The sequence below is a fragment of the Lampetra planeri genome, chromosome 3 (genome assembly GCF_965212315.1).
Source record: "Lampetra planeri chromosome 3, kcLamPlan1.2.h2, whole genome shotgun sequence".
NCBI lineage: Eukaryota > Metazoa > Chordata > Hyperoartia > Petromyzontiformes > Petromyzontidae > Lampetra > Lampetra planeri.
In genome coordinates this window covers 2,982,951-3,127,129 of record NC_136109.1, presented here as the reverse complement: position 1 = coordinate 3,127,129, position 144,179 = coordinate 2,982,951, and the positions used below count along the sequence as shown (strand labels likewise).

At 45.7% G+C, this 144,179-nt stretch overlaps 3 protein-coding genes across 4 annotated transcripts; 2 read left to right on the top strand and 1 right to left on the bottom strand.

Annotated features, from left to right (window-relative positions):
• The first annotated feature begins 60,193 nt into the window (after positions 1-60,193).
• Positions 60,194-110,001, top strand: LOC144736461 (small conductance calcium-activated potassium channel protein 2-like). Its single transcript, XM_078619026.1, has 8 exons — positions 60,194-60,992; positions 62,242-62,337; positions 76,666-77,084; positions 85,724-85,865; positions 93,890-94,000; positions 98,214-98,341; positions 104,380-104,449; positions 108,082-110,001. Exons 1-8 carry the CDS (start codon positions 60,228-60,230, stop codon positions 108,628-108,630), a joined length of 2,280 nt encoding a protein of 759 aa, XP_078475152.1. The 5' UTR covers positions 60,194-60,227; the 3' UTR covers positions 108,631-110,001.
• Positions 110,002-113,914: 3,913 nt separating this feature from the next.
• On the bottom strand, positions 113,915-123,148 carry KGD4 (alpha-ketoglutarate dehydrogenase subunit 4). Its single transcript, XM_078619043.1, has 4 exons — positions 123,014-123,148; positions 117,559-117,622; positions 114,502-114,647; positions 113,915-114,317 (listed from the first exon to the last, which is right to left on the bottom strand). Exons 1-4 carry the CDS (start codon positions 123,038-123,040, stop codon positions 114,300-114,302), a joined length of 255 nt encoding a protein of 84 aa, XP_078475169.1. The 5' UTR covers positions 123,041-123,148; the 3' UTR covers positions 113,915-114,299.
• Positions 123,149-124,598: 1,450 nt separating this feature from the next.
• Positions 124,599-143,431, top strand: COMMD4 (COMM domain containing 4). 2 transcript variants are annotated; one of them, XM_078619030.1, is made up of 8 exons: positions 124,599-125,299; positions 126,465-126,536; positions 128,678-128,743; positions 136,920-136,959; positions 138,811-138,930; positions 140,325-140,405; positions 141,501-141,677; positions 143,137-143,431. In XM_078619030.1, exons 1-8 carry the CDS (start codon positions 125,297-125,299, stop codon positions 143,175-143,177), a joined length of 600 nt encoding a protein of 199 aa, XP_078475156.1. In that variant the 5' UTR covers positions 124,599-125,296; the 3' UTR covers positions 143,178-143,431. The 2 variants fall into 2 exon arrangements, with proteins under 2 accessions (XP_078475156.1, XP_078475153.1); XM_078619027.1 differs by having other exon boundaries at positions 124,600-125,291.
• Positions 143,432-144,179: the final 748 nt, after the last annotated feature.

The following is a 144,179-nucleotide window of genomic DNA, read 5'->3' as shown; positions in this document are numbered from 1 at the left end:
TGACACAGGTTTGATGTATTATGTTACTGTATGCTGTAATCACTGGGGAATCAAATATGCAGCCATGCCAACCTCAGCACCCCAGAGTATTGATTTATATACATTTTATAAATGTCATCATGTTTAGTTTGAACAGTAAAATGTCGTTCTACCATTACATTATCTGCATTGGACTACATTAAAATATATTCATTAAAATAAGCACGTTTATTGCACATGCTTTAAACAGTGCTATTGTGTTTTTGTCGTTGGTGAGTTGAGATATGAGGAAACGTTTTAAGGTTCTTTCACCAAAATATCGCGAGCACATCTTTCAGTAAATACTCTTGAGATAATTAATTTAGGTTAATCAAGGGTAATCAATAAACATACTCCACAACTGCATTCACCCAGTCACGGTCTTTAGATGCCTGCTGCTCGCGACATCTGCCACGAACACGCCGAGTCTCTATTTGACATAGCCAGAGAAGCAAACAAAAGCAGCAGCAGCTAGAAACAGCGGGGCATCTGTTTGCCCATAATCTCTCTCTGGAGATAAAGAGCGTTTCTTTTTAAAGGCTGCCTTTTTAGATTTCGACGACAGCGTGCAGTCCACTTTCTCTCTCCGTGGAAACATTCCTGATATATGATCACCATTTTTGTAAGTACAGTATCACCAAAATAGGAATACGTGGTAAGTGCAAAAAAACTAAATTCCCCATGCAATTTATCGCTAAGATGTTGGGTATTTTAATTATTAAATGCCTAAATTGGTCTAAAAAGTAGAATAAACAAGTATATATGTCCAGATTTGAAAAAAAAAACATGTTTATTTCTTAATACGATTATTTTGAAAACATCCCATGATGTTTCCCTAGGTAAGATTACCAGCATGACAGTTTTCCCATGTGCGACTGCGTAGATGAGATTCACCGTGCAGGCATGCTGCATCCCCCCCCCTCCCTTTTATTCCCAGGTGCTGTCATTAGGGCTGTACACTTTCATGGGGAATTACCACGGCAAAAAACACACAACGCAAATCCATTATATATTGCTTGTGTTCTGAGCAGAGCTTCTTTAACATCATATCAGTGCAGTGAGACTAGATAGCATAGACTCACAACAATTCACCAACTAACACATATATAAATCAATTGACATGTATAATAATTTATTCCAAAGTAATTTGACGGTCATGAATAAAAACTGAAATTTTGGTTCAAGAACGTATTCCCTGTTGTCTTTTTATATTCTCATTTGTATAGTTTCTCATTTATTATTTCTTATGCAGCCGTGTCCCTCCAAAATGTAGCCTTTGCATATGCATCGCATATCATTTACACGAACTTTAAATAATATTTGAATGGAAACGATTTTATTCACGTCTCATGAGTGTAATGATCGATTTTTATTGAAGAGTAAATTCATATTTACAACCCTAGTATTGTAATTACGTGCACTGCGCCACAGAGATTTTAGCGAGCGGTAAACAAGGTATTTACCGGGTAATAATTCGCGCTACCTTTACCCATGCTACCTTTACCCTACCCTTCACCTTACCACTTGGCATGTCGACACCTTTACCCTTTTACTTTGCCCTTTAACCAAGTAAAAAGGGTAAATTACATTACCTTGCCGAGGCCTACTTGCCACAGACGTGAAGCTTCCCTCTGTGCCCGGCATGCTGACACCGTGAAGACTTCCCCCTGGCAGGAGGTCGACCTCCCACCCTGCTACAAAAATGACACAAGGCTATCATGTAAATATATTAAATACTAGCGGGATGTACCCGGCGTTGCTCGGAGGAAAAATATATTTAAAAACTTCTCTTAAAAACATAAAATTTACATACACAAATACTAAGCTATTGTGAAAGCCCGGCATGCGGTTTGTCTGTCTATTTGTCCATGAACAAAATTTTAAGAGGCTTGCAGAAGTCCAAAAAGTTATAGAAGTGGGGGTAAATAGTTGATCTAAAAGGTTTCCAAAAATTGTTGACCCCCCCCCCTCAAAGAATGTTTACCCCCGCGTAGGCCTATATACCTCCACACTCTACATACAATAGAGTGAGTAGTATCTAGTGCCTCTATAGTAGTGTCTGACTCTACGGTAATATCTGGCTCTACAAGAGTATCTACTGACTCTAAAGTAGTATTGACTGACTCTATAGTAGTATCTGCTGACTCTGTAGTTGTATCTACTGACTGTACAGTAGTATCTACTGAGCCCAGTCGTAGCTACTGACTGTATAGTAGTGTCTACTGACTGTAGTAGTAACTACTGACCATAGTAGTACCTACTGACCCTACAGTAGTATCTACCGACTCTATAGTAGTATCTACCAACTCTATAGTAGTAACTACTGACTCTGCATTAGTATCTGACTACAGTAATACCTATTGAATCCATAGTAGTATCTACTGACTCTATAGCAGTATCTGCTGACTCTATAGCAGAGTCTACTGACTCTATAGTCGTATCTACTGACTCTGCAGAAGTATATACTGACTATAGTACTATCCAGAGGTGTGGACTCGAGTCATGTGACTTGGACTCGAGTCAGACTCGAGTCATGAATTTGATGACTTGCGACTCGACTTGGACTTGCATAACAATGACTTTGTCCCACCTATGAGATGTGGACTCGAGTCATGTGACTTGGACTCGAGTCAGACTCGAGTCATGAATTTGATGACTTGCGACTCGACTTGGACTTGCATAACAATGACTTTGTCCCACCTCTGGTACTATCTACAGACTGTAGTGATATCTACCGACTATAGTAGTAACTTCTGACGCTATAGTAGTATCCACTCACTATACTAGTAACTCCTAACTCTACAGTCGTATCTACTGACTGTAGCAGTATTTACTGACCATTGTGGTATCTACTGACTCTATAGTAGTATCTACTCACTCTATAGTAGTAACTACTGACTCTATAGTAATATCCACTGACTATAGTAGTAACTACTAACATTACAGTAGTATTTACTGACTATAGTAGTATCTACTGACTCCATAGTAGTATATACAGACCGTAGTAGTATCTACTGACTGTAGCAGTATTTACTGTCCGTAGTGGTATCTACTGACTGCAGTAGTAGCTACTAACTCAAAAGTATTTTCTGCCGACTCTATAGTAGTGTAATAAGAGAGCGCCATCTCCTGTATTATTGTGGGGGGTACATTACCTTATACAGTCCACGGTTTATCTATAGTAGGCATTACATCTATGGTAAAGGCGATGGGGCGGATCCACCAGGGAAACCTCTGGAACGTTCCCAATGGTTCCAGGAGGGGCGTGGCCAGAGGCGGGGCTTAGCCTCCGGGGAGCGAATATAAACCGAGGGCACAGCAACGTTAGGGGTCAGTGTCTGAAGATCAAGAGGAACTCCCCGTCACTGCTGCCCCGCCATCTCCACCTGCCACGTGGTGGCTCGACCTCCAGCCGCTCAGACGCTCCCTAGCGCGCCATCAGCCAGCGGTGTGTTAGTGAGCAGGTGAGCGACACGTGGCGTGGGGCAGCGCAGCCAGGAGAGCGGGTTGACATCCGCGGAGAGAGAGAAAAACATGTGGCTGTACCAAATATTTATTAATAAACAACTTGAAGTCATTTACCGTGTCGGAGCCACTCATTACAGTGGTGTCAGACAGTGGACTTTTTCCTGGTGGTGTTCTACTAAAGACACGATGTCTAAACAAAAGAAAAAGAAGAATCCACCTGCAATGTCCTCCTCCGACGACGAGACGGCGACTCAGCTCCTGCCGACCCCGGGTTCCGTGGCCCCGGTGATGGAGCCCACAACTGGTGCCGATGTCGCACCTGCGGCGGACGGCGTGGCAGAGTCTTCCCATCTGCTTCGCCCTGATGCAGTTGGGCGCTTTAACAACAGGGCTCCTCGACCTCGTCGCTCTCGTCACGCCAATCGCCACTGGAGGTAGTCCGGTGGTGGACCGTCCGGAGGTGGACGAGCAGAGGACCGGTGACGGTGCCTTGGAGGGTCTCCCCTTGGGAAATACGGCCGCCATTCTGGGCAGGGTGGAGACGGCCGCCATTTCACAGTTCCCGCCAACCACGCGTGTCACGGCCGCCATTTTGACCACCGCCGAGGAGAGCGGTGCGTCGGCCGTCAGTTCGTCGCTGCTGCGCGGGGATCTGCCTAGCTGCGAAGGAGAGTGCCGATCGTGGTCGATGCCTACCCCAAGTTCGAGAATTTGTGGCCAGTGGGGGTGACTGGAGTGCCTTCAGGTGGTGCTTTGAGGCCGCCTACAAATTGGTCCACTGGTCGGAGAAGGAGGCGTTGATTGCCTTTCCCACCATGCTGGAAGACGATTCGTTGGCCGTTTTTCGTTACATCCCCCCAGAGAAGAAGAAGATGCTCAAAGAAGCCTTTGCTGAGATGGTGGAAGTCTACGAGCTGCCGGACGACAGAACACGGAAATTTCAGCACCGTAGGTGTGGGAGCTCGGAGTCGCCCCTCACCTACAGAAGCGCCTTGATGGCCTTGGCAGTTGATGCCTATCCCGACGTACAAGAAGATATCTTGGATCCATTGGTGATGGAACGCATGTTGGCGCTGGCGAGGGAGATGGGAGTCGTCCTTCCCACGTGCACACGAGAATTTGAAGCAGTGGGCTCAGATGGCTGCATGGTCATGGGACCCGGCTCGTGATGGTCAACCGATCAGCTGGCGTCCATCCAAGGTGGTTGTCATCCCCGAGGATACGCTGTTGGAAGGTGATGTCGCCGCGGCAGTTCCTCCGTGGAACCAGCGACGTAAGGAGGGTCGACGTCGGCAGAACATCTACTGACCGCACCGGCACAACGATTTACTGCACCAGCGGCCTCCTGTCACGTGTTACCAGTGTGGCCGCGTGGGCAACTACTCCAGGGAGTGCCAAGCTCGTCCAGCATCGCTGTCCGAATTACCAACCGCGTCTCCTGCAGCCGACCGTCCACTTTCACCTCCCTCCACACAGGCGAGTTGGCACATGTCAGGCACCCGGGCACGTTCGCCATCTCACCCATCTCATGTCGTTGGGACGGGTCCATCACATCAAGGGGGTTCGCGTGATGTTCCTTGTTCGGGTACTGTCACCGGTCTCACAGACACAGTGGAGGAAATTGGCTCGAAGGATGGTTGCCATGGCGGCAGGATCCTCGACAACTATTCAGGGCGTCGATGTCCGCGTGTTGATTGATACGGGGGCATCTGCCACGATCATTTCGGATGTTATTTTTCAATTGTTGTCCATTCCTGTGCCGCGCGTTCGTCCGTTCTACGATATGTGTGTTACGGATAATGGGGGCAGTATGAGTATCGTTGGCCAGGTTGATGCGCATATCGCCATTGGCGACGTCCAAGTGTCGGGTCCTGTGTTGATCTCACGCACGTTGGCCGTGCCGTGTTTGTTGGGCACGTATTTTCTGTCGAGAATGCCGGTCAAGATTCTCGTTGACCAGGGCTGTCTTGAGCTGCTGTCGGGTTGCAGATTGTGCTTTTTGTCATCACCGCTCCTTCGGCCGGCATCCACCACATCAGTTCAGGCTCTGGTGGATGCTACTGTTATGGTTCCGGAAGGTTCTCAAATGTTGGTTCCGCTCCATTATCGCAAGCAAATTTGTTGTGAGGGCACGGTCAATGGTGTCTTGTTAACACCTTCTAATACTGCTACGTGGGGGTTGACGCTGGTTTGCGCCCATACCATCCTCCATGCGGGTCAGCCTCCGTTTCTGCAGGTTTTGAATGGGGGACCTAGTGATGTTGTTATGCCCGTGGGTACTGTCCTTGCTCATGCCACCACCGCTTTCACCGACCACGAGGAGCGCACGTTGTGTCAAACTGCATGCACTGTCGGCAAAGCATGTCCATTGGACGATCGATGGATCGCCGAGTTGTGTAACGAAAACGCGTCGTTGTCTCTGGCTCAGCTTGGCAATTTACGTGGGTTGTTGTCGGAATTTTCCGATGTTTTCAGCAAGGACGATTTAGATTTTGGTCGGACGGCATTTCCACTGATCCTACGAAAACGGCGTGCAGTCATGACTGGCCGGTCCCTGAGAGTGTGGGAGATGTACGAAGCTTCGTGGGCTTCGCCTCTTATTATTGCCATTTCATCCCTCGGTTTGCTTCCATTGCGAAGCCGTTGCATGCTCTTATGGCTAAAAATCAACGTTTCCACTGGGGACCGGAGGAGGAGGCTGCGTTCAATACCCTGCACGATCGGTTGCCTGATGCGCCTACTCTTTACTCTTTGGTTCTTTTGGTAAAATCACGAAGGTATAAAATAAAAATAAATAAATAAATAAATAGATTTATACCTACGTGACTTTACCGGATCATTGCAGTCACGAAAACTTCAGATCTAGATTGTGCCTACTCTCGACTACCCTGATTTCTCGTCCCCTTTCATCCTTGACACCGACGCCCGTGACATGGGTATCGGTACTGTCCTGTCACAGATAAAGGGGGGCATCGAACGCGTCGTCGCCTACGGTAGTCGGGTGCTCTTGCCGGCGGAAACCCGCTACTGCATTACACGACGGAAGTTGTTGGCGATCGTTCATTTTGTTCGACTATTTTGGCCCTATTTATACAGAAGGAGGTGTGTTATCCGCACTGACCATGCGGCTCTCCAATATTCGTTAACGATCGAACAGCCAGGCGGTCAGTTGGCACGCTGACTGGAATGCTTGCAGGAATTTATATTTGATGTCACTCACCAGAAGGGGGCCCGTCACGCCAATTCTGACGCATTGTCGCGGTTGTCACACGTGCCTCGCTGTGCTTGCAGCTCCGGTACGAACCGCTGAACTCCTCCTGACGGGTCTCGTCAAGTTGTCATGTCCGCATTTGAGACTCTTCCGGATGAAACGGGGATTCCGCCTGCCGATTGCGTGCTGCGCCTCCCACGTTCAGTATGACTCCTTGACTCACTTGCGGCCATGGCCCATGCCGTCCGCGGGTGATTTGAACTCAGGGAGGGTCGATTCCTGGTTCACGAGGGCTTGTTCACGTGGCAGAAGGAGATGTCGGGCCGGCTTCGGCTGGTTGTGCCGGAGTCTCTCCGGGCAGGGTTGATTCGCACATTGCATAGTGAGCACCTTAACTATCTTGGTGTCCAGAAAACGTTGCCCACCCTGCAGAGGGATTATTTTTTGCCTGGTATGACGTCCGACGTCACTTGTGCACTCCGATTGTGCCCCGATTGTGCCAGAAGGAAATCGCCCCGGCAACGTTACATTCGCCCTTGCAATCCATTTCGGTCACACGCATCAATGAATTGGTTGCCCTCGACGTGTTGGGTCCGTTTCCTGTTACACCTCGCGGGAACAAATTCCTCCTCGTGGGCGTTGAATATTTTTCTCGTTGGCCTGTGGCTTGGCCCCTGCCAGATAAATCGGCTTTGTCCATTGTGGATGCTTTTGTGAACAAATACGTTATGGATAAAGGGGCGCCGGAAAAGTTGCTCACCGATCAGGGTAGAAATTTTTCTTCCAAGTTGTTGCGTGACGTTTGCAATGCCTTGGGGACCAGGAAGATTAGTACGTCTCCCTACTATCCTCAGACGGACGGTATCGTTGAGCGATTGAATCGTACTCTGTCCACCATGCTGTGTCAAACGGTCAATGAGAGGCAGATCGACTGGGATTTTCAAATATCCAGTGTCCTCTCTGCTTACCGGATGGTGCCACACGCTTCCACGGGTTACTCACCGTTCTGCCTCATGTACGGGAGGGATAACGTGCCACCGATTGATGTTCAGTTAGGTTCCCCGGTCATACCTCCTAAGACGACTCTTCCTGAACATGTCCAGGATTCCCTTAGGCGTGTTTCTGAGGCGCGGGAGGTCGCCAGGTTGAATACCTCCAGGACCCAGGCACGAAATGAACACTGTGCACGGAGGTCCAAGGGTGACATGCCATGGTCTGTTGGTGATGAGGCATGGCTACACTGCCCGCAGGTGCCCATTTTCACCTCCCCCAAGCTCCACAAACCATGGTAGGGCCCAGTAACAATTATTGAGGTTTTGCATCCGCAGTGTGTTCGCGTACGTCACGGCCGCCGTCGTTGGTTTGTTCACCCGTCGCAGTTGAACCCGTTTGTTGCTCCCGTTGAGTCATCATCTCTAGCAATCGGTCTCCCGGTGCCTGATGTATCCAACCGACCTGCTACCCCTGTGCAAGGTGATCCTCTGAAGTTTTTGTCTTTACCGCCCACAGCGCCCTTGAGTAGCGGACGACCCTGTTCTGCCATGCCCACTTGCGTTGGACCCGGCTGTGCCGCCCCCTCCTGAGCCACTGCTTGCGGCTGCAGGAGCTCCTGCGTTGATTCCGGCTCAGGCAGATGGGCACGCTCCAAGACTCTGCGGTTCTCTTGAGGGACTCATGTCTCCTAACCTGCGTGTCTTGTCCCTGTGGGGTTACGTTTATATACTGTCATGCAGTCCACGCACTATCAGTAGTACTGATTCTATCTCGGGGAAAGGTTAATGGGCGGATCTGGTATGGAAACCTCTGGAACACTCCAGAAGATTCCTAGAAGGGCGTGGCCAGAGGCGGGGCTAAACCTCGGAGAAGAGAATATAAGCAGGGGGTATAGCAACGTGAGGGGTCGGTGGTTGAAGATCGAAGAGGAGCTCGCCGCCACTGCTGCCCCGCCATCTCCACCTGCCACGTGACGGCTCGACCTCCAGCCACTCAAGTCGCTCCCCAGTGCGCCGCCAGCCGGCGGTGTGGTAGAGAGCGGGAAGAGCGCCACGTGGCACGGAGCAGCACAGCCACGAGAACGGGTCGACATCCGCGGAACGAGAGGAGTGGCTGTACCGAACCTTGAATAAATATACCGAAATTACGTACCGTGTCAGAGCCACTTATTATGTCCTTAGGTTTTTTCGGTAAAGTCACGTAGGTAAAAACATTAAAAAGTAAAATAAAATAAAAATCACGACGTTTCGGAGGCAACACAAGCTTCCGTCTTCAGGTGGTACCGTCACAGCCACGACAGCTGATACAGCTGATACAGCTGTCGTGGCTGTGACGGTACCACCTGAAGACGGAAGCTTGTGTTGCCTCCGAAACGTCGTGATTTTTATTTTATTTTACTTTTTAATGTTTTTACCTACGTGACTTTACCGAAAAAACCTAAGGATATGAATCATTGCAGTCACGAAAGCTTCAAATATACCACTTATTATGGTAGTATCTGCATAGCTCTATAGTAGTATCAACAAAATCTTTAGTAGTAAATACTGACTATAGTAGTAACTATTAACGCTAAAGTAGTATCTACTGACTCTATAGTAGTATTTCATCACTGTAGAAGTATTTACTGACCTTAGTAGTATCTACTAACTCTACAGTAGTATCTCCTGACTGTAGTAGTATCTACTGTCTGCAGTAGTTTTGACTGACTATAGTGGTATCTACTGACTGCAGTAGTATCTAATGACTAAAGTAGTATCGACCTGCTCTATAATAGTATCCACTAACTATAGTTGTAACTAACTCTATTGCAGTATCTTCACACTCTATAGTAGTATCTGCAGACTCTATAGCAGAATCTGCAGACTCTATAGTGGTATCTACAGACTGTAGTAGTATCTACCGACTCTATAGTAGTATCTACCGACAAAAGCCGTAACTACGGACTCTAGTAGTATCTACTGACTCTATAGTAGTATCTACTGACTATAGTCGTAACTGACTCTATAGTATTTACACTATGAGATCTCTTTTACCAGTGGCAAAATATAATAGTCGGTTTTTACCCTTTTAACTGGTACAAAACTGACACCTTTATTCAAGGCATCATGTTTGCAATGACCACAACACAAGTAGTCAAAAAAGCAAACAAAAAGAAGCAACTCTGATAAGGATGATAATATGCACTGTCCTTGAAGTTGATTGGCCCACACCCGAGACGGCTTTCTTTAGAGCCTAGTCCCCATTGGTGTAGGGCCAGATGACACCAGAAGGCGTACGCCTTTCTAAAGAAAGCCGTCTCGGGTGTGGGCCAATCAACTTCAAGGACAGTGCATATTATCATCCTTATCAGAGTTGCTTCTTTTTGTTTGCTTTTTTGACTACTTGTGTTGTGGTCATTGCAAACATGATGCCTTGAATAAAGGTGTCAGTTTTGTACCAGTTAAAAGGGTAAAAACCGACTATTATGACTCTATAGTAGTATCTACTGACTCTATAGTAGTATCTGCTGACTCTATAGTGGTATATGCTTACTCTAAAGCAGTATCTACTGACTTTACAGAAGCATCTACCGACTCTATAGTCGTATTTAGCGACTCTATAGTCATATATACCGACTCTATAATAGTATCTATCTACCCGGGTGTCTACAAACTGAGTTGTGGCTGCGGCGTTCGCGAACACAAGGCAGATCTGAAACACGGTAGGACCAATACCTCTGCCATTGCTGATCATTGTTTTAATGCTGTGGGCTCACACGAAATTGACTTTTCCAAGACGAAGGTACTCTGAAAACCCAACGGCTATTATCAGAGATTTGTTCATGAAGCCATCCAGATATACAAACACAGACAAAACTTCAACCGAGAAGATGGGTACAAACGGAGCGATCATTGGAAGGACGTTATTAACCAGGTACAGTCTTAACTGACTGTGATGTTTCCATCCTACCTGCCTATGTCAGCTGTTATTTTCCACTCTCTGTGTGTCTTTCTCTCTCTCTATCTGTAAATCTCTCTCCGATCTCAATTTTGGAGCTTTCGTGACTGCAGGAATTATTCTTTGGTTCTTTTGGTTAAGTCACGTATAAAGATACGTGTTCTCTCTCTGTGTGTCTTTGTTGATGTCTGTCTGTTTGTGTGTCTGTCTATAGTTTTCTGGTTAGATTTTTGTTGCTATTTCTTTTATACCTGATGATGATTGCTTGTGTTGCAATCGAAACGTCGTAGTATGCTATTATTTATTTGATTATTTTATCTTTATACGTGATTTAACCGAAAGAACCAAATAATCTCTCTCCGATCTCTACTCCAGTACTCCAGTGACCTGGGTGCTGTGGCGGGGTCCACTTTCTGCCCCGCCCCCTCTCTCCCCCCACCACCTCTCTGCCCACCCCCTACTTCCGAGGCCTATATAACCTCGTGCCACGGCAGATCTCTTGCCTACTTCAGCAGTTTTTTCTTGTTGTGGTTGTCCCACCTGATGACGATTGCTTGTGTTGCGATCGAAACGTCATGATCTATTATTTTTCTACCTACGTGACTTTACCAAAAGAACCAAAGAGTATATATTCCTGCAGTCACAATAGCTTCAAATCAAGATATAATGTTTAGTTTTATATAGCGTCCCTTATTCTTTCAGATTGCATCTCACAATCTGCCGAGGAACCATAAGACAAACTGGAAGGCAACCCAGGTGCTGAGGCTGGCACCGACAATTGCCCAAGCTTTGCATGCGTGGATTTTTGGAAAGCCAGGGTAGGGCAACCCAACACCCACGGGACGAGGATATCACAACATTTGTGCGATCCACCGATCCTTAACCTCCACAGTACTGGATTACAGGCGTGTGCACCCATCACCAGCTATGAAGTGCATTCTCTCCTTGTCAATCCTGTAACCATCTACCGCTATCTTCCTGTGCGAATAACAAACCCTTCTGTGCTACTTGCTCCCAAGGTTGACCGTGCCACCCTGTGTCTGCATGCCATCCCGTGATCCAGTCACATGAAGGTGCTTCATAAATCCACATTGTGCTGCGTTGACAATTCTGCTTCAAGTATTATTACTCTTTAACGGCATGAGAGACGCGGGCCCCCGAGTGAGCGTGAATAGGTTGGATCCCTGAACTTGGTTCTCACAGTGACTCACTCGTGTCTGCCTGGATCGAGAGCCACGTGTCGCCTGACTGTGGAAATAAACCCCGGCCGCGGTCACCTGCGTCAACGGTGTCTGATCGCTGCTGCCCTCGCCTGGCTTTGTATCGATTCACTCGCGACAGGTGCCGCGCACCCGTGCAGGGAATTCAGCAACAAAAGCTTCACTGATCATGTCAGGATTCAAATTAACGACGTCCATTTCGCCGAAATGGTGGTATTTGACTGTGCTTAAAGTAACATGAGAACACCGAACGCGTGGTTTGCGGGAGGGCTGCCGTATCCCTCGAGAACATTGCCAATACTTTAACAGCCGATCTATCTTTATTGGAGGCATATTTCTGTCCCTGGAGGCTCCCGTCCAAATCCTTCCAAAACCATCACAAGCGCTTTCCATCTGAACAATCATGCAAGCAGATGCCTCCCCTTGACGTGTCCTTCAGTGATAGCTCAGTGCGCTATCACCCCACTCCAAGATATTGAGGCGTTATCATGGATAGAAGGCTGATCTTGAAGCCTCACAAAAAACAAATCTGTAAAAAGACAAAATCAAGAACTACTCTGCTACAGAAACTTGCAGGAACGGCCTCGGGCGCCTCAGCTGATGTGATGTGAACTTCCGCCATGTCCTTAGGTTTTTTCGGTAAAGTCACGTAGGTAAAAAATTAAAATTAATAAAAGTAAAATTAAATTAAAAAATAAAATAAAAATCACGACGTTTCGGAGGCAACACAAGCTTCCGTCTTCAGGTGGAACTGTCACAGCACGCTTGCTGTATCAAGTAAATGAGAGATTCCAAGAGATACTACCCCGTATATAACATCTATTCCCTGCACGTGCGTTCTTTAAAGCTAAGGTTATTCTCCCACAGGTCACATTAATAAAACATGTAAGGTAAATCTCAAAACGTAACATCGTTCGTTACGAATGGAAATAGTTTAATATGAATGTAAAAAAGCAAAGTTTTTTGCTTCATTTATTTATTACGTGTGCGCGAAAGTGTGAGCGCACGTAATTAGTTTTTTTTTAATTAACGCCATCGTGCACAGCAAAAACATTAACCCGTAAAAACAAAGTTTTTCACTATAAATCCTTTATATGCGTGGCATCGGTTTTATTTTATTATTCATTTCTGTTTTTCTTGAGTAAGAGTTTCATTTTAATCACATTGGTATTTTAAATTAAATATTTAAAAAAAATCCTAAAAAGTAGAAAATTTAGGAAAAAAATTTTCACGAAAATAAATTGTCACGCACAACGAGTCTGTGTGCAAAATGTCAGCTCGATTGGATCACGGGAAGTGGGTTAAAAAACGACCGAAAGATTTGCACGGTCGTAAGCGCGCAAGCAAGTGAACTTAATAAAAATTAACCCGTAAAAACAAAGTTTTTCACTATAAATCTTTTATATGCGTGGCATCGGTTTTATTTTATTATTCATTTCTGTTTTTCTTGAGTAAGAGTTTCATTTTTATCACATTGGTATTTTAAATTAAATATAATTATTTTTTCCCTAAAAAGTGGAAAATTTTGGAAAAATGTTTTCACGAAAATAAATTGTCACGCACAACGAGTCTGTGTGCAAAATGTCAACTCGATTGGATCACGGGAAATGGGTTAAAAAACCACCGAAAGATTTGCACGGTCGTAAGCGCGCAAGCAAGCAAGCAAGTGAACTTAATATAAATGATTTAATAAAGGATTTAAAAAGCGACAAAGTTTGCTCGTGTCCCATTGGCTCGCTGTCAGCCTATAAATGGCTAACCTATTCAGGCGCAAACTTCAACTCGCACAGCTTGATCACCCACTAGCGCACACTGGATTGGTAAGGAGCCGTGAGCGGGATATGCTGATTGATGCAGTGGTTTGAAGGGGTCAAAGCTCATACAATTCAAGCATAGACAGAAGGTCGGCTAGAGAGCCGTTGGGGGATTAAGGGATTGATTGACTAAGGGAATAATATCGGCTGAGAAGGTGCGAGAAAGCTGGTGATGGCTGCATGAAAGTTAGCGTACAGCATCTCGGAGCTGACTCAAGACTGTAATTCCATTTGCGTTGTCTTACTTGCTTCAATAAAAAAAATCCCTTCGTTAACTACACTGTCGAGTCTTCCTTCGTCCTCTCCACGTTTAGAAGACTCCACGTAATACTGGTTACCACTTGAGAGTAAACACGGTAGAGTGGTGACCATTTTTAGAAATTCTTGAGCAAATGAATGAGTTTATGTTTGACTTATTGAGCTTCGAAGAGGGAGTGTAAAAATAGCTGTATGTGATGATGTGCCAGAATGGCATGTTTAATATTCAAGGAGATAAACCCACATGGATGTTACACATCTCGAGGTTTAGGCAAACATGGGAAGGGGGCGAGGAACACTGCCGATGTCAGTAGGACATTTCACCAGCCCAAATGGTGGGAGAATGGGAGAGTATTGAGCGCAACCTCGGCATCTGAGACACGGCAGGGCCAGCAATATGGCACGGCTCAGGGGCACCCTGAGGCCGGACAGCTGTGGTGAATGGCCACCATCATTGGACACGAGCATCGAGAATTCTGATGTGAAACCCTAACGTTAAGTGCCTGGGTCGGGAGTCCGCTCCTGCATGCAGGTCAGATGAGTTATTCGTGGGAAAAAGATTCCTGCTCTAACTGGCCACTTACACCTCATGCAGCGTGTTACGCACACCACAGGATGGGTGTGGGCCCTTTAACTTGTGGTCTGTGCTTCCTCACATTCCATCTCTCCCTGAGCTTCCTCATGCCATAGTGCCTGAGCCCACAAGATGGCGGACCACGTGGTTCTGAAGTCTACACATGCACAGTAATAATACTCATCAGCGAAGCACTTGATTACATCTTTGCAATATATCATTCAACAAACCTCTACATATTATTGGGTCTTTCTGTAAAGTCACGTAAAAAGGGTCAAAGAAAATAACAAAAAATAAAAAAAAACTACGACGTTTCGATCTCAACACAAGCGGTCGTCTTCAGGAAAAGGGGGGTTAGCTTCCAAGGCAGTATCTCACCAGGGCCGGTACATCAGCATTCAATCCTTGTTGGACCAAATCTTCAATGATTGCAATGGTGTCAAGTACAGGAACTTTGGTAAACACAGAGTCCACATCGAAACTAACGAGCAAATCACCCGGAGATAGTGAGACGTCCTTAATTAACGATACCAAGTTAGCTGAGTTGAGTACAGCTGAGGTGGTCTTACCAGTGAATGGTTGTAAGGTCTCAGACAGAAATCGGGCCAGTTTGTAGGTGGGTGAATCAATGGTTGAGACGATAGGATGAAGGGGTGTCCCTTCTTTAGGGATTTTTGGTAAGCCATACAATCTGGGTGGTCTATCAGCAGAGGGTTTTAAGGAAAACCGCTTGGTTGGTTCGATCAGAGATGTCAAATCAGTGATGATATTGTTGGTTTTCGTAATGAGGCGGTTGGTGGGATCTCTTTAAATTTTGGTATAGCTACCATCATTAAGTAGGTCCTGAATTTTGTTATTGTATGTGGTTTTAATTAAGGACATCTCACTATCTCCAGGTGTTTTGCTCGTTAGTTTCGATGTGGTCTCTGTTTACCAAAGTTCCTGTGCTTGACACCATTACATTCATTGAAGATTTGGTCCAACAAGGATTGAATGCTGATGTACCGGCCCTGGTGAGACACTGCCTTGGAAGCTAACCCCCCTTTTCCTGAAGACGACCGCTTGCATTGCGATCTAAATATGAATTCCTGCAGTCACGAAAGCTTTATGTCAAGATTTAAACCTCTACATATATCATACTATAACAATCTACCAACTATGTTTATCTCACTTTATTGAAATAATGACATTTTCTACTTGTAATTGACCTGGTTTAAAACCATTTATTTTAAAACGGACCAAACACTTTGTTCAAAAACTAAAATGTCAACCACGACAACAGCCAATGTTCGGCACAAAGTGGGAGTGCCGTCATCACAACACGTGTGCCAGGAGGTTATGTGCGCTTTGAGACCACGTGAAAGTGTCGAAAGCGAATGGGTTGACTGACTGAGATGATTGGCAGATGCATCACCTGTGCTCCCTACTGTGCCAACTTGCTGCGCTGTAATCGCCCGGCGCTCCGCTTATTGTAGTGAACATCACACCTCTGCCCTCTGTTGTCAATGAAGGGTGACTGCCTATTACTGCCTAGTATCGTCCTCATGAGCCTGCATAGGGGCCAATTTTACGCCACTAGTACTAGTCATCGACAAGTCCACTCAGCTGCACATAATCCTATAATACATCACCATGTCTCTTTTTTAGCCCATGCCATGCCTGTTTAGCCCCCTCGAGCCGGCCAAACAGAAGTTGCTTGAGCATGTGGTGGCTGGGCATCTGTACTACATGACCCTGCTAATGCAGCCTTGCCAATGGGACAATGTCCAGATCTCTGAAAAATAATTTGAGCACTTCACACAATCCAACCTGATTAAACCCAGGATGAATCTTCGGCAGGCCAGTCTCAATGTTTCAAACCGGCACAAATGTTCCTTCCAATGGGTCCATGTTTTGCAAGCATTGCATACTTAGGGCATAACTGTGGCAGAGAAGATATGGAGCTTTGTACGGAGCGACAGGCCATAACGTTTCCACAAGTCATTATGCAGACAATGAAAATACAATGCCCCTCGACTGCTTCGGAGTGAGAGCTTTGTTACAAAAACACAATTAGTCATGAGCACACTACCCAGGTATGGGAACTCCTCTACTATTTCCCCCATCACTCATGGGGAGTTGAGAGGGTGTAGTGTTTGATGTCACAAAATACCCAGGCAGGTGCATTTTTTTGTGGGACTGATAGAGGGCCCCACCTCTTAGTGGCACCTTCCAGGTTCAGCAGCAGTCTCCAACTCCTTCTCAGAGTGACCAGCCATTATCAGATCATCAGCATACATACAATGGTTGACCAATATAGGGAGCCATCCCTTGACCACAGTTGAGCATTGATCAGCCTCCCATTGTATCTGTACCAGATGCAAATTCCTCTGGTACAGCAATGGAAAGCTTCTCAAACTACATGGTTGAAAAATATGTTAAATAATGTGGGGAGAACATCCCTGCCACACCCCAGGTGACTAGGGAATAACTCTGAATCCTGGCGACGCAGATTTACTCGGGCCTGATCACCATCATGAAGGTTCTTAATAATTGTGAGCAGAGGGTTAAAGACCCCGAAAGCACGAAGATTAAACCCAGATCCCTGACCTATTGATGGTATCATAGGCCATGACCAGGTCAATAAAGCAGAGATGTAAGTCCCATTGAAATTCCCTAAAGCTTTGCTGTAGCAGACAGATAGTTAATATGGAATCTGTGCAGGACTGCCCCTGACTGAAACCACATTGGGACTCTGTCCGTCTCTTTTCAGCGTGCCGTGCAAGGCGATGTTTAATAATCCTTGCCATGACCTTTCCCAATTTTTGAAGAGGGAAATCCACCAGTAGTTGTTCTAATCAGTGAAATCCCCCTTCTTCCAGAGAGGGTGTGATGCCGCCGCCACGAAGCCATTCAGCAGGCGCCCCATCCCCGACCTCGCCACCACCAAGGGACGGAGCCGACCCCTCGTCCCCCTCACCTCACCTCACATGAACACACCCGCACGCATTTCCCCCCCCCCCCCCCCATAGAGCTGGAAGGGGAGGACACCTGATCGACCGGTTTTTATCCGAGAAACCCTTATCGGGATTAACTCTCACGGTTTCCGGCGATCAGGGAGTTGGATGACCTCCCCCGACGCTACGTTGCACCGCGGCGCTGCGACCGACCTTAAGATGGTATGGTTGCGGCGAGGGGCATTCGGCCACCGCGGTTGAGGCGCACCCCCCACACCCACCCCCACGTGTCGACGAGGCAAGCAGGGACGGCACGGCATAATTAGCAGGAATGCGGCGGCTCTCGCATAGTCACGGAAGGTTGGGATGGTTGCGCTTGAGCGCGCAGGCACAATTGTTGGGGAGGGTAAATGATTAAGCTGAAGGTATGAATAGATCGGGAGAGGGGAGGCGCGCGGGGAGCCGTGCACAGATTCCCACGACGGGCCTTTGTGATGGACACCGCCACATGAACTTCAATAATGGGGGTCGGCGTGAGAAAGGGATTGATTGGAATTTGCGCTGCGCAACGCCGCACATTGATTAGCATATCACAGGCGCCCGGAACCGCGGTGCGCGTGCTAGAGGGCGCGAGCCCATTGTTAAGGAAAAGCTGTGGGCCACCATCCCGCTCGGAGCCTTTGATGTAGGGAGGATAAAAAGGGGGGGCAAAGGAGAAATCGGGCTCACTCCAGCACCAGGCGACACCACGAGCTCCAGCCCAGCGACCCGGACGTCCGTGAGACGCACCGCGGTACGCTGCGAGGAGGAGATCAACGGACCGCCGTGAGCACCTAACAGTGAGTACGAAAGTGAATTGAAATCAAAGCCGATAAATAGAGAATAGATTCAGGGGTGGTAGAATAGGCCGGCCTCGTCGACTCATACTGATCAAACATCAATTACCAGGTAGCAGATAATAAATCATTAATAGCGAAGCGTGGCCTCGCGTGATCTTGTCGAGCAGTGTGAGCGTGTGGGTGCGCGGTTGTACACAGTGGTTCGCCACGTGAGTGAGCGCTGCGCGGAGCTGAGCGCGGGTGCGCGTGTGTACACAGTGGTTCGCCACGTGAGTGAGCGCTGCGCGGAGCTGAGCGCGTGGGTGAGCGTGTGTACACAGTGGTTCTGTAGTGCTGCGGCTCGCCTCGGGGGAGCGCTGCGCAGAGCGGTGCGAGAGTGGGTGTCGCGTGTGTTCACTCCGTGTGTGATACAGGTGCGCGATCATAACGCGAGTGTTCGGTGGTGAGTGAGTGCCGCGGAGAGCTGTGTGCGTGAGTGCGCATGCGTTCGTTACGTGTCGGATACGGATGCGCATTGGTAACGTGGTTATTCGACGTGGAGGCGAGTGCCGCACAGGGCTATAGACGGGCACACGCTCGCAGTGTGCGAGAGCTGTACGTAGCGGTGTAAAGAGGGGGAGTGTGGCGTTTGATTGATGATGCTGTGCGCATGTATGCTCGCAGCGTGGGAGCGCGGCGCGAGGCTGTAACAGTAGGGGCGTCGCGTTCGAATGCCGGCGAAACCGTAGCGGGTAATAGGGAGGTGCGGTAACGTAAACGGAATAGGGGATGCAGGCGGGAGGGACCCCGGGGGCCAACGGCCCCCACATATTGGTGTCAGAAACGGGACGATCCCCCGCGCCCCCAAGGGAGAGAGACCCCCCAACCCAGATTAAAATCAAATGCACATTTACGGGCAAAAGAATTCAATCATGGAAATCGTTTGCCCGCAGCATCAGGGGGGCTAAAAAAGTTAATGGGTGGTCAGATGAGGAGACGTTGCAGCAGTTAGAGCTACATTTAGATGGGCGGGCAGCTGACTTTGTGGAAGCTTTGCCCGCAAGCGCACAAACTCAGTGGGAGAACTTAATGTGCAAACTCGAACGGCGCTTCGGCGCCTATGACGAGGAGGATGCGCAGGCGGCCTTAGAGGCACGCCGCCGCCAACCCGGCGAGGATCTACGAGATTACGCCGAGGACGTACGCATGTTGACCCAGCTCGCGTACCCCGAGTACGAGGCCAAAATAATTGAGGGCCTCGCCGCCGGTAAAATCCAGCGAAATTTGGCACGCACCCCGTGGTGGCAGCCAAATGTCGACGGTGCATGCCTCTCCTTTAACACCCTCGTCGAGCGCGCGCGCAAATGCGAGAAACTCTCGGGTGAGCGCGCGCATCCTCGAGGGAGGGGACGAGAGTGCGCCGTAGCGAGCCTACTCTCCGACGAGGAGGAAGAGCTCGCCATCGCAGTAAGGGGACGGGCAAGGGAGCCCCAGAGACCCAGCGAAACAACCCCGGGTTGGGTAGCCGGGTTACAGACCGGCATAGGAGATATGGACGGTAAGATAACCAACGTAGGTGAGAATATGACCAAGCTGCAATCCTCCGTTGAGACCATCCGATCCGAGATGGGGGAACTAGACTCCACGGTAGGAGGGCTAACTGGAAGGATAGCCCGACTAGAAGCAGAGTATGAGCAGCAGCGCACTGGGGGAGGAGGGAGTGGGCAGAGAGCCCACTACGGAGACGCCACCCCTCCCCGGGCGTGTTATGTGTGCGATCGGCGAGGGCATCTCAGGAGGGACTGTCCTCAGGTCGCCCGAGCTAGACAAGAGCTAAGGTCAAACACTAAGGCACCCCTAGAGAGGGGACCACCGGGGGGTCAAATCGACGTAGCCCCGACACAAACAAGCTGTGAGAATAATGGCGAGCGAGTGATCTCCACACAGGTGAAGTACCGTTGATGACTCTTGGACACCGTTGGTGAGGCACACGTATTTATTCCGTACAAGTAGTCACAACTGTGGACATACAATACTAGAGGGGGTATCGGCCCCCTCACCCGGCTAGCTGGGAATACACTGCTAGCTATCTCTGACCTACCTCCTAGTCCTCCACTAACGGGCTAGGGGAGGCTGTCTGGCCCGACACTGGTAAGTCGGGCTACGGTACCCGGAGTCCCAGAGCACTAGCTCTGGTTCTCGGGACCACGCCGCTGGCTCGGTCCTGCGCGGCCCTGACAAGGGCGGCGTCCCAGGGGAGTCCAGGGCTCTAGCTAGACGATCTTCGGTCTTCACTGGTTTAGCTTTAACATTCTGCCCCGAGCCCTCTGACACATCCCCCTTTATACTCCACCCCCGCTGAGGGGTGGGGCCCCGGGCTGCCTGGTGCGGACGTCGTTGAGAGCACCCCCCCCGTGCACTCACGTAGCCCCGCCCACTGTGTTTCTTTCCCATAAGCTGCCATGCATAACGGCTCTCTCTCTAACACCCCTACATCACCCCCCCCCCCCCCCCCGCATAGCTTGCAGCCGTCCCGGCTGCCAACATACAAAAAAAACGACAATAAAAGCGCATTTACCCCCTGACCGCGCGTGTGCCTCACTATTTTTCAACATAACGCGAAGAGAACAACAACAAGAACCAGAAAACCCCGAAGGGAAAACAACCCGACGCACCCCCCCCCCCGAATAAATACGAATTCCGTAAAAGCAACGTATATACAAATCGCAAGGAACCCCCAACACACACACACAACACAACACAATGTGCCAGGAGCACACCACCGACGCAGCGCACAGTAACCATACACGTGAAAATAAAAAATAAAAAAAAATTCTTCTTTTTGTGCATCACAAGAGTCTGCGCATTCTTGCGCGCGTCCTTGCCGCAGGCCCGTCACACGGGGCAACCCCGGATGGTGGACCATCCGGTGGCAGCTGTCCATTTCGAAGTGAGTCTGCGCTTGATGTCGCGAGACCCTCGGCATCCCCCATAGGGGTTGTTGGGCGGGAGCCCGTCATTCCTGGTGCACCTGGGGGCGGGACAGCCGGCAACACGTCAGGCGAGAGCAGCAGAGACGGACCCTTTGAGTCGGCCGACCCCCCACATGTTTGGCCACGCGTGTGTGGAGTGGGGCCTCGCACCGCAACGAAGGGTTTCAGCCTAGAGGGGTGCACAAACCACCGGCGCTTCCCCCATTTGATGCGAACGCACTGAGGCCGCAAAACCTCGACCACCTCGACGGGGCCCCGCCACGGCCGCACCAGTTTTGAGGAGGTCGCGAGTGGTACCTGGGGACAGTGCAGCCATGCCCTGTCCCCCGGCTTCCACTGTAGCACGTGCGCGCGACCCAGTCTGAGGCGCTCATTCGCTTTCTGACGCCTGTCGGAATTTAGCATGGCAGCATCCCGTGCCTCAGTCAATTTCGCAAGGTTAAATTTAACATGGTCAGCCAATTTAGTTTTTCCCAGCGGCGCGGGGATCTGCAGCTGTGCCTGAACAGGTGGGTCAGGTTCGCGGCCATACATGAGGAAGAAGGGTGAAAATCCCGTCGCAGCATGGGGGGCCAATCTGTATGCTGCCAGGACCCCTTGAATTTGCAAGTCCCAATCGGTCTGTGAGTCCGAAACCTGCTGCGACAACATAGACGTGATGGTTCGATGCAGACGCTCGACCATCCCGTCAGTTTGCGGGTGATAGGGAGAGGTACGAATTTTTTTCGTTCCCAGGAGCTCACAGACCTGTTGGAGGAGTTTGCCGGAAAAAAATTTTCCCTGGTCGGTCAGCAGCCGCTCCGGAGCACCTTTGTCCATGACGTAACCTTGGACAAAGGCCTCCACGATGGCTGCTGCCGACTGGTTGGTCAGGGGCCAGGCCATAGGCCAGCGCGTAAAGTATTCCACCCCGGTCAATAAATATCTATTGCCCCTAGGGGTGGCGGGAAATGGCCCCAGAATATTCAGCGCGACAAGTTCGTTCACTCTGGAGACTCTGATAGACTGCAAAGGCGGGTTTGACTCCCGTGCTGGTGGTTTTCGCTGCGCACACCGAGGGCATGATGCCAACAGATCTGCGACATCCCTCGTCATGCCTGGCCAAAAAAAATCAAGCTGGAGCAAGGCGAGGGTCTTTTGGGTACCCAGGTGGAGGAGGCACTCATGAGCAGCCCACACCACCCTACCCCGTAACCCAGAAGGGACCACCAGCCGGTGTCGATGGGATTTCCCATCCCAATGCATCAGCAACCCCGCGTGCATTTCCCATGCGTCGGCATCACCCGTCCCCCGCCCCGCCTCCCCGGCGCGACGACGCGACGCGAGCAGGGAGGTATCCTCCATCTGGAGGCGCCCCCATTCATTAACAGGCAAACCCAGCAGGGAATCTTTTCCCTGTTGTGCGATAGAATTTGGAAGCAATGTTTCGTCGTCGGCGGCGGCCGCCAGGACCGGAACCGGCATGTCCCCTGCTGGCTTGCAACGTCCCGACCCCAGGAGGCATGCACATTCGGAGGTGGTTGGCATGCGCGACAGAGCGTCCGCGTTGGTGTGGCGAACGCCCTTACGGTAGGTGGTTTCGAAATCAAAATCCTGGAGGATCTCCAACCATCGGGACAATTGTCCCGATGGCTGTTGAACTCGCAGGGCGTACTGCAGTGCCGCATGATCTGTGCGGACGGTGAAATGCCGACCGTACAGATATGGGCGATACTGTTGGATGAAATAGACAATTGCCAACAGTTCCCTACGGGTGACACAATATCTTTGCTCCGCTGGAGACAACACCCGACTGCCGTACGCAACCACCCGTTCCACGCCGTCAACCACCTGGGAAAGCACGCCCCCAATACCCGTGTTGCTCGCATCAGTGTCGAGCAAAAATGGTTCCGAAAAATCGGGGTAAATCAAGGGAGGAGCTTTTACCAGGGCGTCCCGAAGGGAGCAGAAAGCAGCTTCCTCCTCCTGACCCCAGTGGAACCGAACCCCTTTTGATGTTAAAGCGTGTAGGGGTTTGGCAATCGTCGCAAAATCAGCGACGAACCGTCGGTAATACGACGCAAAGCCAATGAAACTCCTGACCTCTCCCACCGAGGTGGGAGTCGGCCAGGAGCTGACACACTGCGTTTTGGCGGGATCGGTAGCAATACCTGAGCGCCCCACGATGTGCCCCAAATAACGCACCGAATCGCGTAACAAATGACATTTTTGGGGTTTGAATTTCAAATTAGCAGCCCGCATCTTTAGGAAAACCGCCTGCAACCTCTGGAGATGTTCGTCAAAAGTTTTACTAAAGACGATAACGTCATCCAAATAAATCAGGCACGACTCCCATTGCAATCCAGCCAAAACCAATTCCATCAAACGCTGGAAAGTTGCCGGCGCTGAGTGTAAGCCCATCGGCAACCGGTTGAATTGGAACAGGCCGTGCGGTGTACGGAAAGCAGTTTTAGGCTTTGAATCATCGTCCAGAGGAAGCTGCCAGAATCCCGAAAGTAAATCCAGTGTGGAGAAGAATCGCGCTCCCGCCAAGGCGTCCAGTGATTCGTCCATCCGTGGGAGCGGGTATGCGTCGGCAACCGAAATTTTGTTAAGGCGCCGAAAATCAACGCAAAACCGCAACGAGCCGTCCTGCTTTTTAACCAGGACGATCGGCGCTCCCCAAGGGCTGGTGGAAGGAGAAATGATGTCGGCGGCTAACATGTCATCAATAGCCGATTTGACATGGTCCTTTTCGGCGGGACTTAACCGAAACAGATTCTGGCGTATTGGCGCGCTGTCACCCGTGTCAATATGGTGACGCAGCAGATGAGTGCAACCCAAATCGTATTTGTCCCGACTGAAAACGTCGGAAAATTCCCGCAGTAGCGTTCTAAGCTGTTGGCGCTCTGAATTTGACAGGTCCGTCGATCCCGCACAAAGCGCATCGAGCCACCCTCCATCGCTGTCCGAATGTCGGTGCGGCCGGGGAGCAGTGCCGACGTGATTCGCAACAGGTTCCTCGCAGGGCACCGGCGTCGCGTGAGCAAGCACCGTCCCTTGAGGAACTACCACTGTCTGCGACCCCACATTGAGGACCGCGATGAAAGGGTCCCCGTCCCCTCTTATGACGGTCTGGGCCGGAATCAAATGAGGTCCACTAACCCCGGCCCTAGATGGTCCCAGCAGAATTCCCTGCTCCCCAATGCCCTCAGCGAAGGGCCGACGAAGTTTTAGAGGCACCAACATTTGAGCTCCCGGCGGCACACGAACTGTTTTAACGACGAACGCTGGTACTGTTACGAACGCCGTCCGAGCCGCAGTAGGGGAAGGCAGGAACGCCATGCGTCGTCCCGACGGGAGCTCAATGCATCTCTGGTCTATTAAAATACGAATCGGCATTTTGCCCAAGAAGTCCGTCCCCAGCAGGCACGGAACCGCCAGCGAGGAGGAAACAAAAATCGGGCCCGACAATTTGATATCCCCGATACAAATTTGCGCTCGAATCTGTCCAATGATGCCAAGAGAGCCCCCGTTAGCAGCATAGAATGGGACGTTAACCGGCAGTAAAGGACGGCTCTGGACAGGTAGAATATTGTAAATGAGTTCGGAAATGATGGTCGCCGATGCCCCCGTATCGACCAGGATGCGTACCTCCACCCCGTCAATGTGTCCCACCACGGCCGACGACCCCGACGACGCGGCCACAACGCGATGGGCCAACATGGACCACTGCCTGGGTTCGATTTGAGTCCCCATAGTGGTGCGTGTTGGCCCGTCGCAGCGCAATGTCGGCCCCCCGTTCGTTGCGGTGTGCGAGTGTGTGACGAGTGTGTGCTTGGGCCAAACATGAGGGGTGCCGCGACTCGCCGGATTATGTTCATGGAGCTTGGGAGGAGGAGGGCCGGCGTCCTGTCGAGGCGTCGTCCCACGCTGCCGAGGAGAGCGGCACCCCGAGGCGACATGGCCCCGGACGCCGCAGTTGAAGCAACGCGGGAGCGCCGGCGGCGATGACGGACGGTCGAAGCGGCTCGACCCATCCCGGGCCGACCGTGCTCCCGTCCCCTGCTGCCGTCGACGGTCGACGGCGTAAACCTCCTCCGACGGGAGGGTGGCTGCAGCCACCGCACGCCCGGCCGCTGCCCTGCTGGCTTTCCGACGCTGTGACAGCAGATTGGCGTGGAGGAGCCGCGCAGCCTGGAGGGAACTCATCTCCGTGTCCTCCTGTGCAACGACGGCGATGTCCAGGTCGTCTGCCAGCAGGAGGATTTTTTCTGTGACCATGGCGTCCACGCCGTCGTCGTCCATTCGAGGGAAGGCCGTCTTCGCCAGTGCCAGGAGACTCGTCCTGTACGCCAGGGGCGACTCCTTTGCACCCCGCTGGCGATCGTAAAACTGCTGCCTGCATTCCGCTGAAGGTCCGTAGACCCCGGCCAGCAACTGCAGCGCCATCTGTAGCGTGGAGCGCTTCTCCCTCGGCGCCGATGTAAGGGCGGCGAGTGCGTCGCTGTCGAGGAGCGCCGGCAGCGCGCAGAGAGCCTCAGCATCCGACCACCGTGCCATTTCTTGGTGGGCGAGGAAGCGTCGCTGGAAGCCGCCCCAGTCGCCCTCCGCGCCAACAAACTCTTTGAGCGGAGGCAGCCGTTGGTGCAGCGCAGCGGTCGCCATGGAAGCTCGCAGGCTGCTGTCCCCGTAACTCGGCTGCGCTTCGGCGCGAACGGCAGATGGTATCGCCTGTCGCAGCCGTGATGACGCTCCCTCCGCTGGCGGTGACGCGGCAGCCCCAGCGAGAGCGATGTTGGACCCGAGGTTCAGGCCGGCCACGCCCTCAGCAGCTGCTGCGGCGATGGCGGGAGATTCAAAGTTTGAATCCGTTGAGATGGCGGGAAGGCGCATCGGACGTCGGTTCTCCTCGCCCCGTGGTGGTCCACCAGCCCCCAGCCGGGTGATGTGTTCGAGTGTGGCGGCAGCGGCGTAAAGCAGCTCCGCCAGCCTCGCGTGAGCCAGCCTCAGCCCTTCTGATGGCGGCTCCTCTTCATCCTGATGCTCCGGTAAGAATGCGTCCGGCCCCGGCTGCACGATGTCTTGTTGAGCCGTCTCGGGCTCGACAATTTCAGCGGTGTCCTCCACCTGCGGTACTCCGGCTCGAGCTGTCCGGCGCGTGTCCATGTTCGTAGTTGTTCTGACACCAGATGAAGTACCGTTGATGACTCTTGGACACCGTTGGTGAGGCACACGTATTTATTCCGTACAAGTAGTCACAACTGTGGACATACAATACTAGAGGGGGTATCGGCCCCCTCACCCGGCTAGCTGAGAATACACTGCTAGCTATCTCTGACCTACCTCCTAGTCCTCCACTAACGGGCTAGGGGAGGCTGTCTGGCCCGACACTGGTAAGTCGGGCTACGGTACCCGGAGTCCCAGAGCACTAGCTCTGGTTCTCGGGACCACGCCGCTGGCTCGGTCCTGCGCGGCCCTGACAAGGGTGGTGTCCCAGGGGAGTCTAGGGCTCTAGCTAGACGATCTTCGTCTTCACTGGTTTAGCTTTAACATTCTGCCCCGAGCCCTCTGACACATCCCCCTTTATACTCCACCCCCGCTGAGGGGTGGGGCCCCGGGCTGCCTGGTGCGGACGTCGTTGAGAGCACCCCCCCCGTGCACTCACGTAGCCCCGCCCACTGTGTTTCTTTCCCATAAGCTGCCATGCATAACGGCTCTCTCTCTAACACCCCTACACAGGTTCCAGCAACAACGCCCACGGAAACGGTGACTCATGGCGAATGGCTACGGGAGCTCGTGGCGGGGATCACGGGGGCCACGTCGCTGGTGGAAGGGGAGGTAAACGGAGTGCGTACCCGAATTCTGCTGGACACGGGGGCGGTGGCCTCGCTCGTGAGCGCAGCGCACTGCAGCGCGATCGGGGTCGACGTGCGTTACCTGCAGGCACCGGACCGCGCGCTGCACACGGCGAGCGGAGCCGGAATGGGGCTGCTGGGGAGAGCCACCCTAGAGGTCCGCATAGGCAGTCAGGTGTGCACCCAGGAGTTCTACGTGTCGAGTGCGTTGTGTCACGAGTGTATCGCAGGTACCGACCTCTTAGAACGGCTGGGACTCAACGTGCAACCCCGCCAGCGATGCGCCACCATGGAGAGCAACGGCGAGCGGATATCGTTCCTGGGACGAGAACCGACGCGCCCCCGCTTTGCACCTGTGGCCGCTATCCTGGCGACGGCAGTCACCATCGGCCCGCTCTCCGAGATGCTGGTGCCGGTGGCAACATCCCCCACCGACCCCGCGCTCCGACCATCAGGGGAGGTAATGCTAACTCCTCACCCGGAGTTGGCAAAACGGTATGGGATAGTGGGATCCGCCACGTTGGTAAACGCAGATGGGGACCGATTGTTTATGCGGATGTTTAACCCCCACAATACCCCAGCGATACTGCGACGGCGCACCCCGATAGCCACCGTACACCCCCTGCACGCACGCCACTCTGACGACTCGGTGTTCGCACTCTGGGCTGAGGACCCCGGTCGTCCTGAGGGTGACCAGGACCTGGCCTGGTGAGTCGGCCCGACTCCCCGAGCCGAGATCGTTCCCCTGCTCGACGCGTTACATGTACCATGGGCGGATTTACCTAAGGGAGAGGCCGATCGGCTGCGCGAGTTACTGCAGGAGTATGCCGACGTATTCAGCGAACACGACTCGGACGTGGGTCGGACCGACCTTGTTAAGCACCAAATTGACACCGGTGCAGCCCGACCCATCAAACTCCCTGCATACCGAGTGGGCGCACCCGAACGCACACAGATCAAAGAGGCGGTTGGGGACATGCTTCGCGATAACATTATTCAGCCCTCGGCGAGCCCCTGGTCAGCCCCGGTGGTACTAGTAACGAAAAAGGATGGGTCAACCCGGTTCTGCGTCGATTACCGTAAATTGAACGCAGTCACGCTCGGCGACGCCTTCCCCATACCTCGCATCGACGACACTTTTGACAGCCTCGCCGGAGCGCAATACTTTTCCACCCTCGATCTCGCGTCCGGGTACTGGCAGGTGGAGATGGCGGAGGAGGATCGGCCAAAAACCGCATTCACCACCCCGATGGGACTATTCGAGTTTCGAGTACTCCCGTTCGGACTCACCAATGCGCCCGCGACATTCCAGCGGCTGATGGAGTTGGTGATGCGGGGTTTGCAATGGGAACAGTGCCTGATTTACTTGGACGATGTGATCGTGTTCAGTAGATCTTTGTCTGAGCATTGGTCCAGGCTACGAGAGGTGTTCCAGCGACTGCGAGCGGCTCATCTCAAGCTCAAGCCACGTAAGTGTTACATCGCACAACGCGAGGTGGGGTACCTCGGGCATCGCGTCAGCGAGGCAGGCGTGCGTACCGATCCGGAGAAGGTACGCGCCGTAGTGGAGTGACCACGGCCAAGGAATCTGATGGAGATCAGATCATTTTTGGGGCTCGCCACCTATTATCGTCGATTTGTAAAGGGATTCAGCGAGATTGCACGCCCCCTCACCCAACTCACCTCCCCTAAGCACCCCTATCAGTGGACGGGGGCCTGCCAGACGGCCTTCACCACTCTCAAAGACCACCTCACCCACGCCCCCACCCTCGCTTTCCCCGATTTTACCACCGATTTTATTTTGGACACCGACGCCTGCAGCAGCGGGCTGGGCGCGGTGTTGTCACAGGTACAGGATGGGACGGAACGAGTCATCGCGTACGCCAGCCGGACCTTGAGTGGGGCCGAGCTGAACTATTGCGTGACCCGCCAAGAGTTGTACGCAGTGATTTTCGCATGTAAACAGTTCCGGCCGTATTTATACGGCAGGAAATGTCGCGTACGCACTGACCATTATGCTCTGCAGTTTCTTCTTACATTCAAGGAGCCGCGGGGGCAGATGGCCCGGTGGTTGGCGCAGTTGCAGGAGTACAACCTGCAAATCGAGTATCGGGCTGGCCGGACGCATGCAAACGCGGACGCCTTGTCGAGGCGGCCCACGGTGTACGCCGAGACAAGGGTGGAAGAGGCCTGCCCGTGTTTCGCGGGGGGACGCTGCCGGCAGGCAACCGACCCCTGAGGGGCCGCGACCACTGACCCCCCCCACAGCGAGAGAGAGTGCAGTGTGCGCCACAGAGACCCTCACAGGTGGCACCGAGGATCCCATCGACCGCCCGGCAAGCGCGGGACCCACGGCTCGGGACCCGGCGGATCCCCCGCCCCGATCGGACGGATCCAGGAGGACGTCAGCTGCGCCTTCCCGGGCCTGAACGACGAGCAGCTGAGACAGACCCAGCAGCGGGATCCCGATCTGGCGGCAGTGGAGGCGGCACTGCAGGAGGAAAAGAGCGCCCTACCAGGACCCTGGAGCGGTTTGTATGCCCGGTTGTGTGTGCAGAACGGAGTGGTACGGGAGTTAACCGAGGCCGGCCAGCCGGGGTGCATCTGTGTTCCTGCCCAGGTGCGACCCCAGCTGCTACGGCTGGTGCATGACCACCCACTCGGGGGCCACGATGGGGAACGACGCACTCGAGAGACCCTGCGTCGCCAGTATCTCTGGCCCAAATTGGCACAAGACGTAGCGGCCTGGGTACAGGGCTGCCGCGCCTGTCAGCAGTGCGGGCCGAAACCGGCACGATACCAGGTACCCCTAAGGCCGTTCCGCGTCAGCCGCACGAATCAGCTGGTAGGGATCGACCTACAGGGGCCATTCCCGCGATCCCATCGAGGCAACCGGTATATCCTGGTCACAGTAGAGTATTTCACCCGCTACCCCGTGGCAGTGGCCATCCCTGATAAAACGGCCTTGGTGGTGGCCCGGGCATTTGTGGAACATTACGTACTGAAGCACGGGATCCCAGAACGAGTCCTCACTGACCAGGGTAGCGAGTTCGAGGCCGAGCTGTTCCAGGCACTGTGCCGTGAATTCGGAATCCAGAAGGACCGAACCACAGCGTACCACCCCCAAGCGAACGGTATGGTGGAGCGCATGAATCAGACCCTAGCGGGGAAACTCAAACGTATGGCGGCCGCAAATCAACGGGATTGGGACGAACACCTCCCCTACGCCCTTTTCGCCTACGCCACCACCGTACACACGTCGACGGGACAAACCCCGTTTTTAATGATGTTCGGCAGTGAGTCTCGTTTACCCGCAGATCTGCTATTCGGCGTCCCTTCCCCCCAGCCGGAGGAGGGAAGCCGCCCCGTGGAACACCTGTTGGAGACCCTGCGAGAAGCCCGAGGCCGAGCATACCCGCAAGGGGAAGCCGCGCATCGGCGGCAGGAACAGGGCACCCGACCCTGCATGGAACCCCCCTTATTCCTGACAGGCGCTAAGGTGTGGCTACACACCCCTCGCGTCGGGGCCGGGCAGGTGGGGAAACTGACGACCTACTGGCGGGGACCCTGGACCGTGGTGCGACAGATCTCCCCCTGGACGGTACTAATTTATGGCGGGGAGAGGGATCGAGAGACGGTGGTCAACGTCCACCGCTTAAAACCGTGGAAAGTGGCCCCGGCGAGAGAGAACCCCGTCACCCGAAGGCCCCGACATCCCGGAGTACCCGCACCCCTCGTGCTGGGGGGCCTCGCACCCTACATGGGCCCCGCCGGGCCCCCGAGACGCCCCGATCCAGTCAGGAGACGACGCAGACGACGGCTCATAAACCCTTCCGCTGCCGAGTTTGTGCCCCAGCCCGCAGGTACCGAGGGACAGGGAGAGCCGCTGGAGTGGAGGAGGAGGCCGCCGCAGGAGCTGCAGAGGACGGCGCCACCCGCCCCGAGACTAGCCACAAGGTCCGGACGGATCCCCCAAACCCCGCAATGTTTTCTCGTGGGCGCGGCCCAAGCGAGGTGCTCCAGTCAACCCGGGACGGGGACTGGCACCTCAGGGGGCTATGTGATGCCGCCGCCACGAAGCCGTTCAGCAGGCGCCCCATCCCCGACCTCGCCACCACCAAGGGACGGAGCCGACCCCTCGTCCCCCTCACCTCACCTCACATGAACACACCCGCACGCATTTCCCCCCCCCCCCCCCATAGAGCTGGAAGGGGAGGACACCTGATCGACCGGTTTTTATCCGAGAAACCCCTATCGGGATTAACTCTCACGGTTTCCGGCGATCAGGGAGTTGGATGACCTCCCCCGACGCTACGTTGCACCGCAGCGCTGCGACCGACCTTAAGATGGTATGGTTGCGGCGAGGGGCATACGGCCACCGCGGTTGAGGCGCACCCCCCACACCCACCCCCACGTGTCGACGAGGCAAGCAGGGACGGGACGGCATAATTAGCAGGAATGCGGCAGCTCTCGCATAGTCACGGAAGGTTGGGATGGTTGCGCTTGAGCGCGCAGGCACAATTGTTGGGGAGGGTAAATGATTAATCTGAAGGTATGAATAGATCGGGAGAGGGGAGGCGCGCGGGGAGCCGTGCACAGATTCCCACGACGGGCCTTTGTGATGGACACCGCCGCATGAACTTCAATAATGGGGGCCTGCGTGAGAAAGGGATTGATTGGAATTTGCACTGCGCAACGCCGCACATTGATTAGCATATCACAGGCGCCCGGAACCGCGGTGCGCGTGCTAGAGGGCGCGAGCCCATTGTTAAGGAAAAGCTGTGGGCCACCATCCCGCTCGGAGCCTTTGATGTAGGGAGGATAAAAAGGGGGGGCAAAGGAGAGATCGGGCTCACTCCAGCACCAGGCGACACCACGAGCTCCAGCCCAGCGATCCGGACGTCCGTGAGACGCACCGCGGTACGCTGCGAGGAGGAGATCAACGGACCGCCGTGAGCACCTAACAGTGAGTACGAAGGTGAATTGAAATCAAAGCCGATAAATAGAGAATAGATTCAGGGGTGGTAGAATAGGCCGGCCTCGTCGACTCATACTGATCAAACATCAATTACCTGGTAGCAGATAATAAATCATTAATAGCGAAGCGTGGCCTCGCGTGATCTTGTCGAGCAGTGTGAGCGTGTGGGTGCGCGGGTGTACACAGTGGTTCGCCACGTGAGTGAGCGCTGCGCGGAGCTGAGCGCGTGGGTGAGCGTGTGTACACAGTGGTTCTGTAGTGCTGCGGCTCGCCTCGGGGGAGCGCTGCGCAGAGCGGTGCGAGAGTGGGTGTCGCGTGTGTTCACTCCGTGTGTGATACAGGTGCACGATCATAACGCGAGTGTTCGGTGGTGAGTGAGTGCCGAGGAGAGCTGTGTGCGTGAGTGCACATGCGTTCGTTACGTGTCGGATACGGATGCGCATTGGTAACGTGGTTACTCGACGTGGAGGCGAGTGCCACACAGGGCTATTGACGGGCACACGCTCGCAGTGTGCGAGAGCTGTACGTAGCGGTGTAAAGAGGGCGAGTGTGGCGTTTGATTGATGATGCTGTGCGCACGTATGCTCGCAGCGTAGGAGCGCGGCGCGAGGCTGTAACAGTAGTGGCGTCGCGTTCGAATGCCGGCGAAACCGTAGCGGGTAATAGGGAGGTGCGGTAACGTAAACGGAATAGGGGATGCAGGCGGGAGGGACCCCGGGGGCCAACGGCCCCCACAAGGGACACCACCGGGGCATCCTTTTAGTCCTGCTGAACCCATCCCGTGTTCCAGACAGTTGTGATTGTCATTTAGGACAACCTGCACACAACATGCCACCCTTCCCTCATCAGTTTGCTTAGGAGATTTTCTTTACTCGACGCTTTTCCCAATCCATATTTTCTCAACAGATGACACATCAATCTAGATTTGAAGTTTTCGTGACAGCAGGGATCCATACTCTTTGGTTCTTTCGGTAAAGTCACGTAGGTATAAAATAAAACAAAATAAATTGAACCACGACGTTTCGGGCACAACACAAGCGTCCATCATCAGGTGGGACAACCACAGCAAGAAACAATTGCTGAAGTGGGCAAAAGGGCTGCCGTAACAAGAGGCTATATAGGTAAGAGAGGGGGAGGGGGGAGCCACTTCAGCAATTGTTTCTTGCTGTGGTTGTCCCACCTGATGACGGACGCTTGTGTTGCGCCCGAAACGTCGTGATTTTGCTTTATTTTATACCTACGTGACTTTACCAAAAGAACCAAAGAGTAACGATGACACATCAGCGAACTACTCACAGGGGATGGTTACTTCCTCCAATATTTGAAACACTGCAGCCCCAGCAGGCCACCCCCACCTCAGTAACTGGAGCCACAACCAGCCCCCCCCCCCCCTAGACATCTTGTATTCCACAGAGATCCAGAGAGTACTGGTTCAGCTCCTGTCAAAGGAGTGGGCAGCCTCTCCTATGCGGTGACCGTTCAAACATTCCACGTGATCGCCCGCTGTGGTTTCCTGCTATTCCTCTCGAAACAGGAGGCGTCATAGACGCCTGTCTACCCCCTGCCTCCACGGGGCCTCTGGTACAAGCGCCGTTTGGATCCTTTTTGTGTGGTTTAGCGCCCGCTCAGTCTCCCGTTGGCCACTGTTGCGGCTCTGTGCATGCCATGAAGGTAACAGCTGATTAGTATCGGTCTCCCCCCCCCCCAATGCCATTGCTCGCAGCACACCACCGTTTTACCGACCAACAGCAACCACCGAGCAAGTGGTGGGGGGCGGGGGCGTGTTGTTTTACATATCTATACACGCGCGCGCATGCAAAGGCATACACATCCACTTTAGAAGCCAGTCCCACGTATCGCGACGTGGCCGCCGATGAGCTGGCAGAAGATGGGGAGGAGGTTGCGGGGCTTGTGCGCCTCCCCCTCCGCCGTTGCTCGCCACCGCGAGATGCCACGCGCCGGTCCATCCTCCCTCTCGTTATTAACCCGGCAATCCTCCGCCTGAAATCTGGACACGTTAACGGTGAGTGGTGGGGTTTTTTTTGTGGCTCTTTTAAATGTACGGATAATTGTATGCATATGTTTATTCTCGTGATGATAATAATAATAATGGAAAATGTGAATCGTGGATGTCATGCTGTGTATTATTAATCGAACAATTCCACGTTTAAATATTTATTTAGTTGGAATCACGTGATTCAAACTGAATATATTGAAAGGAAATGCTAAAAGGTGCATTTATTGGTTTGATTTATATCTGCAGAGTGCAGAACTTGTTAATATCGTGATTTATCAAATGCACTCTCACCTGCTAATCTCTGTAACTGTACTAACCTTGTAAAAAATCCGGAATTTAATTATTATCGGATCGCATTCGCATCGCAGTCCGCCTGGTTTGTTGTACCAGAGTTATTTTTAACCACTAGTTGAGTCACCGTGCTCTTTATGATCTTCACAGCACTTTCTTGCAAACACGTCTTTTTTTTTTGCACCAACATTTAGGTGGGCAATAATTCATCATGGAAATATGTAAAGCGTTGGAAGAAGCTAACCCTTTGACCCGTAAAGAACGATTGCCCGTGCGCACAGACCCGGCGCCGCTCCTAATAGAAGTGATGGAGTGCCAACCCAGACCCGTTCACAATTCTCTTCCAGATGTCCCCGTGTGCATGCGATGAACTGCTTATTTCGATATCCATTCATCTGTATATAGCAAGATGCAGGGTGATATCTCATGTACGGTTGACAAAATAAAACGTTTGAAAAATGACAGGTACTTAAAAAACAACAACACTGCAGTCCTTAATATGAATCAAGGACAACTCTTGTTGCTTAAACGAGCAAATTTGATATTTAATTATATGCCATCTACTTAGTCAAATGAACTAACCCAGGCAAATGTAACCGTTACATTTTACTTCAAAATCTAATATTGCAGTGGCAAAGCAAGCACGCAAATGCATGGGTTCCTTCAGAAAAAATGCAACTGTCATGAATCTGCATTCGGAGGTTTTTATTCCATATTTTCCTATCTATAAAGTGGTATTTAGGTTTTCATTAAACCTAAGGTAGATCAACCTTACACTATAATCTCATGCTTTAAATTATGCATATGTTATAATATTTTAAATGTACATATTTAGAAATATGGTGCTCTTGATGTATTTGTAATTACCTCGACTAGCTGCAACATGTATTGGTGCGTGCAGGATAAATATCCGGCAGCCAATTAATCATAAGAGAGATATCCATATCGTGATGTAATTGTATTTATTGATTTACATTTTCAGGAGAAAAACTGTACAATTGCAGTAGAATAATCAGTTCTCAAAATATCAACATACAGTGCAATTGCTGCCCATATAAACACAAATAATTTTAAACGTTTTAGAAAAAAATTACTCTACTATGTGTAAATCAATAGTATTCAGTGAAAATGTTTTGAACCTTGCATCTTTTTTCGAGCATGATGTTATTAATATATTGAATGATGTTATTGATAAACGTTATTAGTATGTTTTGTGTGTGTGGATTGGCTTATGCATGCATGCACATGTGTATTTATTTTTCAGCCATTATAGACATCATTTTATTGGCTTTGCTGATCTGATGTTTTCCGTGTGCTTGACGTTATGCATGTGCCATACATTTGTATAGTGCATGTATAAAAGCTATCTGCATTTTGGAATCATGATTGGGTCAATTATAGCAACTCAATTCGTGACTGGTGGCCAAGCGTATAAACAAATCACAAACCAGTACCTTCGGCAAGCGTCTCTTGCAGTGTACCAAAATAGCCGACTATAAAATGGTTTCTAGTTGCAGTGGGTAAAATAATGTAAACTATTACGCAGTTTACAATATTCTGGATGTTCAATTAATATGCAGAAAAAAACATCAAAGGCACCAATGAACAGACGCCACAGCCGTTGAAGACACACACACACATGCATTATAATGCTTAATAAAAAAAATTGCAAACTGCGTGAAAACCCTATATATGGATGTCACCACTTAAACAATCAATTAACCAACATAGTAATGGATAGTGCATTGAACGTGGGGCAAAGGTTATAATTCAAAGGGAACGTTGTCTGATAAAAGACACGTTGAGGAAACGGAGAAATCTAGAGGAGAAAACTCAATATTGAGTACTGTACACAGAACATACGATTAGGAAAAGACTGATGAAAAAAAATAAAGGACACAGCAGAAACATAATTTAGAATTCCCTCGTAAGCGATGGGACCATGAAGGCAACAATAAGGAGGTTGATGAATGGCAGATCACAAGTGTAAGCTACCTAGCACCTGCACACAAACCGGCTCATTGCTCCGTCTGCTCGGTGGACATTCTTGTAATCACATTCCCTATTCCTTGTATGTGTAGTGTCACCGATTCAGAGACGAGGGTTTCCAGGAGACACCTTCTTTATTCAACACGTCCACACGCTCTTCATAGTCGCCTAGCCTAGCCTAAACACAACCCTAACCGTGTAATACCGATGGCGCTGACCGAGACAGCCAACAATTATCCGGCCATTCAATATCTAGCAAAGACGGCAGCGATGAAGGCGGCGAGACGACAGCGACGACGAGACGAGTCCAGTCCCAGAACCGGCAGCCCCGAGCTCCCACTCTCGGCTCCTTTTATGCTACCAGCGCGGCCTGGCTCTGCCCTGACCACGCCTCCCTTCTCGAACCCGCGAGCAGGTTCCAGCGGCCTCCAGATGGGGTCCTCTGTGACCCTTGCCCCAGTTCCTCTACTTTGCCAACACCCCATCCACCACAGTTGCCGCTGCTGTCCACCAGCCAGCGCGATGACACTACATATGTATGTATGTTGAACTTCTTTCGCAACGTGCTTACCCAACTGTGTTAATCTTAACCATGATCCATCATTGCACCTAGCGCTACGTCATACCCAAACCCAATTACTTTTCTGAATAGTTTTGGATGGTGTCAATAACCTGTGTATGTTCTCTACTCCATGTCCTCATTATTCTGTCTATTGGTCTACTGGAATTCCAAACATGCATATCTCCGTGATTCTTTGAAAATGTGTGTTTTGTTTGATACTTTTCATTAATGACCGTGTTTCTGAAGCACATGTTACAGCAGGTACATTGGTATGCTACTTTAAGCGCATTAGTATGTAACTTTTTTGCTCATTTACCATGAACCTCACTTTGCAGCCTTCTCTATTCAGTTCTTCTCACCTTAATGCAGCTCACTCCCATTGGATTTTATAATGACGATCTCATCATCAAATCTGAAATGGTTATTGTTTTCTCTATACATATTTCTGCATTTTTCACTGAGCCAATTTTTTATATCTTCTAATTTTCTAAATATCTGCTTATTTGCTGTAAATAACACTGGTGAAAACGTGTCAACTTGTCTGACTCCCACTTCAATATGTAAGCTGGTACTTTATGTAATATCAGTGTAACTCTTCTGTTTTTAGAAATGTTACTTAAAATTTTTATTTAGGCCTTCGTTTGTGAGAGCTTGGATTACTGCATGAATATTCAATGAGTCAAATGCCTTTTAATAGTCTACAAAGGCTTGGCATAATAATGTAGTGTTGTGTAGAATCACTCAGTCGGACACGTTGTTCCAAGTCACCTGCTTGCACTTTATTACTCTACTCTTGCACCAATTGTAGGCACTCCTATTTCTCTCTATACGGTCACTTTGTTAACCAACTTCCCCTATCTACTTTACACCTTGCTGACCTGCCTACGGTAGCTCTTCCTCTCAGCAGCTCCGCACTCACAGCTCCGCACACAGACCGTAGCTCACACAGGGCTTGCACACAGCTGCTCTCCCTCTGCGCCGCTGCCCTCGCCTACGTTCCCTCAGACCGACTCACTCATCCGATCCGGGAGGGGGGATCAACCATCACCCACCCGGCGACTCGTGAGGGTTGAGGTCCATCTCTGGCTTGAGCAGCAGCGGCGAGATGTCTTCACCTTGGTCCCAGCAACCTGAACTCCCACTCCGCTCTCACGCACCCACTTATATCCTCCTCCCATTTATCCAGCTCCTCCCTTGTGTCTCTTTAGGGCATGACAGGCTGGCGCCTGTCAGGCCATCGATCACCCCTTATCACACGTCTCCAAGGCGACACCTCCGGTGCCAGCGTAAAACCCCGGGCCGATCCCGTCTGCAACAGATTCTTCCGTTAATGAGGTGGAGGTTTGCTCGTGCAACCTTACGTTGCACACACGCACCTGCCTGCTCTCGGTTGCCCTCGGCCAGCAGTGCGCACCGCCTATTTTACCACACTACATCATCCCCCCCCCCACCCCATGAATAAAAATGCAGCCATCCTGGCTGTAATTAAACATAACCTGTGCGCACGAAACGTGACAACCCCTAACACAACTCTATGGTGACCAGTGACCGACCCCTAACAACAAGACAATCATAAGCAGTGACCATGAACAATAACAAGAACAAGGGATTGGCAATTGAAGTGAGAAGGCCTTGGGGCGTACGAAAAGCGGTTTCTGGTTTCGACTCGTCGTTGAGAGGCAATTGCCAAAATCCAGACAATAAATCGAGTGTCGAAAAGAATTGCGCGCCCAAGAATGCGCGTCCATACTAGGCAGAGAGTACTCATGCGCCACCAATATTTGATTTAATCTGCGAAAATCAACGCAAAATCTCAAATTTCCATCATGCTTCTTTACTAGGACAATGGGTGCTACCCATGGGCTGTTCGACGGAGCAATAATATCTGCTGCCAGCATCTCATCAACAGCCAGGCGTACCTGCTCCTTCTCAGTGGGGCTGATCCTATGCGAATTCATCCGAATTGGGGGTGCATCACCTGTATTAATGTGATGATGGAGGAGAGAAGTGCGCCCAATATCAAATTTGCCAGTGCTAAAAACGTCAGAAAAATCGTTCAAAAGCCGGCGTAATTGAGCTCGCTGCACTACCGTAAGTGCAGGGTTCTCAGAGCACAGGGATTCCAACCACGCGGAATCCAACTCATCAGCTTTACCGACGTTTCCTGCAACCAATCGAGCCGGCCCCGCATCATCAAGACAATGGGCTGCTGAAGCGTGTACCAGGACTGTACCCGCCTGAATCACAACCGGCGCGTGTCCCGCATTTAACACTTGCAGAAACGGTGTCTGCACGGCAGACACAACCATCACAGTCACCACTAATGAAGGGGACCACGACACAATGTTAGACGGGGTTAGCAGGATCCCCTCCTTCGGCCCCGGTGAAGGCAACTCTCTGCGCAACCGCAGCGGCATGAGCATTTGAGAACCCGCAGGTACTTTAATGGTTTGGCTAGCCATCGCGTGAACGGCGGCGTTCTGCGACAGCTATCGACCAGGGGAATGTAGGAACTGCAACCGCTGCCCCGATGGTAATTCAATGCATCCCTGATCGATTTTGATTTTCAAGGGCATCAGAAAATCGGTGCCCAACAAACAGAGCATGGCCAACGTTCGTGACACCAAAATTTGACCCTCCAAAAGGATCTCCCCTATTTGAACAGTGGCTGACATTTGCCCCAGTATACCCAGGTTCCCCCCGTTAGGTGCAACACAAGCGTTCTCCATGGGGGCAAGAGGATTGGATGACGAAGGCAACATGCGGAATATGGCCTCGGAAACCATAGTCACAACGGCCCCCGTGTCAACCAACAACCGAACTCTAATACCCTGAATCAGCCCCTCAAATGTTGAAGAATCCGCCGTGGCAGCCACAACACAATGAGCCAACGCGTCCCACTGAATGGCGCCGCGTGGCCAACACATGAACAAATGCACACCCCGTGTACAACTCACGACAGGATGAGATGTTACAGACTGATGCCGCTAAATGGATGATGGGACAAGGACGGCTGTGTGTTTGATGCAACTGGACTCGCCTGTACGTTGCAGGAAGAGTCGTTGAAGCCATAGGATGGATGCAGTGGGATCCCTCTGGTCCCGCGGCAGCAGTCGATGGAGATGTGTCCCGCACAGCCGCATTTGTGGCAGGTACTGTAGGGGCGACCGGCCAGTTGCCGCAGCCTGGAAAGCCATTTCCGCACTTGCAGGTGCTGCGCGGCACCCCTCTCCTCCAACCCACGGTCAAAGGAGGCACCCCCGAGTGTGTCCGCGTCCGGCTCTACTGCGCTGGCCGCCACCGCCGACCGGTCGTTGAGGTCGAGGTGTTTCTGGATGCCACGGGCCACTTGCAGGGAGGTGAGGTTGTCGTCTTCCGTCACCACGAGGGTGACCCCCAACTCCCGAGCCACGGAGATAAGTCACTCCAAGGCGAGAGAGTCCAGTGCTTGGCTGTCCATTTTCGGAAAAGCCGCGTGCCCCAGAGTGAGGAGAGCACTGTGAAACGCCAACGGTGTTTCGTTCTTGCCCCTTCATCGCAGGCAGAATCTTCGATGCACATTTGACGGGGGGTCATAGATAGCGGCCATCTTGGTGTAGGCGTGCATGAGGGTCGCTCTATCCGCCTCAGGGATGGCGAAGAAGGTGGCGAGCGAGTCGTTGTCGAGGGCCGTGGGAAAAGCTCGGAGCGCTTCGCCGGGCGTCCATCTCACCGAGATATAGGCAACCTCGAACCGACGACGAAAGGCCATCCAATCGCATCCTTCAGCTTGGGAGTCGGCAGCTGCTGCTGCAGCCTGGGCCGATCGGGTAAAATGGCGGACGCGCGGAGCCCAGCTGCAGCCTCCAAAATGGCGACCGGGTCCGGCGCTCCCGACGCCTCGGACCCGACAACGGCGTGAAGCACGCCCTGGAGACCGGTGGTCGACACAGCCATCATCCGCTCGGACAGATGAGCGGTGGCCGACAGCAGCTACCCCAGATGACCAGCGACGTCCAGCCAGCTCTGTGGAGGAGGCGGCAGGGTTGGGCTCGCCACGGTCTCCTGCGCCGACTGCAGCATGTCGTTGGAGCGGCCGCTTGAAGCACAGACAACCGGAGCCGTTGGAGGGGCGACGTCCTGTTACGCTTCATCGTCCAACGATGCAGCAAGTGGGTTTCTTCGTTTTGACGCCGACTGGGACATGGCAGCGCAGGTTCGTTGGCACTTCTAACACCAAATGTAGTGTTGTGTAGAATCACTCAGTCGGACACGTTGTTCCAAGTCACCTGCTTACACTTTATTACTCCACTCTTGCACCAGTTGTAGGCACTCCTATCTCTGTCTATATGGTCACTTTGTCAACCAACTTCCCCTATCTACTTTACACCTCGCTGACCTTCCTGTGGCAGCTCTTCCTCTCAGCAGCTCCGCACTCACAGCTCCACACACAGACTGCAGCTCACACAGCTTGTACACAGCAGCGCTCACACAGAGCTTGCAGACAGCAGCGCTCACAAAGTGGCTTCGCTCACACAGAGGCTTCGCTCACACAGGGCTTGCACACAGCTGCTCTCCCTCTGTGCCATTGCCCTCACCTACGTTCCCTCAGACCCACTCACTTGTCCGATCCGGGCGGGGGGATCAACCATCACCTGCCCGGCGACTCGTGAGGGTTGAGGTCTGTCCCTGGTTTGAGCGGCAGCGGCGAGATGTCTTCACCTTGGTCCCAGAACCCGAACTCCTGCTCCGCTCTCACGCACCCCCTTATATCCTCCAAATTATCCAGCTCCTCCCTTGTGTCTCTTTGGGGCCAGACAGGCTCGTGCCTGTCAGGCCATCAATCACCCCTTATCGCACATCTCCAAGGCGACACCGCCGGTGCCAGCGTACAACCCTTGGCCGACCCCATCTGCAACAGAGTCTCCCGTTAATGAGGTGGAGGTTTGCTCGTGCAACCTTACATTGCACACGCGCACCTGCTTGCCCTCAGTTGCCCTCGGTCAGCAGTGCGCACCATGTATTTTACCACACTACAATAGTATTTGATATAAATTTGTGAAATTGAAATGCGGGTTCAGAAACCCCAGATTGGCATTGTCAGAAATGACTCTGTCCACAAAAATTAAACACAGGAAGCAATCAAAAGATGGTGCAATTCAAGTTGTACTTCAACATAGCACTCTCATGCCAGTTAAAGATAGTTAACATTATAAACCTAGCTCAGGAGGTAGCTGATTTTAGAATAACTCAAACCAGCAAGATAAAATAACTAGAGGAGAATATGCTTATTCATAGTCAACAAAAGGCAGGCAAAATGGTAGTGTGAATGTATTGATTTTTTTCAGAATATGAAACATAGTATGTGCATGTGGTTTAGAATAGAGAAACCTTTCCTACAGGCAGCTTGCTCCTGTGGTTGGTTGGCCTCTAATTTGTTCTTTATTATGTTTCCAATGCTTATTGTGAACAATTTATATATGTGCGATACGAGGAAAATAAGTTAGTTTTATATCAAATTTTAAATAAAAACAATAATTGACGCATTTCCATTTCTCTCTTCACATTGTGTAACCAAGAATGATCATTTTGTTCCAGAAGTTTGTCCCACTTCTCCGATAAAATGCACAGTTATATCATCTTGTCCAGAAACTTTTCCCCTTTCTCATCCTGCAAAGGGCAGAGTTGACATCAACAAGCATAACAACCGGAATTTCTGCCTCTTCATCTGAGAGTCAGTCTGATTCCTGGGCTTTGTGCAGTTGTTATTATAGAGAACTGCATGAAATGTCTGCACTAATTTCAAGATTCTACTTTTAACTTAAGTCATGGTTCCATTTTTCTCCCTAAGAGGCTAAATTTGTGAATTTCCAATCAACCTCCTTTAAGTTTTTTTCCATGCTGACATTGCTTGCTAAGATGTCTTCAATAATTTTGGTGTTCTCCAATATATTGTATTATTCTATTCCTCATCGTTTTCCAGAACGATGTGTGTTGAATCTGCAGTCTTGTATTTCCATATCTTATTATATCTCTCTTTTCTCAAAATGTGTTTTGCGTCTCTGACGATTTGGAGTTTGACCGTAAGAATTAAGACAATTTTTTTTCATAAATTCACTGATTGGGCTTTTCCAGTTCCTTTTCCAAGATTCCTCATTTTTTTATCTATTCATGGGTTCATGTCTGTCTGGTTGCAAATTTAGCAGACACTCGCCTCTCTCATTTTTCATTCAAATGCGAAATTTGCCAATCATCTTCTCATCTTGGCACCTTTTTATCTACTTTGGCATCAGTCACCCATTACGGTGGTATAATGTGGTTTATTATCATGAAGGAGTTGAGTAATTTCGTTATACATTTGGTCTACTTCTTAATGATGGCTTACTTTCGGAGCAAATAGTTAAATAATCGTTAACGCTTCGTGTTCTGAGAGCCTCAGTATAAGCTGTGCAACTCTAATATATTCTTTAACCTTGAAACCTTGATTGCGAATATCAAAAATGTCCAAATTAAATTTTGTCAATTCTGTCTCGAATTCAACAAGATTTGAGTCACCCGTGTGTTGTACGTAGCGATGGTCAACCCAGAAGGCATGCTGCTCGTACCCAGCGATTCTTAGTGCCCCCTGCTCCTTCACTTAGCCAGCTGACGCCATGATTAGTGGATCCAGAGCTTCTGAGCACTCGGGGCAGTGGTTTATATGTGTAATGTAGTAACTCGGCGGGAGACGACTTCACGGGTAACACACTCTTTATTTTACCAAACTCGTTCACAGGTGACTAACACCTACTTTGTATCTCGGGTGACAAACACCCACTTAGTATCTCGGGTGACAAACACCCACTTAGCTACTCGGCGACTAACGCCACTGAGCTACTCGGGACACTCCCTGCCCGGGGTATCCGTCTTGACTGTGGGTCCCCAGCCCGACCCACGTGGGCGTCGGACCCCGGGTCCCACAGCCTCGCCTCCGAGCCACACAGGGCCCCGGTCCCCACAAGGACGGCGGGACTAGGGGTCTCGGGGCACTAGGTCTTCAGCTCCGTCTTCGGGTCTTCAACTGGGTAACTCTCCCCGAGTGCTCTCGCGCGTCCCCCTTTATACCCCACCTGCGGACGTCGCTGCAAGCACCCATCTTATTCGACCAATCACTCGGCGCTGGCTACGATCCTGTTTTCCCACATCTCATCGTGCCTCACCACCCACGCCGCGCCGCCCCGTCATCTGTCACTCCCGGCGCGCGCGTCCACACCACGCCCACAACGCGTGCCCAACCCCGCACCCCGCGCCGCCCCGTGATCCATCACTGTCACAGTCGGCGCACGTCAACACCACCACTACATATGCATTGCTCATCGGGTTTGTTTGACCATTCTGCACCATACTTGTCTGTGCGGGTTGAAGAGAGCACATGTTGTTCCGCTACTCGCCGAGTATCTGACTTGTATCGTTGCCACTGTCCTATCGAGAGCTTTAAAGCTATATGTGGCCCGTAAGTTTCTTCACCATGTCAAGGCAGTGATCCACTGGAGAAGGTGAAACAGCTCACCTAGAAATATTATGAATGCAATCACAATTAATCGATTGAGACTAAATTAAAGACATTATTTTCACAAAGTGTGTGAATAAATCAAATGAAGTGCACAACAAGAGAGTAGCTTCAATTACAATTTATATTTTCAAGGTAGTGTGTTTACATTGTCTCTGTAAATTGTCTATACTGCGTTGTTTTTTTAATTTCGTATTTGCTCTGAAATCCCTTTCTGACTGAATTATTCTCTTGTTATTGTCTCAAATTTCCCTCTGTCCTGACACCTCGAGTTGTACTGCGTGGGAGGCGCTGGCGACTTTGGGCCGTGGTATTGGGGGGTTACCATACTTCACCACATCGTCAGTGTGGGTTGATGAAGAAAATACATTTTGTCTCACCTCTTGCTGAGTACCTGATTTGTATGGGTGCATTTATCCAGTATAGCTACTCGGGTCTTCAAGGCACATAAACCTCTTCGCCTCGAGACAAGGCAGTTACTGACCAGCATTTATATATCACGAAATAAACGATGTGACTCATGGTCAGGCCCGGACTGGCTATAGGGCAGTCTGGACAAATGCCCGTTGAGTCGGTCGATTCCAGGGGCCGGTGAACCGGTCTGTGTGGGGAAATTGCAAATGTTTTATTTCCTGTGTACGCTTCATTACTTATTTACGCTCTCAGCTGGCATTGAGTCCCATATTCGGCGGCCCAAAAATTATTCTTTACTCGCCCATTTGTTTTTTTTGGACCAGCACAAAACGGCCAATGAGACCGCATGGCAAAATCACGCGAATACGTCACGTCGCGAATCTAGCTGCGAGAATACAGCTTGTCCGAATTTGGGCTGGTGTTTCCACAAATGCCTGGGCCGGTTTTTAGTCCCAGTCTGCCACTGCTCATGGTCACAATTAAAACTTCACTCACGACCAAAAAAATACCGTGGGAATTTGACTTGAGGCTGCCCTAGCAGCATACGTCCTCCACAAATTACCCAAACGATGAAATTCCACACCTGCCTTGGCTCCTGAAGTGTTCAGTGCATACACAAGCAGAGATGAGTACTTACAATTTGAAAGATAATCCAGAGCTGTTAGATTGGCGTACAACCTGCTATGGAGGTATCCCTGGCCATCTGACGTTCATGGGTTCACACAAAAAAATGGAGCATAACATAGTCGCTGTCGGAGAAGACGTGACATTTGATTCTTAACGCAAATGCCAGAACACAACACCGTGACTGCTTTCATGTGAGATTGTTGCATGGGGTCCCGACAGACCTCATCTGCTTATTCCATGCAGCCGGTGTGCATTTTTAAATATAGTCAACAGTGCCGGATTATCGTAGTAGCAAAAGTAGCTACATTTGCTACGGGTCCCGCACTTTCAAGGGCCCCGCGCTAAATGCTTTCAATCTATCAATTCCGGTTCAGTGATTCTGCACGTATTACTTTTGTACTATACCTATTACTATTGTACTATACCGCCTTCAACTTTTATGAACGACTGGGGGTTTAAGGTTAGCGATTTATCGTATTATCTGGCTGTATAGCAAATAAAAAAAAATACAGTTACTTTACTATGCAAGTTAAAAATGTGTGTTTTTATATATATATTTTAGGGCCCCTTTATAACATACGCTACAGGCCCCGCACTAGCTTAATCCGGCACTGATGGTCAATGTGAAATATGTTGCAAATGTATTTGTTTGGCTGTAAATGAAAAAAGGACCCTGTGTGTTTTCAGTATTTGTTATGCTGCCTCAAGACTTACTTGTGTGTTTAATCTCGTATCGTCTCATTCAGAGAAATGCATTTGTATTTTGTCTTGCATTCTCATATCCATGTGTTGACTATGCATGTTGCAATTAATATTCTGTGTACAGTAGGCTTATAAATAAACGCAAGTAATGTACGTTACAAGGTGCATATGCTCTACTAAATTAATACGACTCGAGTAATTTAATTTAATTAAATGTTCGCATTGCTACCACAAAAGCAAAAATATGAATATTTAGCGATTCAAAAGAATACCACTATCTAAAAAAAAACCCTACTTAATAAAGAATAGATTTGACATTACAAACAGAAAACAACATCAATGTGTTTAAACAAATGTAACAATAATGCATTCTGACTGTTGCATATAATTGCTGTTTTCCCTGTATGACATTGTCCTTAATACAAATGAACATTACAGCTGTCAATGCAGCTCTAGTTGTAAGGTGAGAATTACACATAATTGTTAATGCTGCGGTTTATAATTGCACCAGTCTACTTAAGCTGGGAAAATCGTCTTCAAAAATGTACATCGTCTGCAAAAGCAGTGTGCGTGTAGTAAACGTCTCGACATTAACTATGTTTATAGAGGAGCAATTTTGGCGGGAAATGAAACATCCTCTATTACCAAGTGGAATAAGTACAAGTGAATGCAAATGGAAAACAACAACAACTATGTACTCTGTTCCAATGAGGCAGCAGAAAAGGATTGAAATAGCAGAGCAATGTAATGAGTATCGAAGAGCCCAAGACCAAATTGGGTTTCAAAGGCAATAGCATTCAATGTGACATTCCCATGCTCGAAGAGATAAAGCAGCCTAAAACAAGGCAGGTGCCAGTATTACCTAATGAAAACAAATGTTCAAATAAATGATTGGGTTTTAAACCCCAAAACAATTCTCGTGAATGCAATCGCATTACATGTTTTTTTCAGGTCAAAAAAGTAGTTGCAATATTAATAGTTTAATGCATTACTTATTTTCACATGTACACAGGGGCGGTTTCTTCATTAGGGCGATTGGGCGACACACCACCAATGTCATTCAACCACAGAGTCACGCTAGCCGTCACTGTGCCTCTGGATATAGTCCAATCAGCGTCATGTCACGTTCTGTGGAGTACCGCCTCTTTTTGGGCGATTTCACTCCGGCTGAGAATCGCCCCGAGTGGCCCCATAGACTTACATTCAAAGATGTTTTTTTTCGAACGGGGGGCGCTGCAATGCATTCTCTATGGCTTCCGGGAGGGCTCGCCCTAACGTGCTTAGGTCATCATACGTAAGCACGTTTCAATCAACAATATAATTTGTCGCCACCTAGTGGAATCTTTAATAAAAAGAAACTTGAGTGGATTGTATTAATAGTGAGTATAGAAACAAACAAGATGTATTGTAAGAGTCACTTTATTTTTCATTAATATTAAAGAAGTGAAGTTGCCTTTACATGCTTAAGCTGTTAATTTATCCATTGCATGGGTGGACCTTATCCTTATCAATCATCCAGACATTTGCCCCCCCTGAGAGATTTTGCAGGAGCTGCCACTGCATGTACATATTTATCCAATTAGGAGATAAATAGCATGCATCATAATATTATTATAGATAAATATTAATGTAAATGTTTAGGATAAGTGAAAAAACCCACCTAGGATAACAATGTCAGTTATCATTGAGATTCGATCATGCCATGTATTTAAAAAAACATTGTGCAACCTTAATTGTTAACAAAAAAATGTGTTTGTCAGACTCTCTGAAAGTATGTGATTCATGATACAAATGTCACAATTTACTTGACCATGATGGTGATGATGATGAAGATGATCTGCATGAGCAGAACATAAATTTTATGGAGTGGTGATTATTACAAATGCGTGGACTAGGAGGGGCCGCCAACTCACAACGCGCGGCGCTTGAGGTGATGGTGCAACATTGCAAGGGTTAATTAAAAAATATTTCTATATCTCGTACGACCGCATTTCTGTCTGAATTAGTGGGAGATAACTCACACACGGAACAAGCAAGTAACTAAATCTAACACGTGAACACTCTCATACAACAACACCACAAAGCAATGGTAACTCAAGAAAATAAATTTCCAATGCAAGAGGACTGAGCCAAAGCTTACAATCAATACAACAAAGTACAAGACTCAGCGTAAGACTGCAAGAAACCCTAATACCAACAAATTAATAGGTATACCAAAAACATTTACGGGAAAGGCACAATATCTAAGCATGAGACTCACAAGGAACATTACGTGACACTGGTTTCAACCAAAATTGTACATCTTGACAGTGCGTGGTGAAACAATAGGACTGGTGAAATTTCATGTTGCCCTCGCTGCTGCTTTCAGGTGCTATAACCAATTATACAGCGACCCTTTACATCCACAGTATATCAGAAAACACGTGTTGTTATTTAGCTGATGCTGTTTCTTCTATTTACCATAGCAAGCAACCCTTTCGATGTAATTAAGCTTTTGGAGACCAAATATCCCAATTGGACCAACACGACAGCGCCACCAGAAGTCGAGGTCGACTTGGCAAATAAATTATAAGGTGATATTTCTAAATACCACTCCCAGCATTTGGGGACAATTTACTCCTTCTGGTCGACTCCTGGGCAACTCATGAAGATCAAGCGGCAATCAATAACAGTGTAAAACCAGAAGGAAAACACCCATTGGTTGTCATGCAGATTCCACAAAAGACAATCAGAATGATTCAGCTGATGGATGTTTACTTCTTCCGCATGTGAAAAGAATGTGTTAGGGAGGCATCAGATGGTGCTCTTTTGGACCATCTGGATGTCAATTTCTTTCGACGGTATAAGCTCCAATTCCTCACACACAACCAGTCCTCGGCTCCTCGGTTGAAGGATTTAATCAAGCATGTGTGGTACAAAGCGGGATACATTGGTCACAGGCCCAAGTCACATCTAACAGCCGTGTTCCATATTATTTCCAAAAGGACATATTCAAACAAAACTGTCAGAAAGTCGTGGAGGACAGTGTGGGTGTGATGAGGCCACATTCATCATCAGATGTGCCCATCATAAGTCGCATCTGTATTTCTCTCACTTTTATATAAATTTCCACTATTGTTCATGATAGTTTTAAAATTTTAATAAATCAACCCATGGGCCATGAGGGCACATGGCATTTTACCAATTCCGTTCTGTCAATGTGTATGGTTTAATGTGCAAAGTTAGATTGAATTCGGAAAGTGGCACACTCCGTGAATATTCCTTGTCAGACAAAACCAATACAGTCAATAAAAGCCCCAAATGTGAAGTATAGAAATCAGGTCAGAAAACAAGTTAAAGACTCAGTACTGTAGAAAAAAATAATGTTGCATGAATTAATGAAAATGGGATATAAAAAAAAAGCAATAGTCTGAGTCATTTACAGGACAAATACCCAGCTTGCGTCAGGAATTCCCAACCCCACTCCGAGATTCAAAGACTGCTTAGAGAACCCTTGGTCATCCTGGAGAAGTCCACAAGACGCAGGGGCCGCTGCCTGGGATCTTTGCAAAAATCGGGCCTGAAACCAGCCTATCATGCCCTCTCATGAGCCCCTCTGTGCTATTCCCAGGGACACACAGTGGCTGGGTATCAACCATGCATGTAGATCACATTAATGATTTTTTTACACGCTTTTATTTAACTCACTCTGTCTGTTGTTGTTGTCGTCGTATCCTCAAATCTTGTAACTCAATTTTAACCCACTTCCCAATGTGGTACCGACTGCAAACTTCGTATACTTATGTCTTACTGATGACAATACTATATTCTATCATTAAAAATAAAAACTATATTTTTAAACCATCTTTTTATATGTTATGTTTCGGCTCGGGTCTAATTGTCCACGCTCAACTGACGTTGGCTGTAAATCACAACGGTCCCTTACGTTATGGCAAGCTTCGGGGCCACTTCCTGGAATCGTGGAGTTTTGCCATTACTCGTACGGTACATTTCATTAAAGCGTGTTTTTTAAAAAGTATTTTTAAATATTACTTATTTATACGAAAGGCGCTTTCACCCTATAGAACACAAAACGCACGTACTGGACATAAAACGCACTGCCAGCGAAATGCATTCCCAGAATGAGGCACACGTCGAACTGGACTCGATTCGTGGTGCACAGCGTGCTCGATCCGTTCCCTGATTGGAGTGTAATCCACACTCGCGCACCATTATGCACCATGCAGAACGTGATACTTGAAACACAGAGCGCGACACGCGAGATACAACACCTCCTTGACCCTAGCTATCCACATTACCTCCTACATCTATCGGGAAGAGTAGGGGAAGCTGGTTGGTATGTGAGGGAAAGTGAGGGGAATTATATGAATTACATGTGACCTGCAAGATGCCACACAGCAAAACGGATCACAAACTGCGATATGAATTAGGCAGAGATAAGGCAAGATCACTAGCTTTGCAATATACAGTTATATTTTCAGGTGTCATTATCCCTTGCCCAGTAAACATGGAACGTTGAGCCTACGTTGACCTAACAGTTCCAACCACATGGCAACATTGCATGTTGACTGAGTGGGCGCAAGCACTAGAGTCAAACCAGGACCAGGGTCTAGCAGTGTGGGAAATGTCGTCATTGGCCTGAGGCCCAGCAAATGCCAGTGTTAGTTTCGGCTGGACGCACAAAATAATGCACCACAAGGTGCTTCGTCATATACATCGTTACAATCAGCATGCTTTTCAGGCACGGTTCTGCCCTTACAACTTTCGGGCACATATGTTATGTTCACGCCAAATATGCACACTTACAATTCCCCCAATTTTTCTGGGTAGCACAAGCACTTGTGCTTTGTTCACTACAATAAACACACTGAAAACTGTCCACTGCTGTTGTATATGTGCTTATAACCAAATTGACGGGCTTATAATGTGTAGACTTCACCTAGGTACTATACTTTCATTAGATCTTCTTGTTTGATCTATGCACAAATAGCATGTGCCACACGCTTATAACTCGTGAGTTCGTTGCACATACGAGTGCAATCCATGCACTTTGCTCTTACTACACTGTGTTCATTTTATATATGTACACCGAGAACTCTAATTCATACATTAGCAATCTATAGTGTACCAATAACCCGGAGACGTATAATTCACGTGCTTATGTAAAACGTGCTTGGAATAGGTATTAATAGTGGACTGTGTCTCAAACTCTCCAAATAAGTGCAATGGAGCATTCCTGTGAATGTTAGCACAGCCGTAATGTATCCTGACATATGTTTGCTTACACAGCCTATAATAACAACAATGTCAACTCGTATCGCGTGGCACAGTATTTGCTTACTCTCAAAGAGAGAGAACGGTTCAAGAGGCACGAGGAATCAGAAAAAAGCGGCGAGCTGTCGCCAAATGCTCCCCTAAGCTCTGCTGTCCTATATATATTGAGGTGTTATTGAACAATTACACGTAGGAGGAAATCAAAGCATCCAGAGAAAACCCACGCATGTGAGGGGGCACCACTGTATCCCATTAAGATGGTACACGTAGAGTCTACATTTGCTGTACTGCCAGCTCTTGGAAACGAGCATATTGCACCTTGATGCCCACAGGAAGGGAGTTTCACAAGAGTTGTGTAATCCACCAGGCCTTGCCTCGAGTGCTGGATGACAGACCACGTGCATAGCCACCACCGCGTATATGCCACCAAAATCTTAGCACTGGTCAAAACATAATCAGCATGGAACCACATAATTAAAATGTCTAAACTGAACTACTAACTACACTCGATGACCAACTAACATAATAAACATACCTAATATATGTAACCTGAAGAGTAAATTGTAAAAACTATATAATTCGATAGTCACACAAACCAATATCATGAAGAAATCTATCAACTGAGCCATTGACACAAGGCATCCATTTAAATTAAGTCCGTTTAAATGGACTTCTTTAAAATATATATTTAAATAGCTAACATATTAAAAGTAGCTCATTGAAATAAAAGTAAATGTAAGTCCACTGAAAATGATTTATTTGAAGGTGATTGCAATGAATAACATATTAAAAGGAGTCAGACCAAAATGCGAATTGTTCATTCTTTGGCAGTTGCAGATGTGATGGCAGGCAGTTCAAGAGCAGACAGCTGAAGCAACCCACTCGATTTCCGAGTTCTTTACATGATGAAGCTTAAAAACATGCTAACGCTAAATTAAATAATGAAAGGTCTTAAGCTACTCCTTCGCTTTATTGGTAAAAATTTGATAAATACATGCGCGCATATAAATAATATCCTTGTAAACGTGACAAGTTTGTCAGGTAGCAGAGGGTTCATCACAAGAAATTTGGCATGAAACTACCATCACGTGGCCTCACCAAAAAAACGAATATAAATCAAATCCCAGATTGTCAAAGACATTCCTGGCACCAACACAATTAACACAATAAGCGACTGCAGACTGGAGCCGCGTAGGTTTCACTTCAAGATAACCAAGGAAAAGGCAAAACTAATTGCAGAAATAACTAATTTATTTAATATAAATATAGTTAAAATAAAATGTGGACTCCAGGTAGCTGGTTTCAGGTTAACTAAAAGCAACACATTAACATTCTTAGAGGATACAATGTATTAAATGGATAGCACCACTTAAAAGAGTTAATTAACATGTTAATTTTTTTTTATGATTGACAGTTGTAGTTAAATAAACCAAACAGAGAGATAGTTAACCGCAACCACGTAAAAATTGCTGAGGATAAGGAGAAATTGTAAAATGAGGCAGAAAAAAAGCGAGACTGAAGATTCAATACAAAGAACTCTGGGAAAAGTAGAAAGATATGGAGAAAATAAACGAGAAAATGCAGCACAATAGTGATTGAAAATGTCACAGTAAGCAATGGGAGCATGAGAGCAGAAAAAAGGTTGATTGGCATATTCACACATGGTCGCCCTTCAGAATAAATATGGAACTATGATACAGATAGCAGCTTAACATTAGTGGAGGGATATTATGCAGATGCACATAGCCCAGAAATCACGTTGCCACTCAGATGATGAGGAGGAAGTTTCAGATGTCACACTTGATCAAGTAAACTCTGCCCTACACAGTGTACTTGATTTTTAAATGTTTACAAAGGGTACCTCGAACATGGAGGTATGCCTCAAATATAATTGTATTCAAAAAGGGGAGAAACACCAGTTTCAATTACAGACCCATCAAAATCTTATGCTGCCAATATACATTTTTCGCGAAGTTCACTGGGAACAGAATAACACAAATGTAGCACAGGAGCAAGCTGGCTTTAGGAATGGGTTCTCTACCATCGACACGTTATTAATTATATTCAGGAAAAGGCCAATGACTTTCAATTACAATTGTGCCTCGCCTTTGCGGAATGTGTATTCCGAAAGTTTTACATTAGGGACAAAGTTTAACACGTAGGCTGTCGCGACCAATATCATCCATAATAGAGGTTTTTGGGTTGGATCGCGATTTACGCGATCTAACCCAAAAACCTCTATTATGGATGAGGGACGAAGACTAACATTGGGAGGAGACTTAATGAGAGATAACACATCGAGCAACCTAGATTTGTTGATGACAAGGCCGTAATTATTGCTATAAAATGTATTTCTGTTTATATGACTGTGGTTATGGTTGTACTTTATTAATCCCTAATCTCCGCCATTACATACAATAAAACAATAAAAGATTAAAAAAGAAAAAACAGAGCAATGTAATACAATACACTATTAGATATTATTGTAAAACATAAATTAAAAGTCCATCTTATGTGTTAGTGATTTTTTTTTATATTTTAGGCAGAAAATTCGTTTCCAAATTTAGATTATTATTTTTTCTGGGGCTACGGCCTTGGTTGATGACAAAGTCATCTTTACATCCATTTCAAATGCACCACAGGACGACAGGATTGGACTCGCTATAAACGTGAGCCAAATTCAGGGCGTGCACAAACACGGGTTGGACGAGGTTTGGGGCGGTGGTGGATTTTGTGGATGGGGGTGGGGTGGGTTACAGCCGTGGTGGGTGGCAAGAGTCGGGGTGCAGAAATGGGAAGTCGATCCCAGAAGGACCGATCGCCGACTCGGTTTACGACAGGATTCTGATTCTATTCTGGGTTTTTGACGAAGTGGCGTCAACTCCAGCCCCCCAAACGATTTGAATCTTTGAAGCGAAATGACACAATTGGTTGTTATCCGTGTAAACTATACTGATGTATATAATAAGCAGTCATTATTTTTCCCCTTGTTATCATCTGCGGTATGAATTGTTACTTGTCACAGAATGTTTCGAATCTACTGTGCACTCGAGCATAGGCGCCGTCCAGTCTGGCGTCAATCGTTTGTGTGATTTGGGGGGGGGGGGGGCAACAGCATCAGCGGCAGGCAAAATATGGACAATGTCAGCAAGTGTGGAGTGACTTTTCGTTTGTTGATGAAACGCACGAGGCGAAATATGGCACTGGCAGACACAAAAAAACCACTTGCGCACACCGAAACAACGACACGTGGAGACACTTTGGAGTTGGCAAGGTGTGGGAGTTCCCTCCATCGGAAGAAAGTGGCGTGAGATATCCGTGCGCATGGCCAGCGACGAGAGTGCTGAGGAAGGAGACGACGTTCTCCAAGTCGAGGGGAGGGCTCGTTGCACAGAGAGACACTTCATGGCTGAAGAAGGCCAGGCAGGTCAACATTACTCACTCTTCTTGCTGCTCCCGTAACTACAATATGGAGTTGAAGGAAGAAGCACCATTGGTGTGAGGTGTTTTCTTGGTTCTTTCGGTAAAGTCACGTAGAAGGGAAGTAATAAAATAATAAAAATAAAATAGAATAAAATAATTCTCACGACGTTTCGGTCACAACGCAAGCAGCCGTCCTCAGGTGAAGACCAGGTCTGTGACTTTACCGAAAGAACCAAGAAGATGAATCCCTGCAGTCACGAAAGCTTTAAATCGAAAAATGGTGTGAGGTGGTTAGTACGAAAATAGTTCGTGCTGTGTGGTTCATGATTGGTGGTTAGGTTTGAACGAAATAGTTATCAGTGTGAATAGCTATTATTAATCGTTTTGCGTTTAAGAAGGTGTGTGAATTGTTGCATATTTATTGGTTAGTTTAAGACCTTTATTCTTATATGCAATATGTCCATGTGCTGGTATCCTAAAGTTTTTTATTCACATTCGGTCAGTGACGGCTCGTGACATTTCAACTAGGCGGGGCTGTTGTGATTGACCTCTGTGAGAATATGGTGTTGTAATTAAGAAAAACCTCGTCATGTTATTGGCTTTCCCGTGAAAGTGACATAACCGTCTTTTCTACCAACGGTAGGCATTTATAAACAATACGACAACAAAACAACAAAGCACTCAAATGCTGTCCCCATGACCCTCAAGTCCACACTACACAGCCCCTTTGACACTGCAAAAAGCCGTGAGCTGCTCTATAGTTGCACGGTGCGACCTCGCGTCGTGACATCGTATCTCATTACAGCCATGGGCGCCCTATTCACAGCTCTCAATGGGTCTCAAGCGGCGTGGCGAAAATGCGAAGCTCATCGCAATGAATGAAGGGAAATCTCTCACTCGGACACCTTCACAGCCGCCCCAAGACCTCCCCGAGGCACAAATTAGACTGTGTTGCAGCGGTTTCGATTATGAACAATTTAAAATTTTATCTTCATTAGACAAGTCACGTTGAAAGAATCATATGAAAAATAAACACAACAAAACAATTGATCGACAAGTATTTTTTTATTAGAAAAACGATTTCTCTTCTCCAGCTGCTTTGTGGGGCATTCAGTAGCACAATATTCAGAATCTACAGTTCATGTTTATTCTGTTTCTGTATATCGTTTGTCGTTTCATCACGTACTTCTTGGATTGTTCATGCTGTATCAATCCAGCAATAATACACTCTAAAACAAAATGTATGGTTTGTAATAACAGTTTTTTTTTTATTTTGGTGGGGTTATTAAAAACCAGATTCCATCACTTCCTAGCAGATGATGATTCTGAAATGAAATATTGCCACGGCCATCGCTATCAGGGTAGGTGAAGACAGTGGCGGGGCTGCATCACGATGCCCGCAATCGCGCTTGGAGCAGAACAATCATAGATAGCGTTACAATTGTACTCGTGTGTAAACAGACGATTGGAAAAAATATCTCAAATTAAATTGTCGTAAAATAATCGCCAGCTTATAATCTAATAGTGATGCATGTTGAAGGACATTTTTGAAGTGCCGGCATTCCATGAGTTTGGGTATGAAGATAGTAACGAGCGCAAACCGTGGAATTTTTTTTTGTCTCTGGAAATGGAATACGTCGGAGAATATGTGTGTTGAACTTATTTCGCACCGTACGTGGCGAACCGTGCTAATTGGAGAAAACGTTCATCGAAGAGATGTAGTGATGCTATGTGATTTATTGTATACGGCATGATCGTAAGAGGTTTAGGCTTCGTGGGGAGACAGACCTTCATTCAGCAGTGGAATGACCGTGACTGATAATGAAAACACTATTTATTACGCTTGTTTACACAAAGAGTCTCAAGACGTTTTCAGGAGGACCCTGCTAAGTTTTAACAAGAGAGGCCGATGTTGCTATTTGTGATTCCAATTGAGCGAGTTTTCAGCATATCCATGTTTGGCCAATACCAGTTACTCTCCATTGTATGTTTTTTTGTTGTTTCTTATGGCAGAAACCCGGAGAACCCATAGGAAATCCATGCAGTACAAGAGTAGAACATAAAAACTCCGCACATAAGTCGTTCGAGTCGGGAATTAAACCTATATTCTTCTTGCTGTGAGAACAAGTGTTACGACTGCGTTGCCCTTGACTCATTCACACTCTAATGCCACTGCGACATTTTTATTTTGCAAATGCTGCCATCTGCTGTTTGAAAAAAAAAGAAATTCTGCATTTCCTGCAGAGTTACAGTATCTTATTTATTAATGTATATACTGTAGGTTCATCTGCTTATTAACTGAATTGTTCTTCTAGATTACACAATATGTGATGATTCACTAATTCAAAATTTTCTCATGTTAAATACACACCTCAATTATTATTGTAAGAATAGATGTTACTCTGTGTTGCAGGGTGCACAGTTGTGGAATGATGGATGGTAGCTACACATCGCTACGTGGATAGGTTGGCGTGGGCCACCATACCCTCAGGCCACACACACATCCATACAATTGATGTGATTCCCACTGGCAGAAAGTTATACCGTTTGTGGAGGGTTTCGGCAGTTACTAGGCACTGCTCTAGATCGAGCTCATCTCCAATTTGAACGATTCCTCAAGTATGGATTGAGCCTGTGTGCAATTAATGGTAAAAAAAAATGTGCAAGAAAACTGCCATAATTCCTCCAAAATTAGGAAGCATGACAATAAGAAACCTGCCTATTGGCTTATATTCCTTCAAAAGCCACTGTGGCAAAGCCTGACTCAAAATCAGGTTGTGAATTCAAAATACTTATTGGACTTAACTCAAACAACCTTTCCAAATGAATCAAATACGTGTTAATACATTGTGGGAAATAGGTTGTTATTATGATATAACTGATTTTCGCCATGTCTATTTATAATTTCCATTTATGGCTCAGAATTGCCAATATAAATGAGCATGGGTGAGTTAGCACATTTAACTACTCTACTGCAATTGCCTTGCCTATCGTTAATATGTATATGTGCTTTACCAATAATGTTCAGAACACCTCTTATCTGCGGTAATGTTAGGGGCCCATACCTCGTGACTCCTCTTATCCGCGAAAGCATCGTGAATATAAGTCCCGTTTCAGTAGATGTTGGGGGTCGGTCTTTTAAGCGCAGTGGGTGTGTGTATCTGTATCTTCATGTGTGCCTGTGTAGTTATATGTCTCCGTCTCTGTGTTTTTCTGTGCGTATGTGGGTATCTCCGTGTGTGTGTGTGGCTTTGTTTTGTCTGTCCCTCACGGCCAACACCAGTAACGATTATCTGGACTGGTCCTGGGCCTCCCCTAGGTCGACTCAGCCTCAATTGAGTACCGAGTGCGATGTGTAAAAACATTGCCACTTGGGAGACAAATGCGACCGGGCGTGGTGCAGACCACCCAACCCCTCGTGTGCCGTGCCGGCCTTCATAGGTGCTCGCTAACAGCACTTGCCCCAACAGTCTGTTAAGGCTATAATACGGGGGATCTTTGTATTTTGTCTGTCTCCGTGCATCTCCATGTCTGTGTGAATGGCTCTGTGTTTTCGTGTCTTGTTGTCTCTGTCTGTGAGTGTTGTCTTGTAGAGCGAATGATCACCAGAAGTACCGTTTGTGTAAAGCGGTTTTTTAATTAACAAATAACCCGCGGACACTCGGGTGTATCATTCGTGTGACTCCTGTTATCTGTGAAAAATCACGGGTAATGGGATGCCATTTCGCAAACACTTATGGAAAAAGTCACGACTAATCACGAATAATAGGAATACAATGGTCACGGTGGTGGTGGTGGCGCATTTTTCTTGTGGGCTCGTGAGTCAGACGTCTCAACATTCACTGCCGGACATCTGTGGTGAAAGATGTTGGCCACATTTTCGCCAAAGATCGCACAGCTTTCAACAGCTACTTGGCATCATATGGTCTTCCTGCCATCAATGATATCATCTGCCCAAGGCTTCTCTGTCTGTGGGCCACGTTGTATAACTTGAGGACAACACTTTTTAACAATGCCCTACTTTCATCCATCCAGGGCGAACAGTGAAACTCAACCGTCGCCATCTGCTGCGTGTATTTTACCTGCTCAGACATGGATAAGAAATATGGACAATGACAAAGAAAATGGAAAAGCTCAAAAGTATCCAAATTATGGACAGATGAATACTTATTGGGCAGGAATTATTGCGAGCTGGGATGGCGAATGTTCGACAATAGCAAGTGTTAGCATAAACGGAGAACAACCCCCAAGATGACATGCACCATTGAGATGGAGCAATGGAATCAGCTCATGTGCAGATGCTAAATTGTTTGTTACATTGCAAGGCAGTGCGATGTGGCGACTTTGGGAGGTTTTGATCCAGCAGTAGATATATGGTGACGTATGTTCTGCCTTCAATAGTATTTGTATTCAATATTCATCCGTTTGGTTTTTGCTCAGAGATGACAATGGTTTGGGGAGGCCTTCATCTGGCTATAGACTTACCGTGACAAATGGTAATTCAAACGACATTTGTCAAGATGACAACGGACTTTTGTCTTCATTATATTTGCGTGGGCCTACACCTGATTTGTTTACGAACACTGAATCTGAGCGGTCGGCTTGCAATAACTGTGGTCTCAAGGGAAATATGCGGTCACGAAAAACATCGTTGAGAACCCCAAAACAGGTTTGACATTACCTCTCCTTGATTTTTTTTACAACCTAAAATAAATGTTGCCGCATTGCACATACGTCGGATAACTAAGCCAGACGTGACACTGCAGGCATTTCGGCAGGTGCAACGCAAACTGTTTGTCGACCGTATCGCCCGTTTTCGCTCGACTTTGGTAACATTCTCACCGGCCACAGGTGTTTGCGTGGCCACGCAAGCTTCTCCCTGCGTGGGCACCGCGGCCGCACGCCCTGTGACCCAGTCGACCCACCACCACCACTACCGCCACCACCGAGGGGGTCATGGCAAGACTCGGCACGTCCCCGTCATCCTGATCAGCGCGGCTCCGGCCCGACCACCCACCACCCGCGCCATGCCCGTGGTGCTCGTGCGCCCCACCAACCGCACGCGTCGCTTCGACTCCACAGGTGGCGCTGCCACCACCGCCACCACCACCACCGCTACCAGCAGCGGCAGTGGCGGCGGTGGTGGTGGCGGCGGCCACCACCGCCGCCGCTGCCGCCGCTCCGGGCCGCACCGGCACGGGGCGGAGCCTGCGGGGGCCCGCCCCGTGGGGGCGGAGGCAGCGGCGCGTTGCGCTGGAGCCGACGCCGAGGAGGAGGCAGCAGCAGCAGCGGCGGCAGCAGCAGGAGGAGGAGGTGGTGGTGGTGGAGAGCGGGTGGCGGCCAGCATGGAAGAGCCGCTGCTGCTCTACGACTTCAGCGAGTCGGGGCAGGACGTTCGCGTCCGCTATGAATGCGGCGGCGGTGGTGGCGGTGCCATTGCGGGAGGTTCGGGACGCGCCGCGTCTCCTTCGCCCGCCGCCTCCAGGCACGGGAGCCAGCTGAACGTGGGCACCGATGCGGGGTTCGGACAGACGCCCTGCACCAGACAACAGCAGCAGCAGCAGCAGCGGCGTGACAGTAACCCATTCACGGAGATCGCCATGAGCAGCTGCCGCTTCAACGGCGGCGTCATGAAGCCGCTGAGCCACCTGAGCGCATCGCGACGGAGCCTCCACGACGCCGACTCGGACTGCGCTACGGCGTCGGGGACCAGCGCGGGCTCCCTGGCCGGGGGGACGGGAGCCACCGGAGCAGCAGCAGCGGCAGCTTCGGTGTCCGCAGGAGGAACCGAGGCTGCTGCTGCTGCCGCCACCACCACCACGGTGGCTTCCCGTGCCGAGCTCAGCTGCTCGGTGGTGCAGCCGAGCGCTGGGTGCGCGGTGTCGTCGGCTGCTGCCGGCGGTGTCGGGGGAGGAGGAGGCTCGCAGGGAGGAGGAGGAGGACACAAGTCGAGCAAGAAGAAGCATCAGAACGTCGGCTACAAGCTCGGCCACCGGCGGGCGCTCTTCGAGAAGCGCAAGAGGTTGAGCGACTACGCGCTCATCTTCGGCATGTTCGGCATCGTGGTGATGGTGATCGAGACGGAGTTGTCGTGGGCCGTCTACACCAAGGTGCTGGGGTGGCGGTCTGGTCCCGATCTCCCCTCTCTCTCTCCTCTCTCTCCTCTCTCTCCCCTCTCTCTCTCTCCCCGATCTCTTCACTGAGCGACTTTTGTCGTCGTCGTCGTCCCACAGCACCACCACGGAGCGGGGGGCATGGCGCGGTGTGCGCGCATGCTGCTGATGCTGCTGATGATGATGCTGATGAGCGCGTATAGAGGTCGCTGTGTTGTGTTGTGCGTCTTGTGTTGTGTGTCTTGTGTTACGTATTGTGTGTGTGTTGCGTGTTGTGCGTCTTGTGTTGCGTGTTGTGTGTGTTGCGTCTTGTGCTGTGTGTGTTGCGTCTTGTGCTGTGTGTGTTGCGTCTCGTGTGTTGTATTGTGTGTGTTGCGTGTTGTGTGTGTTGCGTGTTGTGTGTGTTGCGTGTTGTGTGTGTTGCGTGTTGTGTGTGTGTGTGTTGCGTCTTGTGTAGTGTGTGTGTTGCGTCTTGTGTAGTGTGTGTTACGTATTGTGTGTGGTGTGTGTTGTGCGTGTTGCGTGTGTTGTGCGTCTTGTGTTGCGTGTTGTGTGTGTGGCGTCTTGTGCTGTGTGTGTTGCGTCTCGTGTGTTGTATTGTGTGTATTATGTGTGTTGTGTGTTGTGCGTCTTGTGCTGTGTGTTGTGTGTGTTGTGTTGCGTGTGCGCACAGGTGACCTCCGAGCGCGTGGCGTGAACGTCCCCCCCCCCCCCCCGGTGATGAATTGCCATGACGCCTCTCACCGTGGTGGTGTCTGTGTGTGTGTGCATTGCCTCACTCGCACGGCACATTAGAGAATTGGTGCAGTGGCGTTTCGCTGATCCCTTGCGTCTGTTCATACAGAGATCCACCCGTGCAGGAATGCGCATTCACGGCGAGCGCAATCGTCTGCGTGCGCTACGACACCTGGCCACCGATCACGGCCAACACCGATCATTTGTAACCGGTCCCGGACCTCCCCTAGGTCGACTCCGCCTCAAATGTGCACCCCGGTGCGGTGCGTAGTAAAACATCGCCACGAGGGAGACAAAGGCGGCCGGGCGAGGTGTTGGCCACCCATCCTACTCGTGTGCCATGTGCCGGCCTTTATAGGTGCTCGCCCAACAGCACTTGCCCCTACAGTCTGTGAAGGCTACACGGTGGGGGGGGGGGGTCTTTGTCTTTGTCGCCTCGCTGTGTGCGCCGGGTTGCGCTAAGAGCAGTGATGAGATGTGTCCCCGTGGTCCACATTGTGTGCGCTTGCAGGAGTCGCATTATTCTTTAGCTCTGAAATGCCTTATCACGTTATCGACCATCATTCTGCTCGGATTGGTCGTCGCGTACCACGCCAGGGAGATCCAGGTACTCGCGGTTCTCCTCGCTCATCACCTCGCCCACTCCACGATCTCAGTGTCCTGTGTTGGGTGCGCTCAAAATAACACGCCTTTTACAAAGGTCACATTTCACAAAGGTCACATTTCACCATTTATCAATGTGCGAAAGATACACGATGTACAATCTGCGCATTGAATATTGTGAATGCATGACCTCTGTACCCGAACAAATTGAACTGCAGTACATTGCATATAAAGCTGAATTAGCGGTACGAAATGGACGCAACTCCATCTGTCCGTCTGTCACTGCCCTTGATTGAGCAATATGCATCGTACATCATCCAGGCAGGGTTCATTCCCGTTGTAAGAACCTGGCAATACTCTGGATTGAATCTGGACCTTGTACGGCGTGGATCTTTTAATAAGATGCAAAAAGCCGCGGCCGGCCGCTCCCGAAGTATTTGCGTGGCCTGCTGCGTGAAACGCGCTGTGCAAGTGCTCGTTGAATGTGAATGTGTCTGGTAAGTGGTGAGTTTTCCCTTGTCATTGGTGAGGATCGAGTCTTTGCGATGGTGAGTGGTGTCATCTGGATAGTGAGGATCAGCCTGGCGGTGAGTGTAGCCAACAGGGGAAAGGTAGGGACGTCAGTTTGAGGTGCAGGGCCCGAATGTGTAATAGCCAACAGGGAGTGAGCATGGTGGAGACGATTCATCCTGGCCATTGGATGCGCTGACTTGCAGTGCACATACCTGTCAACCCCTTATCAGTGCCTACCTTATTGCAGACCAATTCAGACCTTATTGGTCATCTTGTGCCCCTTATGAATCTCTACGTTCATCCTACAAAGTCCCATCACAAGGGAGAAACACAAAACAAATAACATACATGTCAACCCCTTATCAGTGCCTACCTTATTACGGACCAATTCAGACCTTATTGGTCATCTTGTGCCCCTTATGAATCTCTACGTTCATCCTACCAAGTCCCATCACAAGGGAGAAACACAAAACAAATAGACAAAAAATGTTGCCCGTATTGAAACGGCTGTATGCCGTATGGACCTTAAAACTCAATTTCCCTGTACAACAATATTGGTAAACCGCGTGGGTGTATTTAGAACTTCATGTGTCTGTCAGGCCATCAGTGATTTACCACGTTTATTTGGGTAATTTACATAACATATGGCCCAGTGAGGCCGTAAAACATACAATCCTGAATAAATCCCGGAGCCTATGCTATTGATTCTGACCTTCAGACCAGTTGTGGGAGTTGTGTTGCTGGATGAAGCACACGGTTATATTCTGTGTACTTAATGCCACCTATACCGTCTCAGTTAGTACTCGTAGGTTCGTGGTGTGTGTGGTGGGTTTTGAGTGTCAGTTGAGGTGGAGAGTGTCAGGTGACCGGTGATAATCGAGCGAGTGTCAATTGAAGGTCAGATGAGGGTCACGTGAGTGTTGACATCACTCCATCCGAAAGACGGGATAGCCAATAGTTAAGCTCTACGTATCTCTAAGCAGTTAATTTGTGTAATGAAAATATAGCAATAATACGTTTGTCTACATTATAAAGTATAAGTCGGAATACAGTGCTGTTATTGCAAGCTCTGTATTATTTATCACTTCCAAGTTTGTTGCAATTGCACAAAAATGGCAGTGCTATTCTAAGTACATTCCATACGTACAATTTCAAACGTATGCAAATTTCCCTGTGCATTTGATTGTACAAAACTTAAAGGTTGGAATACTGTGCAGTTCTATATTCTGGAATACACACACACACGAGCAAAACAACAACTGCACAGAATTACAAATCGTTTGGTGCCTTAGATTTTTGCAATGTGATATCCAACAGCTGGTTTCGGGGAGTTCCATCAAAGACATACATTTTCCGTGGGCCTCTGAAATGTAGAATACCGTACTGTATTTGAGACTCGGTGCTGAAATATAAATTCAGGTTAATGTTGCAGTTTAATTTCAAATTGGGCTTTTTTTTCTAAATCATTCAATGAAATGTTCGTATCCATGCATTTTTATTAACATTCGAGTGTTATAGATTCACTTTGATTGTTTTAGAGTGGTAATTATTTCTCGCTTTTTCATGTTCCAAGAAATATACAATTGGACACTCCCAGTTGGAAACAGTACACCAAAATAAATCATTTGCAGAACGAACCGCAAAAAAATGCATAATTAAAGGTTTCTTTTTTATAATTAATTGTACCAAGTTCAAGTTTATTTTGTTAAACCAGATGAGAACTCAAGAAACCAGGATAGTCTCATTTGCAAAGATACCTGGAGCATTAGTCTGCCATTAAGGGGCTATGATTGCTATGATTCTAATCGAATAATGATCGAATTTGGCAAATTTAGACCCTCACACCGGCACACAATGGCCTAATCTTGCGTGTGTCGTCAAGGGAGCTTAAACGTCTGCCGTCAAACAGACGGAACGTCGTATTATTACGGTCCTCACACCTGCAGTAATAATCAGGGTGGACACTGGATTCTGACCATGAACCTTGGAAACAACCAGCGCACCCTCTACTGCTAGGCCATTTCCACGCCCATGCCAAAAGTATATCACCATCATCGTCCGTAATACCATCGCAGACTGATATAAATTATAATGATGGTTTGAAAAGGCTAGAAAGTCAAAATTTCAGTACTCTAGCAGTGCTTATTACTCGACTTCCAATTAACTTTACATTAACATTAGTAAATGAAAGTTAATTGGAAGATCTATGGGAAAGGCCCATGTATACTTATTTCAAAAACGTGCTTACTTGCGAACAGGGTAGAAATGTATTTGTCATTTATACAGGGTGGGTTAAATGCTGTATTTGCCCTGCATGCTAATATATTGTCTACTGGAAATAGTAACTTATTTATAATGTGAATATATTTTAAGAACAAAAATAAGCTGCACATGGTGGATACCATCTCATTACAGATGCACTTTGATTCTAAAATCTGAAAACCAACATTACATTTGGGCCCCCCACAAATGTCAGAAGTGTTGAACTTTGTATGATTACATCGTCCTACGTATGTTTGTATCTCGAGATGATCAGCAAGTAGTATGCATTGATGAAAAGCTTTCTTCTTTTTCAGCCACGTTGCTATCCTTACTTTTCATTACCAACTTAGCTTTCTTGAAGCACTCCAACCCTCTCTTGTTTGCCTATTTATTTAAAAGTTTTAATTTTGGTCACTTTCCACAGCTGTCCCAGGTGCACATGTTCAACTGTGTTTCCCAGTTTTGTCCTTCTGACCTCTATCTCCATTTGTTTTGTGAACTTGTTGCACATGACCTCTGTTTTGCGGAGGCCCAACGTTGCATCCGCCTCCACTAATTTCTTCAAACATTTTCTGCAGATCATTCTCAAAAGGACGTCCTCGTGACTGTGTCATGAGAAATCTGACACGGTTAATGTTTTCTCCATTAATGTGTCGGCATTTGTTTCTCTAATTTAATTCACAAATTATCTTCTAATGCCACTGTGAATAGCTTTGGAGAAAGGGACTCCCCTTTTAATTAGTATTTTTTGGTACTTCATGTAATCTCAGTGCAGCTATTCCATTTTGATAAATGGTTATGATTTGTGTTATGTCATACACAGTACTAAGTATCATACAATCATCAAATGTGTCTAGCTGCAATACCTTTATTCTTCCAAATAATTCATAGCCTGAATCAAGTTCCTCGGAAACATTCCTACATCACCTGCCTCGTTCTTCTTTCTCTGTAACAAAATAAAAAGCAGACAATACTCCACATATCTGACCCTCCATGTAAAAACAAGTGATATTGTTTTTTTTAATATACTACTTACATGTTTTACACATTACATGAGTCACACGGCCTTCTGGGAGTGCATCATTTCAGCAGCATTGGTTCAAACACAAGCAAGCTCTGGACTGATCTTGACACTCGGTATCTCCAGCAGTCAGGCTTGCTTGAAGTAATGCTGGTGAATTGGCAGACATGGCTGCTTTTAATCACGCTTTTGTTGAAAAATAATTGCGGTGTCCTGAAAAATAATTCGTTTGGGGTGTCTTGCGGATTGTCGGAGGAATTAGCTGCTAATAATCCATGGCCTTTCGGTGGATTATTATAGTTTTTTTCCGTTCCCGGAAGAGATCGGAAAATCCGCACAAAACTCGTGGATTTGCTGATCTTCGCCTTTGTGGATTATGGGAGTTGCTGTGAACCGCAGGAGCGCTGTGAATGCTGTGATTTGTGGATTACTGGAGTGCGGGTATTTGGAGTTGTACTGCACTTGCATCAGCTCCAGCAGCCTCATGCAGATGCATGTAATCGCTCTGGTAGTCTTGGGCAGCTTGAAGTCAACTCCCTCAGTGCTCGTGTTTTCTATGAGCTACAGTCTACCTTTTATTTAGTTATAAGAGTAGGTGGGGCAAGCACCTACTTAACCTACCCGTTAGGGTGGCATGTGCACTAATGGCCAATCAAGGCCAAGCACAAGAAGCACACGTGACATGAATCTGTAAATCAGGCTATTAAACTGATTAGCCCAGTTCTTGACTCATGTGCATGCCAGTTTTCCCACATTTGTTAAGCCTCGCCAGAAACAATTCCCAGCTGTGTTCAAGCTCAAGAGCTCATTCCACTTTACTGGTGACATGCGGGCAATGTTTCTTACTCTGTTACAATAACATACATTACATTAAACATGCAGCGTGTAACACAATATATAACTTAGAATAATTGTGGAATCTATGCTTTTGCTGAGAAACAAAACTCCAATGTTTTTTTTTTTACCATAGGCGCTGCCTCTGCTAAAATCAATGGGAAAAAACACAAGTACTGTATGCAGCACCACCATTGGTAACAGAGTGGCGAGTGTTTCCATATCTTCGTGTTTCTCTCTGCGTATCTCCACGTATTTTTGCATATCTGCCTATGTCTCTCTCCGTGTCTCTGTCTCTCACCGTGTCTCTGTCTCTGCCACCATATCTGTGCCCTTTTATCTTTGTGTTTGTTTCCTTGTCTCCATGAGTCTAGTGTTTAGTATCATGCCATATGTCTCTATCTTCGTCTTCTGTTTCTCCAGGTGTCTGTGCTTCATGAGAGCCGTCTCCTCCCCTTGTCCCTCGCCCACTGCCCACCTCTTTCTCTGCCAACTACTGCTGGGCTAACGTCCCTCACATGAAAGAATGTAATCACTCAACCTCCAGTATTTCAATACATTATTATGGCTCAGGATACACATTTTGACCATGCAATAATTTATTATATCATTCTACGGTATTGTTTGCATTGTGCATATGGCCAGGAAGTAGTTTTGCCGAAAGTTTTGAGCCTTAATTCAGATAAGAGAAGTGACCTGGAGGTAAATAGTTTTACTGTTTGCATGTTCTACTGTTTGGATAAAAGGAGTGAAATGCGTGGATAAACTCATGCTCATAAGCCCATAGTGCCTCTCCTATCAAACTGGATAGCGCCTGTGGAGAAATGTACGCTCTACAAGGCCCTCTGAAGTCGGATGGAATGAGGCCAATCTTGCACACTAGGCATGAACCATAAGTTCCAAAGGCAATTCCACTTTGCCGTTCAGGCCCCGTGGGCCATCCTTTCTTGCCTGAGTGCCATGATGGCTCTCTGCAGCACCCACTCCACACCAATTCCATTGATTGCAAGAGCATGCCAAGAATGGAATTGTGATTAAAATACATATTCCGTACATGAATTACCATACTAATGATATAAAACATAAAACAAAATAGACAATCCAGAAACAGTACGTAATAACGACTTGACCTAATCGCTTCATAATGCACAAATAACAATACATACTTCATCAAGGTACCACAATGCAAAAGATAGAAATGACGTATAGATGCAATGTACATACAACGGTGCGCTCACAAACAGGAAGTCGCTACTCGCATCAAGCCTTGCATGCACATGCAAACACCGCGTTGCACGCCTTGTCTGAACCACTCAAGATGAGTTGGAAATGTGGCCGTTGTACCTGCAACAAGCGGTAGCGCATTTGCTGATTGTTGCCGACGTCCGCAATTTGAATCCGGTAGGCCGCCATGTTTACAGTAAATTGCATGTCATCTGCTTCACAGTGGACGTTAAAGATCCCCTGATATCGTTTGAAATAAGAAGGCATGCCGGCACCATGGTCAAAATTTATCAGATGTGATGGTAAGCACTTTTGACATCCTGGCATAAAGAGCACCTTAGTTATGATATAGTCTTTCACCGTCAGACAGATGTGTGCCTTGTGTTGTATTAGCAGTTGTTCAGTGTTAAAGATGGCTTGGGCATGAAATATAAAACCAAGCTTCTTTGATACCTCCTTCACCTGATTGGTAACACAGTAGAACTCGAATAATCTACACTCTAATGATCTGCAAATCCTAACATTGGCAGCACCTCTACGGTTCATGGAACACCCATAATCTGTTTGGGTGGATATTTGGATCTCTAATGGAAATGTCTTAATTCCTCCTGTAAGCTGTGGCATGGTGCATGCCAGATTTTATTTGTAAATGCTGCACACTTCTAAGCCGCCTGGCCTGCATCGACATTTGTCCCTAATTATATATCTGTATTTGTCTCTCTGCCTCTCAGTTTGTATCCCCGTCTGTATTAGTCTATCTGCATCTATGTTTGTCTCTCTGCAACTGTTTTGTTGATCACTCTTTTTACATGCTTTCTTTTAACTCACTGTCTGCTGTTGTCGTTGTTGTATCCTCAAATCTTTTAACTCAATTTTAACCCACTTCTCAATGTGGTATCAACTGCAAACTTGGTATACTTATGTCATACTGATGACAATACTATATTCTATCATTAAAAATATATATTTATCAACATTCTTTTTTATATGTTATGTTTCGGCTTGGGTCTAATTGTCCACGCTCAACTGACGTTGGCTGTAATTGGCCACGGTCCCTTACGTTATGGCAAGCTTCGGGGGCACTTCATGGAGTCGTGGAGTTCTGCCATTACTAGTACATTTCATTTCATAAAAGCGTGTTTTTTTAAAAGTTTTTTTTAAATATTACTTATTGTCTCTGCATCTCCACTTGCCTTTCTGCATCTCTGTTGTCTCTGCATCCATTTGTCTCTCCATTTATTTCCGCAACTTTGTCCCTCCTTAACTGTTTGTCTGTCTGCATCTCCGTTCGTCTCTGCCACTCAGTTTTTTTTCTTTGCAATTCCGCATGTAGGCTGGTAACATTAAGGGCCGTAGTCTTAGTCAAGACTTGGCTCTGGCCAGGCTGTGCCATAGCCAAGCCGTGGCCTTCGATTTCCTTTCATAGAGTTGGGCAGTGAGCGTCTCGCGTAAGCTGCTTAACTCTGATGTGACACCCTTCATGACATCAATACACTTTATGATGATGGATCTAACAATGATGATGGAACTCATAATCATGATGGGCTCATTTTTAAAACATAAAATGTATATGATGGGCAAAAAAGTTCCAGTTTATTTTGTTTAACCAAGTTAGAATTCAAGAGACCAGGACTATTGTACAACTGTAATATGTAAACAGACGAGCATATATATAAAATGCAATTGCGGGTGAAGTTATCTCCGATTGGCACGGTTGGTCACGTAGATGCGAAAGAAGTTCCAACCTACATAAAGAATTGACAGCTCGGCAACACATTGTGACTTAGAGGCAGAATAACCAAGGAATGTTTTGAAGCGATGGAATTCCAGGCGTTGGGGGACATCAGTACAGAACACACCGATGTTTTGAGACACCTACCACCTGAAGTGGACACATCTGATGGATATTATGCTCAGTGCATTTCTTTTAGCCCTACACAGGATGAATCTCAAGTTTTAGCGAGTTATGTTTAATGCACCCAATAATGTCAAGTAGATGCTTTGTTGCTAGTGGTGCACAAGCACAATTAACAAAAGACTCAACACATTTGTGAATAATGCTGTGGCTTTAAAATAAAATCAAGAATAGGCAACGTATCAGGCAATTCCCCCTTTTCATAACACACAAAAGCATATTCACTGGTATATGCAACACAAACGCATCTCATATGCTATTTTAAAAAGGGCCATTTTGCAAAAAGTCACTGACGAAATTTTTTATTTTAAGGCTGCGTGCAATTTTATGTCTTGTAGAATGAACTGAAAAAACTCGTTGAGAAGTATAGAAGTACTATCTCTTCAAACTAAATTTTAAAAAATACGTAAAATAAAATTGAGAAAAATTCAAACTTGGTTAAGAAATCAAGATTCGTACAAAAAACGTGGTTAAAATAATAAAGCTGGTGCTCGTGGAGGATGTTTTTTTTCCCCAGGCCCTAATCTCTGGGATGGAGATGTTTATCTGAATTGGAAGCCATTCTGTTATTACCCACAATCAACAACTCTGATGTTGACTCTGAATCAGAACTGTGAAGCACACAGCGCTGATTCACGATTCACGGCACGGTCTGTGCCTCCTGCTGCTGCTGCCTTACAAATCGCGCTGTGGTACAGTAGCCAATAAGCTCAACTGCAGCTAAAAACAACTCATAATTAACATTACACCTCAAGTAGCAATATAATTGAATTATGTATTGTATTTAGCAGTGAATGAAATGCGGTTAACATAACAAATCTTGCACGCATAATAATGCCCGGTAATTTGTCATTCGGTAATACTATGATAAAATCCAGTTAAGGAATTTCCCTCTGCAAATGAACCATTCTACCCACCGTGTCACAGCCAGCCTCGTCGCAATCTAGATGTCACCAGATATATGCAAGTGTCACTGGGGATCTATGAATATAGTAAGCATACGCCAGCTGTGGGTATTTTTTTTATTTAGGATGGTTTTACTAAAAATCAATATGGCTGGCAGAGAACAGCAAAACGATTAAAAGGGTAGTAACACATTTATCTGCAGTCCGCAGTCACGATATACAAAGAGAAAGGAGGAGCTTACACAGCTGAGCAAGTGCAGGGAAGCGGGGGGGGAGTAGCACAGAAGGGAACAGGAGAAGAGAATGGAGGTGGACTTCGAGCGAGGAGTGAATATTAAGGAGGGGATCGGGCTGCAGGCAAGTTTATACAGTTATCCGCACCTCATGAGTCACGGTCTTGTATGTCTGTGAAATATTGTGTGCGTTATGGATTGCGTTATCACTACTTTCGTTATTATACAGAAGGACGGTTGTTTGTTACGCACCATCAACAATCCCTGCAATATCCCCTTGGTGCCCCGCCGTGGAACTTTTCCTCCATGTAGTTTTCACCAGTGGGAAGTTGACGTGCTGTGGGTATTTTTACGTCAAATCGCTCGGGCTTGACATCTGACCACCTGCAATCTTGATGAAATCATGGCATAGTCGTAGGTACAATAGAGACATGATACAATTCCGAATTGGAATCAGTGGGTCAAACTGCTTCTAAGTTGTAGGTCATTAAAGATTTTGCCTTTTTGGGGGTTCCAAGGGGTCAAGTTCAACAAATATAGCTCCCTTATGTTTGGCGCTAGAAATAAAACTAAGATATCATTAGAAAGTTCTCATTCAGGCTTTTCAAACCCTATAAAATATAAGACTCGTTTAAAAAGTCGAGTTATTTGCAGCAAATTTGGTAGCCTTGACCCTGACCAATGTCCCAACTATGATTTTATAAAATTGTGGGAACATGTCTAGCGAAAAATAAAGCTAGGAACTTCTTTGCCTCCAAAGATATTAACCATACCATTAATTATTCATTTGTTGTATAAACAATAATTTGCTGATTATTTCTTGCTGTCGCTGTCCTAGGTGATGTTAGTTATTTTTATTTTATTTTTATTTATTATTATTATTATCATTTTTTTACCTACGTGACTTTACCGAAAGAACCAAAGAGTATGGATCATTGCAGTCACGAAAACTTTAAATCTAGAATGGTAATAACCCTTGATCTGTCGCAGAAGTTATAGAGTATGATAACTAGATGGCTTCCCCAGTACCACTGGACACGACTCCCTTAGGTGGCAGAAGATTCAATGACCCATAACCCCCAAGCAATTTGACCCCAGTGCCCTTCATAATGTCTCTATGGAACCTACGACTGTCAATTTCATCAAGATTGGAGGTGGTAAAATTTCGTTCTGTTTGAGTGATCTGACGGGAAGTGACCTTTTACCATTGTCTTTGTTGAAGCAGCCTATGGAGAACATTCACAATTCTCTACAGGGCACTTGGTGAAGCCCAGACTGTTGAGGTCTGAAAGCCCAGTGAGCATGTATAGATTGAAGGATTTGATCAGATTCCATTTTCGATTCAGAAGCTCAGCTGAATTTCAGATTCTCTTCGATTAATTTTCGCCAAAATTGTCACGAAAAGGTAAAATTCTGCAGTACGTGAACTGGATCATTTATATTCACATTTGTGAAAGTGGTGCAGTGATCGGCGCACTCCACTATGAACCCGGTGACCCGAGTTTAATTCTTTGCAATGGCTAACATTAGCGGTGAGTGTCATCTGAAATGGCCATGTGCCCCTCCCTTCACTAACCTACACTGACCGATAGGGTCAAGTATAGTAAAAAAAACAGCAGAGTGGAACGATTATCAGCTCTGGGTGTGTGAGGGTCTGATGTGCAAGAAGGGTGGACACAAGACCAAGAGCCTTTTATATCATCATCTATATATATAAAATCGCAAATCTGTCTGTCTGTCTGTGTGTGTGTCTGTCTGTCTGTGTGTCGCCGGACCATACGCAGTTTCATTGGACGAAATGTAAGGGATTTGCGAGACACGATTGGTCCGTTTGGTTTTCCACGGCGGTTGCCCCTGGCAACGGGTAGCGACGCATTCGCTGCGGGGTGGACGCCATTTTTAATTCCCGTTAAAAATATGCGCACGCATTAACACGCGACTCTGAGGTAAATTCATCAAAGTTTCACGTCCTCTTCACTCCCCCCCCCACCCCAATGTGTGCAATTACTATTATAGGGTCGGTAGATAATAAAATTATAGCGATTAGACAGTATTATTGTAGCGCGGGGGGGGGGGGGGGGTAACGGCCCCAGTACCCAGCCTCAGCCGGGTGGGCAATTTAGGCGAGGCCGGAGGCTCTGCACGGTACTAGGCCTCGACACCCCACCACACTATAGGCCGTACATATTACTGCACAGCGGCCGAGGAGATCGTGGCTGGGGGGAGGGGGCAGGGGTAGCAGCCCATCTGTGTATATATGTAAGGTTATTAAGAAATATATTTTTCACCCGGGCAACGCCGGGTACTTCTGCTAGTACATATTTAAAACAACAGGAATCAACACCGCCATGAGATAAATTAACATAAGGCCTATTTATACGAGACACACTCCACTCAGAATCATAATTGTTATGCATCCTGGGGATATCCGATGAGCTATGAAGCTATTTTTCACAGACGTCCAGTAGGGGCAGATCATAAAGTTACAACAACATTTAAACAATTAACGATAGGAGTGAAAAGTGTAGGAAAAGCAAGCAGGTCACTGAAAATAAATAAAGTATATAAGTACAAATTGCATAAGTACATAAAATAATGGCAATTTTTCAATACAAATGCTATCTTGGGCAAGGCAGCAAAACAACAAAAACAGTCCCAGACCACACCAACACAACAAACTATCCCTCAATAAAATTGCACAATAAAATGTAACGATCGATACACGGGTGAGGATCAAAGTTACAAATCACATTCGCAAACGTGGCTGTATCCAGTACCAATCTTCTGCTTCAGTACATTTATGGAGGAAGATTTACAATGTGAAGAGATGAAACAAGGTTGTTTCAAAACGCTGGTGCTGCAATGGCAAAGGCATTGTCACATAATCTTGACTTAAAGCTTTCGTGACTGCAGGAATTCATACTCTTTGGGTCTTTCGGTAAAGTCACGTAGATAGAAAAATAAATAAATAAAAATCACGACGTTTCGATCGCAACACAAGCAATCGTCTTCAGGCCAAAAAATACAGCAGGCGGACTGCTGAGGCAGGAAGAAATATAGCCGCTATATTTCTCCTGCCTCAGCAGTCCGCCTGCTGTATTTTTGTCACGTTCCAATTCTTGCTTTTGGGATGGTTAAAAGGCAATTAGTTGGACATCTTAGGTATCTTGGATTTGACGATGGGATTCATAAATTAGCCAAGTATAGCGCAGATTTGCAAAGAAGGATTTTATGGATGAACAGGGCCCACAAGTCTTCTCGCATCAAGTGATGTAAGATTGGATATTAAGTTGAGGTCACAATTTTGGGTCCTGGATGGTACATCCACTGCAAATCAAAGTGCAGAATCATAAAGCGGGTTTAGTCTGTTTAGTGTTTCATTCCTAGCTGATATGTAAACAGCTTCAGAGTAATCACACAGTGGAAGAATTATAGCTTCAACAATTTGCAGGTGCAATTAAATTGGAAAACAATGTTTGGTTCTGTACAAAAACCCTTTATTTTATTTTATTTGGATGTCATCAATATGGGGTTGGAATGGAAGTGTTGAATCAAGCAGTAAACCCAAGTATTTTAAGCACTGGTCAATGATGTTGTTTCTGATATCCATAATAGGTGAAGGGAATGAAACAATTTTTATTTGAGTCCACACAGAAGGACAGTGATACAACTTCCTTGGAGCTTAAATTATTGGAGCGCTGTTTCTGTAATGAGGACGCAGTTGCTTTGTTATCAGCCATATTAGCAGGATTAAGATGGGTCTTTGGGAGCCCCAAATATGAGCAGAGCCTGGCCCTCTCCATGTCAATCAGTGAAGAACTTTTAAAATCCTGTTGCATGGCCTGATGGCCCATTGATGCCATGCTCAGAAGTCATCACCTCATCCACCTCCTTTTCAGCCTCTCATTGGGTTTTGCTCCACATACCACGGCAGCGACAATTAGTACACCCCAATGTCACTTACTGATAGTTTACCAGAACAAAAATCATTGCACATCTACCAATATTCCTCTCCATAATTATAGCTTAGCCTACTGCTCTCTCCAATTTCGCCCTCATAATATCTGATGGGAATCACTTCCAGATAGAATCAACATCTTAACAAATGAACGTTACTTCCCCTAAGTAATGATAGTCACCCAAAATGAACATCTTTTCATTGGTTTAATATCTTAAACCAGTCAACATGTTATTGCTTTATACATTACAAAGATCTAGCACATATCTATACTGCTACAGTAAATATACAGTATGATTAATTATCTGTAGTTGTGTTCATTTTAACATTGTTTAAAAACATTTTCCCACACTTCTATGCATTCTTTATACGGTAATACTTTCATTATTACAAGATACTGTTTTACATAAAATAACTTTCGCCTTTCCTTCGGCCCAATTATAAAAAGGAATTGTTTACTTGAGAAAAGACCTCGTGTCTCTCCTCCACATGGTAACTTGAGTTTCTCTGAACACATGAGTGAGAGCACGCATGGATTTCAAAATTCGCCACTGGCTCCACAGCCTGGCTATTGCATTTGCGCTTATCGGTGGTTCCTCCTCGTGCCTCTGAGTCATGTTCTCTCTCCGAGAGTGAGCGAAGACCGTGCAGTTTGTTACACGTCGAAAATATTACTGTTACAAAAAATACCAATGTGCTGTACAATGCACGAATATACGCCTCCTACAGGAGGGACAGTAGACCTATAATTCGACAAATTTCACATTCTGCCTTGTTTCAGGCTCCAGATACCATCCGTGCACACTCCATTATGTACATCGTGGCATGCCTCTCCACACACACATCCTTTAGGAAGACATCACAATGTGGCACAGTGCAGCAGTGTGGGTCTGGGTGTAATCTGGAGCCAAACCTGACCATGTTAGCTCTGGCTCTGGATTCCACTTGTGCACACTCTGCGCTCTGTCTGGTGAGACGCTTCACTTAATGCGTGCTTCTGTGTATTGCTTTTGTAAATTAACTAAATGCAGCAGCTGGCAATTTCCAGCACGTTTGAGTGCCACCTATGTGAATATGTTTCCACTGTTTATCCTGTAATTGAAATTTGTTACCATCTATAAAGCATATTTTTCTGAACAAAGAGCTGGTCTGAAAAATCTGCAAAATACTAAGCAATTATTTTTGATATTCTTAGGGTTTTTCGGTAAAGTCACGTAGGAAAAAACCTAAGAATATGAATCCTTGCAGTCACGAAAGCTTCAAATCTAGAATTATTATTTTTGAATCGACAGTTGTGTTTAAAGCAATCGATATTTACCTGGGAGCTTGCAATAATGGGAATGTGTAAATAGTTTGATAGAAGTTAAATAGTATCTTTAAAAACCTACAATCACTGTCATAGTATTGACTATCTCCCTGCATCTATAGGCCCCGACAATGACAGTGCCCTTGTGTTCCTTCCTGCAGCTCTTTATTGTGGACAATGGTGCAGATGACTGGAGAATTGCTATGACCTACCAGAGGATCTTCAACATTGGCCTGGAGCTCCTCATATGTGCCATCCATCCTATCCCAGGAAACTACACGTTCATGTGGACAGCCCGCTTGGCTTTCACCTACGTCTCGTCGGTGAAGGAGGCTGACGTGGACATTGTGCTCTCCATCCCCATGTTCCTGCGCCTATACCTGATCGCACGCGTCATGCTGCTGCACAGCAAGCTCTTCACCGACGCGTCATCGCGCAGCATCGGAGCGTTAAACAAGATCACCTTCAACACGCGTTTCGTGATGAAGACGCTCATGACAATCTGCCCAGGCACTGTGTTGCTCGTCTTCAGCATTTCCCTGTGGATCATTGCCGCTTGGACTGTGCGCGCATGTGAGAGGTAAGTGCACAGAACACTTAAGATGCCCCAGCATCAGACAGTTAATGAGCTATGAAATATCCCGTTAACATGTTTAACCACTTCGTGCTGATGAACTAACATGCGCTTTGTTTCGGGGCTTGCCGGGGCGGCTAGAATTTGGGTAATCAAACGAGTGTGTTATGTTTATGTATTTCAACCAAAGATGAAAGTATGTGTGCATAAGTTCAGTCCATGTCTTGGTTGCACCTTTGTGAAGTGGGTGGGGGGGGTTGTAAGGGGTTGGGGCAGCAGAGTACTCTGGTAAAGATGATCTGATATGAATGAAACTCTAATTTAAAGATGTGTTGCCATTAGAGAATTACCCTGTTGAAATCCAGCCAACTGATCAATCGGTTACCCAAGACAAAAAAAGTGGACAAAAGACCCCCCCCCCCGGCTCAGCATCGCGGAGTTGCTGGCTGCAGTGCACACAGCCTGCCCCAACGGAGTGCCTATCCGAGCCCCGTGTCTCACCGCAGCCTCGTTAACGTGATCCAATATGATCGAAAGTTGAGTATGAAGTTGTGTTGCGATTAGGGACTTCCTCTGTTGAAATCTGGCCAAATTGATTAAAGGGATTGCCTACGGCGTCTCCAAAAGAGCCGTATCTGAGCTCTGCTTCCCGCGGGCCTGACATGAGCCCCTCTGTTATTGTTATTATCACTGATTAAGTACTTCAGGGGACAAAGGCATAATAGAGGGCATTACAGGAGCCATGCATATGCATGGTGTTTTTCCTCATTCATTAGGGCATTGGAACTTAAAACTGACAAAGATTACCTTACGCTACATTTGGGATTAAGGAAAATATTTTTTCATTAACTGATTATCCACATGCTATGCTCTTTAAAGTATGCAGTGCCTGTATTTTGGAGTTTGCTTTGTACTATTATGGTGTTTTTTTAATCACTTTTTAACGCAAGTTTAAAGCATTAATGCATTACTTATGTCAATATATCTGTCTGCCTATAAACTTAGCGATAAATAACCAGTGCTAAATTTCAAAATATTTCAGCCAAGGAAATTACATCACATACCTGTCAACCCCTTATCAGTGCCTACCTTATTACAGACCAATTCACACCTTATTGGTCAGCCTATGCCTTTATAAATCTCAACGTTTATTCTACAAAATGCCATCACAAGGGAGAAACACAAGCCCATTTTTGTTTGCCTGTATTGAAACGGCCTGAAAACTAAATTTCCCTGTACAATAATACGGGTAAACCGTATGGGTTGACAGGTATGACATTGCATTCCAATTTCTGGCCCATGACGTAATTATACGTGACGCCATGTCATGTGCAGTGTAATTTCATGTAATTTAGATAGAAATTCATCAACTGCCATGATCAATCAACAACTGAATGAAGGCTTCCCCAAACCTCTGCCATCCCCAATAGTTCTGCGATGTTCTAATCTACCTAGCACTTGCACACCGCATAATTCTCATCTTTTCCCTTGGCTCCCCACCCAACAGAAATCAAGATAAGGTCACATAAACTAAACACATGGCCACAAATGATAGCTCAATGAAGTGGCTTATCATGTGGAAATTTATAACAGGCAAATACTCTAAACGCATGCTTCTAAATGTGGAGGGGAAAACCGGAGGACCCGGAGAAAAATCCACGCGACTACAGAGAGAACGTGCAAATCCCAATTACAAGGTCGGGATCGAACCCACGCCTCCTATATATAAGGCGTCGCTTACACATTCAGATACGTGGCCTTGTATTGAGTGCTAATTGACCATATTTTAGTGCTAGACTGGCCCCTTCCATTTTTACATTCAAACATAATATACCTGCAATTGGAACACGCATTTGTTTACCTAATAAGTGATTTCTCAGTAACATTGGAGAGCAAGGGCTAAAAAGACACTTAAATAAAACTTGCTTCCTCCCACTCTGCTTGCAAGGTTCAGGAATTTAAAACAGTTGTAATGCCCTTTGATCCCATCGACCATCTGGTTATCCTATTTCTTGAGAGCTTTTCTAATCCTACTGAAATTATAATTGTGCCCAAGGAAATGGATGAAATGTGACTCCATTATTTAGATTTGGCAACCAACTCTCAGAGTATTCAATGGCAAAATCATGGGCTAGTGCTGACAACAGTGAAGGCATCAGGTTTTTTAGGATGCAGATCAAGTTATCCTGATGGATTATATATTATTTATGTATTAAAAGGAGGTACAATCACAAGGCAGTATTATGCAAATACAATTTTGACTTTAAGCAAGCTTATATGTCTGGAGAGAAAAGACATGTGGATGTCGATATTGTAATTACATTCCAGACAATATAGAGCATATATAATTGGCCTTTTTGAGCATTTGAGTGATTGAAAAGTATATTTTAAAGAAAATTTCTTACAAAAATTGTAGACCTATTTTTTTACTTTAATAATGAGCTTTCCAAATACGAAGTTCATAACTGCTTTTGAGAAAGTTCCCGCTTATTATTATTTTTTGCAGGTGGAATAAAGTAAGAATGTTATGGTAGCAAAAGTCTTTGTCCTTCAATAGCAATATGCATAATGAAGTGGATTGTGAGGTCAATAAAAACGCGTGGCCTTGTATTGAGTGCTAATTGACCATATTTTAGTGCTAGACTGACCCCTTCCATTTTTACATTCAAACATAATATACCTGCAATTGGAATGCGCATTTGTTTACCTAATAAGTGATTTCTCAGTAACATTGGACAGCAAGGGCTAAAAAGACACTTAAATAAAACTTGCTTCCTCCCACCCTGCTTGCAAGGTTCAGGAATTTAAAACAGTTGTAATGCCCTTTGATCCCATCAACCATCTGGTTATCCTATTTCTTGAGAGCTTCTCTAATCCTACTGAAATTATAATTGTGCCCAAGAATGCATCACTAAATAGATTATACGCATGATGGTTTTATTGACATCAATCCAACAGTCTACCCATAATGCAATGTGCATTTATTTTGTAATAAGTTTTTGATTATTGAAGAGCTTGTCTGTTACTCAATAGCTACTATTAAGTCACTATTCGTATTCACATTTTCAAAACTGGTTATCAGAAAACTTTTTTAAACCTATTGTTCATTAGGCCCCATGGTATAAAGTGCATTTTCCAACTCTCATGGTTTCTGAAGATTAAATTGGGGAAACAAAGGGTAGATATATTAGGCATGAAAATATAAATCACAGTCATTGTAACATGGGGATGAACTGCCAATGGGAATGAGCTGCAGGAAATGTCAGAAGAACTTAATAGAGAAGGCTTCAAGATTGGGCTCAGGATAGATATGACTATGTCAAGGTCACGTACAACAAGTTGGCTAAATAAATAAAGACATGTCGGAGGGGCAAAACTGGAAACACAGCAGAATGTGTTCCTAGGACAGCTAGTGAAGGTAGGTTTTAGGCGACTATTTAATACATTTTTCTGGTTTTCAATAGGGTGAGTAGCTGATAGCAACACATCTTTATCCTAAAATTGTATTCATATTGGATTGTGTTTGTGAGATTTATGAGTCCCGCACTACAGACAGATGGACAGAGCTGATGGAAAGAAGTGGATGGTGTTCAGGATATTGGTATACCCAACTCTGTGCTATATATGGGGACACCTGTACATATTAAACAGTGTTAGGTGTGGATCAAGCAATTTAAGGAACGTAATTAACTCATCACGTTGCTGAATTAGTTCACTGGATCTTTTAACGGCCACTGAAGCGGAGGGTGTATATTTTTGGATTAATACACCCTCACTAATACCCAGGGCTGCTGCTGGACACGAACCATGAACATCTGCAACAAGCGGTGAACGTGCTATCGAGAGGTTGTGTCACCAACCGCCCATTGTGCACAGGGGTTGCACACGTGATGACGGAGTCCGAATGTGGCTTCACCCTAAAAGTGGATGATGCCTACTCCAGGTCTCTCCTGTGCCTGGGTCTCTGGTCTCCAGATATTTGTTTTTGTATGCACGGATGCCAGGCACAAGAATATTACATTAATTCGAAGTGTCGGCACTATGTTCACATGGGTAATGCTGTAGGGGGGTGGCATCATAGGCAAGATGCAGAGGAAGACATAGATTCTCAAAGAAGTCACTCCCTCAGCAGGACACAAATCCTTTATAATTCCCCTGCGAAATCTCTGTTTAAGCAGAATGTTCACTGGGGATAATCTCACCCGTTTCCTAGAAAAGTGGAAAGCTCCAATTTTGTACAATGGACCAAAAAACTCGCTATGTCCGTCGTCAATAACACTGCGGCCTTCAAAGAATTAAATCTAGAATAGGTGACGTTTTGGGCAGTGGCCTTTCTTCATCGCACAAGAAGAAGGATGCTTTGAAGAAGGGAAATTGCCCAAAACGTCACCTATTATGTGTCCTGTAAGGCAGTGTTATTGATGAATGTGTTGAGTGTTTTTGTTAAATGTGATTGTGCACCAATTTGTACCTTGGGTTGTACCATGTCAACAGCGAGGGGTATGACTCAAAATCTAAGAATATTCTCCAGCTCTTGAGACTTTATATTGGAACCTCACAACTTGCTCTGGATCATATGAGATGATAGGGATTTGGAAATGGAAATGCAACCACTGACATAGGAGTCGCGACAGAGAGTGAAGTTACGTAAGGCTTTCCATAGTGCCACATGCAGAAGAATATTTTCTCGTGATTTTATCAGCCTCGCATATTAACACGTTTCTCATATATTGAAGGTTCAAAACATTACGGTGTCCTTAATAAGGTCGGTGCAAGGGGGAATTGCTTATTATCTTTAGGAGCCAATCATGGAAGAAATTCAAAGCTAGCTTCACTTTGCTCTTGAAATTCACTTAAGAGCTCATGATTTTATCATTGTGGCTCTTTGGTCTCACTAAGCGCTTCATAATAGCACTGCAATGTGATTGTAGTGGCCCTATGTGTAGTGCCGTAGATGGGCCACGCTTATCGGCAGTGGTAGACGATGTCCATCTGCAAGGGTGCCCCGTACCGCCAAGGGGGGGGGCTGCGGGGGATCTACGATCCCACACAACGCCACCCCTCGATGGGCAAAGGGGCATAAATGGGGACCTCCCCAGCCAATCAGGACCAGTCGCAGCTCAAGACCCAAGACCAGCCAGCTTAGGACCCTGGACCCCCTCGCCCCGCTTGTCCTTGTAAGGGCTGGGACGCTGTGCGGGCCAGTGGTGGGACTCTGGGACTCCCGGCTCTATGTCCTTGTAAGAGCGAGTTCCGAGGAAGCCAGAGTCTAGACCCGCACCTTGGCTGGGTCGGATCAGGTAGCCTCCCCTAGGGTAATTTTAGCCGGAGGACCCGGGAGCGTAGCCAGAGTAGTGTACCTAGGCTGTGTACCTAGGCTGTGTACCTAGGCTGTGTACCTAGGCTGTGTACCTAGGCTGTGTCCCTAGGCTGTGTCCCTAGGCTGTGTCCCTAGGCTGTGTCCCTAGGCTGTGTCCCTAGGCTGTGTCCCTAGGCTGTGTCCCTAGGCTGTGTCCCTAGGCTGTGTCCCTAGGCTGTGTACCTAGGCTGTGTAGCTAGGCTGTAACAGAGTATCAGGACTGTTGGAGTGTTGTATCGGAATAAAGAAGTTACCTCTACAAGTGTCTCCGGAACCCATTACATATTTAAAACAGATGTCCATGTATATCTCTTTCTGATTGGCCTTTTTGTCATCAGAGTCCAGTCATCAGATCAAAAGTTATTTTAGATCTGGTAAGCATCACATGCCTCAATCTCAGAATCCATTACGCTGATGTGTAGTCTTTTATTGAAGCTTTTCTTCCAGACAAAAAAACTACTTTGAAATTCAGGAAAAGCCCAAACATCTGCATGAGAGGGACTGCCCCTGTCAGAATTCTTCTCATTTTCATAGCCACATGGTAGCATTGGGTGAAATGTTTACATTGGCTTGATTCAAGGTGGAGTCCCTTTAGTAATCTCTCCAGCATCAGTGGGACCCACTAGAGGGGAAAAAAGAGGATTTATAAAGCTGTTTGAATTCTTTTTGTTTTTTGGAACTGCACAATATAGAGATTTGAGCTGAGGTAAAGGAATTAAATATCTTCAAAAGAAGAACATGATCCAGCAAAACATAGAATGCACATTATGAGAACCTGCCAAATGATATTTCATGGTTAAGAAGTTATGGACTGAATTGAAATGTGGATGAAAGACTTGTGAAATAGATATGCAGTCTAAATGTCCTCAAATATCAGTTACAAACGCAAACGTCAGTTAAACTCACAAATGTCACTTGCCCATAAAGTAGAGATTTATGAGATTGTTGGCCTATCAATATGCGTGTTGACCAATACTTTGGGGATAAAAAAAGGTGTTTGCAAGAAGCGTGGTAAAAATGTTGATTCAGATCAGTACCAATTAAACAAACAAAAAACACATTTACACCAAATTTGTGGAAATGGATGAAATATGACTCCATTATTTAGATTTGGCAACCAACTCTCAGAGTATTCAATGGCAAAATCATGGGCCAGTGCTGACAACAGTGAAGGCATCAGGTTTTTTAGGATGCAGATCAAGTTATCCTGATGGATTATATATTATTTCTGTATTAAAAGGAGGTACAATCACAAGGCAGTATTATGCAAATACAATTTTGACTTTAAGCAAGCGTATATGTCTGGAGAGAAAAGACATGTGGATGTCGATATTGTGATTACATTCCAGACAATATAGAGCATATATAATTGGCCTTTTTGAGCATTTGAGTGATTGAAAAGTATATTTTAAAGAAAATTTCTTACAAAAATTGTAGACCTATTTTTTTACTTTAATAATGAGCTTTCCAAACACGAAGTTCATAACTGCTTTTGAGAAAGTTCCCGCTTATTATTATTTTTTGCAGGTGGAATAAAGTAAGAATGTTATGGTACCAGAAGTCTTTGTCCTTCAATAGCAATATGCATAATGAAGTGGATTGTGAGGTCAATAAACACGCGGGGCCCAGCTCATGGATGGTTCTTTAGCTCTTAATCCACCTCATTTTGGCAGTACTGCAGTAATTTTTGTGGTAAATTGTCCCTATTCCACCTTCTGTATTGGTTGCTGATTCCGCACTGACAGGAGGAGCCCATTGTCATTGCTCCTCATCTTGCGATGGCAGAATGGCTCAAAGTGGGGGTGGGATTAGGGCAGAGCTGGGGCATGGCGAGAGTGATACAATCTTTCTTACCCATTGACAGGTTCATATGCCACTTGCCTCTGCTATGGTGACTGAAAATCGAACTCAGGCTGCTGACCACTGGTTCACTGCTCTGAAAGTATCTATCATGCACAAACAGCCTATAAGGTTCTGCAGAATGCTCTGCATGTATATGTGTGCGCATGTCAAATGTGGGTGTCGCTGTGGTGATGTTAACTACCTCACCTGGTATACAGGAGATACACAGGAGATCGTGAGTTCGATCCCGACCCTGACGCCTGCATATTTGGAGTTTGCATGCTCTCCCCGTGGTCGCATGGATTTTTCTCTGGGTCCTCCAGTTTTTCCCTCCACATTTAGAAACATTCGTTCACAGTATTTGGCTGTTATAAATTTCCACGTGACAAGCCACTTCTTTGAGCTATCATTTGTGGCCAGATCGCTTCTGAAAATAGCGATATAGCTCAGCTGGCCTTACCTGGTAAAATAAAAATACAGTTCGTTTAGTATAACAGCTACAGTATCGGGCATATGTGAGATTGGGAGGTGTGGCATTGACTAAGTAGTCCTCTTCGTTGTGTTGACCTCTTAACCTTGACTTTATAGATGCACACAGAAACACGGGTGTGCAGTTGCCCTTTACTGCTGCGGCTGTAGCTCTGAACCACCTTCACAAGTTGCAGTGGGAGTTGAGCAGTCTGTGAGCCTATCAGAGCACTTTATAGAATGACCTCCACCACATTGGAGACAACTCCAATGTGGTGGAGCCATTGAACCTCGCACGTACCCATATCTTTGCATGTTTTATGTCATTCAAATCGGGCCCTGGATCTCTCGTGCTCTTAATGTGGGCAGGGATTATGTCGTTGCATTACAATTCTGTGGTAGAATGTGCTCTGCTCTCATTTGGGATTGCCTAGCTGCCAATTGTGGAGTGGATTTGTGTCGACCATTCATTTTTCCAGCAATAATGGCACCAGGATGTGCTCATAAATCAGTGTGGGTTTTTAAAAAATAAAATAACCACTGGTAAAACTTTCTGCAAAACCAGAAACTCGAACCCTGCCGTTGTTTGAAGCAATAATCAGCACTGTGGCTATTTTTTTTCAAAATATCCTTGTGAAATGTCTGTTATATCACCTAATAGCGTTACTGGTAATACGTTCAAATGTAAATGAACATTCAATTCGTTATTTTTATTACTGTTGTGTTGTGCCACAGCTGAACAACCAAATGTGCAATCTTGACATGTAAATTGTATTTAATAACAATCCCTCTAATGAGATGTGTATCTGTATGTGTTTGTGGTTTTAAGGCCAAGTATAAAAGCAAGGCTTGTACATTTAAAATCCTTGGTAACATTACAGTATTTATCGTTTTGCACTTCCTCTTAAACTAAAGCCAAAAGGTTTCTACTTCCGCGAACAGCTGGGTGATGAATATTTTTGATATTTTCTTGCAGGTATCATGATCCTCAAGACATAACAAGCAATTTCCTGGCGGCCATGTGGCTCATCTCGATCACGTTCCTCACCATCGGCTATGGAGACATGGTGCCACACACCTACTGTGGACGGGGCGTCTGCCTGCTCACGGGCATTATGGTAAACGTGCAAACGAAACACACCCACGGAAGTGCCCCTTGAGGTGAAGTAGCTCAATGGGATCAGAATCTTTCTTTAGACTGGAGGAATCTGATGCGCTACTAAGCTCTGATTAACAGATGATCAGTATGGGGCGGGCCAGCACGTTGCAACAACAAACAATACAAATAGAGAAAAAGGTAAGCAAGTCATTAAGTAAAAATAAGTAATAAATTCATGAAGCCTGGGCAGAGGAGCAAAAACAGCAACAAAACAGTCCAAGACCACACCAAGATAACGCCACATATTAGTAGTCCCTCAATAAAATGGCACATTCACATTGAACTATCGATACACAACCTCCGATTAACACGGTTAGTTACGTACGGTGCGAAATAAGTTCAACGCGCATACATACGTTCACAGCTAAGGATAAAAGTTACAAATCGCATTTCAAAACGTGGATGTATCCAGCGCGAGTATTCTGCTTCAGGATATTTTTTGACGGAAGATAAACGATGTTAAGGGAGGAAACAAGGTTCCAAAATGGTTGGTTCTGCAACAGCAAAGGCTTTGTTACCTCATTTAGACCTCCTTTGCCAGTACCAAAATACAATAATAGGGTTTTTCCCCTTTTCGCGTCCTCTGGTCTAGCGCCAATTGAGACGAGGCTCAAAAGAAAGCCGTCTCTGGTACGGACCAATCAGTTTCAAGGACAATGCATCTATTATCAATGTTTTATGCTTGCATTTTGACCACAAGTAGTGTGGTTAATGCAGACATGATTCATTGTAAAAAGGTTTCAGTGTTGTTGCTTTGTTACCTATTAAAACGAACACATTTTGTTTTTTGGCTTTGACAATGGGGATAATGAATTAGCTCAGTACGGTGCAGATTTTTTTTTATATTTCTATATAAGGATTGTATCGATGAACAGGGCCCAATGTAGATTTCTTCTTGCACCAAGTGATGTGAGATTGGATTCTAAGTCCATGGGAGCTCAGCACAATATATGTACAAAGAACAGGAAGGTCGAGGTGAGATTGAGGGTGGAGAGCTGCATTTATGTTCTACTCTCAATGGTTGTTCACCAATTATGTTCACACGAACCTAATTACGGTAGGAACCTCCTGGTTACACCAGCCCACAGGGGATTATTGTGTCCGTCCGTCGTGCAGGGAGGGGCTGGGTGGGGAGTGAGGGGCTGGGTGGGGAGGGGAGGGTGGGGAGGGGCTGGGTGCGGAGGGTGGGGAGGGGCTGGGTGGGGAGGGTGGGGCTGGGTGGGGGGTGGGAGGGGTGGGGCTGGGTGGGGAGGGGCTTGTCACCCCGTGGTGCCCTTATAAAACTCAACGTTTAACCTACTCACGCCGGCTTATGCCCGCCCTCACAGTCGGGCATATTTGCGGAATACACCACGCCGCCGTTGACCCTGGCCATTGACCGAGCAACCCAACGTTCCTACCAGCTCCCTCTGCAGGAAAGTGTTTGAGAGCTGAGCTTCTGTTAATGCCTCATGATGCATTCAATTTCCAACAAAACGTCGTATTAAAAATGTCCAAGATTTTGCTTGCTTTTTGGCATTTCACTTTTGCTGATGGACCAAATCAATTGGCCTATTTGCCCACATTTGATCATCTTCGTCAGGTGGTGGAAGGTTTTCGTTTGAAATAAATGTCATCACAGGCAGACCCTGGAGAACACTGGCCTACCGACAATGTACCCGCCCTCATCATTTGCTCAGCCAATGAGAGCGACTTACACTGAGCCAATCAGAGCCCACCTCGTGCAATTTGATTAATTATCACGAATTGTAGTCACAAATAAATAAATCGATTTGCTTTGCTCGGTGACAACTCACAAGACGAGGATATAGTCTCAGGCTCCACCTATAAGAAACTTCACGTAAATGTTAACTGAGGGCATCGCTAAGATCACGGAGGCCCTGGAGCTCTTGTACATATGCATGTTGAACTTCTTTTGCACCGTATGTAGCCGACCATGCTCATCGGAGGTGTGGATGATAAGAAACTAAACGCAAAAAAAATATCCGGATTGGGAGCACAGTAGCTCCCCCACCATTGCCTTGTAGGAGTACAGTAGAATTCACTCTTTGGTTCTTTCGGTAAAGTCACGTAGATGTAATGCGAGCGTAAGCGGGGTTTCGCTGCTCGGCTCTGGGCCAATCATACGGCCCAGGGTATTGGGGGCGGGGCCCAGTATGGGGGCGTATGTGAAGGTCCACCGCTCACCTCCGGTCCAATCGGATGCGAGGAGAGCAGGGGCGGAACCTAAGGGCGGAGCCAGCAAGGCGCTATGCGGAGGTCGGGATCTGGAAGGTTCGGTGAAGGGCGTGGTCAGAGAGAGGAGACAGGATCACGTGGTGAAGGGAATATAGGTGGGATCCAGGAAGGGCGCCGGGTCAGTTGGTGGAGTCACGAAGCTGGGCCACGTTGGGTGGCCGGAGGCTATCCGCGCCATCAGCCACGTGGCTGGAGGAACTTTGAGCACACCGTCGGCCAGCGGTGTGCGGGAGCGGGGGAGCGGTGCGACTGACGGGAGAGCGCGTGCGGGGCACGCTCGAGGAGCAGCCGGTCCACTATCAGGACCAGCGGAGTGGGAGCGTCAACGGGAATAAAGAGAGACGGAGACCAAGCAGTGTGTCGGCGAAGTCCTTTATTACATAGGTATAACAATTAAATAAATCACGACGTTTCGGGCGCAACACAAGCGTCCGTCATCAGGTGGGACAACCACAGCAAGAAACAATTGCTGAAGTGAGCGAGAGGGCTGCCGTGACAATAGGCTATATAGGTAAGAGAAGGGGGAGCCCTCTCGCTCACTACAGCAATTGTTTCTTGCTGTGGTTGTCCCACCTGATGACGGACGCTTGTGTTGCGACCGAAACGTCGTGATTTATTTTATTTTTCTACCTACGTGACTTTACCGAAAGAACCAAAGAGTATGGATCCCTGCAGTCACGAAAACTTCAAATCTAGATAGAATTCACTCGTTAGTACAGTACATAAAACAGGCATATACCTACAGCGGTACATGGAGCACAATATAAACAGCATTATAGTCGCTAATTATAACATGGTTCCAATGGATTTGCGTTCCCGACCGCTTTGTTTTCTACCGATGAGCGATATATAAGATATATGAGGGCTTCGTTGGAGTATAGGTAATAGCCTTAATAATAATACTATACACATGATAAATGTGTTAAAGCATTTTATAAATAAAAAACAAATACATTTTAATGGTGACATACAAAGCACAATAAGTTATGTACTCACCAGTGCATTCGGTCAGAGCTTGTATAAGATTAACCGCCATCTGCCGTTAACACACATTCCGCGATAATGGGATTGCTCGATCCGTGGATTGCCAGTGAATCGATGCAGTGATTAACCCTCGATGCATCGGTACTCTTGACGTGGTTGTCGGATCAATTATGAAAGAGAGTCGATGCAATAGCTGTTGCCCAGTATCCCATCATCTATCTTTGGCATTTCCCTTGGTTGCTGACCTCTAGGTGCACATTTTATTGCCCGGTAAAGAAATGTGCTGTCCTCTCGTATGATAAATCTTCCAAACCTCATCATAACCTCCGCTTCCTGATTACAGGTGACCCCCGCAACTACGACCTAATTGGTTCTTGGACAGACGGTCGCAAGTCGAGCCGTCGTAAATCGAAGCCTCATTTCCCATTGGCGCAATGTTATACCTTGGGGTTCCGTTCCTGGAAACCCATTACATACCATTAAAATACCAAAATTGACCACGAAAATAAATGAAAATAACCCTAACGAACATTTATTGTAACTTAGCATAACTTTTACAAATATTTATTAAGTAAATATAAAACGCTTACGTTTGAAAATTCGTAAGTACTTTTCTGCATGGGCTGCACTGGCTGAGGCTTCTTAAAATACGAGTCCAATGATGTTTGAACTGAAGACGCCTCCTTCTTTTCATAGTAAAGCTCCCTGTAGCAAGCATAGGCATTCTTCATTGCTCCAAGGACCTTCGAACTGCGTTCGCTCTAGGCGCAGCTGCAGATTGACGGGCTATACTGTACATACGCATACGGTGGAAGAGCAAAGCAGCGCCATCAGGCGACTCGGTGTTGGTGGCAGCCGTTAGGCGGTCGTAGATACGAGTTTTGGTCGTTACTGTGCGGGTCTTACTGTAAGAAAGGTCGCAAGTCGGAGCGTACCTGTATATTGACAATGCTTTCTTGCCACGGTCAATTTTGAACTTCAAGTCACCGTACACGGGCACAAGATCCTACCGTGCATGCACCAGCATTCAGATGTTAGAAGCGTATTTCCTCCCTACTTTAATTCCAGCTTTCTGACCTGTGTATCAACGCATGCGAGAGCCCTGCCTCAAACACCCATACCTCAATACTAGGGGTACACTAAATATAACTTTTGACTGTTCAGCCCAATTGCAAATGCATTATGTATGTATGTTTAACTCCTTTCACATCGTATGTAGCTAGCCGTGATAATCAGTTTACTGCAAATCCTAATTCGAAGAATAAAAAAAATCCTTTTTCCAATGAAATGGCAAGGCTCTCCATCTCACTGCCTTTGTACTTTTTTTATATCCCCATCTGTCTGTCTCTTTGTGTCTCTGTCAGGTGGTTACATTTTTGGTATGGTGGTCCTGGTGCCACAGATACCAATTGGAAAAGGAATGGTTGGAGTGTATAATACATTAATTGCATTGTAGTATCTTACAGTAGTGTGCGTACAATTAATCAGCAGTACAGGAGTGTGCATTACTTCGTTATTAGCATCTTTAACATCAATAATATCCCCACCACCACATTATTACTACTAACTGCCATCATCATCACCATAACTACTATCCTCACCACTATTCTCACTATAGCCACTATAATCATCACACATTTTACACTTGATAAAAAGTAACCAAATAAATGAGTGTGTGGTGTAAGAAATCATATAATCAACAACGGGAGGTCACAATACCTGCTCGTGCTTTGTAAAACACATGCCTGGCTTATTTGTAAACCTTCTTGGTCAGGTGGCGTGCCTCTGAAGTTGAAAACCAAGGATGGGCCCTGATCAGCAGCTTGAGTTTTCAGAGTTGGCCAGACCTACATACATTCTAGGCCACACCCAGGGGCCAGTTAAACTTAGAGGTCACCAGAATAGACTCCAAGAGGCATAGCTGGCCGAGGATTGCCTAGACGGGGGACCTCTTGGGACAGACGGCAGAGTTTATGATGATGATGACGATGATGAAGGCCACATCCCCAGAGCCGCAGTTAAAAAGGAACATGAGGCTTAAGCTGAAGATGAGGTTTTTCCAGTGATTAAAGAGGCAAAGAAGAGGAGCAGTGGATGATGTGGCGAGCCAGAGTGTGCTAATCATGCCTGCAGCTGGCGTTTTCCCCTCGTATATTGCTCGCTATTTGTGTTAAGCTTCGCAGCCCTCGGCTTATAATAAATAACCTTTAATACGCTTATGAACCCATACCCAGTCAGGTCCACAGAGAGCACGTGATCAGGTTAGTTACAGTGTACAGCACTACAGTCAATACATGTACACAGTACAGTCAAGAGACAACATCACATACGTGTCAAGAGAATGGTAAAGGATACTCAACGATGACCTAATAAATAATATAAAGATGCCAATCGGAGTTAACGAGATGATGTAATGGTTGTCCAGTTAAGTCCACCAGCTCAGTTATTACTTCAGAGCACAAATACGTATCGATATAGAATTGTGAAAATAAATGTTGGGCATGTTATTGAGTTAATACTAATGTTGAGAAAACATTAGATTTGTTGACATTTCATTGAAATGGTAATGGTACTACTTGGTGGAGTTTTCTTACACAGTTGCTGAGCACAGGCCAAAACGTTAAGCGGCCAGCAACAAATGGCACTGTCAAAGTTGCAATGGATAAGAATTCACACGTTTCTTGAATTTCGGCGAGGTTATTAGATCGGCGGAAAGAGGAGATGGGAGGGAATCCCAAAGCCAAGCAGGGCGAGGGGAGAAGCAGACAGAAAAGTTTGGTGACCTCCAAATATGGTGTTTGAATACAGTACGGCTAAGACAAAAGTGTGAGTCTGATAGACCAGGTCCTGTAATACACACGGGCAGAGGAACGAATGAATGAAGTTCACAGGAGCACTGACTATAGTAGTAGTGATAGAAGAGTGAGAAGGAGGGGACTGGCCGCTTGTGAGAAAGTGATTGGAGTAAATTAGCGAGTGCTGCTGGATCATTAATCACTCTGACTGCGTTTAATCAAATCAAGTGCAGTGGGGCAGGAACTGGGTGCTCCAGCGCAGAAATAACAACAGTATTCCAAATTTGGCCGAATTTGATCCTCGTTGGGCAGTTGGGAAATGTGTTCTCATACATTTGGCCTGCTTCATCATCACCGTGGCTTGTTGTTGAAGTATAGCATTTTGAGAGCGTGAGTGTTTCAGTTTCATTTATTAGGTATAGCCCTGTGAGCCATTCGGCTTTTGAATCGGGTGCAACCGCAACAAACAAAAAACTAAAACATGAACAAGAAAACATCTTAAAGTGACTACGCGCAAACATAAAAATCCAGGAAAAAACATCAAAATATTCCAGAAAAAAGCACCGTACACCAACGTTGTGTGCAAAAATCCCAGTGGGATGCAAGTCAAACAACAACAACCACAAGACAACTTAGATTAAAGCCATCAGTTTAACTCCGTACTACAACAAACAAACATGGCCAAACCAAAAAACTTTTCGAAATCACCAAAATAAAGCCATAAAAGAAATGAGCTGGGCAACTCTGATAGCGAAGCAACTCTTGTCACAAGTCTTGCAGCTGTGTTTGATTCCAAGAGAGATGAGGTTATCCCACTTCTCAATGATTGCCACCAATTGTTCCTCTAGAATAGAAATGGTTACCATTCTTGTAGAAGTATGGAGTTTTCCCATTTTCTTCTGTGTAACAGCACAGATTACAATTTCTATTTGGTTAATTAGATTATAAATATAAGAATTAAAACACGTGATAATTGCAGGTGTTTGCAGTGCGGGGAGTGGAGTTCTCTTAACAAACACACCTGAGCAGTAGCATGTCAGTCACATGCTCTAATATTGGGACATTTGTATAAACACATGCAGTATACAATTGTCAAAACCCTTTCCCAAAATGAACCATTACCTTGAGATTACATGCAGTGATCAGTGTACAAATCAGCACTCATCAAACAACAAACTGCTTTCACCATGGCAGTTTGCAGCAACAGTGGAAGACGTTTTCTGTGGGTCATCTCCATATATATGTAAAAGGCAAATTTGTGATCATGTGTGTCTGTTCAAAATGTTTAGCGTACTTCCCGACATGCAACAAACTTAAAATTTGCCATGTGGGTACTTTCCAGACTATACACCATGCAAAAATTATAAAAATACACGTAATTTTTTTTTTGGGGGGGGGGGGGGGGGTGGAGCTCAATAATGGATATATTTTTTGCATGGCCAGTGAGCTGTAACGTCAAATCTGTCATCTGACCCGCGCATGTGGAAGCGTAACGCATTGTAGTGTAGTGGTTAGCACGCCGCGCTACGAACCCGGCGACCCGAGTTCGATTCCCGCTCATGGCCACCACCAGTGACGATTATTTGAACCGCTCCTGGGCCTCCCCTAGGTCGACTCAGCCTCAAATGAGTAAGTGGTGTGGTGTGTGAACATCGCCACTGGGGAGACAAAGGCGGCCGGGCGTGGTGAATCCAAGTCCCGGGCGAAGCCGGGTAGTAAAACTAGTATTGGATAAAATAAAGTCATAGACGTAAACGGGGAAAATATTCGTCATCTCAGATTTTCTGACGAGAGTCATATAATGCGCACAGATTGGCCTTCCAGACTTAGGTGAACCAGTTTTCCCGCCCTCCCTCCTTCGTATTTCTCGTAAATACGCAAAGGGGTTTTCCCGCCTTGTGCATGCATGTGTTGTTCTCTCCAGTTTGTGTGCGTGTGCTGCTACATGTTCACTCTTTGCTTTCAGGGTGCAGGATGCACCGCTCTGGTGGTGGCTGTGGTGGCCCGCAAGCTGGAGCTGACCAAGGCTGAGAAACATGTTCACAATTTCATGATGGACACGCAACTTACAAAGAGGGTACATTTTTTGTAATCGCAAGAGTCGTGAAATCAATTTCATTTTTGATGTATACCGCATGTATAAATATTTATGTTGACCATATTGGTTTTGCCTATGGTTAACTTTTCCCTCTCTCTGTTAAAGTGCAAATCGCATCAGACCAGTCTGTGATCGCTTCCTCTGCTGAATTCCTGTTCTTGTTTTGAACTTGATGTTGAATCGTGGCCAATGTCAAACATCGAGCCCATGAGATAGCTGACTTCAGAGAAACTCTTAACCAGAATACTGCAGCTGATGTGGGTTGTGATGTTTTTTTAATGTGGAGACGGATATGGGAAGAAGACATTGACTGCTTATTAGTTTATAATTTATATTAACCACTACGATGGTCATGATAAATTAGAGCTATTTAGGCAGTCTAATGAATTTCACATACCATTGTGCCTAGCCTAACATCAGTGATAATTATGCAAACTGGCCCTGGGTCTCACCTAGGTTGACTCGGCCTTAAGTTATTTACCTGGTGCAGTGTGTAAACATCAGCACTGGGGAGATTTAGGTAGCCCGGTGCGGTGCTGGACACACACCCACTCGGTTTAATGCATGAGGACATTAAAGAAGGAAAAATGGAAGGAAAACGAACATGAGTAAGGCCAAGGATCAGGATGTTTGGAGGAGCTAAATGAAGGGGGCCTTTGTGGAAATGAAGAGGAGGGCAGAGAACAGAGGAGGATGGAGATGGCAGCACTAAATAAAAATCTATATTTTCCACAATATAATTAATAGTATATTCTTGGTGCTTTCGGTAAAGTCACGTAGATAGAAAACAAAAATCTCAATTAAAAGCAGAAAAACCCACGACGTTTCGATCGCAACACAAGCGGTCTTTATCATTTTTTCTCTTCACCTAATGAAGACCTGGTATCTGCCAAAGTCTTTGTACAGACTGATTTTGTGCATGTGGTCAATCACCTCTCTTCAGATCATGGATAGACCTCATTGTTTCTTTTGACACAAAGTCCATAACCATCTTCCTTGAGCACCTTAAAACCCATACAGGTACCTCCAGAACACTTCTCTCATTATTCTGCTCTGTCCTATCATCCCACTCCTATTATATTTTCAAACTTTCAATATCTCCCACTCAAAAATAGCTTTACTATGGTTTACCACAAGGTTGCATCTTCAGCATGTAGATTTTCTCCATCGACCACCACTTGCCAATTTCATCTACGCCTGTAACGATGACCACCGTTTCCATGACAAGGACTCCATTCTTATCTTACTTATTCATTCACCTCACTGTCCGCTCTCGCATCCAACCTTGATGCATTCCAATCTTGGATTGCTTGAAACTTTATTAATTCTCAGTATTTTGAAAACTGATGTTTACATCATTGACAAGAAGTCTGCCAGTAAAGACTCCAACATCAAGCTATGCAAGAAGTTGCCAAAACCTTGGAGTTACTTTTGATACCAAGCTCTCAGAGTTCAATCTAGATTTAAAGTTTTCATAGTTCTCCGACATAAACTTTCAAGACTTCCATCCACACAAGTTATCCCGCATCATTTTGCTGCTGAGACCCTTAACCATGTCTTCATCACATATTCGTCGACTACTGCCACCCTTGCTTTCATGATCTCCCCAACTCCTTCCAACTTCAAATCACATGATCCAAAAATGCATCCAGAAATTAAATAACTTCACCCCAATCCTCGCATTCTTCCACTGGCTCCTACTTGGACTCACCCCTTGCTGCCTTTCACGTCTCATCTCAGTCTCCTCTGACTTGCTCAAGAAACCAAAGCCTATAAAAAAAAAGCACTCAGTCAAACCCTGCGCAGTGGGAGATTGTCACTTCCGGTCTCTGAACACCCTCGCTCCAGAGGTCTGCTCTGAGAAACCCTTTTAGTCTAAACGCTCTCCCGCCTACCTCTTAACATTGAGGCATTTTAACTGTATGTCACCAATAATGCCTCTCTCTGCTGTATAGTTTCCTACTCTTTATACATACAGCACCTTGATATATTCACATGTAGATGCTCTATATATCCTCACTTTTCTACTTGATGTGACATGACAAACGCAGATGCCGTTTGCTTTATAATCTTCGATTAACATTCCTGGAATCCAATGGGTAATTTTTTTCAGGAACTCAACGCATCATGTATTATTGCATTGATTGTTCCTATACTTATCTGTATAATTGCTGACACGTGCTTAATTCCTACTGACCTGGCATTCGAAAATCAATCTTTCATCATAAGTGACTTTGGCTGGAGTTGAAGCATCGACTCTCATCATCACAAAGACCTCCTGATTTCAGACATCCCACCCATTTGAAAACATTGCCTTGATTCAAAGGTGACACTCTATCCCGCTTCTTCCTACGGAGGAAAACAGCAGCTTTGTGCCCTTCTAATGTGTGTGCGGTTGTGCGAGTGCTCTGCCACCTTTGATCGTGACACATCTGCCATCTAGTGGCAAAATCTAGAGAGAGGGATAGAAATCCCGCACGATTTCAGGGTCATGTGCCATTCACTTGGCTTTTTTTTTACAAAATACACAAATATAAGGTATATGTAATTATTTAAAGCCTCTTTATTTATTGAAACACAATCGTATTTGTAAACACTTGATAGTTTATCCATTGGCCCAGTATTAACTTCATTGCCTAGCCTCATGTTTTGTAAAAACTCAATTTATTTTGAGTGAAACCCATTGAGCTAAGAAGCCCTCTTTTTCAATGGCGACCCAGCCAAAAGCGGCAAAGCATGTTACATGGGAAGGGAGAGTGGACGGGGGTTGCGTGTCACAACAGCAGGGATATGTACGCACACATCTGAGTGAGGATATGGAACAGAAAGGAACGTAAACATTGGGCCTAAAAGGGAGTGAAGCAATTAAAGAGTGAGAGAATACGAGACTCAATTATCTATTACAAAGCCGTGTTTATTAAAAACAAATCCAATTCCACAATCCCTGGTAATTATTATTACTTATTTTAACTGTCCATAACACGTCATTAAATACTACAATTAACTTAGCAAATCCACTGTATTTTTACATGGGCTTACTTTGCTATTTCTTCAGTACCCTTTAATATTTTTTCTTTCGTCACATTATACTCTTAATAGCATACAATCATTATTGCTCATAAGAGCTCAGGATACGAATTTACATAGTTTAAAGCAATATATTTTTCACTTTCGACATTGCACTAGTTAATCCAATAAATGTGGGTAGTTATAAAGCGTATGAGGAAAATTATTTAAATTATGAATAGCTGATTGTGGAGTAATGAATAGCAACTGTGATTACCGGTGATAAGGGTGTCTAAAACGCCATTATCTGCTTTAAAAAACAAGAACAATCCTGATCGATATTTGTTTTTCTTAACTTAAACCATTTTTGGTTTTGCATGAGGCCAATTGTATGCCAACCTTCTTGTCATTGGCATGAAAGCTACTTTGTGGCCAAACTCAAAAACAAATATTGATCATTGCATTGGCTTCGATAATTACCTACGTTTTAAGATGAGAGCAATCGTGCATAAGCATAAATTCTGTAACTCTTTCTAACATGTTGGTTCTTGGAAGTACAATTTCATTCGCGATCATAATTTTTAATCTGCACAACGAGACGCTATCACACGGCTACGCACTGCATTATGTGAGATGACATCGCATGTAATGAAGTCATTGCCTTGGCTAGTAAGGTGAATTATTTTAGTGCTGATTTTATCGCCATACTTTTGGGTAACCCTTTAATAAATGTGGTCGGTTTTCTGTAGGGAAAGTCCCTAATAGCAACACAAGTTTATACTCATATTTCATAAATATTGAATTATTTTTACTACAATTAATGTGGACCCCCCATTACAGAAAGGCAAAGCTAATTCTGGAGATTTTGTTTCAAACGGTATCATTTATTTTTCGAGTTAAAGCTTTCGTGACTGCAAGGATTCATATTCTTGGTTCTTTCGGTAAAGTCACGTAGAAGGGAAATAATAAAAATAATAAAAATTCAACATTATAAAATTCTCACGACGTTTTGGCCACAACGCAAGCAGCCGTCCTCGGGTGAAGACAGAGCTTGTCAGAAAGACAGCGTTTGGCAGCGTATTTTAAGCTGGGTGGGAGGAGCAGAGAGCCTTGACAAAGGAGTTTGATAGGTATCATTCATAATGAGCATAGTGATAATGATGCTCTTTCTTCTGTTTTTTTACAGGTGAAAAATGCAGCAGCAAATGTGCTCAGGGAGACTTGGCTTATTTACAAGCACACCAAACTCGTCCGGAAGATTGACCACTCCCGGGTCCGCAAACATCAGCGCAAATTCCTTCAGGCCATTTATCAGTAAGTAACTAACCAGCACTGCATATCATCAAAGAGTAGCCGGTCCAGGGAGAAGTAATGGGATCTGTGTTAACCATTAGTGTGCCACGACAAAGATCCCAGCTATCCACAAAGTCCACAGTCGTTATTTGTAAGCCTCTTCTGTCTGTGATGAATCCAACACCTAAAAAGCTTCATATTTCTTTATGATGCGTTGCCAGAATTCGCTTTAGTTATTTTCATAGTAAAACACCAATTAATTGACAGGAATTACCCGGGTCACTTTTAAAAACGAGACTCTCCTGGTGTCGTTGAGTTCTCACCTGGTTATGAACTAAATAAGCTTGACTTGGATGTATACAGCACTAACAATTAGATATTGTACCACGGCACTAATAATTATTAGAGATAAAGAACTTAGGACCTTGTTTGACCTAATCTAAACCTTAATGCGATAATTGTATGTAGTGCGATGAAACAAAGCACCAATACATTGGAATGTTCTTTTTAAATAAACTAATGAAAGAGGTAGTAACTCAGAGATATTGTTTTAAAAAATTGCATGTGCTTTTTTATTTTCAAATGTGCCTCTTTCTTTTCCAGTAGCCCATGTTTGTGGAATGTCACGCGGGATTTTCGCTTCAGAGACTGATGTTCCCAGCACCGTCTGATGGCATTCCATGAGTACCCGTCTCAAAAGTCATCAGGAAAAAAAATTGCTTGCATGAAATAGTTTTTGCTACATTTTAATAAAGACCATTATATACCAAAGTACTTTTTTTTTAAACTAAATTAATTGACTGAACTAGTTTCATTTTTCTTTCGGTAAAGTCACGTAGAAGGGAAAAACAATAAAATAATAAAAATTTAAAATAAAATTTTCACGACGTTTCATCATCAGGTGTGAAAACCACCTGATATTCATATTCTCAGGTTTTTTCGGTAAAGTCACGTAGGTAAAAACATTAAAATTAATGAAAGTAAAATAAAACAAAACAAAAATAAAATTCACGACGTTTCGGAGGCAACACAAGTCTCCGTCATCAGGTGGGACCGTCACAGCCGAATTAGCTGCATCAAGTGAAGCAATGATTCAAGATGTAATCCCTTATAAGCAAGTTGAAGGGAGGTGGAGAGGGGGGGGAGCTTATCAGGCTGTGGTAGCCAATGAATGGAAACGTATCGGGAGGGAGGAGGAGCGGTGATCAAAGACTGCACGCAGTGCTCAACACAATGAATGGAGACGTGTCGGGACGGAGGGCGAGCGGCGATCAAAGACTGCACGCAGTGCTCAACACAATGAATGGAGACGCGCCGGGACGGAGGGCGAGCGGTGATCAAAGACATCACGTAGTGCTCAACACAATGAATGGAAACGTGGCGAGCGGTGATCAAAGAACAATGAAGAGATTACTGTTAAACACTGTGGATGTTAACACTCGGTGAAGTAAATTAAAATAGTGCCTGTCAGATAAGATGGTCCAAAAAGTGTAATTAAGTCTTTTTTGCGTGGTTAATAACATCGCTCGCCACGTTTCCATTCATTGTGTTGAGCACTACGTGATGTCTTTGATCACCGCTCGCCCTCCGTCCCGGCGCGTCTCCATTCATTGTGTTGAGCACTGCGTGCAGTCTTTGATCGCCGCTCGCCCTCCGTCCCGACACGTCTCCATTCATTGTGTTGAGCACTGCGTGCAGTCTTTGATCACCGCTCCTCCTCCCTCCCGATACGTTTCCATTCATTGGCTACCACAGCCTGATAAGCTCCCCCCCCTCTCCACCTCCCTTCAACTTGCTTATAAGGGATTACATCTTGAATCATTGCTTCACTTGATGCAGCTAATTCGGCTGTGACGGTCCCACCTGATGACGGAGACTTGTGTTGCCTCCGAAACGTCGTGAATTTTATTTTTGTTTTGTTTTATTTTACTTTCATTAATTTTAATGTTTTTACCTACGTGACTTTACCGAAAAAACCTGAGAATATGAATCATTGCAGTCACGAAAGCTTCAAATCTAAAACCACCTGATCATGAATGCTTGTGTTGCAATCGAAACGTCGTGAGAATGTTATTGTTTTCTTTTTATTATTTTATTTTATAGTTTTTTCCTTCTACGTGACTTTACCGAAAGAACCAAGAATATGAATCCCTACAGTCACGAAAGCTTTAATTCGAAATTTAGTTTCATTTTGTAATTAAAAAAAATAAACTACAGTAGACTTTCTTTAAAAAAACACACACGCACAACACTAAATAAGGTTTCTGCCAGTCTTGGATTCAAGGTCGGGACTCATGAGGCCAAGACTGTTCCTATGATCACTGTTACATTGCTTTTATGGCTTTATTTTGGTGATTTCGAAAACGTTTTTTTTGGTTCGGCCATGTTTGTTTGCTGTAGTACGAGTTAGATTGATGGCCTTAATCCAAGTTGTCTTGTGGTTGTTGTTGTTGTTTGACTTGCAGCCCACTGGGATTTTTGCACAGAGCGTTGGTGTACGGTGCTTTTTCTGGAATATTTTGCTGTTTTTTCCTGGATTTTCTGTTTGCGCATAGTCACTTTAAGATGTTTTCTTGTTCATGTTTTTGTCTTTTGTTTGTTGCGGCTGCACCCGATTCAAGAGCCAAATGGCTCAAAGGGCTATACCAAATACATGAAACTGAAACTGAGATCGAGGCCAAAAGCCACAAAGGAGAAGCCGAGGTCAGAGCCTGGAGCCTTTAGGGTGAAACCAGTCAGGGCTGGATCCTCTAGGCTGAGGTCAGTGTCCAGGTTCGGTGTCTCTAAGCCAAGGTCAATAGCAATAACTTGTAAGGCAAGGCCACAGACAAATGGGCAGTTTTACGAATGAGGATAAATATAAATAAGAAATATAATAGTGAAATATGATCAGATCTGAGGGAACTCTGTATTCTCATACTTTTAAATTTAAATATGGTGTTCTAAAATGACAAGATGAGGTCGAAATAAAGTGACAGAAAATATCCTATGTTACCTGTCACAGTGTTTGTCACCTGTGTTTTAATGTCATCTGTTTTTTAACGTTATTGCTGGATGAGGGCCTCCGTACACTGCAGATTGTGGGGGTTATTTGAACAATACATCACCCCGCTGGTCAGTGCGGGTTGGTTAAGGTTGGGAGAATATGCTATGACAGCTGTACTGACAGCAATGGATTTGACTGTACTACTACCCACAACATAACACTGTGGTGCAGCAGCCTATGCCAAACTGTCATGCATTTTATTATTACCCCTCCAATATGAAATGCAGATCAAGAACAGGATGTATGGTACGATAGTTCCGCTGCTGCTGCTGCTGCTGCCAGCGTCTCCTTAGTGTTGTGTGCCTTACAGTCCTTGCGGGACCACTCAAGGCACATGCTTTTGACGGTGATTTTTTTGGGGGGAGAATTTGTAATTTCATTTAAATTAAAACATGTCTTATCTTACTTTAATGAGTGGTGAACGATGACTGAGTATGATGAATGGGTAGGGAAATTGGGAAAAGGAATAGTATTAGTGATGGGGAATGAAGGAAAGGAGAATGGGGGGGGGGGGGAATAAGTGAGTGTTAAGGAAAGAACGAAAATCAGTGAGGCTGATTATTTAACATGTATGAGAAGTTTGTTCCAGTCTAAGGGGGCTAGACATGAGAAAGAACGGCACAGGGAAGAGTGGAAACAGGACAGCTGGGATTGTGAACGGAGAGGACGAGAGGACAAGGTGGGGCTGAAACCCGAAGCTCCAGTGTCAAGTTCCACTCTCAGGAATCCTGTCCAAAGTCACAGAAAACAATGACGTGGTTTAACTTGCAGGGCTGCAGTAGCAGGATCACAGCAGCAATGGCGAGGTCGCATTCGTAGAACTTGGTCGCAGATGAAGTTACAATGTCCCAATAGCTTTAGGTATCGAGACACTGACCAGGTGATGCTTTCTAAGAAATGTCAGGGATTACCAAGTTCTGATGTGATGATGCTCAGCAGGCCTCTCCAGGTGCTAACGAGGTAGCGTCCAGGGCACGTGACGAGGTAGCGACTGCTGTGCTTGATGAGGTGATGCACGATGCCTTGCTGAATCACCTCCAAAGTATATTTTCTATTGCGACTCACCAGGTAGCTCCAAGCAAGAGCGAATGCTGACCGCAGGCCCCAAAGTCTTCACGCGTTGACGTTGGCAGCAGCAATCTCTAAGTTGTTCGCAGGCAAACTCCTGACAGTCACAGTTGCTCCAGGCAGACCTCGGGGTGATCTGCAGCTCGCTCTCCAGGTGGACGCTGGGAAAATGTTTCGAAAGCTGGGAGCAGCACGCTGGAGCCCCGTTCAAGCCACCCGTGTCTCTCCATCTAGACGGCTTGTCCTCAAGATAGATGCCGCCTCGTGGCCTCTTCCCGAAGTTCTCTTTTTTTCCGGATGATGCCATTCTCATTTCTTTGGTTGGAAGAGTCTCTTCTAGAAATGTGTATGCTATGAGGAAGGCGAAACTTCATATATTAGAGATATTCGTTTCCTTTTAGGCTAGTATTATTGACGAATGTGAGTTTTTTCTTCTAAAAAGGGTTTACCAGTGCATTAACTTTAACCTGCCCAGGTATTCTGAGATGTATTTTAGAAACTCGAGAATAATTGCAAAACTCGCAAAGAATTCCCATTAACTTTAACCTGCCCAGGTATTCTGAGATGTATTTTAGAAACTCGACAATAATTGCAAAACTCGCAAAGATCCTGGAACAAAAACTGGAAAGTAGACATTAAACCACAGAGTGAAAAATTATCGGAATCAGATTGCTTCACAGAAAAAATATCAGAAATATTGATCATCAAACAAACGCAAAGCAGAGATAACTTGTTTTCTGTCATGGTAAATACATATTTTTCTGCTGTCATAAATAACCTTGGTTAAAGTGCATCTCCTCACCTGTTATCATTGAAAGGGGGTTGTTAAAGGCTGTTCAATAAGACAAGTGATGAAAATACGACTAAAAGTGATAATCTTCTTGGTTCTTTCGGTAAAGTCACGTAGAAGGGAAATAATAAAATAATAAAAATCAAACATAATAAAACACAATTCTCACGACGTTTCGGCCACAACGCAAGCAGCCGTCCTCAGGTGAAGAACAGGTCTGTCGGAAAGACAGTGTCTGAAAAGTGATAACATGTATGATATGATTACTATCTAGATTTGATGTTTTCGTGACTGCAGGGATCCATACTCTTTGGTTCTTTCGGTAAAGTCACGTAGGTATAAAATAAAATCAATCACGACGTTTTGGTGCAACACAAGCGTCCGTCATCAGGTGGGACAACCACAGCAAGACAGGCTATGTCTGTAAGAGAGGGGGGGGGGAGCAAGGGAGGAGAGATAGAGAGGGGGGTGTGGGGTAGGGGAAGTGGAGCGCTGCCTTGCTCGTCTTCTAATACCTACGTGACTTTACCGATATGATTACTGCCAGAGAGATGGGGCAATTCGTTTAAGTAATTTACATGAGATGGACAAATCAAAGCAGGGCTGTGGAGAATCGACAAAGAGTGGGAAGGCTTTCATGTAGCAGTGAATGAATAATGGCCGATGATGGTAATTTGACTTTTAACCCGGGTGTTATATATCACATTGCGTCTTGCTATTTTATTTTCATAACATTGAATATGAATGATCACATGAGGAGTGGCACAGTGGTTAGTGCTCTGCACACTTAACTAGAAAACTTGGGTTCGACTTATGGCCACAGCTAACATCATTGGTGAGTAATATCTGAAATGGTCCTGGCCCCTGGATGTCAACCCCTACTAACCAGGATGGTAAAGTATGGTCAAACAATTCCCATGACCGACATGGGTGTCTTTCGTCCGGCTATGGATTGACAAAGAGTTGTAAAGTATATGTTAATGTTATATCATTGTAAAAACATTGTTACATGGTTTAGGACATTATTTCTACTTTTAAGTTATAATAATATCAGTTCTAATATTGCTTCTAATGCCTTCCTTCCTGATGGTGTGAGATGAGTAGTGATTATGTTCAGACTATAGAAAGTAAAGGTGGATGTGTATTTTTTTTTAGGCTGCGGAGTGTAAAGATGGAGCAGAGGAAACTCACAGATCAAGCGAACACACTTGTGGACCTGGCGAAGGTATTCCGCACAAGGCAGTCTATTACTAACCAACTTAATAGTATGTTATATCACGAATTTTCAAGTCAACAGAGCCATGCCATTGTGACTGAAAGTTTGGAGAAAAGGAGAGGATATGGCAAAGTGGGTGCCATATTCTCAGTACGGAGCAGCGACCTGGTGGAGTTCTGGAAATGCGAGAGATTTTCCTCCTCCACAATGTTCACCAGATTTAAGTCCATGGGACTTCCAAAAGATATTCTCTACAATAGCGAGAGAGATTAACCTTTTCCCGATCCGATGACGTCCGTGTACCCACGTGTACGTCATCAAAACGAAACCAGATGAATTTTTTTTTATAACTTTGATCAGTTCTGAGGCTCTCACAAGGCCATGCAGCAGGGCGTGTGGCACAGTTTTGGCGCCAGCTGTCATAGAGTGCGGTCGTGTCGATACAGTTCTCTGCGGTGAGTGCAATGTCTTTAAAAACAAAGGCGCTATGCCTCTCTAAGTTAAATTCACGCTGAGCCACTTGCAGATGTCTCGGAATGGGAAAAGGTTAATGCCGCATTCTCGGTGTTAAAGACATGTTAGGAGGTGTCTGTCCGATGTCCATCTTTGAACGTTCATAAATTATATTTTGTCTCAATTTAGTGACTTTTCAAATCTTTAAATGTCATCTGCAAATGAGGAAGAAGATTTTTAATTACTAATGATAATATATAAAATAGTGTTAACATAAATATAATAGCGCTATGCATCCAGGGCACCACGGTGGCGAGATGCTAAATACGTTGCCTGATATACCGGAGGTCGTGGGATTGATCCTGACCTTGATGCCTGTTGTATTCTCCCAAAGTCGCGTGGGTCTTTCCCTCCACATTTAGAAACATGCCTTTAGAGTAATAATTGGCTACAATAAATGTCCACATAAGCACGATCATTTGTGGCCAAGTCATTTCTGAACAAGAGCTATATAGCTCTGGGCCTTACCTACTAAAATAATTGTTTTTTATAGTTTAGCAATTGGGCCACCCTGTATATAGCAGATGCCATGGCACCACTAAAAACTAATCATATTTTTCTTTACTCTATTTTTCTTCCAAATTTGTTGTCACGGTTCAACTAGAAGGGAATTAATTACGTCACAAGTGATGTCATCACATGTATGGAACGATACAGGCGGATTTTTCTACTAATATAGCTGTCCGCCTGATGATGCTAGTTGTAATTACTACTAGAATTGCATAGGCATGTGACTAGCAGCCACAGCCATTCTGATAGGTATACTAGATGTGGTGTGCCGGATGTGCAAATAGTTTATCTTCAATCTGGACAGACCTGGCTGAAATTTAGCCCTGGTGATGAATTTCCACCGAATTAGAAGTTAATTTCCTGCAGCTGCCTGGTATTTATATGAATGATTAAAGACACTACGGACTTTGTTATAAAATAGATGTTAAAATTTACAAATATGCAAAGGAATTTTTTAATTCAGACCTTACGGCATCATTCACAAGAGTAATTAATTGTTTTATTTTGACGTAACTTGTATTCAGGTTTTGCAAACGACTCCAATCAATTTGCAAAACGTAAACATAACTTTGGTTGTATGTTCTCTCTTAGAGAAAATATAAATCTCCCTGGAATGTGACTGAAATTAAAACACATTGAATCACACCAAATAGACATTGGCATCCATCTATAGCCCATCTTTTAATCAGGCGAACTACATTTGCATTTCTAAAGAAGTCCCTTAGTGTCTCCTGGCTTAATTGAGTGCTCATTTCAAAGGCAGCGTTCATTTATTTTGGTGCCCCAAATTCCTGTGCATCCTGCCAGTAACCCCAACAACATTTAGTTATCTTCCTGTATGCGCACCGTACCAGACAGGGAAGTCATATTCCTGTGGCGTTACACCCCTCTCAAGTACCTATAAGAAGGGGGGAGGCTTCAGACAGGGGATAACTCTGTCATGTACACGTCCGTGCAGAGAACACTTTTCTTTAATTCTAGATTTGAAGCTTTCGTGACTGCAAGGAATCATCTTCTTAGGTTTTTTCGGTAAAGTCACGTAGAAAGTAAAATAAAATAAAATTATTGATACAGCTAATCTGGCTGTGACGGTCCCACCTGATGACGGAGACTTGTGTTGCCTCCGAAACGTCATGATTTTTGTTTTTATTTTATTTTTTTTTACTTTCTACGTGACTTTACCGAAAAAACCTAAGAAGATGAACACTTTTCTTCAATGTTTTTTAATCTCTTTTTTAAATGAAAAAATATTTCAGTCTGCCAGTGTGGTTGCTCCTCTGTACTTTGCTCAGCAATCCAGAAAACACCAGATATATTTAACAAGAGAGTACTTCAACAGTCATATGACTCTACAGTCCTAGCAACACGGATAGGTGTCTGCTCTGCCTAGACTACAAAGTTTACATTGGCATTGCTGGAAGCAATGAAGTATGCGTGCTTGGAAGGTCGTGATGAATTGACCCAAGCTGCTAGACTTATCGCCGATGCCGGATTGGATAAGTTAACGAAGGTGGGCTCCGCTCCTGCCACCTCATTGGTGGCAGGAAGAGTTCTCCAGCAATGGAAAGATGACCTACTTTCTTCCATCAGCCCCCCAACACAGCCAGATTACCATTTTGATGTGGCATTTTTGTTTGTAAAGGACCTCCCGGATCAGTTTAACTCTCTCCCATTCTGATGACATATGTGTATGTCATCTGAACGGAACCAGAAGATAAACTAAAATAACTTTGTCGGTACCGAGGCTCCCACAAGGCCACGCGGGGAGGGCATGTGGCACAATTTGGCGCCAGCTATCATACAGTGCGGTCGTGTCGCTACGGTTCTCTGCGTTGAGTACAGTGTCTTTAAAAACAACGGCGCTATGCCTCTCTAAATAAAATTTATGCTGAACCGCTTGTGCATCCCGAGATTCAGCAGTGAACGGGACACCCACCTTGCAACTTGCAGGGCTAAGAAGACTGAAGGACAAGCCATGAAACAGTGGCGGTTATTGGTGATGATATAATGTAAGGCTTAACTCACATTTCAGCTTCCAAGCAAGGCTGGCTTTAGAGCAAAAACTCCTAGGGATGGGACTGCATCAAGTTTGCTTGGCAGTTTCGACAGTGGAAACCACTCGAAGAACTCACAGCCACCACAGAGCCCCGGGATAGAGTTTTGGGTGTCTTGCCTTCCACGCCCCAATATTCGATTGATTGGGCATGTGTCTTAGTCTGGGGAGGTGTGAACTCGGTTATTCACCGATTAAAATCCGAAGGGCCCAGGCATCGGTGACCAACCGAGTTATCCAAGAGGACTGCGCATCTCTCCATGGGGCAATTGCTGTTGACGCCCCACCAAATTGGTTATTTTGTTGACCCTTGGGATGATTGGCTAAGTTAATGGACGACTGGGTTTCAAACAACTTTCCAACCTTGTTTTTTTTATTAAATCATCCCCACCTAACAGAGTTATCTGTATGAAGCTTAGAGAGATGATATTATTTATAGTGATGTCTTGACAATCGTATGAAGCAGAATTTGAAATATTATTGTGTTAAGTATTAACATTGGTGCTTAATTACTTTGACCGTATGAACGCTGTGCCTTAATAATACAGCATTGACTCCATTCCAGACGCAGAATGTGATGTACGATCTCGTATCGGATCTCAACGAGAGGAACGAGGAGTTCGAGAAGCGCCTGGCTACCATGGAGGGCAAACTCGAAGTCATGGCAGACTGCATCACCTCGCTGCCCGCGCGTATTGCACAGACGATGATCCAACACATGGCTACGGGCCAAGATGCGCCCCTGGCTTTGCAGCAGTGCGAAATAGCCCCGGGACAGCTCGGCTTGGACGGAACATCGCAGTACGTCAGGGAACCCCACTTCAGCCTGGAAAGGCAGATGCACTTGCCCAGCCCATCGCAGCACAGTTTTGACTGCGGTCTTTTGCACGTGAGCAGCTCGATGTCTCTCCACAGCACATCCGGCGGCCCGCTCACCAGCAGTACATCGCTACATCATAGCACAGAGGCAGGTGGCCTCATACAAAACGGAGTTGGACGGCCCCAGCGGTCGCTGAGCCCCACCCTGAGCAGCACTTCTCGGAACCAATCCACTTCTCCAGCCCGACACCGCCGATCAGCCACGAGTGGACTTCATGCGCACCAAAGCATGTGACGTGGCAGGGATGCGAACGGCTTCCCATTCAGTTGCCTTAGCAAAGTATTTTATAGAGCGCCGTCTTAATTTGTTTTCTTTATTGCTTCCTCAATCTGGCTTTGCTCGTAATTGGATTGATGTAGGAGCGCGTATGTGTTTGCTGGGCTTTTTCAAACAGTGTAGAGTGGGTGCTGGCTGGGATTTAACTCAGGTGTATGCCTCCCGCAGCTCTAATTGAAACAAAAACAAACCCTTATCACAGCAAATATCTAGCGGCTAAAACATTATTTAGTATTTTGCACATTATGATAAAATACAGTGAAAGCACAAATTTGTTCATTGCTTCCGTTTGCCCTAATCCAAAGATGTCTATCAATATTGTATTGCGCTACTATTTATTTTACTGCAGTAATGTTTGTCTTCGTGTGGGGTTCTCCAACCAATGCTATATCCTAAGCACCCCCCTCCAAAAAAAGGGTCACAGTCAGTGACACAGGGTTGGCAAATAATCAACCTTTTTATTTTTCGATTTAAAGCTTTCGTGACTGCAGGGATTCATATTCTTGGTTCATATTTTATTATTTCCCTTCTACGTGACTTTACCGAAAGAACCAAGAATATGAATCAACCTTTTGGCATAGGAAGGCATGGGTTTAGTAGTGGGAGGGTATCCTCTTGCTATACAAGCTGGAAGAGTATGCGTCGTGTACCCATGACTCTCACGATCTTTGCCAACTCTATGCCAATGAATGTGCAGCCTTGAAAGTTGAGCGTGGAGCTGGAGAAAGAAATACGTGTTCATCGTGCATTCACTGGCATTGTTCATATTTGTTTACATTGCGACTGACGATTTCTTACTTTAGGATGATGATTATTTAACATTTTCAAGCATTCCACATCTGATGTTAATGGGGTTTTGCTTTCTTAGAAAAAAACCATGAAACAAGAAGTGTTGTTTTAATTGTGTTAAGAGAGTGCCTCGCATTTTAATTCGCCTTTTCTCATGCCCTTCCTATGCAAGTCCAACAGCTCCAACTCGAGTGTATACTAATCAAATTGGAAAGAGATGTTTTTGAGAACCCACAATATGTAGTCATACCTGAGAAAAATGGGTGATCGAAAGTCCCAGTGCTGTGAAAACAAATACATTGGTTAGCTTCCAGTGAAATCAATGGTTTACAGTATATTTACATTGGCTATTAAATGTAATATTTACGATGTATTGTTTGCTAATGTAATTTTGTTAATTATATAAATCATGCATATATCTATATATAATGTAAGATGGAATTAAACATTTATATAATTTTATATTGCCTCTTTTTTTTAAAATAAGCACCTAATAGATGATGTTACTTGCATTAATCAATTAAAATTATATCAATTCATTGCATTGTGTGTCATTCTGTTATGCATTATTTGTTACGTATGTGCAGTAAAATGTATTTATTTTCTTTAAAGGCATCTTAAATATATTTGCAGTTGCCTTCGTGGTATGTAAAGAGCTGTATATCTAAAATTGATACTGAATATCACATGATGACAATGCACTCTGGGTTTATAAGTGATCGTTGTTGCAGCCTTGAAAGTGATTAAGGAAAATGAAGCAGTTATATCGTCAAAAGGCATCGTTGGCTCCAGCAGAAAAATGAAAGAGAAACACCTTGAGGAGCGGATGAGGTTGTTGATCACGCAAAGGAGAGCGGGGGGGGGAATTCTTGGAATAGCCTCGACTGAAATTGCATTGACCCAGATCATGAGCACGGAAAGTGAAGAAGTCTATAGAGGCAAGAGGTGTTTTTTCACGCAAGTTTATGGATTTTGAGATCTACTGAGGAGTTTTTTTTTTTTCAAAATACATGTACATGACACGTATAGTCTTTCTGTGGGAGATGGAACAGAAAGGGGTGAGATGTAGGCTTTCATGAGGCTTTGTCTGGGAGACACGTGTGTGTAAGTAGGGAGGTTTGAATGCAGACGTGGTGACTGCCAGTGGAGGTGGCAGAAATGTAGGAACACGGGAAACATGAGAACAAGAAAAATGCATCACATTTTACAAAAAGACAAAATTATTCAAGCCCATCGCTATGAAAAGAATTCCACTATACAAAAAGACTAAATTATTCAAGCCCATCGCTATGAAAATAATTCCACATCTAGTGAACTTCAACCGCCCTTCTGTTACATGGTGATGGTGACTCGGCTTAAACTGTTGTGATTTATTTCATTTTGTTTTATTTATTTAGTTTTATTAACTACTAGCTTTACTACCCGGCTTCGCCCGGGACTTGGATTCACCACGCCCGGCCGCTTTTGTCTCCCTAGTGGCGATGTCCACACCACACCAGTTACTCGTTTGAGGCTGAGTCGACCTAGGGGAGGCCCAGGACCGGTTCAAACAATCGTCACCGGTGGTGGCCGTGAGCGGGAATCGAACTCGGGTCGCCGGGTTCGTATTGTGGGATGTGATTCACGAACACTCAACGCTACATGCGCGCCTCGCTTTACAAGCATTCTTTCTACGAGAATTCGCCGTAACGAGCTATTTGAATTCAGACCCATTTGTTCGCACAACGAGCAGAACGTTTGCTTATCGGGTCCAGACCAATCGATGAATATGCGTCCTCGTGGTGGCAGGGGGCGCACGGTGGCCTGCAGATGTTCAGCAGCTATGCTGAGTGCGCACGAGTTTGGCCGTGTGGAGTGAAAGGTGTATAGTGGTGGCACTAATGGAGTGGGTGTGGGGAGCGGTGGTGGGTGTGGGGAGCGGTGGTGGGTGTGGGGAGCGGTGGTGGGTGTGGGGAGCGGTGGTGGTGTGGGGAGCGGTGGTGGGTGTGGGGAGCGGTGGTGGTGTGGGGAGCGGTGTTGGAAGGGCTTGTTCGCAGCACTGCGAACCCAGCCACCCGAGTTCGATTCCCGCCCATGGCCAATACCAGTGATGATTCTCTGAACCGTTCCTGGGCCTCCCCCGAGGTAAACTCAGCCTCAAATGAGTACCTGATACGGGGTGTAAACCTCGCCCCTTCGTGCGTGCTGGCCTTCATAGGTGCCTGCGAACAGCACTTGCCCCAACTAGTATGTTCTGGCTATATGGGGGGGGATCTTGAACTGTAGTTCTTCATGTGTGTTGTTGCATTTGATGTATGACTTTATTTTAAAATTATTATTGGCAGTTTTCGCATTAAAAAAAGTTGTTCAAGAGTGGAATTTTTGGGGGGCTGACACGTAGGTCAGCTTTTAACATGGAGAGGAGTCAATTGGAAAACGATGATCGTTGAACAAGTTTTCACTTGCCGAGCAATTCTCGCCGAACGTATCTCGCTCGTTAAGCGAGACACGCCTGTACTTGCCGAGTGTTACTTTGTTTAGGAAAGTCTTTATGCGAATGTGAGTGTTTATGTGTATTGTATGTGTCTGTGTATTTATAACAGCGCATTATTGTATAGGGTAGAGTAATTGTATCCGATTGTGTACACGTGACACTACGAGGCAGTTGGAGGCAGTCCCATTACAACAATGGACGGCAGTGATGCTCACAGCAATGAACAGAGTACTGGGTGGCTAAACTTCAGCAAGTTGGTGCATCTCCCAGAATTTGACACTTCATCATCACGATCCATGGGCAGATAGACCGTATGTGTCCACTGCACATTTCGTCATTTGACACGTCACGTGGCCTCAAACTGCACCTAGCCTGGCACAATCGCAGTTGTACCTTCTATGACATGCTGCCCCAGGTGCTGGCTAAATTGACCCGTAGGGATAGAGCCATCTTGGCAGGTGATTTTAATGCCTGAGTGGGTCATAACGCAGGCACCTGGGCCAAAGTTATTGGAAGGCATGGGCCAGATCAGCTCAATAACAATGGTAGGGGGCTGATAAACTTCTGTGCAGCCCATCAGCCTGTCATCGCTAACACACTATTCTAGCATCGGCGCATTATGGATGCATGCTGGGTCCAAGGAAGAGCATCTGTGGGACGATATCGTGACAGAACAGCGAAAACGGGCTCATGTTCTTGACACCAGGACCAAACGTGGAGCTAATCTGCTCACTGACCATCCACTTGTCATATGTATACTAGCTTTACTTTAGGGCCTGGTCACCCCGTGGTGCCCTTATCAACGTTTAACCTACTCACGCCGGCTTGTGCCCACCCTCACAGTCGGCCATATTTGCGGAATACACCACGCCGCCGTTGACCCTGGCCATTGACCGAGCAACCCAACGTTCCTACCAGCTCCCTCCGCAGGAATGTGTTATTTAAAGGCAGTGTTTTTCACAATTGTGTTTTGTTAATTGTGCTTGAGACCTACTGCCAATGCAGCAGACCTACCAAACAATTGTGTTTACACGCAGCATTGCCATTCTGCGAGGAGACGTCATCCCTATGACCTAAGGTCAGAAGTGGCCAGTGAGGGATCAACAAATTTCACAGCTACCCAATTAGTAAGTTCCTGCGTGGGCGGCGTGTTGAACGCGTGGATGTTGCGTTGAATGCATGGACGTGTTGAATTCGTGTCACAATGAATGCGTCGGCATCGTGTTGGATGCCTGAGTGTCCTGTTGAATTCGTGGGCGTCCTGCATGTGAATATGTTAAACTTCTTTCGCACCGTACGTAACCAACCTTGTCAATCAGGTGCAGGGGAAGGACAACAAAAACACAAAAAGCAGTTCTAAAGAAATGTTTTCAACCTAGATATAAAAGTGCATAGCTGCAGTAGCTTCCTAGTATCGGAAGAGCATTCCAGACAGCCGCAGAAACTCATCTGAGTGTGATGCAGTAGCCATCTTTGTTAGATGGCGAGCGAAAAGCCGCTGCGAGGATGACCGGAGTTCACGTGATACTTTATGCTCCTTGCCGAGATCAGCAAGGTATTGTAGGTTCATTTGTGGCACGGACTGTGCGTGTAATGAGTGCATGGGTATCGTGTTGAACGTGGGTGGGGGGTGGCGGCGCTAATTAGTTCTTCATGTGTGGCGAGCGGTACATTTGATGTTTTATAATTTTATTTTTAAATATCATTTGGATTTCTCAAACGAAAAAAATGAAAGGGAAAATTTGGGGGCTGAAAAGTAACTCAGCTTTGAACATGGGAGTCATCGGAAAAACGATGACCGTTTAACAAATTTTTGATTAACGAGAAATTGTCACCGCTCGTTTGTCACTCATTAAGCATTATATAACTTTTATAACACTAATATTAAAATTGAAATAATTTTGATAATTACCATAAATAAAACTGAGGCAATTTACAAAGAAAATTTTACTTCATAGTAAATGGCAAAAAGGGTACCTCTGCTTTATATATTAACTTTATTAGGTAATGCAGGAAAATACATTTTTGTTAATACGTTCAAATGTGCCCAAATTAATAAACAGAACAAATAAAAATGGCCATGTCACTGAAACCCAAAAAGAAAAATATCAGTTCCCACAAAATGCAATTCTGAGTAATATCATCATTTAATAAGAGATATATTGGTGCATATGCTTACACTCAGGTGACATAAGAATGTGTCTTGTATAACAGTACACTTCGTGTTTGTAAGTTATGCAGAAGTTTTATGTATGACTTTGGCTCTTGCCACAAGTCTAAGCAGCATGTGCTGGATGTGGTGATCCATTTCAGTCTTCTCTTTTTATCTTCAGCAACCACCAAGTTATTGGTGAGTGCATTTTTCTCAATCTGGACCGCCTCGCTGTGGAACGGAAAGAAAATGGTTATTGAGAAAACAAGCGAAATTATACTGCACAACATTGAAAATAACACTTAAAATAATTCTGAAATATCACGTTGCAGTGTTTACAACTGGGAACAATAAAACGGCAAAGTAATAACCTCAAAATGCTTTGCTGTTGATAGGTTTAATGTGTTACACCCACCTGAATGTATTCCATTTCAATCGTGTCGAGGGGCTTGCGCCGGAAACGTAGAGGCAGAGGTTCGATTGTTTCCATTGGCAGACTCTTCACCGCCATGGGTCTGGCTGTGCCGACCAGATCGATGGCAGTCTTTCCCAATTCCTGAGCTGTAAAAACAAACCAAGCTTATACATAATGCATTTACATTAAAGTGCACGCGTAGAAATAGACAAGAAACACCACTGAATGAGCAGTAATAAAGAAAGTTAATTCTAGATTTGAAGTTTTCGTGACTGCAAGGATTCATACTCTTTGGTCTTTTCGGTAAAGTCACGTAGGTAAAAAATAAATGAAAAAACAACTAAATTAAATCACGACGTTACTGTATCAAGTAATTTTGCTGTGACGGTTCCACCTGAAGACGGAAGCTTGTGTTGCCTCCGAAACGTCGTGATTTAATTTAGTTGTTTTCTCATTTATTTTTTACCTACGTGACTTTACCGAATAAAGAAAGTCTTAGCTGCATCATGTTTATCTCTAAAATAGTCATTGTAACCTATCGCAAGAGGTAGTGGGGTGAAATGACCAAGAGTTTTCATCATCATGGGGAAAACATTTTGTTGCCATAAACAAAATGTAAATCGTCACTATCACAATTGGCAATGTCATTTTAAATGTTTCCTCAAGAGGGTGGCCGAGCTTCAAAGTTTGAAAATAAGATTGCCAAGTCTTTAAATTTGGAACGCGCGTAAAAGGGGAATTGAATCCAATAAACGGTACAGAAAAGCAAGGTAACAGTGTTGAAGGAGAGTATTTAAGTAACACACTACTAGGACAAGTTCAATGGGTAAACATTGAAATATCAAAAGTAATACAGGAGATGTCCAAATACCAAATAGATATACTCTTTGGTTCTTTCGGTAAAGTCACATAGGTGACTGTCCTACCTGATGACGGAGGCTTGTGTTGCTTCCGAAACGTCGTGATTTAATTTAGTTATTTTCATTTATATTTTTTATTATTTTTATTATTTTTATTTTCACCTACGTAACTTTACCGAAAGAACCAAAGAGTATGGATCCTTGCAGTCACGAAAACTTCAAATCTAGACCCAAATCGACACCCTATTATTACACAGAATCAAGTCTGCTTGTGGTGAAACATGCAAATAAAGGTGCTTTGATAATAATGTATGCATTCATCATTGTGAATCTGGCAAAAAAACTGTCCCATAGATAAGAAACAACTAGGAAAACTACTAAATATGTAATGTAAATCGTATCCTGATATGCAAGGAACTCCATAGCGGAGATTACCAAGTACGTGTAGGATGCACTCATTGCTACACACAGACGTATAATTGTACACACACATAAATATACAAAAAATATATATTGTATGCATTCGCATCTAACGTGTTGCACTTCAACACAGACAAATAGAGGTCAAAACAAATTGCAGATAACCCCTTAACGCCATAACTTCCATCACCTGCCTCATCTATTTTACAACATATCATTATATCATGCATATATTAGCTCATATAATTCCGTTGACATTAAATGTGTAACAAAACAAGTATTAAATAACAAAAGCACAACAATTTAAGTTCTAACTAAAAAGCTATTTCCCAATAAATGAGTGCTATGAATAATGTTGTCCAAAATAATTCATGCCATTGCGCATTTTTTTTATTTAATGATTTTACGTGTAACTGACAATATGTACATTATAATTATACTGGTAGGAACCTCCTGGTTACACCAGCCCACAGGGGATTATTGTGTCCGTCCATCGTGCAAGGAGGGGCTGGGTGGGGCTGGGTGGGGAAGGAAGGGGGGGAGGGGCTGGGTGGGGAGGGGCTGGGTGGGGAGGGTGGGGCTGGGTGGGGAGGGGCTGGTCACCCCTTGGTGCCCTTATAAAACTCAACGTTTAACCTACTCACACCGGCTTGTGCCCGCCCTCACAGTCGGGCATATTTGCGGAATACACCACGCCGCCGTTGACCCTGGCCATTGACCGAGCAACCCAACGTTTCTACCAGCTCCCTCCGCAGGAATGTGTTTATAGGTTGAGCAGTTACATCATGGGACCTCCTTTTGCCAGTACAAAAATATGAGAATAGGTTTTCCCCTAGTCTCGGCTCCAAAGAAAGCTGTCTCTGGTGTGGACCAATCAGTTTCAAAGACAATGCATATATTATCAGAGTATGTTTTTTGTTTACATTCTGACCACAAGTATTGTGGTTAATGCAGACATGATTCCTTGTAAAAGGTTTCAGTTTGGTGTTAACATCTTCACACCTGTTTTGTTGCCAGAAAAAAGGGGAAAACCTATTCTCATTATTCTAGGTTTTAAATTTGTATTAATATTTTTATGACAGGCTTATGTTGACTGACTGCAGATGAAGACCTTTGTACAGCAAATCACAAAAAACAAAACAATAAAATAGTAAAATACAATTACAATCTCATGAGAAACTGATATCGTGATTAGTGTCATACCATAAAAAAATGTATATTGTATCGGCACCATGAAAAATATTCTGGAAACACTTGTTTACTTTGTTTTAGGTGGAAGCACAATTGACTAATCTTGCTCATTGTTAAATGGGGAAAAACTGACTTCAAAATGGACAATGATAAAGGTCACCTTTATTACAGTAGCAGGAATGATGTCTTGACAATTTACAATGTAGTATTGGTTTAAGAGAAACCAATTCATATATTTTGTGCATACATCGTGAAAGTAAAAAAGACAAATAACCCGTAAATGCTTATTTTATATAGGGTTTTATTCCAAAATTTGCGTGTAAGATGGCAGCCTTCATGCGGCCCATTTTGTTAAGTGAGAAATCACAACGAATGCTATCAATGCGGCGACCGAACATCGATGATCAATCTGCCGGTCACCAGAGCAACAACACATTTCAATAATATTTAAGCCAAGAAATCTGGCAATCCATTGGCAGTTTCCTAAGCTTCATGCAAATAAACGAAGATGTATGTTATGACTGAAACATATCTTTTTTTTTACCTTGTAATTAGAAAAAGGAGCAAATAAAAATTGCAAACTTACCATTAGAAACTGTGGGAGGATTTCTGCTACGAAACTTGATCAGTGGAATACGCGGTGTGACCAACTGTGGAAAAGTGAAAACATCACATATATTTAAAACACTGTAGCCCCATAATATTCTGCAGAAAATCTGAAAAACTGGAGCTTATCCCTCGGCCCAGGCTCATGCTCCTTACCATTCTCTCATCACTAAATTTCTTGCAGATCACGAATCTGCGAGAAATAATTACTTACTATCGCTCATCTGAATCAGAATATTTATACTGGTAGGAACCTCCTGGTTCCACCAGCCCACAGGGGATTATTGTGTCCGTCCGTCGTGCAGTGAGGGGTTGGGTGAGGGGCTGGGTGGGGAGGGGCTGGGTGGGGAGGGTGGGGCTGGGTGGGGAGGGGAGGGTGGTGAGTGGCTGGGTGGGGAGGGTGGTGAGGGGCTAGGTGGGGAGTGTGGGGCTGGGTGGAGGGTGGGAGGGGTGGGGCTGGGTGGGGAGGGGCTGGTCACCCCGTGGTGCCCTTATAAAACTCAACGTTTAACCTACTCACGCCGGCTTGTGCCCGCCCTCACAGTCGGCCATATTTGCGGAATACACCACGCCGCCGTTGACCCTGGCCATTGACCGAGCAACCCCACGTTCCTACCAGCTCCCTCCGCAGGAATGTGTTTTATGCTGGAAGAATCTGATGAGCTATAAAGCTCTTTTTCACAGACGTCCGGTAGGGCTAAGTATGAACGTTAAAACAAACAACACAAAAACACGATCGGAGTGCAAAGTAAAGAAAGGCTAACAAATTGCCCAAAAACATAAAATACAACCAAACCATCCCCATCCTACCAGGCAAAGCGCACTGAGGTATTAACTTATTTTTCATAAGCAATCTGGCCACAAATGATAGCTCAACAAGGTGGCTTATCATATGGAAATTTAGAGAATATACGGGCATCATGGTCAGGCCCAAACCCCCGACCTCCTGCATACCAGGCAAGGAAGATAACATCACACCACAATGGTTCCCCTAAAATAAAGAAATAATGTTCTCAAGTTCAAATGGTCCCTCCCTTGCCATTTCATCACCCGATGGTGCCCACTGTTACCATCACTCATTCATCGGCCCTTGCCCACCCTTGCCATCTAAATCACTCTATTTTTACCGCTATTAAACTATGTAAAGCGCGTTGAGCTAAGGTGTTCAATAAATATAAAATAATATAACAATTTGCATCAGAAAACGCTATTTCTGGTCACACAAATGTTATTTCTTCTACTCATGTTCTCCTCTGTCTCACTCCATCTCTGATACTGCATCTACAAAGCTTCTCTCTTCACTCCAAACCTATCTTGTGCTTACTCTTTGGTTCTTTCGGTAAAGTCACGTAGGTATAAAATAAAATAAATTAAATCACCATATTACTATCTTATGCTGTTTTTGCTTATCTCAATACATCCCCATGCCATGTGTTACAGCTCCCTGTGGTATCTCCATCGAGTTCTCTCAATCCATACTTACACTGCCAGCGGTTAAAACCAATGTTCCGCCTTTTGGGGGACATCTTCAGGAAACTGGGGGTACCCTTCTACAACAGCAGCTTCGTATATGGGGGGGTGCTTTACCTGGCTAACAAGCGCCATGACCTCACCAACTTAGCCTGTACTCAGGCGAAGATGGCGGTGTACAGAACGAGAAAAAATATGCTGGAAGGTGACACTGATGGCTGCTCTGTGCTTCCAGTGTTCAGAGGCCTGCTTAAGGCACGGCTCCGGCTGGAGCACGCATACCACACACATGTCGGTGATGTGCACATCTTCTTCGAACGCTGGGGAGCAGGAAAAGCCCTCTGTACCAGCATGGACGGCACCCCCGTGTTCACCTTCTGAAGCGCTCGCTCGTCACCGTGCGCGATGACCACCACCACCACGTGACTTTTCTTTCGTGTTGTGCGCGGTGCTTTTAGCGCCACAGCGCGGGGATTTGTAGCGTTTATTTTAATATGTTTGCTGGTGACTTTGTGTATTTCATATCGAAATCGCCTCCAGTGCTTTTGCTGCTGGCGGCAATACAAGTTGTTTAAAAGTCTCTCAATCCATACATCTATGTTCCGTGTCTCTGCTTGCTGCTAAACACAGATCTGTGCCGCCTCCTATTTTCACACACCACCCATTTTCTGCACTATGCCCACCTGCAGCATCTCCAATCACTTGCCTCACAACATCCTCGTGTGATTGATCACTCTTCCTCAAGACAGCATCCCTTCCCATCCCCAAGTCTCAACAACAATAGCCAATTTTTCGATTTAAAGCTTTCGTGACTGCAGGGATTCATCTTCTTGGTTCTTTCGGTAAAGTCACGTAGAAGGGAAATAATAAAATAATACAAATAAAACATAATAAAATAATTATCACGACGTTTCGTCCACAACGCAAGCAGCTGTCCTCAGGTGAAGAACAGGTCTGTCGGAAAGACAGCGTCTTTCAGTCTTTCAGACTCTGTCTTCCCGACAAACCTGTTCTTCACCTGAGGACGGCTGCTTGCATTGTGGCCGAAACGTCGTGAGAATTATTTAATTATGTTTAATTTTTATTATTTTATTATTTCCATTCTACGTGACTTTACCGAAAGAACCAAGAAGAGGAACAATAGCCAATCCGATGCAGCCACGAGTCATGTGGCTGACCCCTCAACCTCCTTCACCATCCATGAATACTCGAGCACAGAGAACCCGGTCGGTCGACAACGTCAACGAGGTGAAGCAAGTCACATAAACAAAGTACCATCGTTGGAATATTGTAGCATGCAGATAGCAAGCCTCACCCTAAGTCTCCTGCTGTAACCTATGGATATATATTCATCACATTGGTAGCCTGAGACTCTTCTAACGGTGTTCAGTCATGTTCCCCTAAGCATCTACTTCTCAGAAGCATGATAGAACCTTGAAAACGCGTTGCTTAAAACACCGATAACACTACCCACTGTAATTAAGCAAACCAACTAGGCACTCGGTCTATGTAAGTATATGACAATTTACGGACGAGGAAACACCACTGCCTCACCCCAGAATTCACTGGTTACAAGTTGGAGCTATACGCACCACACTTTGCAGCAATCCGAGGTCTTAAAAAGTGTACAGGCCAGCCCCTAGATCAGCGGTGGGGAACCTTTTTTCTGCCAAGGGCGATTTGGATATTTATAACATCATTCGCGGGCCATACAAAATTATTAACTTAAAAATTAGCCCGTTATATTTGGTCAAACTTTTAATTAACTCGCCCCTAATGCGATGGCTGGAACTGCTTCTCTTTGGCGAGGCGTGTGATGTTAGCTGGTATTGATGATGTTGCTGCTACTCGCAACTGCTTTTCCAGGTTTGCTCCGAGATTTATTGAATTTCGAGTCCCGCCTGCGGTTATCTTGGCAGGGCCACACCAAATCATTTCGTGGGCCTCATACGGCCCAGCGGACCGGACGTTCCCTCCACCCCTGCCCTAGATCAATAAACTACGCCGACGTTCCATGAAGTTACAGAGCCTCACAGAGTGTCTCGTGATGCCCTGGCATCTAACACGGGCTGCCAGGCCGTGGTGAATCTCAGCGATTGTGCAATCTTCACGCACAGCCCACCGCAGTCCGTCTCTCCCCGAGTGTGATGAAACCTGCACATTTACTACCACGCTATGTATTGCCGATATGCGTAACTACCGCAGAGGGAGAGAAGAAAAAAAAGTTCAAAAACGTTCATCACAAACCGGAGCTAATGGATTTACACAATGACAGGACAAATTGTTCGCGATGTAACAACAAGAAGCTGCTGCTGTTGCTGCCGCTTGCTGCACCGCGCCTTGCCCACACTCATCTCGACACAGCCGATATCACCGACGCGAACTTCCAAGGCCCCCGACAATCTTTGAGCGATGGTTGTTGTTTGTTGTTGTTGTCGCGAGTGAAGTTCATCTCGGCAGAAGCGGAGCGCCACGGCAATGGGCAGAAGTGTGGGGGGGGCACAACAAGCCTCGATGTCACCCCCAACACGACTGAGGGGTCACGCAGGGCACCCGCATGACCCAGGAACCCACCCCTCATCGCCTCTCGCGATTGACCGAAAAGTAAAACCGCTACAAGTCTGGAGAGCAAATGACACGCATTATCATTCCCCTAGTTGCGGTTAGCAGACATTGTGACATTAGAGTTTGGCACGTGAACAAATTGCCGTAGGAAATGGAATAAGAGACGCACATCCTCGTCACGTATCACAGACCCCTCACCACCCCTCACCACCCTAGTCACTCTCACCACCCCTCACCACCCTAGTCACCCCTCACCAGCCTCGTCACCCCTCACCACCTTCGCCACCCTCACCACCCCTCACCACCCCTCACCACCCTAGTCACCCCTCACCACCCCTCACCACCCCTCACCACCCTAGTCACCCCTCACCACTCCTCACCACCCTAGTCACCCCTCACCACCCCTCACCATCTCTCATCAACACTCACCACCCCTCACCAACACTCACCACCCCTCACCAACACTCACCACCCCTCACCACCCTCACCACCCTCACCACCCCTCACCACCCCTCACCACCCTAGTCACCCCTCACCACCCCTCACCACCCCTCACCACCCTAGTCACCCCTCACCACCCCTCACCACCCCTCACCACCCCACACCACCCACCCCACCCTCACCACCCACCCCACCCCTCACCACCCCTCACCACTCCCCACCACCCTCACCACCCTCACCAACCTCACCACCCTAGTCACCCCTCACCACCCCTCACCACCCCACACCACCCACCCCACCCTCACCAACCCACCCCACCCCTCACCACCCCCCCCACCACCCCTCACCACCCTAGTCACCCTAGTCACCCTCACCACCCCTCACCATCCTTCACCACCCTAGCCACCCTCACCCCTCTCCACCCCTCACCACCCCTCACCACCCTCACCAACCTAGCCACCTTCACCCCTCACCACCCTCACCACCCTAGTCACCCCTCACACCACCATAGTCACCCCTCACACCACCATAGTCACCCCTCACACACCCTCACCACCCTAGTCACCCTCACCACCCCTCACCACCCCTCACCACCCTAGTCACCCCTCACCACCCCTCACCACCCTCACCACCCCTCACCACCCTCACCACCCCTCACCACCACCCTCACCACCCCTCACCACCCTCACCACCCCTCACCACCCTCACCACCCCTCACCACCACCCTCACCACCCCTCACCACCCTAGTCACCCTCACCACCCCTCACCACCCTCACCTCCCTCACCACCCCTCACCACCCTCACCACCACCACTCACCACCACCATCACCACCCTAGTCACCCCTCACCACCCTCACCACCCTCGTCACCCCTCACACCACCCCTCACACCACCCTAGTCACCCTCACCTCCCTCACCACCCTCACCACCCCTCACCACCCTCACCACCACCACTCACCTGCACAACCCGAGCGGACGCAGCCATTGCTCAGCCGCCGCAAACTCCGCCACTTCCTGCTCGCGGCAAGCTGCGCGGTGATTGGACGGCTGCGAGTGACGTCACGGCCGAGGCGCACTGAAGGTCAAACAGCCAAAGTCAGTTGAGTCAGTGACAGCCCGTGCCACCACTCAGCCAGCAAAGTCAGCTGAGTCAGTGTGAGCCCGTGCCACCACTGAACCAGCAAAGTCAGCTGAGTCAGTGTGAGCCCGTGCCATCACTGAACCAGCAAAGTCAGCTGAGTCAGTGTGAGCCCGTGCCATCACTGAACCAGCAAAGTCAGCTGAGTCAGTGTGAGCCCGTGCCACCACTGAGTCAGCAAAGTCAGCTGAGTCAGTGTGAGCCCGTGCCACCACTGAGCCAGCAAAGTCAGCTGAGTCAGTGTGAGCCCGTGCCACCACTGAACCAGCAAAGTCAGGTGAGTCAGTGTGAGCCCGTGCCACCACTGAACCAGCAAAGTCAGCTGAGTCAGTGTGAGCCCGTGCCATCACTGAGTCAGCAAAGTCAGCTGATTCATTGTGAGCCCGTGCCACCACTGAACCAGCAAAGTCAGTTGAGTCAGTGTGAGCCCGTGCCACCACTGAGCCAGCAAAGTCACTTGAGTCATTGTGAGCCCGTGCCACCACTGAGCCAGCAAAGTCAGCTGAGTCAGTGTGAGCCCGTGCCACCACTGAGCCAGCAAAGTCAGTTGAGTCAGTGTGAGCCCGTGCCACCACTGAGCCAGCAAAGTCACTTGAGTCATTGTGAGCCCGTGCCACCACTGAACCAGCAAAGTCAGTTGAGTCAGTGTGAACCCGTGCCACCACTGAGCCAGCAAAGTCAGCTGAGTCATTGTGAGCCCGTGCCACCACTGAGCCAGCAAAGTCAGCTGAGTCAGTGTGAGCCCGTGCCATCACTGAGCCAGCAAAGTCAGCTGAGTCAGTGTGAGCCCGTGCCACCACTGAGCCAGCAAAATCAGCTGAGTCACTGTGAGCCCGTGTCACCACTGAACCAGCAAAGTCAGTTGAGTCAGTGCGAGCCCGTGCCACCACTGAGCCAGCAAAGTCAGTTGAGTCATTGTGAGCCCGTGTCACCACTGAACCAGCAAAGTCAGCTGAGTCAGTGCAAGGCCCGTGCCTTGAAGTGCCCGGCCCATCAGCACCGTATTAGACCGCGTCTTCACGCGGCGTGCCTTACCAGCTAAACTGGCAGCTCCAAAGAAGTCGAACCGATTGTTTTTTTGCGTGCGGTTCAATGCACATAAAACCGCTTTAACCGAGTATAGCTCACAATAGATTTCAAGGGGTTCGGTTCCGGTTAACTTTGCGAAAACCAATTTAAACCAATTCAATTCGCGTATTTGATCTGAATAGGCTAAAAAAAATACCTCCCCGTGTAGCTTATACATTGCAGGCCATGTTGAAGGTTGCACGTGAGGTCTTTGTCTTGCTAATTCACCTTTTTTTTAAAGTAAATTATGGAATGTCTGTCGCGGTGAGACAGAGAGGCACTGACGGCCAGGGCCTCCGCGTAAACGAAATCGCGGTCTCCAACCCCACAACTGGAACCGCGCAGCCACCGTCCATCGCGTCACGTGAGCGAGTCACGTGATCCCCTCGCCGAGGCGGCAGATACACAGACAGAGAGACAGAGACACAGACAGAGACACAGGGAGACAGAGAGACACAGGAACACAGAGAGACACAGGGAGACAGAGAGAGACACAGGGAGACAGAGAGAGACACAGGGAGACACAGAGAGACAGGGAGACACAGAGAGACACACAGGGAGACAGAGAGACAGAGATATACAGACAGACAGAGAGACACAGGGAGACACAGAGAGACACAGGAACACAGGGAGACAGAGAGAGACACAGGGAGACAGAGAGACACAGGGAGACAGAAAGACAGCGATATACAGACAGAGAGACAGAGAGACACAGGGAGACACAGACAGAGAGACAGAGACAGAGAGACACAGACAGAGAGACAGAGACAGGGAGACACAGACAGAGAGACACAGACAGAGAGACACAGGGTGACACACAGAGACACATAGAGAGACAGACACCGAGACACAGACAGAGAGACAGGGAGACACAGGGAGACAGACAGAGACCCGGAGACACAGGGACACAGAGAGACAGACAGAGAGACACAGGGAGACGACACAGAGAGACGACACAGGGAAACACAGAGACGACACAGGGAGACAGCCCTCGTCAGCCCTCGTCAGCTCTTCCTGCTCGGCCACAATGGTGAGATGGTGAGCTGCGTGCCACTCGCCCGCTCCCGACTGCTCCGGGTTCCTCCGTCGCCACCACGGGGGGGGGAGGTGGTGGCATGGAGCTGGGTCCGCTTCCCCAGCAATAAGTAATATTAAAATAACTTTTTTTTAACACGCTTTAAATACATTCCTGCGGAGGGAGCTGGTAGGAACGTTGGGTTGCTCGGTCAATGGCCAGGGTCAACGGCGGCGTGGTGTATTCCGCAAATATGCCCGATTGTGAGGGCGGGCACAAGCCGGTAGTGAGTAGGTTAAACGTTGAGTTTTATAAGGGCACCACGGGGTGACCAGCCCCTCCCCACCCAGCCCCTCCCCACCCAGCCTCACCCCTCCCATTTTTGGATCCACGACGGACGGACGGACACAATAATCCGCTGTGGGCTGGTGTAACCAGGAGGTTCCTACCAGTATGAAATGTACCGTACTAGTAATGGAAGAACTCCACGATTGCAGGAAGTGCCCCCGAAGCCTGCCATAACGTAAGGGGGCCGTGGTGATTTCCGCCAACGTCAATTGAGCGTGGACAATTAGACCCAAGCCGAAACATAATATGTAAAAAAGATGGTTTAAAATATTTGTTTAATGATATAACATAGTATTGTCATCAGGAAGACGTAAATATACGAAGTTTGCAGTCAATACCACATTGGGAAGTGGGTTAAAATTGAGTTACAATATTTGAGGATACAACAACAACAGAGTGAGTTAATAGAAAGCGTGTAAAAAGATTGTTTAAAAATATTTTTATGATATCATTTAGTATTGTCATCAGTATGACATAAGTATACAAAGTTTTCAGTCGATACCACATTGGGAAGTGTGTTAAAATTGAGTTACAAGATTTGAGGATACGACAACAGACAGTTAATAGAAAGCGTGTTATAATAAAATAGAGAGATTATATGAGGTGTTTAAAGTCCAAAGATGTTAGTGCTTGTGAATTGTGTTTATTCTGTTGAGTTTTGGCCAATTTTGCGAAAGTGAATATACACATTTACCATGTTACCATGTACGTTAAATTGTACCACATATTCAACTATAATTCATTGCGTGTAATTTTATAACTTAATCATTCAATTGCTTCAGATTTTGTCAAAGTAACTCGGTCCATCACAATGTTATTGTTTGATGTGTTTGCGCACAGAGGTTTCGGTTTTCTGGAGATCGGGATTGCCCGGACTGGGTTCTTGCAGAGATTAGCACGCTCACGAAGTTGGTAAGTTTTCCACGGCACGATGGGATTTGTATAAGTTAACCTGCTTAGATAATTGATACACAAACCTGCAATTGCAGCTAAACTAAATATCTTATTGGTTCTTTCGGTAAAGACACGTAGAAGGGAAATAATAAAATAATAAAAATTTTACATAATAAAATACAATTCTCTCGACGTTTTGGCCACAACGCAAGCAGCCGTCCTCAGGTAAAGAACAGGTCACCTTAGGACGGCTGCTTGCGTTGTGGCTGAAACATCGTGAGAATTATTTTATGATGTTTTATTTTTATTATTTTATTATTTCCCTTCTACGTGACTTTACCGAAAGAACCAAGAAGATTAATCCCTGCAGTCACGAAAGCTTTGAATCGAAAATTAAACTAAATATGTTTACTATGGTAAAGTTACGTAATTTTTTTTTAAATTTTTTATTAAAATCAATTACATTATACCTTCGATTGGATTTGTATGGATCCCTGCAGTCACGAAAAGTACAAACCTAGAATGTTTACTACGTATATATGCTTATGAATCTGATGCTGAATTTAGAAAAAGATGCATGTATTATGTGAACGTTTGTGTAAACCTGGACTTTCTCCGCTGTGCTTTAAAGACTCCTATTACCCGCAGAGTTTTTGCAGATCAGTGGGAGCCGGTTGGCAAATTTAGCCTCACTAAATGTGGTTGTGAGGATTGTTCTACAAATCGAGAGCTCAAACAATAATCGGCTTGTTAAACGCTCTTACACGTGGCAGTTGCATCTGTTTGTCTGTGCTTAACCGAAAATTGTTTTATTTTATTATGTTTTATTTTTATTATTGTATTACTTCCCTTCTACGTGACTTTACCGAAAGAACCAAGAAGATGAATCCCTGCAGTCACGAAAGCTTTAAATCGAAATTTTTGACAATGCTTGCCTCTGCTCTCTGTCTTTGGCTATGCTGCTTCTCGTAAGGGTCTGTATGTTTCACCATGATTGAAATAGTGCAAGTATCATGCTAAGCTTGTAAGCATCGACAATCCCCTTAATCAGAGCACCAAGTAATTTACAACCCACGGAGTGCGATATTAAGTTTATGGAAGGTAGGAAAACCCTCTACTTACAAGTAGAAAGACTACAATCACCATATAGCCTTTATCAGACTGTTAATCTGCAATTCGGGATGTGGATTGTAGTGTGAAAGGGCAATGAAGGATTGCAAATGCATGGCAGCCTTTCACTTCACAGTGACTTCATTTGGCTGTACAATATGTAAATAAAAATATTAACAAAAAAATCACTTTTTGCTTTTCCAGCATTGAAAAATCCAATAATGTACGGTGCCCTATTAACCAATTGGAAAACACAAAATATAAATTACGTGCACATAGTATTCAAATACATATTTATCTTCCTCATTTGTATGACAATTGTGCAAGATTATGACATAAGACACATTTTTATTTTGACCTCATAATTGCCAGTGCATCATCTCACGGTTGGAATCACGCCTGTTAAATGTCATAGAACTGATGCTGAAGTCACCTCGGTTGGCTTCTTTACTATACTAGGTGGTGTGCATATACACAGTTTTGAAAGAGCATTCATCAAATATGCATACAAATCTAACGGTTGTTTTTTCTCAACGCTGAATATGCCGAATTAAATGAAAAACCACTTACTATGATTTAATTTGCATTCATGCAAGACTGGACTGAAATTACCAATGTGCAGTACATTATTTTTAAGCATCTCGTGTAATTATGGGTTGCTCGATGAATTCAAACATAGGCTCTCAACCACCCAGGTTCCGTAAAATATTTACATAAACAAAGACGTGCAAATGAAAATCACAATGCTGAACGCCAATAACGAGAATTATAATTGATATTGTTGTTTAGTGTTATCGTTAAATGTTTTACATCTCTATTAATGAAAAAGCATCAACTAATGCTTCAAATTCTAAACATCAGTAAAAGTGTGACAATGAGAATGAACCTATCGGCTCTGTATAAAGTGGCTCACCGATGCCTCTGCTTTCTACATATCTTTGTGCAAAGACACATCAAGGCAATGTTTTGCTTGACCCATGAATTTGCTTGTTGTAAATAATAATGAAGACTTGTTCTAAAGTTGTGTATGGCTACTACCTCTCTTACAGACGTCTGTGAAGATGAAGCTTCTCTGTGTTCAGATGATTAAAGACCTACTTGGAGAGCCAATTGATGTAAGCCATCAACAATACCAATTTAAAGCGACACAAACTTCCAGTACGTGGGCTTTATTTGTGTGATGCAGTGGAATGATTGTACAGATAGTCCCCGAGTTACAATGGTCCGACTTACGATATTTCGATCTTACGATGGCGATAGCGATACGACAAAATTGTTAAATATTTAACATTTCGCGCGGCAGGCAAACGCAGCAGCGTACGAGGTACGATACTGAAACTTTATCATCGTTATTCCTCCTCTTCCGACAACTAAGTTAATGTAGCCATCAACAACCTAACATCGTTCAAGTATGCAGACGACGGACAGAATCTTGGTGAGTACAATACAATATGATACGTTCAATGCATGTATGATACGTAGCTTTAGCGATTTCATTTTAGGGTTTCCGCGATACGATACGTTCAATGCATGTTAATCGTTTTTATAGCAGATAGGATTGTTTCCTAAAAAAAACTTTCTATTAAATTGCAGTTCATATAGGTAGGGTAAGAATTTACCTTGTTTTTTACTTTAAATTTTACTGTGCAATACAGTATTGTAATTAATAAATACATACAGTATATAGTTTATACAGTACGGTACTGTAAATTGCTCTGTTTTGCTAACTTATCACCATTCTTTAAGACTCCTGGGCAGGCTAGGCCATCTTCGACTTACGATATTTTTGACTTACGATGGGGTCGTCGTAACGCATCTCCATCGTAAGTAGAGGACTACCTGTATACGTAATTTGTTGATGAAGTGTCCCCTTTAAATAAGAATTGGTCCCGTTTGGCGGGATAAGCTATTGGAGCATAGCTGGCAAATCTACATGCAAATTAAAGGGACCTTTCCCTCCTCCCTAATACGTGGTGTGAAAAGACTACGTCTGAGCAACACCCTCAAAGAAGGAGGCAAAGGTTCACCTGTGTCACTTGACGGGGCATATTCTGAGGTTTGCCGCACGGGTTCATACCCAGCGGAAGTCAATAGCTTAAGGCCAGTATCGTGTGACAAATCTTGGTGGAATCTTTTTTGTTGTAATGCTACCACATTACACAAAATGGATTTATTAATCAATTGTTTTAATTGGGCTGTTTTTTTAATATCATTGATTGGACTACACACAGATGATATGGTTTGAGCACCATTGTTTATATTGCAAATAGAGATCTTCGTTAAAGACATTTCGGAATATTGCAATTTACCCCTTTTTTATTTTATTCTGTACATAAGGTTTGAGTCAACCAAGCTGCATAGGACAAGATAAGCATTTGATTGTTGTATTATGAGATTGTGGAAAGTAAAAATACATTTCAAAATCCACTGGCCTTTGTAGATGATGACAAAACAGTTATCCCAGCTCTCACAAACCATGACCTAAATAAATAAATACATATTTAGATATAATACACACCATTACAACGTGCTTAGAATTAAACTGAGACAAAAAGAGAAACACGGATTACAAAGTACAGGGTGTTTAAAAACGATGGACCCGATTTGAAATCGCTATATCTCGGCAACCACAAACCACCCATGAATGAAACTCTTACCACTTGAAAGGGCAGAGTAGATAGTTTCAAATGATTACCGCTCGATGCCTCTCCCAGCGTACAAACAGCCCCTAGCCTCAGTCATTCGCAAGATGGTGACCCCGCAACACAAGGGGCGTTTTGCGTTCTGCAGTTCAGCAAGACTGAATCCGTAATTGCGGTGCAGCGTGCGTTTCAACGGCGTTTTGGCATTGATCCGCCAATGTCAAAGAGCATTCCTCGTTGGTACCGACAATTTGAGGAAACAGGCTGTTAATGTAAGGGGAAGAGCACAGGGCGACCACGCACCTCAGAGGAAAACGTGAGAAGAGAGGCTTTTGGGACGAATTCAACTATCATCTCGATGTTGTCCGTACAGCAGGTGGAAGGCACATAGAGCATTTATAAAATGGTTAGTAAAACTTGATAACTCATTAAACCGTTTGTAACTTTTTGTGTAATTGTAACATGTTGCCATCGTGAAATATACTGCTTTGAAATTTGGTCCATCTTTTTAAAACACCCTGTATATGCAGGTTAATGCCGTCATAAAAACTCTTAAGAAAGTAAGGTGGGCTTGGGCAGGATACATCACTTGAAGGGATGATGCTGCAATGGTAGAGAATGATAATGCATAGGCAGCCAAGGAATGGAGTGTGAGTGCATGTCCCCTGGAGATGGAGATATTAACTCAGATCATGTGCGCAAGTATTGGCTGGATTATGACATCTCACAATTGTGATAAGTGGTGGCAGCCACGGGAGGCCTTAATTCAGCGGTGGATTGACCAAGACTGATGATGATGGTGAGAGCCCTGCAAAGTCTCATGTCCTTCTGAGTTAATCATGTGACACCGCAGTTAAGCCATTTCGCCTGTTCACCGTTTCACCCGACATTCTTCAGGATATGCTCTAATATGAGGCTTAGGTGTTCATGTTTGCTCCCTCGCATACGAATGACAGATGCTTCTGTTCCAAGGGCGATATTTACATATTTACATCCCTCCACTTGCATATGTGGTGCTAAAATCATCCCCTTTCACATTGGTCGTGGTGCATTCACTTCCTTACTTGCATGTCAATTGTAACCTGCTATTGTCCTGGTGCTTCAAGCAGTCGAATATCTTGTTCCAGCAGTGAATAGTATTTACAGGCGTCCACCATTGCATGCAAGAGCAGGCCATGGCCCTTGCAGAGGTCAATACAGGTTTACCTCCGGTTACCTTCTGTCTGCCTACTTTGCTCGTTTCTCCTGCACAGCTGTTAGAATCGGTTTCATTGGTTGCCACCATGGTCTGTATTGTCGCATCAACAATTATTCAATAATAGCCATTGTAACTATGTGACAGCTCGCTGTCAAAACCTTCCGTTGACCCCACCATTCCTGGCAATAATTATCACCGTACTTTACTAACATTCTGGAATGCCATGTTCTTCACTGGCTTGCTCCACATTACTTAGAATTCCCTCTATCTGCAAATCTAATACAGTTTTTTCCCTCTTCATATCACCGAAACGGCCCTTCTCAATGTCCAGAACCATCCTGCAAATTCCTTCCATGCCGGTCTTCAATTCTCATTCTTCTCGACCTTTCTGACACCTCTGACACTGTTGATCACCCCACTCTTATTTCCACTCTCTCTGACCTCTCCTGGCTCAAGTCCTACCTTCTCGCACATTGTCCATCTTCTTCAATCACTCCATATCCCCACCCTCCCCTCTTAGTGTCAATGTTCCGCAGGGATCAGTTCTGGGTCCCTTACTGTTCTCTCTATATATTTGGCCTCCTCATCATTTGCTTGCTGATGATACCCAAATCTTCTTCTCCTTCCCTTCATATACTCCTCACTTTTCATCTCGTATCTCCTCGTGTCCAGCTGCCATCCAATCTTGGATGGTGCTTCACTCTCTGTCAATCTTTCCAAATCATGAATAATTTTCTTAATGGCATCTCGTTTTCTTCCCGTCGCAACCATCTATTTCCCTCTCTCACTCCTGTGTCTTCTGCCCTCAACCTTGGTGTCACATTTGACTCTTCCCTCACTTTTTACACCCACATCACCGCGACTACTCGCATTTGCCGCTTTTATCAATTTTGTCTTGCCATGGTGGTGAGATATTAACTCCTGCGCCTGGTATGGAGTAAGCCGCGGGTTTGATCCCGACCCTGACGCCTGTATATTTGGAGTTTGCATGCTCTCGTGGTCTTGTGGATTTTTCTCCGGATCCTCCGGGTTTTCTCTCAACATTTATAAACGTGTGTTTAGAGTATTTGGCTGCTATAACTTTGCACATAATAAGCCACTTAATTGAGCTATCAAATGTGGCCAGGTCGCTTCTGAAAAGGAACTAATTGCTCAGCAGGCCTTGCCTGATAAATATAATATTTTTTAACATGAGGGTAAATCCCCACCCTCTCTTGTCAATTTCTGCTGCCAAACTCCTGATTCATTCCCTGCCTCTGCCGTCACCTCTAACGCATTCAAAATGTTTCTGCACGAGTTATTTTTAGCCTCTCCTTTAATTCTTACTTTGCTTCTTCAACTCCACTGGCTTATACCGCTGCCTTTTCAATTACCTGATGCGAGTCTTTAAATCTCTTCAATGCCTTTGCTCCACATTATCTTGTCTCTCTCATAGCCTTCCATATCCCCTTCTAGTCCTCTTCGTTCCCAATCTTCTCCGTGTCTCTCTGTCCCTTCCTTATTACTGTACCCAATCTCGTTGTTGGTCCTCTCTCCTTGTCCATCCCTCCACTGGAATAAAACTATCCTCCCCTTTCATGATGCCTAAGTACCCGCTATCATTGTAACTCATTCTTCAAACCTTGTGCGCTCCTTCCATCTAAATCATTCTATTCCGTCTCCGTTTTGTACGTTATGTCAGTAGCCTTGATTGAAGGCGCTATGTAAATAATATTAGATTGTAGAATGTCTATTTACATCAGACCCATACTCCAAACAGGCATCCGTCTCCTTCCATGGCAAAGGTCACTGTTAGAATGGTGGACAATCCTTTTCTTCAACAGAGGTGTGCGGTTCAAACCGAACAGAAAACTATAACCATTATCTGGAAAATAACCATTATACAGGTAGTCCTCTACTTTAGATGGAGATGCGTTACGACGACCCCATCGTAAGTCAAAAATATCGTAAGTCGAAGATGGCCTAGCCTACCCAGGAGTCTTAAAGAATGGTGATAATTTAGCAAAACAGAGAAATTTACAGTACCGTACTGTATAAACTATATGCTGTATGTATTTATTAATTACAATACTGTATTGCACAGTAAAATGTAAAGTAAAAACAAGGTTATTTCTTAGCCTACCTATATGAACTGCAATTTAATAGAAAACATTTTCAAGAAACAATCCTATCTGCTATAAAAACTATTAACATGCATTTAATGTATCGTATCGTGGTAACCCTAAAATGAAATCGCTAAAGCTACGTTTCATACATGCATTGAACGTATCGTAACGTATCATATTGTACTGTACTCACCAAGATTCGTACGCTGTTGCGTTTGCCTGCCGCGCAAACTTTAAACTATTTTACAATTTTGTCGTATCGCTATCGCCATCATAAGATCGAAATATCGTAAGTCGGACCATCCTAACTTGGGGACTATCTGTATATGTTACGCTTTGTGAACTGTAACTGAAAACGAAGCCAAATCTAAATGCCCGCTCAGGAACAGGCCAACCAGGTCAGGTTAGCGCCGTTGAGCCGTGTCTCGCGACTGACGCCGCATTCACATTCCTCTATTGCCGGCTACCCTTTGCCAGCTCTCAGTATCTCTGTGGGTGTCTCTGTATATCCATGTGTCTCTCTGTATCTTCGTTTGTCTTTCAGAATCTCCGTTTGTCTCCCAGTATCTCTGTCTTTTACTATCGCCGTTTTTTCTCTCAGTATCCCCGTTTCTCTGCATCTCCGTTTGTTTCTATGCATCTTCATTTGTCTCTCTGTATCTCCGTCTCTATCTCAGTCACACGCACAGACGTGTTTGAAGCACTTCGAACATGCCTCTCTTTTTTATTAGAAAGCATGGCAGTTTCTTTGAAGATTTTGGTGCTCGTATAAACACAGTTGTAGCATGCTTCAAAGAAGCTGGCCACCTCTTTCAAAGATGCAGTAGACCCTGCCAGGCGAGGCCTACAAAGTCCAGGTTGGTGTCATCGCTGCAAGGAATGTCGCGTGCAGGACACTCGAGCATTTTCTAAAACAGGGTAGCTGCTCGCTCCTCCTCATCAGAGGTCGCAAATGGGTTTTGATTCCTTACCCGTACCCGGCCGCACTAGGGTCGCAAACGGGTACCCGATACCCGGCCGGGTATGGGTAGCCGGGTATCGGGTAGGGTACGGGTATCGGGTACCCGATTGCGACCTCTGGGATGAAGCCATGTTGCAGGCGCGGGTGGGTTTATTCTCGGAACTTGAATTGTGAGAAGAGACAAGACGTTGGGAAATGAGTGACAAACGGTTACTCACCAGGGACTCACGGCCTACCCGTACCCGGCCGCAACAGGGTCGCAAACGGGTACCCGGCTACCCGTACCCGGCCGGGTATGGGTAGCCGGGTATCGGGTAGGGTACGGGTATCGGTATCGGGTACCCGATTGCGACCTCTGCTTCTCATCCACGTAAACCTATGGTGGTGGTAAAAAGCTGCCCAGAGCGGCTTCCAGCAGCGCTTAAGGGCATCGTCGTTCTTCACTGGTCTCCAAGCCTAGGCGACCTCTAAAAGCACATTAATGTAGAGACCCTTCCAAAACCTTACTAGTGTGTGGAGGTCACCATCCTCAATGCCGTGTAGCATCGCAAAGAAGGTCCTCGTTGTGGGATTTAATCAGCGCCATCACCCCCCGGTCCATTGGCTGCAGGAGTGACGTCACGTTGAGCGGGATGAACTTTACCGTCATTTCACTAGCTTGGGTCTACAGTGTCCGTCCAGAAGGGATGTGCTGAGGTAATGTTCTGACTCTGAAGGAAGACCATTGCCTGAAATATTAGTCTCCCATGTTGTTACAATGGAGTGTTGATGATGAGCAAGGTGAGGTTTTTTATTTTATTTGTGCTTTTGTAATGTAGGACTCCAGAGACGATAATTGTAGAGGCACCTTTATTTATTTACCCGTACTTCACGTTATTTCGACTCACTAGCACATAACACAACACTGACCGTCTAGCATGACGGCGCTCACTGCCTGGATGGCTGGCTGACTATCCAGCAGTGGCGACGTCTAGCGATGACAAGGACGACAGCGACGATGGCGACAACGACTTCCACGACGAGACGACCCCGATTCCCACGGACAGCCCCGAGCCCCGACTCTCACCTCCTTTTATCCTTCCAGCGTGGCCCGGCTCCGCCTTGGCCACACCCCCTTTCTAGAACTCTGGCGGGTACTCGGAGCTCCCAGATGGATCCCCTCAATGACCTTTGCCCCAGTTCCTCCCCTCCGCCGACGTTCCCGTGTATACTGTCTGCTCCTTATATGCAGACTGTTGGTACACCCGAAGTTGCCACTTGTGGCCACCAGTCGGCACTGCTACACTACACTTGTATACCACTGCCAGTACAGGCCCTTCATTCTTTATTTTAAGGTGAATGGAATTTAAATAATAATTTCGTAGCTCTTTGTTAATGCATGTGGCTTTCGTGATGGGTGATTGCGTTACCATATTTTTCCATGTTGGTTCAGACGTAACTTGTCACTGATACTCGGCATTGCTGGAAATTAAACTCGGGTCGCTGGGTTGATAGCTCAGTGAGCTAACCGGCGTGCCCCCCACTCCCACTTCGAACGCATCCTTTTATAATAATTTAAATTTACCCAAATATAAGAGGATGACTGGAGCAGAATATGTGGGTTCAATGAGAAGGTCCATACCGCAGCAGAAATGTTGTTCGGCATGAATATATGCACACCTAATTACCTATTCGGTGATGATAAAAAGTCGCAACTCATCATAAGTTGTAAATCTCGAATATGTAAACCATATGAACTGAATGGACGGTCGCTATTGATCGTTAAGGTCTCTGCAGCGGGATGGTAGAATATAAAGTGACTTGTAGTAACAGTCCCAATTATTAATTGACTCGTTTAGAATGAATCCTAAGGCAGAGTGGAAAACGTGAGCTCGGATGTTCAGAACAGTTATGTGAGCAGATATCCAGATCGCATCGCCAGAATCAAGTACAGACGTGAAGGTCCATTCGATCAGCTCATGAGCAGTGGTTTAGAGGCTTGGTTTATAACTAAAGAAGAACATGAAAAATAATGTCTTTGTGAGCGTTGGAACATGCATTCAGAAATCCAAAGACTCATTGTGTCAGATGCTAAGTTACTAGTAAGAGTAAACATGTTGATACAAGAGCCGCATTAGGTGTTTAGATACATTGTACCAAGTTTGGGAGTTGAAGGGGACTTTGGACTAAAATCACATTTGGTTTACTCATGTTGAAGATGGCTTTTAGAGGGATATAAAGCCCTGTTACATATCCTGAAATCCATCTGAAATGTTTCCACTTCTTCCACTGTAGAGGTAGACGTTTATACAATCATAGCAGCATAGCAGTGGATGTTTCACTGGTTCAGGTCAATGTATCATTCCTGTAGTATTACCATATGGTGAATCTTCTGTCATTTTGCAGTACCAGAAAATCACGAAGCTTACAGAAGATGCAAAATTTGGTGAGTTTAAGTCATCGCTTTCAATCATCACCATCCATTGTCTACCCACTGTTTGTTGAATGCTTCTCTATCGCCCGTGCACATTCCTGCGATGCCACAATCAGTTCATGTACACCTATTTGTGTACATGAACTGATCTTATTGCCCCTCCTTAGTGGTCACCCTCTCAGATGTGTTGTTCTGTTTCTGCCATTGCATCACCAGTCCTGTCTTGCCTTAACAGACCGTTGGGGCAAGTGCTGTTATCGAGCAGCACCTATGAAGGCCGGCACGGCACACAAAACGGAGAGTGGGCATCACTGCGCCCGGCTAGTTTCGAATCCATGTTCTCATTTGAGGCTTAGTCGACTTGGGAGAGGCCCATGACCCATTCAGATAATCGTCACTGGTGTTGGTCGCGAGTGGGAAGCGAACTCAGGTGGCCGGGTTGATAGCGCAGTGCCCTAACCACTACACTACTGCTCCCCACACACACGGGGGCACCCGTGCACACACACAAACATCCCCCGTGTAGTCTTAGCTAAGACCTAATAAAGGCTGGCACGGCACACGAGGTGTTGGTGGGTGGCCAGCACCACGCCCGGCCACCTTTGTCTCCAGAGTGGCGTTGTTTACACACTGCACTAGGTACTCATTTGAGGCTTCGTCGATCTAAGGGAGGCCCAGGACCCATTCAGATCATCGTCACTGGTATTGGCTGTGAGCGGGAATCGAACTCGGGTCGCTGGTTTCGTAGCGCAGCGCTCTCACCGCTATACTACCGCCCTCCACACACTCACGTTTGTGCGTGTGCACACACACACACAAACCTTCACTCCCCATGCGAGACTTGAGTCGGCTGAATAAAATGGTTCCACGGTTGAGTTTGCAAGTGCGAGTTTGCGTGTTAAGTCAATGTTGAAAGAAAGTAATATTTCATGGAAGTTGGTTCGTAAGTCGAGGACTGCCTGGTACCAACTTACAAAGATTACTTAATAAGGCGTAACTCCCGGCTTTCTTGAACGCTGCTCCTACTCAGATCGTGACACTGACGATGCCCATGACGTGGTGACGCCATCAGATTGAGATTTTAGTTGATTGTCTTGCATAATATTGTTTTTATAACTCCGAATTATTATCATTGAAAAAATATACGTTTAGAAACATGTAATTTTACAATTTTTTTTTAAAAATTGGAGCGCGTAACTGTGAAACGCATATGTCCATAAAAGATTAATTCTGTAACTGCATATTCATGCTATGGGGGGGATTATTACGCAAGGGATACCGAAACACCCTCCAAATCCAATTCTGGCAATCTATATTTAACTGGTGGGTTGCGTTAACGTGTGCTGTATTTTATTAAGCATGCCTAATCTAGGTTTTACTTGTGTATTTACAAACGTAGCAATTTGGTGATTCCAGCAATGAAAAGTAGTTTAATAATTTTTTGGATTTAAAGCTTTCGTGACTGCAGCGATTCATATTCTTGGTTCTTTCGGTAAAGTCACGTAGAAGGGAAATAATAAAATAATAAAAATAAAACACAATAAATGTTTTATAAATATTGCGTTTTTGTTATTATTTTATGATTTCCCTTCTACGTGACTATACCGAAATAACCAAGAATATAGTTTAATAATTGTAACGGTAACAGGTTCTTTGTCATCCGTGGTGTATATAGCTCTGTTTCTTCACCTGATGACGGACGCTTGTGTTGCGCCCGAAACGTCGTGATTTGATTTATTTTATTTTATACCTACGTGACTTTACCGAAAGAACCAAAGAGTATGGATCCCTGCAGTCACGGAAACTTCAAATCTCGGTTAATATTGTAGTTTAACTTTATGTTGTGTCCATGTCTTTGTGCAGAAAGTGGGGATGTGAAGGCGAGTCTGGCTGTACTCGAGTTTGTGCTGTGCAGTGCGGCTAAGTACAACGTGGATGGAAATTCTCTCTCCAGTGAGCTACAGCAGTTAGGTCTGCCCAAAGGTAATCTCTTTTTTATGGTTCTGTGTGTAATTTGTTCAATGTAATGGGAAGTGACTGTCGTCGCTTTATTTTATAGCTAATTTGCACTCGGAAGTTTTTGCTGATAACCCAATATCCTTCAACATGGTTTTAAACTTCCTCATGTATGCCCATAAATAACCGTGTCTGAAGAAGTTGCCTTCTATTCAAAAATGTTGACAAACTCAAGAATGACATGATAGCCATTTCCATGCCCTCGTTTAGGAGGCTGCTTTCCTATCTTACAGTTACATGCTAATTTATCACATTAACATCACTAGCCCCGGCCACTTCTTTATAACACTTGAGCTACACCCATTCAAACCTTTTAAAACAGTCTGCCTCAGCAGTAGGCCACGCTTTCCCACCTGATGATGGACGCTTGTGTTGCGCCCGAAACGTCGTGATTTATTTTATTTTCTACCTACGTGACTTTACCGAAAGAACCAAAGAGTATGGATCCCTGCAGTCACGAAAGCTTCAAATCAAGAAAGGACACGATGGATTTGGATGATGCTCCTCCTGTTTCATGCCATATATCCCTATCTCTTTTGCTTAATATTCCCCTAATTTCAACTGCAGGAATTAATATTCTTTGGGTATTTCTGTAAATTCGCATAGATAGGTTCAAATTAATAAAAATAAAATAAACCAAAAACTACGACGTTTCGATCGCAACACAAGCGGTCGTCATTAGGCGGAGAGAAAAGGGGTGTAAGCCTCTAAATGCAATTGTTTATAAAGGTTTAAAAGTGGGCGTAGCCCAAGTGTCAGAACGGAGTGGGTGGGGCACGAGTCTAGGTCAGCAGTGGATAGAGCAACCTATAGAGATGGAGTCTAGGCCATGATAGAGCAAAAGCTGTAGAGACGTAGTCTAGGCCAGCAGTGGGTAGAGCGGGACTCCTCACCTCAGGTCTCCCCAGCAGTTGAAGGCAGAATGAGTGAAGGTTGTGCGAGGGGTTAAAAAAGTGGTGGGCATCGGAGAGTGTTAACAATGGAGAGATGGTGCACTAGAGGAAGTTTAGCCCAGCAGTGGAACACATTCCTTCGGAGTGGGCAGGTAGGAACTTGGTTAGACAGCGCATTCGTGCGATCCGTGTCACGCGGCACAAGCTACGTGGGCAGGCGCGTCACGTGGTGCTGAGCCCGCCCGAAGCGCTCTTTGAAATACAAATCGAGGGCGTGGCTATGCACGACAGGCGGACAGACAAATAATCCCTGGTGGGCAGTGTGGAACTGTTGTTCCTACCTGTATAAAGTATCCTATAGAGATGATGGACTAGTGGTAGTCTAGGGCCAGCAGTGGATAGAAGAAAACTTCACGTGTTTTATATCCAATTGAATTGGTAAATTGTACCTTTTTGCATTGATTTCAGAACACGCGTCCGCTCTGTGTAAGGTCTATGAAGATAAGCAAGCAGAACTCCAGGATCAGCTGAAGAGTCAGAGCCTGCGCCGTGAGTGTATTTTCATTGTTTAGATATTAAAGGAGCGATGGTACAAATTGCTGTGTGTGTTCTCTTGATGTTAGGAAAATGATGTTGGCTAATTTAAATAGTGAATGTGTAATATCGTCAGTACGACGCTCATTTTATGGTGTTGGGAGCATTGCAGGTAATACAAAATGTAAATTCACTTCCGAATGTCTTTACTTAAAATTCAATGCTTTTTATTTCGTCAGCCTTTGGGCCATGTAGACCACTGTTATCTAGCAGAATTTGTTTAAACCTATGCTGTTGAGCTGACACTGGTCTCTTGATTCTAGATTTGAAGTTTTCGTGACTGCAAGCATCCATAATCTTTCATTCTTTTGGTAAAGTCATGTCGGTGAAAATAAAATAAATCAATAGTTATTAAATTTTTATTTTTTTCACCTAAATCACGAGTTATTTTAATTTTCATAATCAACGATTTATTTATTTTTTTTTTTTTTTTTTTTTTATGAACAATATTGGTCGCGAAAGCCTACGTATTTTAATTTTATTTTCACCTACGTGACTTTACCGAAATAACCAAAGATTACTGGTCTCTTGCTTTAATTAAATGCATTTTATCGGGTGAGATTTTCAGTGAAACCTCAACCATTCATTCCCATTTTGGGGGATACCTATTCAAATACTAGTACAGTGATTATTTTAGTTCAATTTTGATGCTTTATATTTTAAAAGCAAGCATGCCTATATTTACATGCACCTTGACAATTAATTTACTCAATTAACTTATCTGACATACTTTATTGTGTTATTTACATTTTTACAAAAGTAGTGTAATAAGTTTGTATATTCAATAGTTCACATGATTGGGTAATTATGTTTGCTGCTCATATATTTTATTCTCTATTTCTATAAAATGTACTTAACTTTACTGTTGAATCCTAAAACAATTGAAAAGTTGGATTTGCTTATAAACGACATACAAATAGATGATGTTTCGTTGTATATCACAGTGTAGTGGTAGCACTACTACAGAGTTAAATACGATACTCACTGAAGTTAATGTGTTTAAGTGTCTCTGTGCTTACGAATGTAAACCCTTCCCCTGTGCTTCGGTAGTGAGTCGTCTGGCAGGCGTCTCATGGCGTGTGGACTACACACTCTGCTCCAGCGAGCTAGCGGAGATTAATGAACCATCTGTACAGCTTAGGCTTAATATCCAGGATGGGGCCACTGGAATCATCAATCCCATCGCCTTCACACTGTCTGACAGCAAACTGCGAGTCCTTCTCACAGGTCTGTATTCTGTCTGTATGCGTGTATGCATATTTGGGGGGCAGTGCTGTGATTTTTTTAAACATTGCATTGCAATCTCAGAACCTGGGATACAATTCCACACAGGTAATGTACCATCTCCATATATACAAAAGGCAAAGTTGTGAATGTGTGTCTGTTCAAAATGTTTAGCGTACTTCCTGACATGCAACAAACTGGAAATTTGCCATGTGGGTACTTTCCAGACTACACCATGCAACAATTATAAAAAAACACTTTAGATTTTTTTTTTTGGGGGGGGTGGGGGAGCTCAATAATGCAGAATTTTCTTGCACAGCAAGTGAGCTGTGACGTCAAATCTGTCATGTGACCCGTGCATGTGGAAGCGTAACGTTTTGTAGTGTAGTGGTTAGCGCTATGCTGCGCTACGAACCCGGCGACCCGAGTTCGATTCCCGCTCACGGCCACCACCGCTGACGATTATTTGAACCGGTCCTGGGCCTCCCCTAGGTCCACTAAGCCTCAAACAATTAACTGGTGTTGTGTGTGAACATCGCCACTGGGGAGACAAAAATACTGCTGAGGACCCAAACACGTGGTGGGATGCCTGTTGCATTCAATTGGCTGAAATGTCAGTACAGTTAATTGGCTGAACAAGTTTTACGTTTCGTTTCACCAGGATAGTCTAACTTGCAAGAGTGATCTGGGTCATCTAAATTGCAAAAGCAAAACAAATGTAATCGGGAACAAAAACAACTGAATTTTCAGCAGTCGATCATATCGCACTGGTTAGCAAGGCACAATGCTTAGACAAATGGATGGACCAGACACATGGAGACCTTATAGTTTTTTATAATAATTATTTTAAAAGGGAAGTTAAATACAGTTGTATCTCGGTATACGTCATTAATTCGTTCCAGAAGGTAGGACTTATACCGAAAATTACATATACCAAACTAATTTTTCCCATAAGAAATAAAGGGAAAGGAAATAATCCGTTTCAGAGTATAAGAAGTTATATTTTATATGGCATATTATACATTAATGGGGTTGTATAAAATAATTTAGACACTAATTACTAAAATGCATACATAAATTAAAATAAATGAATAAATAAAAATAAATTTAAATAAAAATAAAATTTAACGTCACTTTACCTTGCTGAGAGGAGTTGATAGCCTACGAGGATGGTGGTGAGGAAGAGGAGGAGTCGTGACCGGGGTCTACGCGGGTACGCGGTGACTCATCCCGACCCATACAAGTTCTAGCAAGCGCGTCTTATCCCAAGCAAGACGTCGTATCCAAAGACATTTTTTTTACATCAAAACACGACGTATACCAAATTCGATGTATTCCAAAGCGGTTGTATACCGAGGTATGACTGTATATTGTTTTTGGGGTATGTAGTAATTGTATTCCAATACTTCAAGACTAATTGAAATGTTATGTATTTCATATGTTGATTCTTGTGCGAATATAGAGCTGAAGACGGCACAGCAGCAGATGTCAGAGTTGAGCTGAGCATCGAATTGATCGGACCTCTGTTGGAAGTGTTGAGCAGCACAGCAGATCTACGCTGTGGATGATGCTCATTCGATCCCTCTGCTTTTGTTATTACACCTTTGTTAATTCTCTTGTCACCGCATAATATGGCTCGTTGAAAGTATTTACAGGTAATGGTTCACTTCACAATGTATTTTCTTATTCACACATTTGCTTGTATTGTGCTGTCCACGTGTAATTTAAATACAATAAAGAGTTCATTCCGCTGTGTACTTTTGCTCTGCATAATTTCAACTTCTCTCCCTTTGTTTGGAATTGGGCAACATCGTTAATATAGAAGTCATCTGAAAGTGATGGCTAAAATAACTCTGGTCTACGGTTGTGGGACATTGAGGGTAGTATAATTATGATAAGTAATATTTTTAAAAACTTTTTTAGAAACAAGCTTTTATGAAATGTACTAGTAATGGCGGAACTCCACGACTCCAGGAAGTGGCCCCGAAGCTTGCCATAACGTAAGGGAGCGTGGCCAGTTACAGCCAACGTTGGTTGAGCGTGTACAATTAGACCCAAGCCGAAACATAACATATAAAAATTAATGTTTAAAAATATATATTTTTTATGATAGAATATAGTATTGTCATCAGTATGACACAAGTACCAAGTTTGCAGTCGATACATTGGGAAGTGGGTTAAAATTGAGTTACAAGATTTGAGGATACGACAACAACAGACAGAGTGAATTAAATAAAAAGCGTGTAATAATTAAAAGGTGGCATGAGATAATCACCTGCCAGGCCAGCTTTGTATCCCCAGTGGTGATGTTTTATCCACACCATTGCACCAGATAATCACGTGTAAGGCTGAGTCGTCCTTGGGGAGGCCCAGGACCAGTTCAGATATTCACCTTGAGCCACTGCTCCTCACATTTGCACATTACTACCCTAAACGCACCTCTTACATACCAACAGAGGTCAGATCACTTTCTCAAACACATCCTCTTTGACAAAGATTCCCTGT

What these genes read in the sequence shown, in the direction of transcription:
- LOC144736461 (XM_078619026.1), top strand. Translation starts at nt 60,228, where the DNA reads ATGGAAGAGCCGCTGCTGCTCTACGACTTCAGCGAGTCGGGGCAGGAC. An exon ending in GCCTGCTCACGGGCATTATG is followed by an intron (nt 85,866 to 93,889) that starts GTAAACGTGCAA and finishes CTTTGCTTTCAG; the next exon opens with GGTGCAGGATGCACCGCTCT. An exon ending in TTCCTTCAGGCCATTTATCA is followed by an intron (nt 98,342 to 104,379) that starts GTAAGTAACTAA and finishes ATTTTTTTTTAG; the next exon opens with GCTGCGGAGTGTAAAGATGG.
- KGD4 (XM_078619043.1), bottom strand. Translation starts at nt 123,040, where the DNA reads ATGGCTGCGTCCGCTCGGGTTGTGCAG. An exon ending in CGTCCGCTCGGGTTGTGCAG is followed by an intron (nt 117,623 to 123,013) that starts GTGAGTGGTGGT and finishes ACTTTTCCACAG; the next exon opens with TTGGTCACACCGCGTATTCC. An exon ending in TCCTCCCACAGTTTCTAATG is followed by an intron (nt 114,648 to 117,558) that starts GTAAGTTTGCAA and finishes TTGTTTTTACAG; the next exon opens with CTCAGGAATTGGGAAAGACT.
- COMMD4 (XM_078619030.1), top strand. An exon ending in TTAGCACGCTCACGAAGTTG is followed by an intron (nt 126,537 to 128,677) that starts GTAAGTTTTCCA and finishes CCTCTCTTACAG; the next exon opens with ACGTCTGTGAAGATGAAGCT. An exon ending in TACAGAAGATGCAAAATTTG is followed by an intron (nt 136,960 to 138,810) that starts GTGAGTTTAAGT and finishes GTCTTTGTGCAG; the next exon opens with AAAGTGGGGATGTGAAGGCG.